The sequence below is a fragment of the Girardinichthys multiradiatus genome, chromosome 5 (assembly GCF_021462225.1).
Source record: "Girardinichthys multiradiatus isolate DD_20200921_A chromosome 5, DD_fGirMul_XY1, whole genome shotgun sequence".
Classification (NCBI taxonomy): Eukaryota; Metazoa; Chordata; class Actinopteri; order Cyprinodontiformes; family Goodeidae; genus Girardinichthys; species Girardinichthys multiradiatus.
Genome location: NC_061798.1, coordinates 1,234,582 through 1,377,767, shown reverse-complemented (window position 1 = coordinate 1,377,767; position 143,186 = coordinate 1,234,582). Strand labels below are relative to the sequence as shown.

Here is a 143,186-nt window from a genome sequence, read left to right as displayed (position 1 = left end):
ATGCATGCAGACAGTGGAGAGGAAAAACTCCCTTTTAATAGGAAGAAACCTCCAGCAGAACCAGGCTCAGTGTGAGCGGCCATCTGCCACGACCGACTGGGGGTTTGAGAGAACAGAGCAGAGACACAAAAAGAACACAGAAACACTGATCCAGGAGTACTTTTTATGGGAAGGAAAAGTAAATGTTAATGGATAGCTCCTTTAGGCGTTTCAACTAGAAAGAAAGAACAGATAAACTCTGAGCCAGTTTTCAAGGTTAGTGTCTCAAAGAAAGCACATTGAGTTAGTCACAGTAGAAGCTCAGTCATTAGCTAAGTCTAGAAGAGAGAAAGGGTTAAACACTAAAAGACAGGCCCATGTGGATCATCGGTAGACGGTGAGCCTTAAGTTGTTGCCAGCAGAAGCTTGGAGGATGCCCCCCTCCAGAAAGGTGTCACAGGTAGACACAGTCAGGCCAGGTGTAGCTTCTAGGAAGAGAAAAGAGAGAACATAAAGTTAAAAGCTGAAATAACAGCAAATAATGCAAAATTGGAGAGTAGTGTGAGAATGTAGCGAAGATAGTGAAAGTGGTCATTATGTCCTCCAGCAGTCTAAGCCTATAGCAGCATAACTACAGAGATAGCTCAGGATAACCTAAACCACTCTAACTATAAGCTTTATCAAAAAGGAAAGTTTTATGCCTAGCCTTAAAAGTAGACAGGGTGTCTGCTTCACAGACTAAAACTCGGAGCTGGTTCCACAGGAGAGGAGCCTGATAACTAAAGGATCTGCCTCCCATTCTACTTCTAGAGATTCTAGGAACCACCAGTAAACCTGCAGTCTGAGAATGAAGTGCTCTGTTAGGAATATATGGAGCAATCAGATCTCTGATGTATGATGCAGCTAGTACAATTTACATATAATAATTAAGAAAAACCAGTCTAGTATTTTATGTAAACATTTAAACTATCTATATCCCAGTTGTATTGTTGATGTGTATTGTTCTCCTTTCTTATTATTATACTCAATTATTATGCATTTATAAAAACCAGGAGGTTATTCTATTTGAGCACTTATTTATATCCCCCAGAGATACCAACACATCACCCAAGACCAGGAGAAAAATTACAATGAGCTCCCAATTGAATCCAATTGTACAATTCTTATCCATCACGCTTCAAAATATATTTATACATATTTACTGATTTAAATATTTGGTAATAAACCAATATAACAAAAATATAAAGTTCAACTACAAAGATAAACAATTCACATGTACAGATAGGAATGAAAGAGCGGGTCTAAAGTAACGAAGCAATGTTAATCAGTCCTTTTAGAATTACTTAAAAAACTGAAATGATACATTGTGAGATTTTACTGTTTTTGTTAACCTTGTATGAAAAGACCTCCACTTATCTGATTGCTACCTTATGTAAGAGAAAAAAAAGTGATGAAAGGCTCATGTCTCATCACCTCTGACTTTATGGATCTCAAGCTTTTAGCCAGCACACACAATAGCAGTCCAGCTCTGTGTCAAAGGAGTCTAGCCCTCATCTTCTCAGTGAACGGCTTGGGTCACTCTGAGGAATGAGAGAAGGCAACATACTCGGATGATTGGATGGAATGAGTCTTTTAGATTCAAGCTGGGACTCCATCTCAAGATAATAGGTGATAAATTACTTGCCTTAATGAGTCAAAGGAGGTTTGCCAGTTGATAAGTAAACATTGTTGCTTTAGAAGTCACACAGTCTCTCTTGAGAATGGTTGGTAGCAAAAACAGATCTTGGAGTGGTGCAGGGGGAAAAAAGTCTCAGGAGTACAGAATAGCAAACAAACAGGTAATGTTAGCCAAAGAATTTCAATAGCCATGTCAACAGTTGATCGGACTGAACAAAATGGTTAATCTTGTACAGTATCTTGACAGTAGAGCTTCAAACACTTATTTCAGCTATTATGCAGAATAGTTAAAGATTGTTTCGCGCTCAGACAGCCTCACCACTCACTAAAAACTGTCACCTTCTCTGCTGTATGACATTTACATTTCATAAAAGAGACATTTCAACAAAAGGAATTAGATACAGTTTCATGACTAAAACATGTAGAATACCCATTTCAGTGGAAAGGATAAGATACTCAGGTTGCTATATTTTACATGACTTTACATGACAGCATGCTATATTGAGAGACCAGTATTTTCTATTGAAATGACTGATGAGTGAACTTGTTGATTTGTCATGTTGTATCCAGTGTTTAGCATATTAATGCAAACAAAAATCTCAGAAATCTGCATATTAAATGCTACAAAGCTTTCTCTCAACAATGATACTATACACCTGACCAAACAATTATCATTAACAGAGTCATCTGCTTAAAGTCATGTTAAACTAGAAGAAAACACAGACATAAATAAATCTTCTTATTTTGACAAGTACAGGGCCATAAAGCAGAAAAAGAAACTAAACACTCGGGAAGGATGCTGTGTTTGGGTTTTCTTACTAACCAGCTGCTCAAAGGCCCATTTAAAGTATAATGAACATCAAATTTGCTGAGCTATCATGTAAAATGTAAAGTTCTGAATAATTACAGAGAAAATTAATTTTGCATATCTGAAAAATCAGGCTGACTATAGATAACAAGAGCCAAATTCCTGAAATAAGTAATCAGGTAATAATACAGATACACTGTATCACATGTAAACCACTCGATTGATTGATTGTTTGTTTGATGAATTGATTGATTGATTTGTTAACTGAGATATATGAAACAAGGTTATATTACTGTCCTCGGCTCTATAATACGAAATGAGGTGTTGAACACTAACTGGATGGTATGTACAAAATTACATCTGAATTTTGAAAAGGAAATCTCTTGACATTTTTCGTAGCTTTATGTCATGAATGTGATTTCTCAGAAGGGCCTTGTTTTGATCAGAGAGAACCAATGAACTGATGGGAAATGTGAGGCCTTCCTGCTTGTTGTGATTAGAGAATACAGCTAACTAAATCCCTGCCTCTCACCGTATGTGTCAAAAGATTATAAATGGAATTTAATGTAAAATGCATGGAAGAAACTATAAAATAATGTTTGATATTGTGTTGTTTTGCTCCAGTTCAGTGTGCACCAATTTGGAACTGCAGGGAGGCCTGGCTCACCCGAATCATTACAATAGTGTAAAGCAGCCCTTATTATTAGTTTGAAATGTCTCTGTTATCTGTGGCAAGGTTACAGTTAGGGTAATGCACAGTTAAGCTTTTAGTTAGCGTGCCCACATAATTGTACTTGTTCAGTGTGGGAGGAAAATCCCAAATTAAGAAATAATGTTTAGCAAAACCATTGTTATGGTAATTGGTACCATTGCTGTTAATATTTTGTGTGGCCTATTTTTGCCAGTAGAACATGACTTAGCCTTCAACTATAAAACTTAAGATTGAAACATAAGTCTGTCCGTGTTTCAGGCAATGCAAGTTTTCTATTGGTTATCATCAAATCCAGTTAATAGAGAGTTGGTGCCCCATTTCATTTTGGAGTGTGGACTGTGTTTGCTGAGCTCCAGTTCAAAATCTAAGAAACTGGACTGATCATATCTAAACTGGATTACTGGAATCTGAACAGAGATTTGTTTTTTAATAATTGAGATTTTTGAAACCTTTAACCCTTTCGGCTAAAAAAAAACACCATATTTTGCAGCTTTCATGAGAAGCGTAAAATAGACGGGTTTAAAATGATTATTTTACAAAAATTATAGATTGATTAAAACACAGTTTGGATATGTTATATATTATATATATGTTCTATATTTGAAAACTGAGATTCTACCTTTTTTTTAAAAAAAACAAAAAAGGTAAAAATCACTTTTTGCCTCATTTTTGTGAACCCTGTATTGTAAATTGAGCACAGGAGGGGCTCGCCCAGGGAGGTATTCATGCAAAAACTGAAATTGCATACAGAAAGAGCGATCTTTGACCATTTCTCTATAAACTGTACAGAGTCCTGGGTCCTCTGTTATGCTCTCTTGTTTTCACATAACCTCACAATTTTTCTTAAGTATTTAGGTGTGGGGGGTGAGATGTCCGTAGAAAAAGGTTTAGTTTGTGTGTGACCTAATGCTCTATTGACCTATGTTTTCTAATGATCAATACTGCTAAAAGACTCAGCAACAACCCAGTTTACTAATGGTGGCGAGCAAGGAGCATGGGGCTGCTTCTGCAGATATTATTTATTCGTTAACTATAAAATATCGATGCATTTAACATTTACTTACCATATTCTGATTGAGTCAAGATAAAATCCTCAAGGTCATCAGTGGTGGGTTCTAAGAGAAAGAAACAATATATATAAAAACAATATTAGAGAACATTCACATGCATTTAATGATTTCTTAAAGATGAATACTTACTTACTTACTTTTAAAGATGTCATTGTACTTCTGTGAATCATTAGAAGCAGATGGAGCAATTTCTTCGTTTTCTGAAATATGCACCGACATATTTTTCTTGTCAGTACTGGTATTTTCAATGTAACAAGTTTACACTACAGTTCTACTAGTATTTTTCAGTGTAACAAGTTTAAACCTTTTTTTAGCTGTAGCAGACCTGACGTTGATGAGGAAGTAGACAACTCTGAGGTCTCTGCTCTGGGACTACTGTGAAACTAAACCTGTTTTTATTGCCAGCACACTGAAATGCAAAAAAGAGGTCCAATTACCATATTGGCTATTCATTGCACTGTTTCTTGTGGACATAAGTCAGTGATGTCTGACATGGGGATGCAGTGTCTATAAACTTTACCAAAATCAAAAACAAGTATTTCCTTTTAGAAGCACGTATTAGCAATGAGAAACCGGCAAACTTTGATATACATCAGGCCCTGGGGGGGTCTCACCTGTTCATGAACCTATGTATGTCCTCTTTTTGGAGGGGGGACTGAGAGAGTTCTAATTACTTTATTGCCCTGTGTCACACACTTGGTCAGGAAACTGAATCAGAAGGCCGAGGGCTGATGTTGACTGGGACTTCAGTTAGAGAATAACTGTTTCAGTAAGTCTCTCAATAACATTTGCTCTAAGATGAAAATAAAATGTTTTAGAAAAGCTACAGGTAACTAAAATGATTATTTCTTTTCCTAAAATGGATTCTCTCATGATTCAAAACAAACACATCATGGCCAGAGTCAAATTATAACTTGGAAACAGTATACTGAGGGCTCGTAAAGTTTTTTTCTATTAATTTCATTTTTTGTCTTACCTCTTTCTCCTGCTTTCCAGTCTGTTGACGCAGAAGTGGAAGGTTTGCTCGTTCCATCGATGTAGGGAAGCACAATCTTTATTTACTATCAGGTCTTTTCTATTTTGAACTGATTTAGACTTGTTCATATATTCAGCAAATAGGTCCTGCTGTAAAGCAAAATGAACTTACAATTCTGTCAGGTTACACAGTTCATTTATTAGGATTTCACGTGACAGGTCAACATTAAGTTTATTATACCTTTAAAATATAAAAGGATCCATATCTTTTTTTTTAGATGTATTAACGCCTGGAAAACATACAGATTATTAATAACACCCTTAAACACACACCCTGTGTTTTAACTGGCTCATTGAAGCCCTTCCCCGTAACACCCTTAAACACACCCCCTGTGTTTTAATTGGCTCATTTAAGGTATCGCCCCTAATGACGACAACCAATCAGCATCCACGGTTACGCCCCTCGGCACACCCCCTGTTGACCCCATGACCTCCCCGCCCCCTTGGCGCCATGACCCCCCTTAAGGTCAAAGGTCACCTGTCAAAAAGTTTGATTGAAGGGTGTACTTTAGTCTCTCTCCTGTGATTGGTTTTAGTGTGGAAAAAGGGTTTGTGGAAAGTTAAGGAATGTGGTCTGGAGTGGATCACTCTCTGGACATGATAAGCTTATACCATATATGGAAATTACTACTTTTTATGTTGAAATCTCTGTAAGAATTGGCTGAACCAATTCCCGCTTTTTGCTTGTAGGAATGTGAGTTGTAAATAAAAGGATGGTGCAAGGATTTCTCCCTTTGTGAGAAGGAAGTCACTGTTCTGCAGAGGACTGTCTCTCCCTTGCAAGTCAAACTTACTTGGTCCACTTGTGTCTTATTTTACACTTGTCTGTATTTATCAGCTTTCGAACTCTAACATTTCTTTGGTCCTTTTTTTTTTATTATTTTATTTATTTATTTACTTCAGACAATGATTTCAGACAATGACAAACAACAGTAAATAAATAAATCAATTTCAGAAATGCTTATAACAAACAAACAAATATCCAAATACCATACAAAGAAGTGTTTGGTAAACATTAAATTAAATTAAATTTCCAGTTCCAAATAAATTTAATTAACTTAAACATAAATAGAAACTAGTAAAATAAACATTTTCCAATAAGTAAACTTGTCAGTATATTTAACCTGAGATCTGACATTGATTATTAATTAATATAAATTGTCTGAAAAGGGGTATGAAGAAGTAAAACTTATTTTCCTTCTCCCTCTAATTGCACTTAAATTAACTTTGAGTAACCTTCCTAATTAACATCTATGCTTTTGATCCAGAATTCACAAACCAAAAACTAATAAATAAATATATATACACAATTATTTTATATATATTTATATATATATATATATATATATATATATATATATATATATATATATATATAAATACATACATACATATACACATACACATACATACATAGATATACACATACATGCATATATATACATACATACATACACACACACACATATACATACATATACATATGTACACAAACAGAAACACACCACACATTAGGCCTAAATCCACATTCACATTCTTGTATATCGGCACTTAGAGACCCCCCCCCAAATCATCAGAGCCACAATCCAACACCACAGCTCCACCACCAGCTCCCCCCACCAATCCCAACCCCACACCCCACAGCGCAAAGAGGCGGACAAGATCCCCGGGACCCCCCTGAACTACCAAGCCATCCACAAGAGTCCCCTGAACCCCGACCTGCCCCCCACCACCACGAGGCACAGAGCGAGGAGCAGCGAGAGAAGCCAGGCTGCAACAACTGCAGCGTCAGGCTGCAGCCACAGAGGACCAGAAGCAGAGAAAAGGGCCCAGCACTCCCCATGCACTCCCTGCAGACACACAGCAGAAACACAGACACGCACACACATACATACAGTGCTCAGATGAGATACCATTCACCTCACCTCCTCATCCCAGTACATGTTGAAAAATATCAGTTTTAGTCTTTTTTTAAACAGAGTCATGCTTGGACATTGCTTCAGCTCTTTTTGAAGTTTATTCCAGACCTTCACACCACTGACTGAAATGCACATTCTCTTCATGGTGGTTCGAACCCTCAAAGTTCTGAAATTTAGATTTTCCCTATAGTCCTGATAGTCACTCTATCAGTGAACAGCTTTTGAATATTTTCTGGTAGTTGTTTATTTCTAGCTTTATACATCAGCTGAGCTGTTTGAAATTCTACCAGATCTGGGAGTTTGAGGAGGCAGGACTCTATAAATAGTATGTTAGTATGGTCGTGGAATCCTGCCTTATGAACCATTCTGATGGCCCTTTTTTGTAATGTGCATAACGGTCACAGTGAGGTTTTATAGGTGTTGCCCCATATTTCCACACAATAGCTCAAGTAAGGTAATATAAGTGAACAATACAGAATATGAAGAGCAGCATGATTTTGAAAATATTTAGCTTTGCTGAGAACAGCAATACTTCTGGATATTTTTGTTTGAATGTATTTTATATGAGGTCTCCAGCAAATCTTATTGTCTTTCATTACTCCCAAAAACTTAATTTCCTTAACTCTCTCTACTGTCATATTATCTATTAGGATCTGAACATTTGTACTTGTTCCGCAGTTTCCAAACAACATAAACTTGGTTTTATCCAAATTTAATGATAATTTGTTAATATCAAACCATATCTTAAGTTGACATAACTCTAAGTTGATTTCAGCCATAAGCTGATCCAAATTATCACCTGTACAAAAGATATTAGTATCATCTGCAAACAAAACAAATTTAAGTATTTTAGAAACTTTTTGGTCCTTCGAGCCGGAGTCGCTAGAAATCTGCCGCCCCGGGGCCCAGCGGTGCGTGTGGGGTTTCAGTCTGCGCAGCCTCCAGAACGTCTGGAGAACAAAAATCCCGCACAGTGAATTCTGTGTTGGTAGCCGCCGAATCGACCGAGGGGCACCGGGAGGTGGATCAACGCGTTCCGACAGACAGTTTGAACGAACACACAGGTAAGACAGAACCAACTAAGTATATAAAAAGAAATATGCAAGCCAGTAAGCTTGGTGTTTTGAAGAGGCCCGATAATAAACGGGGGTGTGTGTATGAATGCAGAATCACATGATTCACTCGGTGAGAAAACCTGAAACCTTGCTGGTGCTAACATAAAGTTCTTAACAGCTGAGATGTCTCATGGGGAATTCTGATTTGGATATTAGGTGCCATCAAATCTCAGTCTAAAACCCCTGCACTCTCCGAGAGTAGAACTCAAAGCGGGAAACCGGATCAAAACTAGGTGTTTGATCTAGAAGCCTGTTTTCCAGGAGATGTTGGGGGCCCATTTGAGGAATTCTGTTTTGATTTGATGGTACAAAAAATATATATATAAATACTATACCCCTGTTAGATAAAAAAAAAAAAAGAGCAGAGTCCGAATAATAATAAAATAGAGTAAATAGGATAAAAGTTTATATAATAAAGCACAGAGAATAAAATAAATACTCTTAATATAAATTAATAGAAGTAGAACTCAGTTCTTAACAATAGTTTTAATAGATATGAAAAATAAAAACTCTTAAAATTGGGAACTGCATCCCGAAGCAGCCCCCGTTAGAACGGGAGTTTAGACAGAGTGCTGATTATACCATCATTAACCAGACTAAACTGAAAATAGGGAAGCCAGTCATTGAGTATAGACTGAGAAAGGAAGAAGTGTTTAAAATGAATAGTGGACTGCAACATGATAATGCTGATGACAATCCTTTTCAACAGCAGTTCAAAAATGCCCTCCAGGCAAATTCTTTACCTGAGATTCGTATTTGGGTCACAAAGCATAATATTGATCTACCCACCTGCTCGGTTAGCAGTTTGCGGAACTGGGCAATGCATGCTGAAAAGGTGGTCAGTGGAAAGAAAAAACAACCCCCTACTGATACCTTCTACGCTGAAGATGACATATTTTATGCAGGACCAGTAAGTAGGGGGAGGGGTAGAATGAGAGGAATATTCAGAAGAAATGGAGGCCTTAGGGGGTGTGGACGGAGGCAAGTGAGAGGGACAGATGATGGAAGAGATTATGTTTGCTGGGCTTGTGGGGAGCATGGTCATTGGGCTAGACACTGTCCAACTGGACAACCCAGTCAACAATGACTGGACAAGGGAGAACAGAATGTTGTTAAAGAAGGAAAAGGGGAAGTTGATGAGAACAAGATGATAGACATTGCAGCAGCATACATGGATAAGCTGAGATCCTCTCCAAGTACAAAAGTATATATCAGTCTACATGAGATACTAATAACTTCACCCACTGGAATGTTTAATGATCTGATTGAATATGTGAAACAACTGACTAACATAATAATGAAGTTTTTCTTTTTTTTATTGATTTTCATAACTTTATATAAACATCAACAAATGTAAACAAAAACAACCCACCCCAAATCAACAAGGAGCACTACAGTGTCCACCTAAAAAAAATAAAATAAAATAAGACAAAACAGCCCACACTCACAAAATACAGATAGACATTCCCAGGCACGGTTCAAAGTAGTCAGATATTAATTAAAGTCTCTGTAAGAAAGATAGCAATGGGTCCCAGATCCTTCGGAATCTTTCAGACTTCTGGTGAAGATCATGAGTCAGTTCTTCGACTGGGACAACAGCAGAAATTTGTGATATCCACATATCAACTGTAGAGGCCTGTGGTGCTGACCATCTCAATAGTATACATTTCTTGGCCAGGAATAAGAGAATTACAAGCAAATGTTTAGTATCTGCATTAAGTAGAGTGTCCGAAGCATGATTAAAAAGACAGAAGGAGGGAGTTAGTGAGAACCGTTTACCAATGATCTCTTGTATCATCAGATGAACCGCTTTCCAGAAAATTTTAATACAATTGCAAGACCAAAACAAATGAATAAATGTGCCCCTATGTATTTTGCATTTATGACAAAGATCCGAAGCATCAGGAAACATCCTCCGAAGGCGAACAGGTGTATAATAAGTTCGGTAGAAAAATTTAAAGTTCTGCTCATGTATAGAGACCGAGGTGCAGTTGGGGAAGACCCCATTACAGATTTCCTCCCAATTTGCTAGATCAAACGTCATCCCTAGGTCATGCTCACACACCAGCTTCACAGCATCATAACCTGAGGAGTCAGAGCCAGATAATAAACTATATATCTTAGAGATAAGTCCTTTAGGAGATTTGGTCATGACAATTACATTCTCTAACTCTGACAATTTTGTGCGTAATTGTCCTGTCCTCCAGAGAGAGCTCACAAAATGATGGATCTGTAGGTATTTATAAAAATCTCTATTAGAAATATTGAAATTGGCTTTAATTTGTTCACAGGATTTAACAGTCAGAGTCCAGTATGTCCATAATATTTGACAGTCCCTTTGATGACCGCTCAGACAAACCAATGCTTCTAATCTCTGCCGGTAAATCTGGATTCAAAGTTAGCGATGACCAAGAAGAGAGGGTGGGGGAGATACTAAGATATTCCCTCACATCTCGCCAGGCCAGCAAAGTATTATAAACAATGAAGTTGTTTCTGAGATTGGCTATTTGATCTATGCCACTTATAAAGAAAAGAGAATTAAGTTTGCTGGGGAGACAAGATTGGGATTCCAGATCCAACCATACAGAGCTCTTTCCATTCATAAACCATTTTGAAATGATTTTAAGTTGTGGCGACCAATAATAAAGCTGCAGGGAAGGTAACGACAGACCTCCAAGATATTTTGGCTTAGTTAATATAGAAAACTTGACTCTTGGGTGTTTGTTGTTCCAGGCAAAGCGAGATAAATAAAAATTTAGTGATTTGAAGTGTGCAGAGGATAAATAGCAGGGAAGATTTTGATATAGGTAATTTAGTCGCGGGAGCATGTTCATTTTTATAGTATTGATTCTCCCTAAGAAAGAAGTTGGCAGGGGAGCCCATTTTATTAAATCATTTTTTATCTTCTGAATTAAAGGTGAGTAATTAGTTCCAAAAAGATTTTTCAGATCAGGTGTAACAAAAATACCCACTTGAAGCCTCTCATAGACATTTGAAACAGAGATTGCACAAATCTTTCTGGGGGGATGCTGAAAGGGGTGGTGACAGACTTTCCTAAGTTGATTTTATATCCTGACAAAGCACCGAAGGTAGCCATAGATTCCAGGATAGCTGGAATTGATTTCTCAGGGTTGCACATATACAGTAGTACATCATCTGCAAATAATGAAATTACATGGTTTCTACCGCCTATATTGACTCCAAATACATCTGGATTAGTCATGATAATCTCGGCCAGAGGTTCTATAAACAATGTAAACGATAAGGGTGAAAGGGGGCACCCCTGCCTACAACCTCTATGAATCTTGAAGGGCTCAGACATCAAGCCATTCATGTTAACTGAGGCTGTTGGGTCTGAATAAAAGCTTTTAACCAGCTTGATAAAATTGGGCCCAGACTGAATTTATGCAACACCTGAAAAAGAAACTGCCATTCAACTCGGTCAAAAGCCTTCTCGGCATCAAGGGAAACAATTTCTGCTGGCTCTTTGTGGGTATTAAGGTACTGAACAACATTAAGAACGCGTCGTATATTGTCTGTGCCATATCTCATTTTCATAAACCCTGCCTGATCTGGGTTTATTATTTTAGGGAGGATGTTCTCCAATCTCCGGGCCAATATATTGCCACAATTTTATAATCAACATTAAGCAAACTAATCAGTCTGAAGGAGGAGCACTCCAGGGGACTTTTACCTTCATTTAAAAGACGACTGATAGAAGCGTGTCTCCACGAGGGGGGGATGCCATTACTCAAAATGTCATTAACAGCGGGCATGAATATTGGTTGAATCTCTGGCCAAAATAACTTAAAAAATTTCAACGGAAACCCATCAGGTCCAGGATATTTTCTATTTCGCATAGATTTAATTGCAGCCCCAACTTCCTCCGGAGTGATAGAAGCATCTAAGAAGGCACGATCCTCTCCAGTGACGGAGGGTAGAGATATACTGGTCAGATAAGAGAAGATATGTTCCGGGTCAGCCATGTCCGTATTGTATAGAGATGTATAAAAATCCCGGAAAGTGCTGTTAATATTTATTGGGTCGTGTGTGACATCCTCGTTCTGCGTTCTTATCATATTAATTAAGCGACTATTATCTTAATTTTTCAATAAATGGGAAAGCATGCAACTGGGCTTATTACCATATTCATAGTATTACTGTTTAGTATAAAGTAGTATTTTCTGAACTTGACGGGTGTAGTCCATGTTAAACTCAGACTTAACAGCCATTAATGCCTTTAAATTTGACAATGTTGGTGATTGTTTTTGTATTTGCTCTAATAGAATCACCTCTTTTTCGAGATTGTTTCTCTTCTCTGCCAGAAACGCTTTTTGGTGAGAGCAGTAAGAAATAAGATAACTGCGCAAAGTGGCTTTTGCTGCATCCCAGATTATAGCAGAAGATACAGGAGAGTTTTTGTTATCGAGCCAGAACTGCAATAGGTTACTCCGGACAAAGTTACAAAATGATTCATTATCCAAAAAGGATGTATTGAATTTCCAAGTGAAAGTTCTAGACATACGAAACAATGGATCAACACCTAAAAATACTGGTGCATGCTCCGACAAAAATATGGGGTCTATGGTACAGCTTCGAATGTAAAAGCGACCTAGGGATAAAAAAAATAATCCACTCTGGAATAAGTGTTATGGGGATGTGCATAAAATGTATAGTTCCTTGCTTTAGGATTTAAATGTCGCCAAATATCTATCAAACCAGTTTCTGTACATACGTTTTTTAGGACAGCTGAAGCTTTTGGGTTTGGCAATTTTGCAGAGGAGGACCTATCCAGAGATGCGTTCATTGCACAATTAAAGTCACCAGCCAAAAAACCGAATCCTCTACAATGATGGTTAAACAATAAGATAATTCGCGACGTAAATTGAGGCGAGCCATCATTAGGAGCATATACATTGAGAATAGTTATATGTTGTCCATAGATCAAGCCCCTATTTAAAATAAATCTCCCCTCTGAGTCCCCCTCCTCATGCTCCACAATAAAAGGAAGATTCTTGTGTATAAGAATGGCTGTGCCCTTCTTATTTTGTGAATGGGAGGAAAAATATACATTACCTACCCAGTCCCTTTTAAGTTTCAAATGTTCTGTAGCAGATGACCTAGTTTCCTGTAATAATGCTATGTCCCTGTACATTCCAGGTAATAATCTTAAGAGAACCAGACATACAAACTGTAAGGGCAGAAAACAGCTCTTAAACACTGGGTGTCATATTTGAATAAATTAGTCTGTACATAGGCATCCATGCATGTATAAAAAAAAAGACACATATAGGCTCCTGACATTTAACACCTAAAAAATAAAAGAAATAAAATACCGAATCTGCAAGCAGCAGTATTCACCCTCCCCTATCCTGTCCCCAAATGACAGAAAAAAAAAACCAAGATGTCACTGTTATTTCCAAACGGCATCCAACACTGATTTTTACACTACGATCATGGCAACAACCAGACGCTCAAAACTAATGAAGTTTTTCAACAAGTGATGATCATCCAGGAGGAATGCAGTGATCCTGGGAAATGCAGTTCATTTATTAACAATACATTTTTCTTCAATAGGTGGAAGCTGGAGAAATAACATCACACTGTGTGGAAGTTTTGTTGACTAATCATTGGTTGGATCCATGTGACATTATGTGCGCAGACCAAATGACCAAAAACGTCCCAAGACCAAATGACCAAGGTTTTGTTGTGGATTTTCTTATCAAAGTGGGAGAGAAATCAACTCATTAACAAGAGAAAGACCGGACTTTGTCTTTATAAATTTATTCAAAGGCATTTCAGCGTTTGAAGACTTTGTCACTGAGTTTAGTCAGTGAAGCAGAGCCCAGAACAAGAGTTTACAGACAGTATTTAAACACTATGTGGGTGTTACCTTAACTTAAAAGAGTTTTAGAAATATGGTCCCCTAGACCCCACCTCGGGTCAGAGCTAACAAAGTTATTTATGAGGGCACCCATCAGCCATCCCTTTAGACACCCACTTTAGGTAGTGTTAACCATAAAACTCCTGATAATGAATTTACAAACCAACTCCTCTAGGGTAACAAACACGGAGGTCAGAGGGGAGAGAGGTAAGGGAAGTTCAGAGCATTAAAAAGAATTTTCCCATAACAGTTCTGACTGACTTATGAACCTCACTGACCTGACAATGATAATATAGTGGATTTTCTTATCAAAGTGGGAGAGAAGACAGTTCATTAAAAGAGGAAGACCAGACTTTGTCTTATAAAAATTTATTCAAAGGCAGTCAGCGTTTGAATGACTTTGTCACTGAGCAAGTCAGTTAAGCAGAGCAAGGAACAAAAATCACACACAAGTATTTATACCAAAAATGAGGGTGTTATCTCAACTTCAAAGAGTTTCAGACATATGGCCTCCAGACCCTCCCTGGGTCAGAGGTAATAAGGTTATTTATGAGAGCACCCATCTACTCTTCCTCGGGACATAACCCTTCAGGGAGTGTTAACCATAAACCTTCTGTTAATGGATTTAGATTCCATCTGCTCTTAAGTACTAAAACACAGATGTCAGAGGAGACAGGTAAACTAAAGGTCATAGCACTTTAGAAAACTTTAAAGCACTAATAAAATAATTTTCCATTACAATAACCTGACACTTCTCCAGAGTGGACGAATCCAAAAGACAACACCTTCAAGGTGGACCCCACGAACACCACCTTATTGATCCTTTGTTGGATAAAAAAGAATTAAAGCATTCAAAACAGACCTAGTGGAAACAAAAGGGGTTATGAGAAAACAATGTGCATTTTAAAAATATAAAAAGAAAATTATATGGGAATTTTTGTAAATGAAATTGCTCTGGTAGAGAAGTAACTAAGTAAAATTTATTTGTACAGCACAGGCAGGGCAATTCAAAGTGCTTTACATTATAAAAATACAAAATCCTAAAAACCATCAAGTGGATATTAATGACAGCCATGGGGGAAAAGTTGTCAGTGTGTGAATGTGTGTGAATGGGAATGATTGATTTCATTAAAGAGCGTCTTTGAGGGATTTTAAAAGTGCTAATAAAGGTCTGATGTTCTAATGATCATTTGGCAAACTTTTACCTCTATAAGGTTTCCAGAATTTTTCTAAAATCATATAAAGATAGTAAAGGTTCTACCTGAATTGAAATACTGATAAACATAAGAAAGCTCATAGACCTGTATTTAATTTTGTTAAAATTCTTTTACAAACAGAGTAATTATATTTTATGTGGCCAATGTCTGTCCATTTTGTCTGTCTGTTTTTGTGAAATGTTTGTTTTATGTTATGTAAAAATTAGGGTATATGTGCATGATAATAATTAAAGCCTATAAGAGCAAGTCTGATCTTCAACAGTATCATAATAGTATTAGGTTAGTTCTTTATGGTAAAACAAAAAGGATTTTAACAGATGTTTGGACTTTTTCCAATCAGGTTCAGAATGATCAAATTAGATTAAAAATGAACATAAGACAGAATTACTGCACTGGACTGAAATCGAAATAAATTTTAGTTATTTGAAATAAATACAAAGTGTAATTAAAATGGAAGAGCTGACTGAAACTGTACAGATGTGTTTATAAAACTGGGTAAGACAAACTAAGATTATAAGATATAATATGCTGTTCATTTTTGTGTTCATCAATTTTATTAAGCCTTCTAAACTGATGGAGTGAGTTTTTTCAGAACTAATGAAACCTAAACTAAACCAAGCATTATTAAAATAATAGCAACTAACAGAAATAGTGATGTAGTGGAATTTTCTTATCAAAGTAGGAGAGAAATTAACTCACAACATAAGAAAGTCCGGACTTTGTCTTTATAAGTTTTATTCAGACATTCAGCGTTTGAAGACCCTGTCACTGAGCTTGGTCAGTGAAGCAGAGCCCCGATCAACATTTACACCCAGTATTTAAAGAGTATGTGGGTGTTACCTCAACTTAAAAGAGTTTGTGCTTTATGGCCCTAGACCCTCCTCGGGTTAGAGGCAACAAAGTTATCTACGAGCAGACCATCTGCTCTTCCTGAGACATCACCCTAAAGGATGGGTTTTAACCATTAAACTTCTGATACTGGCTTTTACAGCTTCCTCCTCTAACACAGACATTCTGAGGAGAGGTCATACACTTTGGAACACTTTAGAGCACTTAATAAAAGAATTTCCATTACAACTCTTTTCTTCTGATTGCAAGATAATCACAAATTCTTCAAAACCATCACCCAGGATAATAATCAAAATAAAACCAAGAAAAACAATATATACAACACTTTAAAAGAAAAATCAAAAAGAAAAAGAAAAATTACTTCAATCTTTATTACCCAGGATGTCCAACCATCAGTAATGAACCAGGACCAAGGTTTCCAAGAAGAGCCCACATTTTCTTTCTGTTGGGCCGTCAGCAATTCTCCTAATTTATCATGGATACTTGTCATGTTGTTAGACACATCAGTAATAAAAGTGCAACACTGTTCCCCAATTAAATGACAAACACCACCCCTCTCAGCTAACAGGTAATCCAAAGCCATCCTATTTTGCAAACTCATCGTTCTGAGAACTTGCTGCTCCTTGGTCAGAACAGTAAAACTTTCCTCTGTGAAAGCAGTAAGATTTTCTAACTCAACTGACAACTCATTAATCCTATGGGCGGCGTTAGCAGCACCATAACTAGGAACAAGTGTACCCAAAATCCCTTTCCAATATGGAATCCTAGCTCTCTTTTGCCGTTTGAGCATTGTCTTCCTCTCTAATAATGGGCTAATTGAATCATAAATTGTGACTGTAGGTAGTAAGTGAGCTAAATAACATACTCCAGACCAATTAGTAGGCAGATACAGATATAATCTATTTCCACACATCCAAACCATGTTCTTAGGACATGAGTACCCATCTCTACTAAGAAAAGCAACAAGAACCCTGGTTAATTTACCTGCCTGGCCATACAACTTACTTCCTTCCGGTAAGGCTGTAAGATTAAGAGTTAACACAAAAGGCTCTGGGACCAAAGATCCTGAAATGGTATAAGCAGCAGCTCTGATAAGACATGACTCTAATTTATGTCTGTTGATTAAAGCACATGAAACAGATGTAATAGTTTTGCAACCTTCTGTCTTTCCAAGGAAATAAGGTGTGTTTTCCTCCTGTGCAATACAAATATCTGTGCCTATATCTGGATATCTTATTGATTCCTATTACCCCAAAATCTATAAAGAATTCCTGTAGGAGCACACATTAAAGTAGGCTCAGTAGAAAATCTAACATTTCTGCTTTGCCTTACAATATAATTCCTCACCCAAGGAAAAATAACCACCAGCTGGTTATATTGCCTATCTGGAAAGAAAGTAGTTAGAATAGAAGCAGTTTCAATAGGAACAGGTACCAAAAATGGTTGATCATTAATAGCACGTGGAATCAAACAACAAACATAGCAACTGCCATTTCTTATCTTCCTCACAGTTTGATGCATCGGCTGTCACCAGACATTATCAGCATGATCATGGAAGTCAGAAAAGTGATGAATCTCTCTTTGAATCAGCTTATGAGTATTATTGGCGTAATTACTAAGATTAGCCACAAATTGTCTTTGCTGTACCTTTCCCCAAATGAACACAAGAGTAATAAAAATACTTGCAATACCAATCATTAGCATCAGAACGGACCATCTTCCATATAGCTGCATCGTGACCTTGAAGTGGAATGTCCTTTCTTCTGGTACTGAAAGCAAACAGTTTTTTTTTTCAAAGAAAACAAATCATAAACAAAACCCTGCTGCCTCTCCTGAGTGGCTTCTGCGCTTCAAGCTGCCCTGTTACCAGTCTGGTACAGGTGAGCAGTTGTAGGAAGCTCCTCTAGGTAGGAGGTTCAGAACAAGGATGCTGCTCAGGTGGTGTTCCCATGAACACCTTCCAGTGTAGCATAGACCCAGGTAACATGCTCTGCTACCTTGAGAGCGGTGTAGGATCTGATATGGGCCCTTCCAGCATCTGGACTTCAAGTGTGTTCTCCTGGAATCAAGGAGTGGAGTTTGGAAGTGTTATGGTTTGCGAGATATAGGACCCCAGAATACAGACGAGCAGGCAGCGTTATGGTGAAAAAGGTTTAATAACAAAAACTCAACCCCTGCAGACTAGGAACAGGAGCTGAGGTGTCGCCGGGGCCCCCGATGACTTGAGCCGGGGCGTCCCTCTTACGATGTCCTCTGCGCCGTGTGGAAGGGGTTGAGGTGTGTGGTGTGTCTGGCCTGGAGTCAGGCTGTAGACCTGGCTGTGGACCTGGCGTGGGCTGCTCTGCAGCAGCTCACTGTGGACCTGGCGTGGGCTGCTCTGCAGCAGCTTGCTGTGGACCTGGCGTGGGCTGCTCTGCAGCAGCTCGCTGTGGACCTGGCGTGGGCTGCTCTGCAGCAGCAGCAGCTCCCTGGAGTCCTGGCGTGGGCTGCTCTGCAGCAGCGGCAGCTCCCTGGAGTCCTGGCGTGGAACGAGGTGGACGGCAGTAAAACTGCCTTTCTGCAGTCTCATAGTCCCTCTCCATCTGCCTGATCCTCTCCATCAGCTCCGGAGAGGAATACAGGAGACTGGTCTTCCTAAAGCTCTTTATTTGGCGTGCGTAGATCCTTAGCCGCTCCTCCAGTTCATCAGGCGAAGACTCAGTGCTATGGGCTGGAGCGATCGAAGACGGCATGGGCGGAGCTGCAGGGAGCCTGGCAGACCGTGCTGTGCCAGGCGAGGATGCGGGACTACTAGCTGCAGCGAGCCTAGGAGACAGTGCTGTGGCAGACGAAGATGCAGGTTTACTTGCCGCAGCCCTCACGTCCGCTGACAGGGAAACTACCTCCTCGGCAGCCGAACCACAGGAAGGTGCTCCGCGCCGACGTTTCTTGCGGTGGGAGGAGGGCGAGGGCTTCACTGCTGTATGAAGGGGAGGAGGAGAACGGCGACGAAGGGGACCTGTCCCCGGACATGGAATCGCCAACCTGGATCCATAAAAAGCCGACTGCGGCACAGACAGCCCTGTAGACCGGCGCAACGACTTCTCCGCCTCCCGAGACAGGAAAGTAAAGAGGTCCATGGAGCTAGCCTGATGCTCATCCGCGAGGTCCATTGTTGGCGGAAACATTCTGTTAAGGCTTGCGAGATATAGGACCCCAGAATGCAGACGAGCAGGCAGCGTGATGGTAAGTGAAAAAGGTTTAATAACAAAAACTCACTCGCAGCAGGAGGCAGGAACAAAACAACAAACGGGAAGGCGAGACAGGCATGGCATGGTCAAAAAACAAGACATGATCTGAGAAATGTTTCCGCCATGACTAACTGAACAGGTGTGTATATATGGAGTGAAAACCAGGTGGAGCAAGGAGACAGATTAACTTGGAGCAGGTGAACCAAATAAACTTCATTGACAGACAGAACAAAACGTGGCTGCGGCAAAAACAGAGACTCTAATATACAAACAAAACCAAACCTGACAAAACATGAACAAGACTAAAACATGACCAGAAAAATAATAAACAGAAGCATGATTCAAAACTTGAGCAGTAAAAAACATATAAGGAAACAATCCGAAACCAAAAACCAAACAACCCCAAATCATAACAGGAAGTGGCTGTTTCCAGCAATACAGCCTTCACAATCTGTGAAACTTGAAAAAGCACAGTGGACAGGTTTTGACAGTAAAACAACATCCTCTCTTCACACAAAGATGTGGAAGGCAGAGATCTTAGCAATATCCCCATGCCCAAATCAGGAGACCTGTCAAACAGCACTTCAAAAGTCTCCATCGTAAGTGAAAACAATAAGCAGAGCCTTCAAACCCTTGGCTAATTTTTAATTTCAAAGTCCCATTCTCAAGCCTAGGTGCTTAACTACATGAACTTCATCAAAACATCCAGCAAAATCAAAGAGAATTAATCTTCTGACTCCACTTAGTATACTATCAGTGACCATCAGCAAAATATTCTGAATATAAACAAATGTGACATATGATGTTTGAGGAAGGCCTGATTACAGGTCATTATTTCCATAGTTTCAGAATACCCAAAGAAAATTTCAAAAATGGTCTAATGGGTGGAGATGTAAAATTTCACAAAAGAATCAACACCATACTTTCAGGCAGGTTTTCAGAATGTGATCTTAGTGAGCTATGCACCATTTATATAAACAAAGCACGTCTCTCGCATTGTCACTAAGTCCTCACTGGAGGTATGAGCTACCCTTTTTCCATGAGTTCTAAAATTTTGTAATTCCATGTACTTCAGTCTGACAATCCCCTCGTCTGGTGCAGGGACCCTGGACCAACCCATGCGACAATCCAGCAAAAAGTTTAAAAAACATCTAGTAACCAGGATCACATAAAACCACAGAAATGAATTTTGACAAAAATATGTGTCACTATGAAATAACCAAAAGCACATAAATAAAATTCAGATGTTTCTAACTGCCATTAACAACAAAACACAAACTTTAGTTATTCAGTTCATCAATGTCTCACTTAGAAATAAATCACATATCATCTTGATTTGTCTTTGTTATGATATGGGGTTGTTTGTTTTTGGTTTCGGGGTTTTTCCTTATGTTTTTCACTGCTCAAGTATTGAATCATGCTTCTGTTTATTATTTTCCTGTTTATGCTTTTGTTTCATGTTTTTCTAGTTATAGTTCTATTAGTTTGTTTCCTTGGATTTGCATTCTGTTCAAGCCATGTTTTGCTCCTGTCACGTTGTGTTCTCTGTTAATCAACTTTATTCGGTTCACCTGCACCTAGTTAATCTGTCTTGCTTCACCTGGTTTACACTCCCTATATACACACCTGTTCAGTTGTTCTTTATGGAAACATTTTTCATGCTCAAGTCTTGTTTTTTGATCATGCCATGCCTGTCTTGCATGCCCGTTTGTTTTGTTCCTGCCTCCTGTAGTGAGTGAGTTTTTTGTTATTAAATCTTTTGCACTTACCATCACGCTGCCTGCTCGTCTGTATTCTGGGGTCCCATATCTCACAAACCATAACAGAATGTTTCCGCCAACCACGGACCCCGTGGACACGTTGAAGGCAGACGACTTGGATCGCTGGGTTGAACGGCAGAAGGAGGAGGCGATGAGGAATCTGCCGACCGACCTGGAGGTTCTACCCTCTCCACTGCTGCTGGAGCAGATGGAGTGTGAGGCGGTTCAGCGCTGTTCTCCGCCTGCTCCCCTGGCTGCGCACTCTGGTCCGGCAGTGAAGTCTTCGGCCTCCTCCCGCCGCAAGAGACATCGGCGCGGAGTGCCTTCCTCTGGTTCGGCTGCCGAGGAGGTGGTTTCCCTGCCAGCCGACGTGAGGGCTGCAGCACATCATCTTCGTCTGCCACAGCACTGTCTGCCAGGCTCACTGCACCTCCGCCCATGACGTCTGCGCTCGCTCCACCACGGTGTTCTGAGGCAACACCTGACGAGCTGGAGCAGTGCTTGAGGTTCTATGCACGCCAGATAAAGAGCTTCAGGAAGACCAGCCTCATGTATTCCTCTCCTGAACTGATTTACCTTAAAGGTGTTGTCTGTTGGGTGTCATGCTATCATTGTCAGGTCAGTGAGGTTCATAAGTCAGTCAGAACCTTGGTCATTTGGTCTGAGCTCATAATGTTTCATAGTTCCAGCCTATGATTAGTCAGCAAAACTTCCAACTATAGGAGTAAAAATTGATTGTTAATGAATGAGTTGCATTTCCTAGGAACACTCTCTTCCTCCTGGATGAGCATCACCTGTTGAAAAACTTTCATCATTGTTTGTTTCACATATTCAATCAGATCTTTATATTATATCAGTAGGTGAAGTTGTTAGTATCTCATGTAGACTGACATATACTGTAGCATTTGGAGAGGATCTCAGATTAAATAAACATAGTTGGAGCTTCAATCCAGGTTCATTTTGTGTCTGCAGACTTTAGCCAATTTCTCTTTTTTTTTTTTATACATACAAATTCAAGCACACAATCACCATATTAAAGGCTCTACTTCTAGAGAATCACTAAACTTCTGGGATCCGGTTTTGGCCCGCGGACCTTGAGCCAGACACATACAGGGCAGAGTTACAATCCCCATCTCTCAGCAGAGACAGGCTTCTGCTGTTTGCAGAAGTTTTATTTTTGTTTTCAGGCAGCTGCATCTCTTTGTCAAGGTCGTTTCACAGAACTGAAATTTAACTTCTCTCAAAGAGGAAAAATCAAGAATGCACAAAATTCGAGCCAAATATGGAATTATTTCCCTGTAAAATGAATCTTTTGCATTTTATCATGGTATTGTTGGTAGTATAACACCATAAAATGATTTTTAAAACACCTGTTTCTCACTAATACTTGCCTACAAAATCTTTTACTCTCAGATCACTGGGTTGTCCAGTTGGACAGTTTTTTAGCCCAGTGTTCATGTTGTCCACATTGTCACCTCCTCTTTTAACTTCCTTTACCATGTCCTCTAAAACCACCTCTTAGTCTTTATAATTTGGGGCTACCTTGGTATTCTAAACTGGGATGGGTGGCGGTCCGCCCCCCTTTATTTGTTTTCAGTTAAACTGAAAGTTTTTTTTCCTGTGCTTTTCTTAAGGCCTCAGTATTATGGCTATGTCAGTTAAAGGCTGCTCTTGCTGTTTTTTTTATCTTTTTTTAATCTTTTTGTTTAAATCTGTTTATCAACTGTGTGCACTCAAGGACTGAAAGGTCCCCTTTGAAATTATAATCTGGCAAGGTTTTTTATTGTCTCTTAAAACTTTTGAATGCATAATCTCCAGTTTAAGATCCCCGTGTAGTTGTAGGATTTCAGTGATAATTAAGTTAACTGAAAATCCGTATTTTATATGCCATTGTGTACATACAGGTCCTTCTCAAAATATTAGCATATTGTGATAAAGTTCATTATTTTCCATAATGTCATGATGAAAATTTAACATTCATATATTTTTGATTCATTGCACCCTAACTGAAATATTTCAGGTCTTTTATTGTCTTAATACGGATGATTTTGGCATACAGCTCATGAAAACCCAAAATTCCTATCTCACAACATTAGCATATTTCATCCGACCAATAAAAGAAAAGTGTTTTTAATACAAAAAACGTCAACCTTCAAATAATCATGTACAGTTATGCACTCAATACTTGGTCGGGAATCCTTTTGCAGAAATGACTGCTTCAATGCGGCGTGGCATGGAGGCAATCAGCCTGTGGCACTGCTGAGGTCTTATGGAGGCCCAGGATGCTTCGATAGCGGCCTTTAGAGTGTTGGGTCTTGAGTCTCTCAACGTTCTCTTCACAATATCCCACAGATTCTCTATGGGGTTCAGGTCAGGAGAGTTGGCAGGCCAATTGAGCACAGTGTTACCATGGTCAGTAAACCATTTACCAGTGGTTTTGGCACTGTGAGCAGGTGCCAGGTCGTGCTGAAAAATGAAATCTTCATCTCCATAAAGCTTTTCAGCAGATGGAAGCATGAAGTGCTCCAAAATCTCCTGATAGCTAGCTGCATTGACCCTGCCCTTGATAAAACACAGTGGACCAACACCAGCAGCTGACACGGCACCCCAGACCATCACTGACTGTGGGTACTTGACACTGGACTTCTGGCATTTTGGCATTTCCTTCTCCCCAGTCTTCCTCCAGACTCTGGCACCTTGATTTCCAAATGACATGCAGAATTTGCTTTCATCCGAAAAAAGTACTTTGGACCACTGAGCAACAGTCCAGTGCTGCTTCTCTGTAGCCCAGGTCAGGCGCTTCTGGCGCTGTTTCTGGTTCAAAAGTGGCTTGACCTGGGGAATGCGGCACCTGTAGCCCATTTCCTGCACACGCCTGAGCACGGTGGCTCTGGATGTTTCTACTCCAGACTCAGTCCACTGCTTCCGCAGGTCCCCCAAGGTCTGGAATTGGCCCTTCTCCACAATCTTCCTCAGGGTCCGGTCACCTCTTCTCGTTGTGCAGCGTTTTCTGCCACACGTTTTCCTTCCCACAGACTTCCCACTGAGGTGCCTTGATACAGCACTCTGGGAACAGCCTATTCGTTCAGAAATTTTTTTCTGTGTCTTACCCTCTTGCTTGAGGGTGTCAATAGTGGCCTTCTGGACATCAGTCAGGTTGGCAGTCTTACCCATGATTGGGGTTTTGAGTGATGAACCAGGCTGGGAGTTTTAAAGGCCTCAGGAATCTTTTGCAGGTGTTTAGAGTTAACTCGTTGATTCAGATGATTAGGTTCATAGCTCGTTTAGAGACCCTTTTAATGATATGCTAATTTTGTGAGATAGGAATTTTGGGTTTTCATGAGCTGTATGCCAAAATCATCCGTATTAAGACAATAAAAGACCTGAAATATTTCAGTTAGTGTGCAATGAATCTAAAATATATGAAAGTTAAATTTTCATCATGACATTATGGAAAATAATGAACTTTATCTCAATATGCTAATATTTTGAGAAGGACCTGTAAATAGTTCTCCATAAACTTTACATCCCCTTCTAAGTCATTTAGTTTACTTTGTTTCTTCCCCATTATGTTTTATGTTAGTTTAATTGTAGTATGAATGTCCCAGACAAAAGGTCAGTGGCATGAGACTTATGGAGAGGACATTAACACGGCCTCCTACTGCCACTAGTAGGAGGGTGTTAATTTTCCGGAAAGAAATCCGACCTTAATCTCCAAAGTCACCAGTACGTAGTTTTAATCTGGGCAAAAGAAAACACAGGACTAGCAGAATCCTACTATGATTCTGTTAAAATGCTTAGTCCTCCATACACACACATCACAGTCACACAGTTAGTTTTAGGTACCTTGTAATTTTTTTTTAAAGTTAACTTGGTGTTTTTTATGAGCTCAATTTACTCCGTTCTTTTTACATTTATAGCGCTTATTCTATTCCCTCGCTGGGGAATAACCCTTAGACGTTTTATTTGGCCCCCTTCTTGGCGGGGCCTTACCTTAATTTATCGCTATTCCTTTCACGGTGGAATAAAACCTTCCCACTGCAGTGTCCTTACCGGCGACACACTACCAACGACTTTTAAGTACTTTTCTTATGAACTGTATTTTAAAACTGTCTCGCCTCGGAGTTGACTTCTTGGTGACTCTCTGGATCCTGTGAGAGTCACCCGGTGTCGAGCAAGACAATATCCCACCGGCCTGATGCAAATCTATACACCGGGACTTTCAGCCATCCAGGCTAAGGGAGGCCGTGCAGCAGAGTTCACTCGATGTCAGGCTTCCCCCACGAATCCCAGAGTCACTGTTAAAGCAAAGAGAAATAAGGTTATTGAGTGAATCCGGCTACGAAGGACCAAGTAATGTTAGGTATTATTTAGTCAACTCAGAGGTAAGAACGATACAGAGTCAGTTGTACTTGCAGCAAGGGTAGCCCACTTTGCAGTGCGAACTACAAAGTTTTGACACCCTATCTCTTTATTTATATGCTGTGGTCCAAACACAGTTAAACAGACAGTTCAGACAGGGTGTGTGTGTGTGAGAGGGTGAAAGGAGGCTGGTTCTCACGGGCCTCTGGTGTGTGTGTGTTTACAAATAGATAACGGAATCCCACACACACAGGGAGGACTGCATACCAGAGCATGATACAGAGCAGAGTGCAGGTGCATTACAGCACAAAATTTTTACATGAGTGATAAGAAGTCCTCGCACCCATCCAACACAGTTCAACAGACAGTTCAGGAATTTAGGGGGTGTGTGTGTGTCTGTGTGTGTGGGGTCAGAAGGGTTAGGGTTCATGTGTCTTGATTTTAAACAGAGAGGGAGTGGGGACTTGGTACGAGCAGCCCCTAGATGATGCTGATAAAAGCATTACTCACTCGTCTCCCCCATCTCCCTTTCTGTGGCATGTAGCAGACATGATTGATAAACAATACAAAAGTTTTCAAACCCTAACAGTCCCTCCTTTTTTATCACAAATAAATTCATGATTTGATACATGTAAAAGAAAACACTATGTGTGAGCGAAAAACCCACGGACGGAAAGCAGATTATAGATCCAATTAAATATTATTTAACCTTGTCTATCATGACTTCATACAGGGTTTATTAACATCTTGGATAGCACATATTATGTATGGAAAGAAATAATTAAAAATAAAGGTATAATTGGTAGCACAATGGAAAAATGCAGAGTTATTACTGAAATTATTAGATGCTGTGCTGTTACCAGCTAAATTAATTGAGTGTAAATGTGAAGGGATTACTAGATGCCCTGAAGGAAAGCCTATATTACTTAAATCAATGTTTCAATGGGTTGCAAATGAGCCATGTGCAGAGCCATGTCTCAACAGGAGGGTAGTGAACAACAATTTACTACATATGGATTTAATAATTAATACTTACTAAAAATAAATTTGTGCATCTTGTTTGACATGTCTGAAATATAACCCTCAAGGGAATCTGCGTCCTAGAACAGGAAAGTTTCCACACTCGCCTTATCCATTTCATACCATCCACATGGACTTTACTGAACTAAATAGGGTAGGACAGTATAAATACTGCCTAGTAATAATAGATGCATTTTCAAAGTGGGTGGAAATTTTTCCCTGCAAAGGACCAGATGCTATAACAGTGTCAAAAGCGCTTTGTAAATATATAATACCTACATTTGGAATTCCAAGAAGGATTTATAGTGATAATAGAACACATTTTGTTAACAAAGTCATACAACAACTTGGTAAATGTCTCAAAATTGACCTGAAAACATATTGTAGCTATCATCCCCAAAGTGCAGAGTTGGTAGGAAGAACAAATGGGACAGTTAAAAGTAAGCTTATGAAGACAATGTAAGAAACAAAAAGAAATTGGGTTGAATGTTTAGATATAGTAAAACTTAATATGAGGATAACCCCATCAGCTCAGGGTGGATTAACACCTTTTGAAATAATACATGGCAGGCCTTATTATATTCCTGATCTCCAAAAGGACATAAAAGATCCACAGCAAGAGGCAACGTTAGCAGATTACATGACGAAGGCATACAAAATGCTAATAATCTGCCAAATGATGTTTCTGAAGCCCTACAGGTTCCTGGTGACGTGAAAGAAGGTGACTGGGTGCTGATTAAGACCTCTAAGAAGGAAATGTGGTCTGATCCAAAGTGGGAGGGTCCATTCCAAGTGTTATTGACAACTCCTACCGCTGTGAAAATCCAAGAGGGGGCTACTTATACAAAGTACACTGTAAGAGGTGAGCCTGTCAATCTTTCCACTCAGGCTGGAAATGATGAAGTCTGACTACAAAAGGGGAGGCTTTGCTTCAATGTCAGTGGAGAAACCAACTATCTTTCCTAGCCTTTAGGGGTGAGAGAGACTAACAGGTAAATTTAAAGGGAAGATGATGTTGAAACATTTAGTTTTGTTTTTCATGTGTGTCCTGATTGTGTTAATAATATGCCAGACATTTCCACAATTTCATAATCTCCAGAAATTAAAGAGGTGGATAAATTAAGATTTTCATGGAATGTTTATACAAGATATAAATTACTTGCTTGAGACTAACAGCTGGTACCAATATGAAAAATTGTAACCAAGTCCAGAAACATTTCTGGTTGTTATGTATGTACTGAACTTCCTATCTCTTCCAACAAGTCCAGGTTGACAGCTAGACCAGTACCAGCGCCAAGAGATGAGTGTTTTATCAGAAACAGCGTTTCTGGTGCCAGTACCAGTTTCTGTGTGGTAATGGGTAAAGTAACATTTTACAACTGTGATGTTACAAAGTTTAAACAGTTTAATGTTACAACTCCTGTGTCCAATTATGTGGAGCTTCTTGCAGGTTCCTATTTTTCTCATTGTGTCGTGGGCACTGGTTCCATCCCAGTGGTGACTATTCCAATGCGTATGTGTAACACAACTTACTATTTTTCTTCCCACCAAGCTGGACCAGGGGGAAAGGTCCATGATCTAAATGGCATTTATGCAATAGATGGATTTCACTGGATGTGTGGAACTGCCATTTATTTGCAGTTGCCTCCAAGTTGGAGTGGTATCTGTGCACCTGTTTATGTCACTGATCACACTTATGTCATTTCAGTTCAACTTTCCCTAAAGAGGGAACTCATCCGTGTGAAGCCACATGAGGAATTCAAGCATAGATCAACAGGGAATAAGATTTTGCTAAGTTTGTTCCCATGGTAGGGAGTAGGAAAGAACATGCTTAGATTAGAAACTATAGATTATCGACTGGGACTCTTTGTTAATGCAACCACAAAAGCTCTTACAGGACTGTCCACAGAATTCACAGCTCTTGGAACCGTGGTGTTGCAGAACAGGATGGTGTTGGACCTGCTGACGGCCTCGGAAGGCGGAGTTTGCGCTCTCCTAAACGAGACTTGCTGCACGTACATCCCTGTTAAAACCAACGGCGAAGATGGACACAGAGTGAGCAATGCTATATGCCAATTAAATTAAATTAAAAGGGGTATGCAGCAGGATGTCCATCCCGGCTGAGGAAGCCTTTCTTCGTGGCTTACTTCTGGACCGTGGTGGCAACTGCTTTTGAAAATCATGACCCCTGTCATCACTGTGTTATTGTTGTTTGCCTTTTTTACTCTGTGTGTTATTCCCTGTATCAGAGCAATGATATTAAGGATGGTTGGAGGAATTTTTATTACAATGTTGTCCCAGGATTACCAGCTTCTGGACAAGAACCAAGACTATGATGACATTATGGAGGAGAAATCACTAAACTTAACAATAGTTTAATGTTTAATGAGGTGTATGCATAAAACCTTTTGGAAGTGTATACATGGATGTGTTATTAAACTAATAAATAATAAACAGGAGGGAATTGTTGGAAAAATGTATAAAAATTATCATTGTTTAGTTTAAACAAGGTTTATGTTTGAAGTTCTACTCTAGTGAAGATGATTCCTGTGATTGGTTTTAGTGTGGAAAAAGGGTTTGTGGAAAGTTAAGGAATGTGGTCTGGAGTGGATCACTCTCTGGACAGCGCTGATGGTGTAGGGGTTAAGCGCGCGACCATATATAGAGGCTATAGTCCTCGAAGCAGCCGTCCTAGGTTCGAGTCCCGGATCTGGTGACATTTGCCAAAAGTCTCCCCCTCTGTCTCCCCCTCTCTCCCAAACCAAATAAAGATCAATTAAGTATTGAGAACTGGAGGCCCATCGCTTAATTGCTAATTTTTGCTAAAAGAACTAAGTTTGGTTTGGAGGATTTTATTGATAAAGAATAGTCTGGATTTAGAAATATCAGTAACAATATACAGTTAATATTAGATATGATGATGATTACAGAGAATATAATGTAGATGAGCATTTGATACAATAAGTCACAAGTATTGGATCTGTGGATTAATTTGTAAAACAGTCCAAACTTTGTATAGAGGTTGTAATACTAGTTCTGTTAAACTGGCTCATGGAATGACTTCTAGACTTGATCTTTCCTGTGGAATACAACAAGTGTGTCCACTTAGTCCTTTTCTGTTTCTTCTGACCAGACAAATTATGGCCACTCATATTTAACAAGCCCAGTTCTAGGGATAATGACTTTGTGTAGAGAGTTTAAATTATCCAAGTCAGCTGATGACACACCAATTTTTCTATCCTATCGCTTGGAGATCTTAAAAGTCGGATGTATCGAGCAGTTTTCAGATGTGTTTGAACTTTAAATGAACCTGAACAAATCGGTGCTTTTTTTTGTTGAAAGACTGAATTATCAGAGGTGGACGATAACCTCGTAAAAAACACACTCACATATTTAGGTGTCATTATTGAATAAAACAATAACGTTTATCGTAATCTAGATTTTGATCCTATTGTAGAAAAAATAAAAAAATTCAATATGTGGCTGATGAGAAATCTGTCATTGAATGTAAGAACGTTACTGTCTAAAGCTGAAGGGATATTCAGAGCTGTTTATGTGTCATCATTACTGGGAATGCCTACTATCATACACAAGAAATTAGATCAGCTGTTATTTAATTTTATCTGGAGGAATAAAAGCCAAGAACTTAAAGGATGTTTTATGCAACATAAAAAGGATGGGGGGTTGGAAGTACTGACCTCTTAAACACTAAATAACACATTTTAAGTGAAATTGTTCAAAACTTTTATTCAAGAAAAATAGAACATTTGGATTACTTTCCCTAAATTTCTATTTAATTTATTTGATGGATTACATTTTCTGTTAAAATGTGATTATAAAATTTATTAATTACTCATAAAATTAGCAGATTTTTATGAACAAGTTCTGTTGGACTGGAAGTTGATATACCAACCTAATTTTTCTCCAACTAATTGTTTTATTTGGAATAACAGGAGTATTCAATCTGAAAATTAATCTCTATACTGTAGAAATTGGGTTGTTAATGGTATTTTATTGGTTAAACAACTTCTAAATACTGATGGCCAGTTACTTACTTATGATGAATTTCTCTCCAGATTTAAGGTGGCTGTTGATCCAAAAGAATATGCTATACCATGTCTTGCCATGCCAAAAAATATGCTGGAGATTTTCAAAGACTCAAAAACCATAACCACAATTTATAGTTCAGTTATTAATAGTATATATCAAAGAAAAAATTAATCAGGAATCTCATTCAGTCTCTAACTTACCCATCAGCTAGATTTTAACTGGAAGTTACTCTAGGCTATGGATTTTTGAATTGGAAAAAGATTTGGTTAATAGGGATAATTTTTGTCCTAATAATAAAGTCAAAGGGGTATCCTACAAAAGCACACATCACCTTTATCCTGTAAAGAAAACTTTAGAGATTTCATTTCAATATTCCTTTGATTATTGTGAAAATAAAGAAGAGTGTGTCATTTGTAATTTCAATGTACATGGTAAAATGTTTTGGACAGAAATATAAAATTTTATTAGGACTAAAACTGGAAAAAGTGTACAACTTTAAGAAAAAATAAATTTAATTGTTTTGAAAACAGACAGAAATAAGAAATCATTCATTACAAGGAAATAATGGAAGACCTCAAAAAGAAGGTGGGTATATCCTTGTTATTGTTCTGTTTTTGTTAATAAAAAGAAATCTTCCTCTTTTCCTCGACACAGAAGGACACACCACTATCACAGGTATCATATACTATAGCATAGTAATCATTAAATATGTTATGCATAAAGGATTTTGCCAGTTGCTGGGGAAAGGCGCGGGGGAGGAGTGCTGGGCTGGGCTGGGCTGGGCTGGGGTCAGTAAAGAGGGAGCCAACAAACTTTAAGCTGCTATTGTGCCCAGTTCTCCCTTTGTGGTCCTCCCTAGTGTAATACAGAGGATGAGATGAGGCTGTGCATGAGAACGGCTTTCTCTGATCCACCTCCTCTGTGGAGTCCAGTGGGGAGTCCAAGATAATGCTGGCAACCCTGACCAGCTTATTTAGTCTCCTCATGTCCCTCACAGGGCTTCTAGTACATCAGCACACCACTGTGTAGGGGGATACAGATGCTACAACAGTGTCATAACGTTTCATATTAGCAGCATCCTGCACACCCCATAAGACCCCAGCCTCCTCAACATGTCTAGTTAGCCTTGGCCCTACTGTTACAAGGCATACAGAATACATACAGCATTGTTCTCAGAAAACTAAAGTCAACCCAAGTACCACCAGTGGAACTCGTACCATAGTTTGAGAAATATGGACTTAAATTAATAAGAAAACGCAACTCTGATAATGAGAGTTGCACTCATTTCTGTATCTGTATCACAAATTATTAGATGTGCTGTACCAGACACTTATTTAAATGGAATGCAGCCTTAGCTTCCAATCTAGGGCAAAATTTCTGCAGGGAGGACAAAACTTTAGTAAATAAAAGAAAATAGCTTTTTAAAGAGCAAATATTTTAGTTGCAAATAGATTTCCATCAGGATGCCAGATTGATGTATTAATATGTTATGGTAGAGAACACTTAGTTTGCTCATGTGCACTTTTTTTTGTGTACTTTTCAGATTTGTTTGAATAATAAGTATACAGACATATCAATTCCAGGGTTGAAAAGTGTGAGGAAAAAAATAAATAAAATGAATAGAGGAATGCAAATAGCAGAGAATATGTATAAACAAGAACTAGACAGTAATAACGCTTATATATTTACATGAAATTTGTCCAAATAAATACTGTATTTCTTACCTCTCATACCTCATACCTCTGTTGAGCAATCCATTTCCCCAGTTCTCAGCAGTAATGACTTTATGGGATTCTTTTTAAACAAAATTGATTCTATTACAAATAAAATTATTGGCATATTCCCAAACATGATTACTTTATCCTCAGTAAGTGAGACCGCATTGGAGGTAACTGTGGAAACTGATCTGTGTTTGGACTGTTTTGCTTCATCTAAACCTTCAACTTGTATGTTAGACCTAATCCCAACCAAATTATTAAGGAAGTGTTCCCTCTGATTACCAGCCCCATTTTAGATATGATTAATCTATCCTTAATAAATGGATATGTACCACATGCTTTTAAGGTAGCTGTAATTAAACCTTCACTTAGGAAACCTTCGTATCAAGATGACTTACTAAATTACAGACCTATATCCAATTTTCCATTTTTAGCTAACATTCTTGAGAAAATAGTTGCTAATCAAGTGTGTGAGCATTTAGACAGTAATGATCTGTTTGAAGAGTTTCAGTCAGGTTTCAGAGCTCATCATAGAACTGAAACAGCTCTGCTGAAAGTCACTAATGATGTTCTTATGGCCTCAGACAATTAACTTGTGTCTTTAGTTGTCCTGTTAGATCTCAGTTCTGCATTTGATACAGTCGATCATAATATTCTCTTAGAAAGGCTGGAATATGCTGTAGGGATCAGGGGAACAGCGCTAGGCTGGTTTAAATCTTATCTGTCTGACAGCTTCCAGTTTGTTCATGTAAATGATAAATCATTAAACTCCAGGGTTAATTGTGGAGTACCACAGGGTTCAGTGCTTGAGCCAATTCTCTTTACTATATATATATGCTTCCAATAGGTATAATTATCAGGTAACATGGGATAAATTTTCACTCTTATGCTGGTGATACTCAGCTTTATTTATCCATAAATCCCGATGAGCCCAACCAGTTAGATAGACTACAAACGTGTCTTGAAGACATAAAAAGTTGGATGACTTTAAATTTTCTGCTTCTAAATTCAGACAAGACAGAAGTTGTCGTCTTTTGACCGGAGTCTTTGAAAAAGAAACTGCTTAGTCACTTAACCAGGATGACATTAAATTGACCTCCGGTAATAAAGTAAAAAACCTTGGTGTTATTTTTGACCAGGACATGTCATTTAAATCCCATATTAACTAAATTTCTAGGATTTCCTTCTTTTACCTCCGGAACATTGCCAAAATTAGAAATATCCTATCCAGGAGTAACGCTGAAAAACTAGTCCATGCATTTGTTCCTTCAAGGCTGGACTATTGTAATTCTTTACTATCAGGATGTCCACAAAATGCAGTTCAAAGCCTTCAGTTGATCCAAAATGCTGCAGCAAGAGTTTTGATGAAAATTAAAAAGAGAGATCATATTTCCCCTATTTTAGCTTCCCTTCATTGGCTCCCTGTTAAATCCAGAACATAATTTAAAATTCTCCTTTTCACATATAAAGCCCTTAATGATCTAGCTCTATCATACATCAGAGACCTGATTGTTCCATATATTCCTAACAGAGCACTTGGTTCTAAGACTGCATGTTTACTGGTGGTCCCTAGAAACTCTAGAAGTAGAATGGGTGGCAGATCTTTTAGTTATCAGGCTCCTCTCCTGTGGAACCAGCTCCCAGTTTTAGTCCATGAGGCAGTCACCCTGTCTACTTTTAAGGCTAGGCTTAAAACTTTCCTTTTTGATAAAGCTTATAGTTAGAGTGGCTTAGGTTATCCTGAGCTATCTCTGTAGTTATGCAGCTAAATAAGGCAGGACGAATATGTTTCTGTCCATATCCTTATGCATAAAACGAAAAAAAGTCCCTCTCTTCAAACTTAAGTATTTGTCCACTTTCTGCCTAGTGTCATGTACATCAGTCTAAAGCATTTTGGCATAGATACACTGGTAAAAACGTGGCTAATCGTCTCTGTGTAGTTTACAGAAAGAACAACATTAGCATTTATGACTTCTCACTCTGAACATACTTCGACATTATTTCCCATCATGTAACCATATGTGGTTAAAATTATTTAAGTAAGTATTTATTGCAAGGAAACCAAATGGATCTTTCAGAAGCCAAAGTTCCCTCTTGTAAAGTTGCTCTTATTGTTCTTGGAACATCCGGTAAGAGTTTTATCCAATCAGTAGCGACCTTCAGTACGTTAACCAATCAATAACTCGTCGTGTTTGTCCTCTCCGCCCCTTTAACTCGGTTCTTTGCTTGTCATTTGTGCCGACAGAAGATCCTCAAATAAAGTCAATTCTCCGTCCGTTGACGATCGTAACGTAGGAAACAGTATCATGAAGCTTCAAATTAAACGCTGGATTTATCCGTTTAGAGACTCGACACCTGACCATAGGTTTTAATATATTAATACATCTAGATAACCATAGTTCCATCTATAATATGAAAAATGTACTTGAATTTATAAGAAAATTATCATTTACTTTTGCTTTTATTTTTAAACGCCGTATCTATAGCAACTTCCGGCTGTCGATACATTCGCTAGCTAGCCCAGGGCTAACGGAACCATTCATAGAAAGCTACCTGTTTTTGAGTTTATTTCTAGGGTCTGGGGGATTCTTCCACGCATTCTGTCAACATGGCTTTACTTACGCCTTTATTTGCTTTCCTGTACCACCTCCCGCAGGTCTATAAGTGGCTGCTGAAGCCGTACTATGTAGCTTCTCTCTTCATGTCTGTAGCCTTCCTGACAGTCCGTAAAACGCCTGGAATCTGCGACCATCTGGCCTCACAGCGGGAGGACGGGAACTCCTGCGACTTTGACTGGGTCTGTATTCCTGCAGGGGCCAAACGGGGCGTTTCAGAACCGACCGACCACTCTGCTGATCGGTGGAACAGGGACAGTTCTGACAGGCCAAACACGGGCTGAAAAGGCACATAATTATGTTCTGAGGGGTCAGTAGCTGGAATAGAAACACAACTTCTGTGTTTCCACAGCAGTGTTTAGTCCAAATTTAGCAACTTGATCAGCTCTTGGTTCCGTAGAAGTTTTCTTGGCACTGTAGTGAATAAAAATGGATGTGGTTCTGACAGCAGAGCAGACCCAAAACATTGATCCAGGGCAGTTTTCTCCTGCAGCTTCGCAGTTTAACAAGGAGCTGGAACACCAAGAATCCAGTGGCCTTTATGTTATACTAATAATCAAGGCAATAAATAAACTAAAAGAAATTGTATGTATAAAATGTTCTGTGGCTTCCTCCCCTCATCTGGATTTTTCAGAACTGTTATCCTTTTATGATCCTGAACATTATTCATAAAGTTAACAGGAGTTTAAGTTTTTATCCACCGTACTTGTCACTGTGTGGCTTCTTAAAAAGAGTTACCAACACCAGTCAGCCTGACGTTTAAAGAGCCAAACCTCCAGGGTTCCTACAAATTCTATTTCAAAATTCAACACTTTTCCCAACTCAATTTTTCATTAGTTTTTATTTGATTATGGAGATTTGAGTAAATGTACTTAACTGGTTGGGTTTCATTGTCTTTTTTTTCACCAAATTAAGAAACTAAACCGTTGAAAGTGGCTTGCAGTTAGTTGAAGGGCTATTTCACTCTTTTTGACACCTGATGTAATTCAGTTTTAATCAGTCATACCTACTTCTCACAGAATCCAAAAATATGAATATAGCAGTACTTTGTTTGGCATGTAAACCCAATACAATTCAAGAGCTCTGTTTACAATCCAGAAATAAAGGGATCTCAAAGGCATGAAAATAATGGAATTTCCTTGTTTTTTACTTGTAATTAGTGTACTTTTATCTGTAAGTAACTCAAAGTGTTTGTAAGCTGTACAAAGACACATTAGAACAGAAAGGGAAGGTCAATATCTAAACATGTAAAAACATATTTATCTTTCTGAAATTTAGATTTTGAACATTTAAATAACAGAATTGGTAAGTCTGGACATTCAGACTTTTCTCCATACTTGGCCAGACTTGGAAAATCATAAAATCAAATTCCAGACTTTTCCAGGGGTGTAGGAACTCTGATTCACAAGGCAATGACTCCTGACGGTGCTACACTTTGATCAGTTGGGCATTGATTGGATTCAGGGGTTTGGTAGGGATGATTATGTGTGTGTTTTCAGAGAGAAGTGGAAATCTTAATGTTCCTCAGCGCCATCGTCATGATGAAGAATCGCAGAGCAAGTGAGTATGTCTCCTTGGTTATGATGTTAGTCTTTCCTCTAAGCTGTCTCCAGCAGTCATTTTGGGCACCATCATGTTTCTTAACAGTATGACTTCTGACCTTTCCATTCAATTCAGTTTTATTTGTATAGCGCCAATTCACAACACATCCTGTTTCAAGGCACTTTACAAAGTCAGTTTAATCAAAACATAGTATAAAGATTTATTATTGTTGATTATAAATATTTATCAAAATTATAATTAAAAATCATAATTCAGAAGTAATACATTCTAACAAAAAATTATTTCTTATGAATAGATTTCAGAGATACACTCTGGTGGTGTGATTATTGGGCTCACAGCAGTTAATAATTACAATTAGTTAATTATTATTAATAATTGATACTTATTAACGAAAACCATGCTAAATGTCACTGTGTTATTAACAGTTTTACCGAATGGTAAAAACACTTACGCAAAATAAACACAAACACTGTCTCAACTTGGAATGTGGAAACAAAATCAATAAGCGGCAAAGAGTTTCTACATACAGGTCCTTCTCAAAATATTAGCATATTGTGATAAAGTTCATTATTTTCCATAATGTAATGATGAAAATTTAACATTCATATATTTTAGATTCATTGCACACTAACTGAAATATTTCAGGTCTTTTATTGTCTTAATACGGATGATTGTGGCATACAGCTCATGAAAACCCATAATTCCTATCTCACTAAATTAGCATATCATTAAAAGGGTCTCTAAACGAGCTATGAACCTAATCATCTGAATCAACTAGTTAATTCTAAACACCTGCAAAAGATTCCTGAGGCCTTTAAAACTCCCAGCCTGGTTCATCACTCAAAACCCCAATCATGGGTAAGACTGCCGACCTGACTGCTGTCCAGAAGGCCACTATTGACACCCTCAAGCAAGAGGGTAAGACACAGAAAGAAATTCCTGAACGAATAGGCTGTTCCCAGAGTGCTGTATCAAGGCACCTCAGTGGGAAGTCTGTGGGAAGGAAAAAGTGTGGCAGAAAACGCTGCACAACGAGAAGAGGTGGCCGGACCCTGAGGAAGATTGTGGAGAAGGGCCGATTCCAGACCTTGGGTGACCTGCGGAAGCAGTGGACTGAGTCTGGAGTAGAAACATCCAGAGCCACCGTGCTCAGGCGTGTGCAGGAAATGGGCTACAGGTGCCGCATTCCCCAGGTCAAGCCACTTTTGAACCAGAAACAGCGCCAGAAGCGCCTGACCTGGGCTACAGAGAAGCAGCACTGGACTGTTGCTCAGTGGTCCAAAGTACTTTTTTCGGATGAAAGCAAATTCTGCATGTCATTTGGAAATCAAGGTGCCAGAGTCTGGAGGAAGACTGGGGAGAAGGAAATGCCAAAATGCCAGAAGTCCAGTGTCAAGTACCCACAGTCAGTGATGGTCTGGGGTGCCGTGTCAGCTGCTGGTGTTGGTCCACTGTGTTTTATCAAGGGCAGGGTCAATGCAGCTAGCTATCAGGAGATTTTGGAGCACTTCATGCTTCCATCTGCTGAAAAGCTTTATGGAGATGAAGATTTCATTTTTCAGCACAACCTGGCACCTGCTCACAGTGCCAAAACCACTGGTAAATGGTTTACTGACCATAGTATCACTGTGCTCAATTGGCCTGCCAACTCTCCTGACCTGAACCCATAGAGAATCTGTGGGATATTGTGAAGAGAACGTTGAGAGACTCAAGACCCAACACTCTGGATGAGCTAAAGGCTGCTATCGAAGCATCCTGGGCCTCCATAAGACCTCAGCAGTGCCACAGGCTGATTGCCTCCATGCCACGCCGCATTGAAGCAGTCATTTCTGCAAAAGGATTCCCGACCAAGTATTGAGTGCATAACTGTACATGATTATTTGAAGGTTGACGTTTTTTGTATTAAAAACACTTTTCTTTTATTGGTCGGATGAAATATGCTAATTTTGTGAGATAGGAATTTTGGGTTTTCTTGAGCTGTATGCCAAAATCATCTGTATTAAGACAATAAAAGACCTGAAATATTTCAGTTAGTGTGCAATGAATCTAAAATATATGAATGTTAAATTTTCATCATTACATTATGGAAAATAATGAACTTTATCACAATATGCTAATATTTTGAGAAGGACCTGTAGATAGTGCCTTTGGGAGCGGCTTAGCTCTTTACCTGCTAACAGAGCTGCTCCAGCATACAGTCATAAACCCTCTGCTCAATGTGGGAACTCAGTGGAAAGCCCTCATTCACACTGCAGGCAAATGTGGCCCAAATCAGATTTTTTTGGGGGGGTCAAGTGATCAGGTCAGGCTGTTTAAAGCAAGTGGGAATGCTCAGATGTGGCCCGTATCTGACTTTTTCAAGTCACATTTTAAGCCACATTCTTATCTGGTCCTGAATCCGACTCATATCTGAACGACCAAGGCAGATTAGATGTGACTTTGCGCCGCCCAGCAGGAAACGGTAGCAGTTAGCAAACCAGACGGTGGCTAGAATAGAACTGCACAGTGGAGAGACAGCAAGATAAAACTTTATTCAAGCCTAATTGACAGGCTCATAGGAACCGTCTGGATGTGGGACATAGTTTGTATTGTAAAATTCGTATGCTGTTCAAACAGAGGACTTTAAAATACTATCGAGGTTACCAAGCATGTGATGATCTGCCCCTGCTGCAGTCCGATAGACTGGATTGCATCAAGTTTTCTTCCTGTGGAGTTGGGAGGAGAGGCGCTGGCATATATGATTAAAAGTTGCCCTCCACATGATATATAAACTCGGTCTCTGTAAAGTTAACATCCCTGCCCCAAGATTGCTGGTTGTGTCTCCGTATCCAAACAGTTTGTTGTGCTTATTAGCAGTCAGATCTCCCTAAAATGATAAAGAGTTTCACTCTCCTTTTATTCCTGTGTTTCCCGCACAGCACCCGCTGACACAATAAATGGCTTCTGTGCACTCAAACCATAACACCTATTTCTCCTGTTCATTTGAGTAGCCATCTATTTGAGCATCTGTCAGTTTACAGTTGTGCTGCACTTGACAACGCACTTACTGTTCTTATGCGCTCGCAGGTCAGTTTGGAGCCGCAACATTTTCAAAGTAATGGGAACGACCACACAAAAAAAATCTGATTTATTAGAATCTAAAAAAATCAGATTTGAGCATTAAGACCTGCAGTGGGAACATACCCAACGACCCATAAACAAGAACGCTCAGACCTCAGCTTCAGTCTGCATTGAATGAAAACCACAATACTCCAACTTTAAATTCAACTGAGTCAGCACTCCATTGATCAAAACAAGGCAAACACACATTCAACTTTGCTTCGCTTCAGAGTTCAACAGTATTCAAAACAGCAATCAAAACAGTTCAGCATAATCTTCAATCAATATTGCATGCAACAAGTTAATACACTGGATTAACTAATGGTGATCCTAGGTCACCTTTATCTATATGCCTCACCCTGCCCAGACTAGAGTCCAAAAATGTCAGAAGCAGGGGTTTACTTGGTGGCAAATCCTCTGACAAAAGGGGTGCAAGAAAGTGGGCTTCCTTCTAGGAAGGGATGAAGTTATGAGTGGCAAGTGTTGTGCGTCTGCAAACGCTCTAAACGGTCCACCTTCTCCTCCTTCGCCCAAAACGAGGAAAATATGATGGACCTTTGTAGTTGACTGAAACAATAAAAGGAAATCCGTCTCCTTGGGTAACCTCTGTAGGTTTTCACCTTCGCCTGAATAGCGACTTCAATCGGGTTATGAATCTTCTGATCTTCTTATATTAGACAGATTTCCAGCTTTGTCAAGCTCTTCCGAGAATGGCCAGTGTGGAGAAAAAGTAAACTCGCCCGCGAGCTTCTATTTCTCCAGAGATCGCCTCCAAGCGCAGTATCGGCAAAATACCACGGCTGGAAATGGCACGTAGCAATGGCTTCAGATGGTATTTATCACTTCTGGAAGAGACGTCATAGCTGCAATGCATGCTGGGAGGTGTAGTAGTTCCTTTGTTTCCCGTCCAAACGGGCGATGACACAACAAAACAGATTTCAAGTCGGTTACATAATCCTAAATATCAAACAATGCAGTCAGATTCAGTTTATTATTTAAATTGGTTAAAAAGTTAATATATCTAAGGAAACCCAGCACATTGCATCGAGTCATTGACTTTCAGCATTCACTCCTCCTGGATGAGCTTTTCCAGTTTTCAAGTCTAGAGTATGAAAGAGAAAACACAGTTAGTCACAGTGAAAGCTCAGCCAATAACTATGTCTTGAAGAAACAGGGTTAAACACCGAAAGACAGGTCCAAGTGTATCATTTGTACACTACTCGAAAAAATAAAGGGAACACTTAAACAACACAATATAACTCCAAGTAAATCAAACTTCTGTGAAATCAAATTGTCCACTTAGGAAGCAACACTGATTGACAATCAATTTCACATGCTGTTGTGCAAATGGAATAGACAACGGGGAAATCTTTGGCGATTAGCAAGACACACTCAATAAAGGAGTGGTTCTGCGGGTGGGGACCACAGACCACTCTTCAGTACCTATGCTTTCTGGGTGATGTTTTGGTCACTTTTGAATGTTGGTGGTGCTTTCACACTTGTGGTAGCATGAGACGGACTCTACAACCCACACAAGTGGCTCAGGTAGTGCAGCTCAACAAGGATGGCACATCAATGCGAGCTGCGGCAAGAAGGTTTGCTGTATCTGTCAGCGTAGTGTCCAGAGCCTGGAGGCGCTTCCAGGAGACAGGCCAGTACACCAGGAGACGTGGAGGAGGCCGTAGGAGGGCAACAACCCAGCAGCAGGACCGCTACCTCCACCTTTGTGCAAGGAGGAACAGGAAGAGCACTGCCAGAGCCCTGCAAAATGACCTCCAGCAGGCCACAAATGTGCATGTGTCTGCACAAACGCTTAGACACCGACTCCATGAGGATGGTATGAGGGCCCGACGTCCACAAATGAAGGTTGTGCTCACAGCCCAACACCGTCAGGATTGGCAAATTCGCCACTGGTGCCCTGTGCTCTTCACAGATGAAAGCAAGTTCACACTGAGCACATGTGACAGACGTGACAGAGTCTGGAGACACCGTGGAGAGCGATCTGCTGCCTGCAACATCCTTCAGCATGACCGGTTTGGCAGTGGGTCAGTAATGGTGTGGGGTGGCATTTCTTTGGAGGGTCCATGTGCTTGCCAGAGGTAGCCTGACTGCCATTAGGTACCGAGATGAGATCCTCAGACCTCTTGTGAGACCATATGCTGGTGCGGTTGGCCCTGGGTTCCTCCTAATGCCGGACAATGCTAGACCTCATGTGGCTGGAGTGTGTCAGCGGTTCCTGCAAGATGAAGACATTGAAGCTATGGACTGGCCCGCCCGTTCCCCAGACCTGAATCCAATCGAGCACATCTGGGACATCATGTCTCGCTCCATCCACCAACAGACTGTCCAGGAGTCGGCGGATGCTTTAGTCCAGGTCTGGGAGGAGATCACTCAGGAGACCATCCGCCGTCTCATCAGGAGCTTGCCCAGGCGTTGTAGGGAGGTCATACAAGCACGTGGAGGCCACACACAATAAAGAGCCTCATTTTGACTTGTTTTAAGGACATTATATCAAAGTTGGATCAGCCTGTAGTGTGTTTTTCCACTTTAATTTTCTGTGTAACTCCAAATCCAGGCCTCCATTGGTTAATAAGTTTGATTTCCTTTGATGATTTTGGTGCGATTTTGTTGTCAGCGCATTCAACTTTGTACAGAACAAAGTATTCAATGAGAATATTTCATTCATTCAGATCTAGGATGTGTTATTTGAGTGTTCCCTTAATTTTTTTAAGCAGTGTATAAGGTGAGCATTAAATTGTTTTCAGCAGCAGCTTGGTCATTGTCCCCCTCCAGGAATGTGCCACAGCTAAACACATAGCCAGGCCAGATGTAGCTTCTAGAAAGAGAACATAAAGGTAAAAGCTAAAATAACAGCAAATAACGCAAAATTGGAAAGTAGTACGAGAATGTAGCAGAGAGAGTGAAAGTGGTTATTATGTCCAGCAGTCTAAGCCTATAGCAGCATAACTACAGAGATAGTTCAGGATAACCCAAGCCACTCTAACTATAAGCTTTATCAAAAAGGAGAGTTTTAAGCCTAGCCTTAAAAGTAGACAAGGTGTCTGCCTCACGGACTAAAACTGGGAGCTGGTTCTACTAAAGCATCTTTCTCCCATTCTTCTCATAGAGACTAGGAACCACCAGTAAACCTGCAGTCTGAGAATGAAGTGCTCCTTACACTTTCATTGTGTGTACACATGATCTGGATATGAAGCTTCAGCTCAGCTCAGGGCACATTGCCTACACATCTCAACTTGCTTTTTAAATCCAGTCTGTGGTTACAAAGACACAATATGTGTCTACACCAACAATCACCCAGAAAACTACCAAACTGACATGGTGCTCCAAATCCAATACTGAGTTCAGAACTCCAAAAGACTTCCATGACGGAGTTTAGGCCAAACCTGAATGTTGTTTGTTTGTTCGTCTTAGTAACTGTGGAGCAACATGTGGGGAACATCTTCCTCTTCAGCAAAGTGGCCAACGTAATCCTGTTCTTCCGACTGGATATCAGGATGGGCCTGCTCTACCTGACGCTCTGCCTAGGTCAGTGCAGCTTTACAGACACATGCATTGCAGCAGAGATTGCTTTAAGAAGTTTTCCCGCACTTCCAGGATTCAAGATCCTGAGAAATGACAATGACTCTTTGCTCACAACTCATTTAAGACAGGCTGTTTTGTAGTAATGGAGGAATGCACAATGTGATCACACACATCTTGCTGGTATTTTTATTTCTTTTTGTAGTTAACTGTAAAAAATCTCAGAAAGTAGATCAAACAAGAAGAAGCAGCAGCATGGTTCTTTTAATGTCAAATGTATTAATATAGCACATTTTAAAAACAACAGTTGACCAAAGTGCTTCACAGTTAGATCAATGATGCTCTGCAGATCCACTGTTCTACATGAACATTACTGAAATCACCTGATCTCTGGTGCTGCTTGTGTGTTCCAGTGTTTCTAATGACCTGTAAACCCCCTCTCTACATGGGACCAGAGTACATCAAATACTTCAGTGACAAAACCATTGATGTGAGTAAACACCTACCAGCAAAGTTCCGATCCTGTCTTTCAATCCTAGCTATATTAATTTTCCGTGTGTGTGTTCAGGATGAGCTGAACAAGGACAGTCGTGTGACTTGGATTGTTGAATTTTTTGCCAACTGGTCTCCAGAGTGTCAGTCCTTCGCTTCAGTGTATGCTGATCTCTCTCTAAAGTAAGACTCCATCCATGATCTCTCACTGTAGAAACAGAGACATGTTCACTCTCTGGCTAAAACTGTATAATCAGCTCTTTAGGTACAGTTAATTTAGCATTTCTAAAAGCAAAAACGGCACCAGCTTAAAGATAAAATGGATCTACAGTTTAAAATGTACAAGAAAAGGAATGTATAACCAGTGGTTAGGAATAGGAGTTAGTGTTTAGAAACTACAAGTAATGAGGTTGACAGAAAATAGGAGAAAAGGCAAAGGTTAACCATGTTAGATGCTAAATAGCATAAAGCAGGGTTCTAATGGGTTCAAGCCGTCATAGACTCTGGGTGATTGAAAAAAGGGGGTATACCTATAGCAGGGTTATCTTTCCGTGATGTTTTGCAGCATGCTTGGTTTTTGTGCCATTTCTTACAAGTAAATTAGCAGAACAACCCCATCCCCAGCCTGCTGTATAGAAAGTGTGCTAATCACTAATTTCAGCTCTTCTGATCTGCTGCAGGTATAACTGTGCTGGCCTCAAGTTTGGGAAAGTTGACATTGGACGTTATGGAGAAGTTTCCAAAAAGTAGGACATATGCACTTTATCTCAAATAATTTATGGTGGGTATACCACAACAAAAAATAGTAATATCTCAATAACGTCTCAAGTGCCCTTGAGTATCAATTACAGCTTGACAACAGCATCTCATGCTGTTCCTGATCAGGTCATTGAGGTTCTGGGGTACAGAGTTGCAAGCCTCTAGATGGTTACTCAGATGATTCCGTAGGTTTTCTATGTGATTCAGGTCTGGAGAAGTTGCAGGCCATTCCATTCAAGGTACCCCAGTTCACAGCAGCTGTTCCCTAATGATGCAACCTTGATGAATTGGAGCAATGTTGTCCATGAAGATTAAATTAGACCTATGTTAATTCATGCATGGTCACAATGACTGGATTGATTAATGTTATTAAGGTAGTATGGACTTGTCACTGTACCAGTCACAAAGTGTAGGGCAGTCCTGCATTGACTACAATCTGCCCACATTGTAACACCACCACCAAAGGGTCTTCTGGTGACAACAGTGGCTGATGAGTAACACTCTTCTTGACGTCTCCAACATCGTTGGCGGCCATCATTTCTGCTCTGCGTGAATCAACTTTAATCAGAGAACATCACTGAGGCCCAATGGTCCCTCGTCCAGTTTAAATGCACCCTAAACCATGCAAGACCATGATGCCTGCGCCTGTGGTGTCGTCAGGTACCCTTGCAGGTCGTCCAGCGCGCAGACCACACTGATGTAAATGGTTTCTAATGGTCTGATGGACAATTGGGTGCCTCTCACCTCCCCTAAATGTGCCTAGAGTTGAGTGGCATTCATCAGCCAATCCTACTGGGCACTGTTTACAATGAAGCGCTCATCAGTGTAAGCTCGGGCTAAAGAACAGCCACTTTTATTCCACCATGGTGTTCCTGTCCATGATTGGCAAGCAAACTCCCTTAACCTTAAACCCCATAGATGAGAGACACAAGATCCAACAAGGCAGATGACCTGAAGGCAGCTAATCAATGCAATCTGGGCATTAAAAGTTTGAGCATGTACAGCGCTCAATACTTAGTTGGGGCTCAGCAATGCGGCATGACATGGAGTCGATCAGTCTGTGGCACTGTTCAGGTGTTATGACAGCCCAGGTTGCTGTGATAGTGGCCTTCAGCTCTTCTGAAGCCTCTTCCTCTTCACAATACCCCATAGATTTTACACGGGGTTAAGGTCAGACAAAATTGCTTGTCAATTAAGAACAGGGATACCATAGTCATTAAAGCTAGTACTGGGAGCTTTGTGCAGGTGCCAAGTCCTGATGGAAAATGAAATCTGCATCTCCATAAAGTTGGTCAGCAGCAGGAAGCATGAAGTGCTCTAAAATTTCCTGTTAGATGGCTGCTTTGACCTTGGACCTCAGAAAACACAGTGGACCAACACCAGCAGATGACATGGCACCCCAAACCATCACTGACTGTGGAAACTTTACACTGCAAGCAATGTGAATTTTGTGCCTCTCCTCTCTTCCTCCACACTCTGGGACAATGATTTCCAAAGGAAATGCAAAATTTACTTTCATCACAGAACATAACTTTGGACCACTCAGCAGCAGCCCAGGCAAGACGCTTCTGTCTATTGTTCAAGAGTGGCTTGACACAAGGAATGCGACAGCTGAAACCCAGGTCTTGCATACGTCTGTGTGTGGTGATTCTTGAAGCACTGACTCCTGCTGCAGCCCACTGTTTGTGAATCTCCCCCACATTTTTGAATGGGTTTTGTTTCACAATCCTCTCCAGGGTGCGGTTATCCCTATTGCTTGTACACTTTTTTCTACCACATCTTTTCCTTCCCTTCCCCTCTCTATTAATGTGCTTGGACACAGAGCTCTGTGAACAGCCAGCCTCTTCAGTAATGACCTTTTGTGTCTTGCCCTCCTTGTGTAAGGTGTCAATTGTCGTCTTTTGGACAACTGTTAAGTCTTCCCCATGATTGTTTAGCCTACAGAACTAGACTGAGACCATTTAATATATATATATATAATATAGACTAAAAGTTTGGACACACCATATCATTCAAAGAGTTGTCCTTATTTTCATGACTATGAATATTGTAGCTTCACACTGAAGGCATCAAAACTATGAATTAACACGTGGAATTATATACTGAACAAAAAAATGTGAAACAACTGAAAATATGTCTTATATTCTAGGTTCTTCAAAGTAGCCACCTTTTGCTTTGATTACTGCTCCGCACATTCTTGGCATTCTGTTGATGAGCTTCAAGAGGTAGTCACCTGAAATGGTTTTCCAACAGTCTTGAAGGAGTTCCCAGAGATGCTTAGTGCTTGTTGGCCCTTTTGCCTTCACTCTGCGGTCCAGCTCACCCCAAACCATCTCGATTGGGTTCAGGTCCGGTGACTGTGGAGGCCAGGTCATCTGGCGCAGCACCCCATCACTCTTCTTCTTGGTCAAATAGCCCTTACACAGCCTGGAGGTGTGTTTGGGTCATTGTCCTGTTGAAAAATAAATGATGGTCCAACTAAACGCAAACCGGATGGAATAGCATGCCGCTGCAAGATGCTGTGGTAGCCATGCTGGTTCAGTATGCCTTCAATTTTGAATAAATCCCCAACAGTGTCACCACCAAAGCACCCCCACACCATCACACCTCCTCCTCCATGCTTCACGGTGGGAACCAGGCATGTAGAGTCCATTCGTTCATCTCTTCTGCGCCGCACAAAGACACGGTGGTTGGAACCAAAGATCTCAAACTTGGACTCATCAGACCAAAGCACAGATTTCCACTGGTCTAATGTCCATTCCTTGTGTTCTTTAGCCCAAACAAGTCTCTTCTGCTTGTTGCCTGTCCTCAGCAGTGGTTTCCTAGCAGCTATTTTACCATGAAGTCCTGATTCACACAGTCTCCTCTTAACAGTTGTTCTAGAGATGTCTGCTGCTAGAACTCTGTGTGGCATTGACCTGTTCTCTAATCTGAGCTGCTGTTAACTTGCGATTTCTGAGGCTGGTGACTCGGATGAACTTATTGTCCGCAGCAGAGGTGACTCTTGGTCTTCCTTTCCTGGGGCGGTCCTCATGTGAGCCAGTTTCTTTGTAGCGCTTGATGGTTTTTGCGACTGCTATTGGGGACACTTTCAAAGTTTTCCCAATTGTTCAGACTGACTGACCTTCATTTCTTAAAGTAATGATGGCCACTCGTTTTTCTTTACTTAGCTGCTTTTTTCTTGCCATAATACAAATTCTAACTGTCTATTCAGTAGGACTATCAGCTGTGTACTGTATCCATCTCCTGCACAACAAAACCGATGGTCCCAACCCCATTTATAAGGCTTGAAATCCCACTTATTAAACCTGACAGGGCACACCTGTGAAGTGAAAACCATTTCAAGTGACTACCTCTTGGAGCTCATCAACAGAATGCCAAGAGTATATATATATATATTGTTGCACAATGAAACTGAAACACCTGGTTTTAGAACACCATAAATTGGTCAGAGGGATTTTAAGCCATTCTTCTTGCAGGATAGTGGCCAGGTCACTACGTGATACTGGTGGAGGGAAACGTTTCCTGACTCGCTCCTCCAAAACACCCCAAAGTGGCTCAATAATATTCAGATCTGGTGACTGTGCAGGCCATGGGAGATGTTCAACTTCACTTTCATGTTCATCAAACCAATCTTTCACCAGTCTTGCTGTGTGTGTTGGTGCATTGTCATCCTGATACACAGCACCGCCTTCAGGATACAATGTTTGAACCATTGGATGCACATGGTCCTCAAGAATGGTTCGGTAGCCCTTGGCAGTGGCACACCCATCTAGCACAACTATTGGGCCAAGGGAATGCCATGATATATATCTATTAAGATATATATATATATATACGTATATATATATATGTATATATATATATATATATATACGTATATATATATATATCTTAATAGATATATATCTATCGATATACTATTGTGTGTTTTCCTTCACCTGCAGGTACAAAGTGTCAGCATCTCCTCTGTCCAAGCAGCTTCCATCCTTGGTGTTGTTTCAGGGGGGGAAGGAAGTAATGCGTCGCCCCCAGGTGGACAAGAAAGGCAGAGCTGTATCTTGGAGCTTCACTGAGGTCAGATTGAGATCTGTGACTAGTTGGATCCTATTTTAATAAACTAATTTTCAAGTTTAGTTTGAATCATAATTGTTTTTTCTAAAAGAATATTAAATGAAAGTCTTCTGTCTCATCTTTACTAGATGTTTTAATGTTAAGATGCCATTGTGACAAAGCCACTCAAAATCTGCTTTGTATTAAGTTTGAGAGGCTTATCAGTAACTGTTGACACATTTCTCCACTAGGAAAACATCATCCGAGAATTCAATCTGAATGAGCTTTACCAGAAGTCCAAAAAGTTCAGTAGGAGCAAAGCTGAGAAGCTGAGCCCATCCCAGTTCCCACCGGTCCCTGAGGAGGAGGAGCCTGAGCAGTCAGGAGCTGAGGTCCAGGGGGAGGACTCTGAATCCAAGAAAGACAAATAGGATGGTTAGCATCACAAAGCTTGAACTTGTAGTATGAGACCAATCACCTGCCTCATCTGCACTCTTATCAGTGTTTGACCCGCTCTGTAGATTTTATAGGGCTGTGATAACTACATCCAATTAAACAACAGAGGTTCCTGAACTAATCAGTAATACTAATCAGTAATGAACTTCATAAGTCAGTGGCTTTAGCCACTACATTACTCTTGACATAAAGCAGACTTGCATCAGTTATCAGTGTTTTAGCATGCTGACATTCCCGCTTGGAGGCTGGGCTGGAGAAACTGTGTTGAATCAGCTTTACTCTGTTTCTATAGAACCCATTGTGTCCCACAGAAGCATTGGTTCACTGTGAGGACCATGAGTCCAGGCATGATTTGAGACATTAATGCAGTCAGTGATCTTTGGTTTTAATGATCTGCTTTTAGTAATAATCAAGTTAACATAGAGCTTCTTTTAACATTCCAGCCCTGAACTGTTGAACACAGTTTAGGGCTTTTGTTTTTGAATGCACTGAGTTTGTTCCTTTTGTATAATGTTTCTAAAAGTATTATTTTTGAAGGTAGATTTTACATTTGTGTCATGCTGAATTTCTGTAGAACTTCCTTCACACCTGTAGTTATTTATATTTGTGTAAAGTATGTGCAGGAGTTGCTGCCTTAGAAAAGTTTGGCCTCATTTGTTACACAACAAATAAAACAATATGCACACAAGTTTCAAAGATGCCGTCTATTTTTGAACAAGTAGAATGATCCGACTCGTACTGTGTAGCATCTGAGTCAGAGGTCCTTGAGGGCCGATGTCCCGCCGCTGTGGGTCTGTTTGGACAGCTGGCTGTTTTTGCTTTGATTAGTACCTCTTATTAGATCTAATTCTGAGTGAATGAATATATACCTCAGTACTACATTACATTTTTTTGGTAATCCATTTCTGATCTCATCTGTTAAAAGAAGTGCTTCCTCTTTACTGTTGCCACATGCTTGTTCAGGAGGAGATTGTTGCAGAGTTGAGTTGAGTCATTAAATTAATGCTCGGTTGTATAATTATACATATACACATACATATATACACACACATATATATATATATATATACACACATATATATATATATATATATACATATATACACACATATATATAAATATATACTGCTCAAAAAAATAAAGGGAACACTCATAACATATCCTAGATCTGAGTGAATGAAATATTCTCATTGAATACTTTGTTCTGTACAAAGTTGAATGTGCTGAGAACAAAATCACACAAAAATCATCAATGAAAATCAAATTTATTAACCAATGGAGGCCTGGATTTGGAGTCACACACAAAATTGTGTGTGACTCCACACTACAGGCTGATCCAACTTTGATGTAATGTCCTTAAAACAAGTCAAAATGAGGCTCTTTATTGTGTGTGGCCTCCACGTGCTTGTATGACCTCCCTACAACGCCTGGGCAAGCTCCTGATGAGACGGCGGATGGTCTCTTGAGTGATCTCCTCCCAGACCTGGACTAAAGCATTCGCCAACTCCTGGACAGTGTGGTGCAACGTGACGGTGGTGAGCGAGATATGATGTCCCAGATGTGCTCAATTGGATTCAGGTCTGGGGAATGGGTGGGCCAGTCCATAGCTTTAATGTCTTCATCTTGCAGGAACTGCTGACACACTCCAACCACATGAGGTCTAGCATTGTCCTGCATTAGGAGGAACCCAGGGCCAACCGAACCCGCATATGGTCTCACAAGGGCTCTGAGGATCTCATCTCGGTACCTAATGGCAGTCAGGCTACCTCTGGCAAGCACATGGGCCCTCCAAAGAAATGCCACCCCACACCATTACTGACCCACTGCCAAACCGGTCATGCTGAAGGATGTTGCAGGCAGCAGATCGCTCTCCACGGTGTCTCCAGACTCTGTCACGTCTGTCACATGTGCTCAGTGTGAACCTGCTTTCATCTGTGAAGAGCACAGGGCACCAGTGGCAAATTTGACAATCCTGGTGTTTTCTGGCAAATGCCAAGCGTCCTGCAGGGTGTTGGGCTGTGAGCACAACCCCCATTTGTAGACGTCGGGCCCTCATACCATCCTCATGGAGTCGATTTCTAACCGTTTGTGCAGACGTGCACATTTCGCTGGAGGTCATTTTGCAGGACTCTGGCAGTGCTCCTCCTTTTCCTCCTTCCACAAAGCATTGATGTGCCATCCTGGATGAGCTGCACTACCCGAGCCACTTGTGTGGGTTGTAGAGTCCGTCTCATGCTACCATGAGTGTGAAAGCACCACCAACATTCAAAAGTGACCAAAACATCAGCCAGAAAGCATAGGTACTGAAGAGTGGTCTGTGGTCCCCACCTGCAGAACCACTCCTTTATTGAGTGTGTCTTGCTAATCGCCAAATAATTCCCCGTTGTCTATTTCATTTGTACAACAGCTGTGAAATTGATTGTCAATCAGTGTTGCTTCCTAAGTGGACAGTTTGATTTCACAGAAGTTTGATTTACTTGGAGTTATATTGTGTTGTTTAAGTGTTCCCTTTATTTTTTTGAGCAGTGTATATATATACTTCCCACATTGATTACTGCAGCTCTTTGTTTATGGCCTTCCTCAGAAATCCCTCAATGAGTTTCAAGTGGTTCAGAATTCAGCTGCTTGCATTATTACTGAAACCCTCTCTTTTTATTACATCACCCCATCTCGCAGCAGTTCCACTGGCTCCCTGTTAAAATCAGAATGCAATTCAGAATTCGTCTGTATACATTCAACGTTACCCACCACCATGCTCCCTACCGTTCTTATCTCCTTCGTATTTCTGGTCCCTCCCGCATCCTTATATATTCCTCCATTCACTTCACTGTTCCTCCTGCCCACCTCCGTATATCATGTAGAGCGGGAGAAAGCTCTGGAATTCTCTCCCTCCGGACATTCGCAATACTGACACGTTCTTAGTTTGAATCTAAACTCAAAACCCATCAGTTCAAGAGTGCTTTCTCACTGATTGCCTGTTCCTTAGAATTTTTAATGCAAGTTGTTTTTAATCTTGTTTTATTGTCGTTACGCTGTTTGACTTGTACGGTGTTCTTGAGTGCTCTAAAAGGCGATTTTAAATAAAATGTATTATAACTGCCTCTGTTCACAAAGAAAACTGGAATTCATGTAATGAGTTCTGTAATACAGAACAAAACTGCACCCCATTATGGGAGGGGCCGTGTCATGCAGTTGATCTGCTTTTCCTCAAGACAAGTTTGAAGGTTCTTTGTTCAAAAGACACGTTTTATCATTTGAAAAAATAAGTTTACCACCAAACCTAGTGATAGAATAGGAAGTGTTTCAACCTTCCAGGTGTGCACCTTCTGCAGAAGTAATGGCTGCCTTCTGTTCTGCTACTTCAACTAAACATCACTGGCTGTGGAAGTGTGATCATCTTCTTCCAGCCGTCATCTTCATAAGTGTCCAATGGAGGGCACCAAATGGGTCTAACATCATCTCTTTGGCCATGACAAATTCAGGATTCATCCCTGAATCTCATATTGCTTCTGCTCAGCCCACTGGAATCTAGGTTTCTGTTTATGTGTAAAATGCTTCCAGTTTAGATTTTGTGTATAGAAATCCTGTCATCTTTAGCAGTTAGTTCATAAACATCTACATCTGGCTCTGTTCCTCTGCTTTTCATTTTAGGCAGTTTGTCTTGGGTTCTGTCCCAACACTGATGTCTTCTTTGGTTCACCTGAATGTTTGCCATCGACTCCAAATTTTTAGGGAGTACCTGACATCTTCTGCTAGACTCCAACTTGATTTCCCTGTTTGAATACATTTTAGAATCACTTTCTTTTGTTTTGGCTTACTCCTCTCTCAGGCTGTGTATACAGTTAATTTAAATCATGAATACTTTGTTTCTCAAAGACTCATCATTATAGATGCTGATGGCAGGAAGGATTTCCTGTAGCGGTCTGTAGAACAGTGCATCTGAAGAGGCTTCTGGCTGAAAACACTGTTGTATTATAGTCTTGTGACGATATTGCTCAGGGTTTTTCATAATGTTGTTCATTGTATGAAGAATTCTTCTCCACACAATCATCTCCAGAGGTTCCAGAGCAGTCCCCAGAACAGAACCATATGATCTGCAACATCTTGCTGCCAACATTGAAGGACCAAAGTTTCCTCAAGTACTACAGGCTGCTCGGCCCCTTCTTGTAGACGGCTTCACTATTGCATCTCCACTCCAGCCTGTTGTTGAGGTGAACATCAAGGCATTTACATTCCTCCACTTCTCCCATGATGGAAACAGTGTTTCAGGTATTCCTGTTTCTTCTAAAGTCCTTGTTTTGTTCACATTCAAGTTGAGATTAATGTTTATCAGCTCCTTAAGTTCTGCTAACACTTCTCACTGCAGACTCATTTACAGGAGACTGAGTCATTTTCTCCTCTATTTGATCTGAAGTAAGATGTGCGGTTAATTTCAACAATGTCTTCCAACAGAAATTATTTGATGGGGGGTGGAAACCTAATGATGAATAACATCGCATACTATGATTGAAGGAGGAAAAGAACTGTTTAAAGACCAGGGGCCTCATGTACGAAGCGTACTTCGTACACACAAATCTTATGGCGCAACTTGTCATGAACGTTACGTGAAAGTGTGCCTAAATCCATGCAAACTTTTGACCTGCCGTGAAAATGTGCGGAAGCCATGCAAACCTTTTCAGTCGACAATAATAAACTACTGAAAACTAAAAATCAGCCAAATCTGCTGAAATATGACTCCATTTAGCTTTATTTAATTTGTAGAGCATCAAACCTGATGTTTTTCCATAGGTTTGAGCTTTTATGGAACTAAATCACATTTAGCCTCATATAATAACATAACACCTCAGAAAATGATGGATGTAATGCAGACATTGTAGAACTTAACGGGTTTGAGCTGACAACCTTTTTAATTCAAGTCAGGTTTGAGTTGCTGATCTCATTCAAGAAGTAGTTGGTTTGCTTTAAGTCACTACAAGCAACCCTCGTGATGTGCACATAAGAGTCTCCCGTTTTTCCGCTGACAGGAACCGGTTCTTTGACTGTCACAGCGCCGTTGCCATGGTTAATTGGACATGTGATGGCTGACTTCCAGCTATTTATACTGCTTCTGTATTTAGGGGCGGAGACCGGCGGTCTAAGTGCCACGTGCAGCTACGTCCCATCCACTGCAAATTGGGATGTATGAAGGCGACGTGTGCGCACAGTTTCGTACATCTGAATTTTTTTGTGCGCAAGTTTCAGAATTTCTTCAGTCTGGAGTAAAGATGGAAGCTGCACTCTCTTCTTTATTAGTGGGCGGGGTTAAAATGACGTAATCAGTTGACCGCGGCAACGTGTTCAGCATTGATCCCTGATGATGTATACTACATTTGAAGAGGATCCGATGACGTATGAGGGAGACGGAGCACTTGAAACGTCCTAGGGGGCGCTGTTGATCCAAAATCCAATGTAATCTTATAGAGCTGTTTGGGGGCTGACAAAGATCAACCATATTTATTTTGGAGTGAATCGGACCATGTGTGTGTAATTTAGAGCCAAACGTATAGCCATTGCGTGACATCAGAATTCGCCACGCCGCCACAGCCACACCCTCCAGCCAAACCAGTCAGTACTGGAGACTGTCTTAGGCAATCATGCTATCTGTAATTGAAGATAGTTTCACATTGATTAGGTGAAGGACACCAAATATGGACCATCAAACGGAAAACATGACACTTCCTGTTCTCAGGGGGCGGTGCTTTGATGATGTCAGCATCTGATCAGTGAATATTGTTCAGGACCAGAGGCAGATCAATCTTAGAAGGTTTCAGGTCTCTGTGACTTTCCTAGTAGGAGCTATATCAATTTCGTCCAATCCAAAATGGCCAACTTCCTGTGGGGTTTGGACCAACGCTCCAAGCGACTTTTTTTTGTAGGTTCTGAGAAGTTACATATGTGTGCCAAATTTCACAATCCTCAGTCAAAGCATGGCTTGGGGCTTATTTTTATTTTCTAGGGGTGCTGTGGAAGAATTAGGCCATGCCTAATTAATATCTCATCAGATGTCTTTTGGGGACTGGACTAGAACCAATCATGTTGAATTTGGTCAAGATCAGATGATCTATGTGGAAATTAGAGCCAAACGTAAGGCCATGGTGTGACATCAAAATTGGCCGCACCACCACGGCCACGCCCTTTTATGAAATGTCACTGGGCTTCAAACAATGTTAGACCCACTAGCTATCAGTCACCTGACACAGTTTGAAGCAGATTGAGTGTAGACAGGCAGATAGCGACCTTTCCCAGTAAAGACAGTGACTTCCTGGTCAGAGGGGGTGGAACTTAGATGATGTCAGCATATGATCCCATAAGATCGTCGGGAACCCAAATGTCTTCCTCTATGCCCACTTTGGTGTGATTTGGCAATTCTTTGGGAAAGTTATTGCATTTTTTCACTTTGGGCACGAACACCATGTTCGTACCCCGGCCACGCCCCCTAAACATGGCAGAAAACTCACGATTTTTATAACTTTTAATCCCCGATGCCTTAACTGTATATTGATAAGAGTTCGTTAAAGTTCAAGCTGAGTAAAAGTGAAAAAATGGCCAAAAAATAGCCTTTGATCCAGAATTGGCTGACTTCCTGTGCGTTGTAGGGCATACCCCCAAGATACTTTTTTTCTTGGTTTGAAGAGTTCTACCAGTGTGCCGAATTTCAGATCTCTACGACTTATGGTTCAGCCTATCTCACGTTTGGGGGCGCGCCTAAGGGGTTAAGCCACGCCCACCAACGAGGACATTAAAGAACCAAAATTTCACACGGTGGACAATTTTGGGTAAAATCGTGTGCATCTAGGGGCATGGCAAAGCCCCCAAATTGCCCTGCAAAGAGGCAACGGAATAAAAAAGAAAGAAAGAAGGAATAAGAAACAAAATTACAATAGGGTCTTGCAGGCTTCCTGCTCGGGCCAAAGACATGACTGAAACATGCAGCAATGTCATAGAGTTAAGACCATCTGCTCATATATACACATGTAACCATTTATTTTCAGACTCAGGTTGACACATTAATTTCTATTTGAAATGTTTTTTCCCCACACAAAATATAAGCTTTGTTTGGAACCGTTTCATGTCAATATGGAGATTTTCCATGGAAAATCCAGTCGTAAAGTGTGGCCGGAACTGCATAAAACAGTTCCATGTTGAATCTTTTACAGGGAGCTGGATTATTTTTCTGTGTAACCAGTACATAAATGTTGCCACAGGCTGTGATGTTGGAAAACAGACCCAGATTCTAAAAGAGAGAACAGAAGAGTAGCTGGAACGTATCAGCCAATCAGAAGGAATTCTTTCTTCTTTCCATCCCGAAGAGGCAACACCCATTTCTCAGTATTTAAAACTCATTTATCAACAGCTATGTTCCCATATAAATTGATAAAAAAAAAACATTGTCAAATACAAGAAATAAAAACAACATTGGAAATCTTCATTTTCAAGACAATAGCTCAAAGAAAGAATTTTCTAGATAATTTTGTTTAATCATCAAGAGTCAAGACTACCGTATTTTCCGCACTATAAGGCGCATTTAAAAACCATTAATTTTCTCAAAAAATGACAGTGCGTCTTGTAATCCGGAGCGCCTTATATATGGATCAATTGGTTAATTGGTTGATCCATACTGGTTGTACACGGCGCTCTGTCAAAATGTTTCAGTACGACTGGTAAACTACAAAGCCGCACCACTTGCAGCATTACGGCTACCGTAGTCAGGGGTGTCGCCGAAGTAATAGCGGTAAACACCTGTACTGTGCTTACTCCTAGTCCAACACCACTTGTGTGTGTATAACGACCCCAAAATTGCACCTTTCAAGAGACACGCTTACGATGCTGAGTTCAAACTCAAGGCTGTCAGATACGCAGTCGAACATGGGAATAGAGCAGCAGCGAGAGAATTCAACAGTTAACGCTACTATATTGTGAATGTACTAATGTTTGATTTAGTGCATCAAACTGTTTCTTTTACGTGTTTACTGAATCAGGGAAAAGTTCCCTTTCACGTTTTAACCAACGTTAGATTTCAACTTCATCTTCATAGACTCCAATGTGCGGTTGGCTCTATTCAATAGAATTCTATGTAGAGGAGACCTTACCATGAGAGTGAATGGAGTTATCAGAACGTTGGTTTGTAGTGTATTAATAAAGTTTGACTGACTGACTTATCTGACTGTTTTGTTGACATTCTCTTTAGCACAGCTCCATCTAGTGGATGCATAACGCAACCCCAGTCAAACGTTTGACTGCAGTAGCTTCTATTCTATGCGCCTTATAATCCGGTGCGCCCTATATATGAAAAAAGTTCTAAAATAGTCCATTCATTGAAGGTGCGCCTTATAATCCGGTGCGCCTTATAGTGCGGAAAATACGGTAGTTTCCATATTCACTTTAGTTTGCTGACTGTGTGTTTGTTCAGTCAATATGTTCCTCGGCCTGATACAGCAGCCTACGGTGGATCGTGCAAGCAGTCCATGCTCCAGTCTGCCAAGAACACTGCGTTTTACACAAAGAAATCCACATTTAAAAATCACATCATCCTGTACAGACATGGAATTAAATTTACATCGAGTAAATCAATAAAATAGCAAAAGACTGGCAATCAGCACTGCTGTTTTCCAATGCTAAATCTTCCTTTCACCATCATGTCGCATTGTGCAGCAATCTGGAGAGAAGAGTTCCCTGTAATTCATGTTGCTGGCAGATTGTTCCAAGTTCATCCTGCAGTTCATGCGACTGCAGGAGATGATGACCTCTAGGGGCTGGGCCACGGGTTACAAGGATCACATTATCCATTTCATGCATCAGGCTGCAAGTGGCAACACAAGCTTCTTGCTTTTGGTCCACTGCATTCACACAGCCAGCCGTTACCAAGGAAGATTCAGCCAATAAGAGTCTGATTGATCACACATTAACTTCCCATAGTTCCATCACAACAGATTTCGCTTTGATGAGGTTCTACTGTCTGCACAGGGTTCCATCACTCATCATTAATCTTAACGATAACCAGAGATTTTATAAAAATAGAAAAGCCAAATTTGATCTGAACACAATTTCAGTACAAAGTGCTCATCTGAACCTTAGGAAAAGCTACACTTAAAAATCTATTCTAGAGGCATAGAGGCATATTCTATTCAAGAATGGATCCAGCTCCAAACCCCGGCAGCATGAGGTTTCTGCACTGCTGTGGTCCGCCCTGAATATAAAGCCTTCTACCCCAGTGAGGCCTCAGAAAAGATGAAAACCCCAGAATGAGCTAAATGTTTTCTTTTTAATCAAATGCATGGCTTCACAGGCCATCTGGTCAGTTCATCTGCAGAGCTACTGAAGACAGGTAGGGCCAGGACAACCCAGTTAGATTGCTTAGGCAAACGGTCAATGAGATCCAAGATCCAAACAGGAGCTTTCAAATTGCCCACATAGACTGAACAGGAGACAAGCTGGGAATCATACAGAAATCTCATAGGTGGTTCCCCCAACTCCAGTCACCTTCTTTACTCCACTGCCCTGAGGCGTGTGAAAAGGACTTAGTGTCATTGGCGGGCTCATATGGTCTGCTCCAGGTCTACTGGGTGAGGAGACCAGGTGGGAAGGGGAGGAAGGGGTAGAACAGGAGGAGGAAGAGAAAGGCTGGGCACCATTGGTCCGACTCAGAGGTTTCATCTGTATCAGCTCACCTCTGGGTTCAACAGAAGAGAGAAAAAATAAACAGGAATTAGAGACCAGGACTGGGTGTTCCGTGCTAAATTTGAGAATATCATCGAAACAGTCAATGTAGACAGTGCTGAACTCAAAAACATTTAGAGGGTCAGGAGAACACTGCTGGGTAATCTGCTGCGTAGGCTATTTTATTCCTGTTCCGCCAAGCATGGACACCCCAGGACTGGAGTAAGGATATTTCCTAGACATGTACAGCACTGTCACATGTGCAAAAGCCCTGAAACCATGCACCTATTAATAGTTTGGAAGCAAACAGACAAGAATAATCACATTTTTTATAAGAACCACCAAAACATACAGGAAGCTTCATATAAACAGCTCAGTGAAAATAGCTTTTTACCTCAATAAGATCAGAGACACATGACTGGTCTATTATTTAAAGATATTAGATACAAATGGACTAAGAGGCAACATGCAGGATATAAGTAATACCTCTCTGTGCTTTTAGTTAGAGTGAATGTATATAGCTTTGAAAAAAAGAACATACACCCTATAAGGTTTTGATCAGTCAGGATATTAAGATATGGTCTTTGCCAGGTTCGTATATCATAATAATGTAAACTCAAGTGTACAAAACATACACAAATCCCACATAGTTATTTGTTGAAACAAAACCAAACTAGAAAATAACTAGTAGGAACCAGGTGACTCTGGAGTAGCCACCATCAATGTGACCACCTCTATAAAAGAGGGGGTTTGGCAGTTTGATGGCTAGAAGCACGGGTGTGTGTTAACACAATGCCAAGAAGGAAAGACATCAACAATGACCTAAGATAGACAACTGCTGTTGCTCATCAATCGGAGAAAGGTTGGTGCACAGCAGTGTAAACATTTAAGGAAACTGTCAATCTTCTCAGGAGTAGCAACTCAGCAAATGCCGCCTAACTGAACAATGATTAGGGAAACTGCAAAAAGACCAAGAGCGCCATCCCAGATTCTGCAAGCCTCAATTTACTTGGTAAGTATTAAAGTCTGTGACACGACAATTGGAGAAAGGCTGAACAAATATGGCTGGTTAAGAAGGATCAAGGGAGAAAACCTTTTCTAAGGCAGCACATCTTAAATTTACAAATTTGCACCTATATTAACCAGAAGACTTCTGGAACAGTTACCTTGAGAACAGTTACAAATGAAAAAAAAAAAAATAGATGTTAAAATGCTGTGGAGGGAGCTAAAGAGAACTGCTCAAAAAAGAATAGGTGCAAACTACAAACTGAAGCAAAATTATGTGACTGTAACAATCATGTAGGAAACATCTACTTTAAATTATCCCAACTAAAGACGGTTCTACAATATTATGGGTTGAGTTGTTTTATTTCCCTTTTGGGTTCATCTTTGTTTATTGATTCACCTCAGTGTTAAAGTGTTGTGTATTTTAGATTTACATGGCTTTATAACCTGGTAAAGACCATGTCCTTTTAATTAACTAGAAATGGTGAAAAGCTGTTCTGAACCATGCTCATGATCACAATAATACAAGAACACTTGTGGTGAAAATAAACTCAGTGGTGTGCAGAACGGAACTGTAGAAAGGTCACAGGATAGGACATGTTGATATGAAAAGGTCATGCAGCAACACTAAAGTACAAGGCAGAAATGTTAGATTTAGTGCTATGTTGCCTGTGACACACGCCAGCAAAATGTTTCCCCATAACATCTTTGGATGAAGTATTCTCGTTTCCATGTTGCATACTGTTACCCAACTATGTCTTTATCAATCCCTCTAAACCTCTTAAGTTCTGCTTGTCCAGAACATCCTTAAGATATTTTAGATGTCAGGTTAACACCTCTAATTGGTTCTTGTGTTTTTGCAGTAAAACAGTGGCAGCTACCATACTAAAAAAAAGCCATGGCCATCAGGGGTTTCTATTTTCATACATTCAATTCAAAAATACTTCTTAATCCCAAAGGGAAATTACATGTTGTTGTAGCTCATATTGTGCAGTTTTCTTCAAAGAACTGTTCTAGATGCTGATGGCTATGGGCAGGAAGGATCTCCTGTAGCGGTCTGTCTTACAGCAGATCTGACGAAGCCTCTGACTGAAGAAACTCTGTTGTTTTACGACAGTCTCATGAAGAAGATTCTCAGGGTTCTCCATAATGTTCTTCACATTTTATGAGAATCCTTCTTTGTACAATGATCTCCAGAGGTTCCAGAGGAGTCCCCAGAACAGAGCCAGCTTTCTTTATCAGCTTGTTGAGCTTTTTTAAGTCCCTGGCTCAGATGCTGCTACCCCAGCAGATGATGGCAGAAGAGATCACACTCTCCACAACAGACTTATAGAAGATATACAGCATCTTACTGCAAACACTGAAGGACCTACGTGTCATGCATTATAAAAATCAACATGATTTGACAGACCAAGCCACCCTACAATGTTTCTGCGTCGTCCAGTTCTCATGGATACACACCACAGAGTGGCTTTTGGTGCTGAACATAGTTAAGCATGGAAACCCTGACCTTGTAGACTCTGCCAAATCAAACAGTGATGTGCTGTGTTTTATAACTTCTATCAGAACATGTGTGACAGCAGCTCTTCAAATATACAGAATCGAGTTGGAGCTTTTACTGGATTAAAGAGATTAATTGCAGAACAACTCTTCCTCTAGGCAAGAATGGATCAGCCTGCAGGTTAAACGTTAATTATTGGCCATTTATGACGTTTCCTCTTTAATGCTACATGCTGCCATATAAAATGTCCTAATCAAGCTGCCATCAGTTTGCCTTTCACGTCTTTACTCCTGTGGCATGCCAGCTTGAGGTTTTTTATAAATATCCAACTTATTGCCATATCATTTTCATTAAATAATGTTATTAATGTCACCTTTCAGTGGTCACAATTTAATTCAGTTTATTTATATAGCGCCAATTCACAACATGTCGTCTCAATGCACTTTGCAAAGTCAATTAAATCGAATCATAAAGACAGCCAAACAATGGAATCAAATTCAGTTTATTATTCAAGTTGGTTAAAAGTTTTTCTATCTAAGGAAACCCAGCAGATTGCATCGAGACAGTGACTTGCAACATTCACTCCTCCTGGATGAGCAAGTAGAGACAGTGGACAGTCGCTTGCATCGACTTCGCAGCAATCCCTCATACTAAGCATGCATGTAGCGACGGGGAAAAGAAACCTCCCCTCGTAATGTTTCAGTGTGTATTTAATGAAACCGTTCCCCCACTATCAGTGGGAGGACTAAACTTTACTCTTAACATCTGGTTTTTTGATTGTGTAACAACTATAAATGAAATGAGCAAACAGCTGTAACAAAGTGGAGAAAATGCACAAGAACAACAGCATCACACACATAACAGTGAGAACGCTCACAAATGAAAGATAGATTAGCAAAGGAAAAGGAGGAGAAACTCACAGGAAATCTTGCAGGAGGAGGAGGAGAGAAGGGGAGAAAAGGAGGAAAGCAAGAGGAGCAGTCAGTCAGGTTTCTGGAGGCATGTGGCTTTTTCAGTGATAGCAGCAAACCAATTATATGGTCAAAGGTGAAATTCATACTCACTTTGGTGCTTGTATTGATCCTCCTCCCATCCCTCCACCTTCTCCTCCTCCTCCTACACCAGCCGCATTTGCTCCAGCTGACGCAGAGGCCTTGCGGACCAATCGGTACTGCATTTCAGCAGCTGCAGCACTCGAATAAGAAAGTGACTTGCCCAGTGGCGGGGGGTGTGCGGAGAGAGGTGAGCGGTCAGTACTGTCGGAAGAGGAGCCCAGTGGTGTGTCTGTGGAGCGGGTGCGATAAGGGTAGGCATGGTGGGGTGGGGCACGAGGGGCAGTAAAGCGGGGAGGGCGTGAGGACGAGGAGTGGTGGTGATGATGATGGGAGTGGTGATGGTGGTAATGATGGTGGTGATGGTGTGGGGGAGGTGGGGCTGAGGAAGGTAGAGCAGCAGAGGTTTGATTGGCAGATGGGACGTGAGGGGCTGTATGGGGTTCTCCTAGAAGACGGTCTCTTTCTGGGGGAAGTGGAGGGGAAGAAGAGGTGGAGGAGGAGGATCGATGAAGAAAGGGGTGGTGGTGGTGGTGGTGAGAGGAGTGGTGATGGTGATGGGGAGACTGGGAGGGCAGGTCAACCTCTCTCTGTTGGGACAAGAAGGGTGTTGCTGGTGTGCAGGGTCTCCCAGCAGTAGGCTCCAGGGCTACTGGACCAGTCACTCCCCCTTTATCAAAGTCATCTTCCCTTGCCAGTAAACTGTCATAGGACAGGTTGCCATTACGAGAAGGGTGGTGAGGCGGGGGCGTCTGATTGGCCAAGCTTTTGAAGCTCGTTGAGGTGGTGGTTGCCTCGGAGACATGGGTAGTGCCTGCAGAAGTGTGTGTAGAGCTGGAAGATCGGAATGCCACTCCTGAAAGTACAGTGGGGTCCGAGAAGGAGGGGTATGAGCGGCCACCCAGGGAGTAGCCAGGAATGCCGCCTCCACCAACCTCTTTCCTCTCCCCACTGGGTCCTCCAACCACTCTGTCCGAAGAAGCTTCCCTTCGGTCCAGACTGGGCTGTGAACGGAAACCAGGCTGCTGACTGGCCTGGAGGAGGGAGGAGGTGGAGGAGGAGGAGTCCTTGGCACTCCCAACACTCTCCCCTCGAATTAACTAGAGAAGGCAGAAGAGGGGGAGAAGAGGGAAGGGAAGGAAAGGAAAAAGAAACAATATACTGAGCAAGTAAGAGCACAGAGCTTAAAGGCAGTCAGAGCATCACTAAACAGAAACCCTGCTGCAGTACCATAGACTGCAGTCATTCTGAGGCACACAAACACATGTTCCTCTACAGCTCAACACAGATGCTGTTGTCTAGATCTGTTAGAAAACCACATTCCTTAGAGAAGAACATTTTAATCCAAGTACAACAGAGCCTGAGTCTGCACAGGATGCATGTTATACATCTTCAGACTTCTGTTCTGTAAAGCTTCCACTGATAGTTTTTGCTCTGAAACAAGCTGAGCTGAAGATTTTACAGGAAGACAACTGCAGTGATACGTTTTCATTACACTACACCTGGTTTAATGGTTTAAGCTGCCAGCTGGCATTGTAAAAAAACCCTACAGCATAACTTTATTTACAGTACATTAACATTTAAATAGGGTATCTGCTACTTGTTTTATCCATTCAGTTGTATTAAATTATGTGTGTCGAGTCGTCTATTGTTCCCTATTGTTTTCGCTGCTGCTGTCCCTGTGCATTTTTCGTGACGCTAACTCATTATTGGTGTTTGATCACCAAACCCTTCTGGAGTGCCATTTGTCCGCGGCCAAATTTTTGCACTTTTATCACGAAAGAATCGTGCCCCTGCTCTTGGCCGGTGTACCGGCTTACCTTTGCTGGCCACCACACCCACACCGCAGGAGAAGACGTCACAGACGTTGTGGTAAGTGCAGCGTGCAGCTAGTGAAGCTGAGGGCCAGTGTGGCCCATTCTCCGGAAATGTTCATTAGTCAGTTTGGATTGATTGCTCGACTGTGTGTTTCCTGGATCCCGTTGATTCCTGCCTGATACCAGTTGTCGATTTGGATCTGGTGTTCTATTCCCTGCGACCCACTCCTTCCCATCTGCGCTGGCGAGGTGCCAACCTTGAGAATTTGCGGCATCTTGCTTGGACTTCACCTACCTCTCCAACTACTGCTCCTCTGGACCAGGAACCCATCGGGATATGTTTGGTGATCGTAAGATCTGTCGCAAACAAAACATGTATCCTTAAGGATTTATTCACATCCCAGGGTTTGGACTTTCTTTGCTTGACAGAAACATGGATCTCTCCGGGTGAGTCCAGTGTTTTTTCAGAACTATTACCCAGCAGCTGCTCATATTTTAATACCCCGAAGTCCTTGGGTCATGGAGGAGGTTTGGCAACAATTTATAAATCAAGTTTTGAATGTAAGCAGCTGTCACTCCTGACTGTTTTCTACATTTTTGAATTGAGCTGTTTTGAACTGGGCCTCCTCTCTCCACTGCTGTACGCGGTGGTATATCAGTCACCAAAGTATAACAAAGACTTCTTATGGGAATCTTCTGACTTTTTAGGTGGAATTATGTCCAAATATCAGCAAATTATAATTGTTGGGGACTTCAATATTTATGTTTGTTGTTCTGAGAAGCCACTGGTGAGGGACTTCTTAGTTTTATTGGATGCCATTGGCCTCATTCTGAAAGTCTGAAAATGGCCCAACCCATGAACGTATGCACACACTGGACCTTGTTTTATCGTATGGTTTCTCCATCGGTAACATTGAAATCGATGATATACTGTTTTCTGACCACAGGCCTGTTTTATTTGATTTTATCCTTTTATTTAACCTGTTAAGCCCTGTACTCCTGCTCTGCGCTGTCATGTTTTTAACCCTTCCACTGCAGTTAATTTCTCTTCAGTTTTTAACAATTTAAAAACACAACCCTCTGTGTCTTCCAGCACTGAGGAGCTTTCTTTATATTATAATACTTTGTACCACACTGGTCTTAATTCTGTGACACCAGTGAAAACCAGGCAATCGATTCCAGATCGGATCCTTGGTTTAGTGACCATACCCGTACTATCAGAAGGGAGTGCAGAAGAAATGAACGCAAGAGGAAAAAGGACAAATTGCATGTCTCTTTTGATATACTGAGAGAGCTGGAGCCGTTATCAGAGAACAGTGAAAACTGCTAGAGAGAAATATTTGGCCGACATCATTGCTGCTAACTCTCATAACCAAGGGGTTCTTTATGATACAATTAACAATGCTCTAAATGCTTATGAACCTGTCCCTCAGGAAGCATCCAGAGAACTGTGTGAAAAGTTTCTTCAGTTCCTTTTGGACAAGGTTGCTAACACTAGGGCCTGTATTTCTCCCCCTCCCATGACCCATACATCTTGGTCCCCTGCCTTGCTGTCCTGGATAATTTGGAGCCTATTTCCCTTTCCTATCTAGAGTAAATGGTTACTAGTATGCAACCATGTGGCTCCCCTTGTGATGTTGTTCCACCACGTCTTCTTAAGGAGATATTTCCTACCATTGCCCCCCTTATCCTTAATGTTATTAACAGTAGTCTAGTCGCCAGTGTGGTGGAAATTTATTTTAAACATGCTGTGGTGCCACCCCTGTTGAAAAAACCTGGCCTTGATACTTCCCTCTTGTCAAATTTTAGGCCCATCTCCAAATTACCTTTTTTGTACAAAAATTTAGAAAAAATTGTTTTTACCCAGCTGAAAGCCTTCCTGGATGAAAACAAAATTTCAGAAGTGTTCCAGTCAGGGTTTAAAATGTATCGCAACACTGAATCTGCACGTTAAAGGTTTTTAATTATATATTTTTAACAATAGATTCTGTGAACTGTATTTTACTAGTGCTTTTAGATTTAACAGCTGCTTTTGACAAAGTGGACCATGACATTCTCATTTCTGGACTTGAGCAGTTGGTAGATATCACTGGCTCAGCTTTTTAGTTGTTTAGGTCCTACCTTTTTAATAGGAGTTTGTGTGTCAAGATGGATGATTTTATTTCTGCTCCTGCTGCCCTTCCCTGGGGGGTACCCCAGGGTTCCATCCATGGACCTCTCCTGTTTTCACTTTGTGTGCTGCCACTTGGAGCTATTTTTAGAAAGCAGGGCGTGACATTTTCATTTATATGCGGATGAAACATAATGGTCCTGGTCAACCTCACCTTAACTGTCTTGTTGACATAAGGAAATGGATACAGAACAAAAGAGCAAAGTGTACCGGAGTCAAATTCCTTGTTTGTATGCACAAACTTGGCAATAAAGCTGATTCTGATTCTGGATGGCACTGAATGGACCCTTTTCATTGACGTCACTGAAGTCCCCGCCTCACTTCCAGTCTGCCATCTTGGGTGGCTCCGTGTCGCTTCACAGCTCTTCAAAACATTGCAACATTGCATACTTTTTCGCCCATGGATAAGTATCTAGAGTCGTTACAGCCTCCTGATAAGGCCATGTACCTCTAGAAAATTGCGGTCATCAACAAGGTGGATCCATATGTACTACTTGTTGGTTTGTTTAGCGTAAATCTGGACAATTGGCCGCACATATGATACAATGAAGGAAAGGTAAGTTTTAAAACACTTTAAAATATGTGACAGTCTGTTAGGGCTCGTTATATATTTCTTTCTTTATGATTATTATTGAGGAAATATTGCTTGCATTTCATATACAGTACAGACCAACAGTTTGGACACACCTTCTCTTTCAAAGAGTTGTCTTTATTTTCATGACTATGAATATTGTCGCTCCACACTGAAGGCATCAAAACTATGAATTAACAAATGTGGAATTATATACTGAACAAAAATTGTGAAACAACTGAAAATATGTCTTATATTCTAGGTTTTTCAAAGTAGCCACCTTTTGCTTTGATTACTGCTCCGCACACTCTTGGCATTCTGTTGATGAGCTTCAAGAGGTAGTCACCTGAAATGGTTTTCCAACAGTCTTGAAGGAGGAAAACTTTGAATGTTTCCCCAAGTGCAGTCGCAAAAACCATCAAGCGCTACAAAGAAACTGGCTCACATGAGGACCGCCCCAGGAAAGGAAGACCAAGAGTCACCTCTGCTGCGGACGATAAGTTCATCCGAGTCACCAGCCTCAGAAATTGCAGGTTAACAGCAGCTCAGATTAGAGAACAGGTCAATGCCACACAGAGTTCTAGCAGCAGACACATCTCTAGAACAACTGTTAAGAGGAGACTGTGTGAATCAGGCCTTCATGGTAAAATAGCTGCTAGGAAACCACTGCTGAGGACAGGCAACAAGCAGAAGAGACTTGTTTGGGCTAAAGAACACAAGGAATGGACATTAGACCAGTGGAAATCTGTGCTTTGGTCTGATGAGTCCAAGTTTGAGATCTTTGGTTCCAAACACCGTGTCTTTGTGCGGCGCAGAAGAGGTGAACGGATGGACTCTACATGCCTGGTTCCCACCGTGAAGCATGGAGGAGGAGGTGTGATGGTGCTTTGGTGGTGACACTGTTGGGGATTTATTCAAAATTGAAGGCATACTGAACCAGCATGGCTACCACAGCATCTTGCAGCGGCATACTATTCCATCTGGTTTGCGTTTAGTTGGACCATCATTTAGTTTTCAACAGGACAATGACCCCAAACACACCTCCAGGCTGTGTAAGGGCTATTTGACCAAGACGGAGATTGATGGGGTGCACTGCACACTTGGGCGGGAATGAGATTTAAGCCGTCCAAATCCACCCTGGATATCCGATTCAGCGACAGTAGTCGACGTTGTGTACTCAGTGTTTTTGTTTTCTCTCATACTGATTTTCTATCACATCTGGCAGACAATAGATTGAATGCTGGTCTTGACCACCACGTGCAGCACAACCCGGAATGAAGCAAGTTTTTACCATAGTTATGGTAGAATGGTCTGGAGTTTTGCTTCATTGATCACGCTAAAACAAAGAAAACAGGCTGCAGCTGCCACCGAAGATGGCGATCCCGAGGTGCGGTCACGTGACTGAACGTCATCTGAAAACCCCCCCATTTCCTTCACTTCAATGAAAAAAAGACAGAGGTCATGCTTTTTAAGCCCAATGAAAAATCCAGCATCACTAACTTGGTTATAAAAAATGTATCCTAGCCGGAAACTTGATTCACATGTTATCACTGTGGTTAAATCCTCGTTCTTTCAGCTGAGGCGGCTGTCAAAAATAAAGCCCCTCTTGTCTAGACGTCACCTAGAGACAGTGATTTATGCCTTCATCACCTCATGCCTTCATTATTGTAACTATTTTGATTGGAGTTAACCAGGCCTCCCTCTCACGGTTACAGCTGGTCCAAAATGCTGCAGCGTGATTTTTAACTGGTACAAGAAAACGAGAGCACATTACTCCGGTTTTAGCGTCTCTTCGTTGGCTTCCTGTTCAGTTTCGAATCCATTTTAAAATTCTTGTATTTTTTTTAAGTCTCTTAATGGTCTTGCTCCCTCTTATCTGCACCCTTATGTGACATCTCGTGCTCTAAGATCAGCTGATCAGATGCTTCTGACTATTCCTAAGGCCTTCTACAAATCCAGAGGAGACAAGAGTTTTGGCAGTTTTTGCTCCGAAAAAGTGGAATGAGCTGCCGTTGGAAGCCAGGCGGGCTCCATCTTTTGCTATTTTTAAAACTCGTTTAAAAACATTTTTGAGTTAGCATCCGAGCCCTAATCTTTTACCTTCTTAATTTTTTTATGTTCCTGTACTATTTTATATTTTCTATAGTTCTCATGTATTTTATTTTTCTTTTCCTGATTTTCTTTTTCTTTTTTGTACAGCACTTTGGTCAGCTATAACGTTGTTTTTAAAGTGCTCTATAAGTGGTATGGTATGGTATGTTAAAAATGCATTTACCAGAGAAGAAATGTGTGACCAGGTCCAACACACGACTCCATCTAATACATAGATTTTAGGATTTGAGGTGAATGAGTTAATCTGACACACAGTGTGTTTCTATTATTTCCCAGTATCAAAGTTCTGTTCTGTTAAAAAATATCATTTGAAGAAAAGGACAGAATCAATGTTTGATGCGAAAGGATGTCCTGTCATGACATAATAACTGGTCAGCTTCACTAGATTTGGATGCATCATTTAATCACCTCGATAAAGGTTTTCAGACAAAAATAACTTTGTAGTGTTGAAATGTGTCCTCAGTCTCACTGTGTTGAGGCTTATTCTATATTAGTCAGTACAGGGGATTCAACAGAATAGATACACATCCATTAAATCAGACAGAAGGCTTGTCTGAGAACCAACACTTTAGTTCATACCAGCAGCAGCAAATATTCTCTGCATGTGAAGCAGAGGAAGAAAACAGCAAACATGGATGGAGGCCGTTAGGAGGACATTACTGACACAGTTATATTAAAGTGATGAAAACAGGGGACAGAGAATGAAGAGAGGCAACTGTTATGCTGTTCTAATCAGTGAGGAAAACTAAAATGGGTTAGGGAAATGTATTCTAGAGAAACGGGATAAGTCAGGAGGATCTGGACAAGACATGGGGAGAAATACTGAGTTAAATTAATTTGTATCAACCATAATTCATTCATGATGGCTGATGGCTAGATGCATTTGTCATTTTCATCTGTGAAGGTTTTTGTTCAGTATTTGACCCATGTCCAAATCAAACAGAAAAGGATGGGACACCATGTTCAAAGAGAAAAGGGGGAAATGCTTTGAAATACATCACTTACTGATACTGATCAAAAGCAAGCCACTGAGTAACCAAACCAAGATGGCCAACAGGAGATCAAAAGGAAAAAAATGGAGATGTATTAGATTGATTTAACAAAAGAAGCAGAAGCAGGGACAAATGGATCTGAAAGACACACAGCAGGTTCTCTGTGGCCACTGTAAAGCAGCCCTGCCTTCCGCCTGGCTGGCTCTACATTACCTGGTTGGCGTAAGCATGAGTGAGTGTCGTGTGGTTCTTTCCTGGGCTGTAGGTGGGCCTGTACTTGTACATGGTGGGGGTGGGAGGGGCTTTGCTCAGCAGGCTGCACTCTGCAGAAGAACATCAACACATTACCAAAAACACAATACATAGAACAATCAGAACCATGTCTTCTTCATTTATGATGACAACGTGAGAGCTGGAGGAGGAGAAGGGTTACCTGAGATCACTTTACCTTCCGCGTTCCTATGGCTGATTCCAGGGTAACGCAGCTCTGGTTTAGGAGGAGGAGGAGGCTCAGCGTCACATGACTGACTTCCCATCATCTCAAGACTGGACTTGGACTGCAGAACAGGAGGAGACATGATAACAAGAGACTAAAAGTCTGGTGTTTTTAGTATTTCCTAGAAAACAAACATAAATACTAACCAAGGTCAATTCAACAGAACAGTAAGGGATGCACACCATTTCACAAGCACCTATAAATATATCCTCTGAACTTCTGTGTTTCTGCAGAGCAGCAGGTTAAATGTTCTGCTGGCAGCTGATTATTCTACATGGCAGCCAGTGAGGCTTGGTAGGAGACAGATTTATAAATAACTGCTCAGTAGGTTTAGCAAACGAATGCTTTGTTAGCTGGAAATCCAAGCACATTTTCCATCAACAATCAGTCATCTTGTTCTCTGCTCTAATTGCAGGCATTTCAGGTAGATGGATGTGGCTGTGTCATGTTCAGTAAAACAACAGCACACTGAGTCTGTAGAACTATGTTAGTGGTCTTAAACCTCCTACTGCCATCCTGTATGCAAAGCTATCTACTGCCAATTTGAATGTAAAGCACAGCATGCATGTAAAACATTTGTTAAGCAGGAGGCTGAAGAATGTCCCGCTTCCAACTTTGACCCGCAATTAACTCAAAATGCTGGCGATGAACAGCAGCATTCATTAAGACAGGTGTTGGTGAAACAGATGTGCAGGTTCATGCTGCCACTCTCACCCTGTGCAGGTCTCCCTGGATGCCATTGTCCAGGATCTTAGCTGCCAGCTGAGTGTCAGTGAGCTGTAGCCGCAGAAATGGAGGCTGCAGGCTCACATTCTGCACACACTTCTTCCTGCCCAGATACCTGCGGAGACAGCATGGGGGCAATAATAACCAGCACACAGTCCATAACCAGCAAGAGGTACACTAATGTTACAAGCCAGAGGCATAATGAGTGAACACTGAGATTCTCTTTAACATCAGTGCAGTCTCAGATAAAATAACTTATTCTGTCATTATTGCAGTCTCTGGACATTCCAGAGCTCACTGTTGCCGTTTATCAGGTGTCGACATGTTGGTTTTTTTTAAATGACATTCAACTCCATCACCTGAGCCTGGATAACAGTAAGCACTTTGGTATCAGGTGAGGAATCAGAAAAGAAGAAGCTGAAAGCCTGAAGCTGTATATATTCTTTCCTCTATTCTGTATCATGAATCCCTTCAGCATAAACATTCCAGAAAAAGTGATGAAAGAGCCATCTCCCCATGTTGCAACAGTCCAACTGAGTGTTTGAGTATCCGGACACACCAACAGAAAACAAAAGTGTAGAAATGATCATGTGGACCGACAGTGATAACTTCAGCACTGAGCGGAATGTGAAGCAAAGCTCATTCAAGAGTTTGGATAAGATTCACAAGGTGTTGAACTGCAGTTGGAGTCAGAGCTTCCACAGCCACCACACAAAGACTAACCAGGTGATGGGCTGCAGCTGTTGCATTCATTGGGTCTAATCTTCAAAAGGTTTGCGTGTACAAAAACAGGTGCAAACTGGGAAGCAAAATGTTGTGTCACAGTATCTTACAAACAACCCTGTAAAACGGTGAATAAAGCAGTTTAGAGTTGTATTTTGATGTAAGTTTGACAGTGGCTGTCAGCTTTTCTAGGTTTTATAATTAATATTCATGGTTAACTGTAGCTTTTAGTAATGTTTCTAAATGTTTTTACCGTTGTTTCATAGCACTAAGAGATACTTATATTTATATCTCTTTTTTCTGTGTTCTTTTGTCTGCTCTGTTCTCTCAAACCTCCAGTAGGTTGTTGCAGATGGCCGCTCATACTGACCCTGGTTCTGGTTCTCTTCCTATTAAAAGGGAGTTCTCCTCTCCACTCTACATGCAGGCTCAGTATGAGGGATTGCTACAAAGTCAGCGCCAGTGACTGTCCACTGTCTCTACATGGTCATCCAGGAGGAGTGAATGCTGCAAGTCGCTGACTCAATGCAATCTGCTGGGTTTCCTTAGTTAGAAACCTTTTAACTAATTGAATAATAAACTGAATCTGATGGGCTGTTTGATAGTTAGGAGTATTTAGAAAGTATGTACCCGACTTAAAATCTTTATGATTCGACTGAATTGACTTTGTAAAGTGCCCTTAGACAGCATGTGTTAATATCAGTGTTAATATTCCGGATAATAAAACTGAATTGCAATTTATTATTATTATTATCATCTCCACCTCCTTGAACCGCCACCTTAACGTGGTGGAGGGGTTTGAGTGCTCAAATGATCCTAGAGGCTATGTTGTCTGGGGCCTAAATGCCCCTGGTAGGGTCTCCCATGGCAAACAGGCTCTAGGTGATGGGTCAGACAAAGAGTGGTTCAAGAATCCCTCATGAAGAACAAAATATCGAGGCACGTGAGGTCGCCCGGTACGGCGGAGCCGGGGCCCCACCCTGGAGCCAGGCCAGGGGTCGGGACTCGTCGGAGAGCGCCTAGTGGCCGGGTTGCTCCTCGCGGGACCCGAACGAGAGACGCAAGGCCATCCCCCAGTGGGCCCACCACCTGCAGGGGGAACCGTGAGGGACCGGTGCAAAGAGGATTGGGTGGCGGACGAAGGTGGCGGACGAAGGTGGAGACCTCAGGGGCCCGATCCCCGGATGCTTAGGGTGGCTCTAGGGACGTGGAATGTCACCTCGCTGGGGGGGAATTAGCCTGAGCTTGTGCGGGAGGTCGAGAGATATCGACTAGAAATAGTCGGGCTCGCCTCCATACACAGCGTGGGCTCTGGAACCCATCTCCTTGAGAGGGGTTGGACTCTCTTCTACTCTGGAGTGGCCCACGGGGAGAGGCGGCGGGCTGGTGTGGGTTTGCTTGTTGCCCCCCAGCTCAGCCGTCTCGTGTTGGGGTTTACCCCAGTGGATGAGAGGGTCGTATCCCTGCGCCTTCGGGTTGGGGAGAGGTCTCTGACTATCATTTCAGCCTATGCGCCGAGTGGTAGTGCAGAGTACCCGGCCTTCTTGGCGTCCCTGTAGGGGGTGCTGGATAGTGCCCCTATCGGGGACTCCATTATTCTGCTGGGGGACTTCAACGCCCACGTGGGGAACGACAGTGACACCTGGAGAGGCGTGATCGGGACACCGGCAGTAAGGGATGCTGTTAAGCTGAAGAAGGAGTCCTATCGGCTGTGGTTGGCTTGTGGGACTCCTGAGGCGGCTGACGGGTACCGTGAGGCCAAGCGTGCTGCAGCCCGGGCTGTGGCAGAGGCAAAAACTCGGGCCTGGGAGGAGTTCGGTGAGGCCATGGAGAAGGACTACCGGTTGGCCTCGAAGCGATTCTGGCAAACCGTCCGTCGCCTCAGGAGGGGGAAGCAGTGCTTCGCCAACACTGTTTATAGTGGGGGCGGGAGACTGCCGACCTCGACTGAGGACATTATCGGGCGGTGGAAGGAGTACTTCGAGGATCTCCTCAATCCTGCCATCACGCATTCCGTGGTGGAAACAGAGGCTGGGGACTCGGGGTTGGACTCTTTCATCACCTAGGCTGAAGTCACCGAGGTGGTTAAAAAGCTCCGCGGTGGCAGGGCTTCGGGGGTGGATGAGATCCGCCCTGAGTACCTCAAGTCTCTGGATGTTGTAGGGCTGTCATGGTTGACACGTCTCTTCAATATTGCGTGGTGGTCGGGGACAGTGCCTCTGGACTGGCAGACTGGGGTGGTGGTCCCCCTTCATAAAAAGGGGGACCGGAGGGTGTGCTCCAACTACAGGGGGATCACACTCCTCAGCCTCCCTGGTAAGGCCTACGCCATGGTATTGGAGAGGAGAGTCCGACTGATAGTAGAACCTCGGCTTCAGGAGGAGCAGTGTGTTTTTCATCCCGGCCGTGGAACACTGGACCAGCTCTATACCCTCTACAGGGTGCTCGAGGGTTCATGGGAGTTTGCCCAACCGGTTCACATGTGTTTTGTGGACCTGGAGAAGGCATTCGACTGTGTCCCTTGTGATGCCCTGTGGGGGGTGCTCCAGGAGTATGGAATCGGGGGCCCTTTACTAGGGGCCATCCGGTCCCTGTACGAGCGGAGCAGGAGTTTGGTGCGCATTGCCGGCACTAAGTCGGACCTGTTCCCAGTGCATGTTGGACTCCGGCAGGGCTGCCCTTTGTCACCGGTCCTGTTCATAACTTTTATGGACAGGATTTCTAGACGCAGCCAATGGCCGGAGGGGGTCGGGTTTGGGGACCAGTGGATTTCGTCTCTTCTTTTTGCAGATGACGTGGTCCTGCTGGCCCCCTTTATCCAAGACCTACAGCATGCGCTGTGGCGGTTCGCAGCCGAGTGTGAAGCAGCTGGGATGAGGATCAGCTCCTCCAAGTCCGAGGCCATGGTACTCCACCGGAAAAGGGTGGCTTGTCCTCTTCAGGTTGGAGGGGAGTTCCTGCCTCAAGTGGAGGAGTTTAAGTATCTTGGGGTCTTGTTCACGAGTGAGGGAAGAATGGAGCGGGAGATCGACAGACGGATCGCTGCGGCTGCCACAGTAATGGGGGCGCTGTGCCGGTCCGTTGTGGTGAAGAGAGAGCTGAGCCAAAAAGCAAACCTCTCAATTTACTGGTTGGTCTACGTTCCTACCCTCACCTATGGCCATGAACTTTGGGTCATGACCGAAAGAACGAGATCCCGGATACAAGCGGCTGAAATGAGCTTCCTCCGTAGGGTGGCCGGGCACTCCCTTAGAGATAGGGTGAGGAGCTCGACCATCCGGGAGGGGCTCGGAGTAGAGCCGCTGCTCCTCCACATCGAGAGGAGCCAGTTGAGGTGGCTCGGGCATCTATACCGGATGCCTCCTGGACGCCTTCCTCGGGAGGTGTTCCAGGCACGTCCCACCGGGAGGAGGCCCAGGGGACGGCCCAGGACACGCTGGAGGGACTATGTCTCTTGGCTGGCCTGGGAACGCCTTGGGCCCCCCCTGGAGGAACTGGAGGAGGTGTCTGGAGAGAGGGACGTCTGGGCGTCTCTGTTGAGTCTGCTGCCCCCGCGACCCGGTCCCGGATAAGCGGAAGACGACGAGTACGAGTATTTAGAAGCTTTGAAAATCAGGCCCATTGTGTTAAGACCCTCCTAAATGAGAGACAACAGAAGCATCTTACCTGGGTTAAGGAGGAATAGGATATTGCTCACTGGTCTAAAGTCCTCTTTTGATTTGTAAACATTTGATTTGGGGTGCCATGTCACCTGCTGCTGTTGGTCCACTGGGTTTTATCAAGTCTAAAGTCAGACTGGTTGTTTACAAGCAACCTTTAGAGCATTTCCTTCTGCTGACAGGGTTTATGGAGATACTAATTTTATATAGTGCTTGATTGGCCAGCAAATTGGCCTGACCTGAACCCCATAGAGAATCTTGGAGTATTATCAAGAGGAAGATGAGAGACACCAGACCCAACAATGAAAATGACTTGAAGGCAATTATCAGAGCAACCTGGGCTTCCCTTACCCCTCAGAAGAACCAGGCCTTCATGCCACACCACATGTAGTAATTCATGCAGAAGGACTGTTGACCAAGTAGATTAAATGTTCTGTGCATGGGGAGATTCTTAAGCAGGCTGACATTTCTGCATAAAAATCTTTTTATTGGGTGTGTCGCATGGCCCTGCGCCACTCCTCAGTCCTTGATGCAGCTGTCCCAGGAATGAGTCCTAACCCTGGAGGTCTGTACTGTATTGCTTCCCCCTTTGTCCACTTCCTGTCTGCCTACTTTCAAAAAAATAACAAAAAGGCCACTAGTACCACAAAACAAATCCTATAATAAAAAAAAGAAAATCTTTTTGCTCTTATGTAATATTCATTTATTTTCATTAGCTGTAAGCCATAATCATCAAAACAAAAAAACTGTTGAAATGAATTCCTCTGTGTGTATTGACTATATGAGTTCCACGTTTTGCAGCAGTAAAATCCTGCCTTTTATTATTTTTGCACAATACATGTGGTTGTTATAATGCCGTTGAATCTTAATTTATTTTAGTATGAATAGTTTGGTCTTAATTATTTTAGATCTAGAAGGCTAGAGGACAAATTTCATTCCTTCGTGTTTTTCCATGCTGAACGACTTTGAACCCAACCTGAAACACAAAGTTCTGACTGACAATAAGCGACTGACTTGAAACATTCACATTTATTGCTATAGGTGAGATTTAATTGAAGTGATAGGAACAAATAGCTGGAACATACTGTTATCACTGTCTTTACATTCAATAAACGTGCAAATAAAGGAAGGTCCTGCAAAAGGCTCTAGGTAAACTGCTCTTTAAATACCTAATGATGAAATGCAAGCAGTTCACAGAGGCTTGTACAATACACTTATATAAGAACCCTTTCACTCAGTCTTTAACAAATGTAAGCTGCCACTGTTTACAGCACTGTTTTCATACTTCTTTAACAAATCAACAAAGATGTTGAAAAAGAGCTCTGTGAGCTTTTATGGTCTCATTTCAGACAGAACGGGCAGAGCTGATGGGCGTTTCCAAAATTGGGTCATTACTAGAAATTGCTAAGAATTGAACTCTAAACTGGAAAAACACTGAAATGGACAAGAAGGTGAAATAAATGAATCCACCCATACATCCATAATACTGGGATGAGGAAACTTGAAATGAAGTCAATCTGACTGGACAGAACAAGGAGATTGTGAGCTTCTTGGGTTCTTCTCTGTGCCTTCAGAAAGAGTCTAAAAGAACCCACCTGGGTGCCTGGGAGCTGCAGAGAACATGAGAAACATTCATCCAACAGCCATTAGTGAAAGGATTCACTCCCCCTCGAAACTTTCCTGTCACCTGAAGTCAGAGTGAAAACAGAGTTACACAATTAAGCACAGAATCCTTACTGGACAAGTCCTCTAAACAACATCATCGAAACTTAAACGTTTGTGAATGTTTTTCAAAATAATCTCAGAAACCATCTCTGTATTCTACCTGCTCATTGGTTGTTCTGCCCCTGGCCACGAGCACTACATGGAAGCCAGTGAGCCCTGCAACAGGGATGAAGAATAAGCCTGCAACACACATTACAGCCAGCCTGCAAACACAGGCAGTCAAGGAGCATGTCTGAACAGTCCAGGCCTTTACCTACTGGATTCTATGATGGAAAGAGCTTTAGTTTCAATAAATATGTAAGAACATTGAGGAAAATTTCCCCACAGAATACAGATTCAATCTTTATCTGGACATCTTGTAGAATCCAGACTTCATGTAATCAACAGTATAGCCAGTCTTAAACGGGGGTACAGCAGACTTTAAAGGATACGTAACAATGGAGTGCAGGTGGTCAATGTTCTGCCGGTGGTAAAGAATAAAGAGCAGGCCAAACCCAAACACAGCCATGATGTGAGCCGTCAGAGACAGCAGGAACAGGAAGAAGTAGCGGTAGTTTCTCCTGCCGATGCAGTTGTTCACCCATGGACAATGATGGTCAAATTCCTACAAAGTCACAGTTAAAACAGGATTCCTTCAATTCCTCTGTTGTTTTTATTATAGCTACATGCTACACGTGTGGATTTCAAACCTGCATATCACTGCAGTGTTTAGTAAAATAACATGTGGCTTTCATTTAAGCAGGCTGTAGCTTTAACGCAGTAGCAAATTTGGGTAGAGTCAGTTTAACACAGTTTGATTCGTATATATATATATATATATATATATAAAGGGTGTAACATCAACTGGCCAGTGTGAATGTGTGTGAGTCAATGACAGTGAGCTAGCGGAAGTAGCGGGGGGATACATTACACTGACGGACTTCAACTGCTACATGCTAAGCTAACAGATGCTAGCTCACTGAATAAACTCTACTGTGAATAAGCTTTGGTGTCTAAGAGATAAAGAAATAAGCTCTCATTTGGACCAGGAAACGGTGCTGTACCGCCTGGTTGGCCAGAGTGTATGAAAGCATGTGTGTGTGTGTGTGTGTGTGAAGCGGACGAATGACTGAGATATCACAAGTAAATGAGTTCCCTGCTAAGCAACCATGGGAAACAGGGAGGAAAAGTATATTAGCGAGCTTTCCCCACAACGATGCTTTAACAATTTAAAACAACAGTTTGATGGAGCGTGTTTGGGTTCCAAAATAATTGTCAAGTCACCGGAAAATGGTGAGAAACTATTTTTAAAAGAAACAAAGTGGTTCCACTCTCTAAAGCTGTGCACACTTATTTTTAAACAGGATCCTAAGTTGAAACAAGATAAGATTGAATACAGCATTGCTGACACAATACGTGGTGAAGCAGAAATGTTTTTTCAAATTTGGTATTTAGAGTTTCATTTAACTTTCATGTGGCCAATGTCTGTCTGTTCCGTCTGTCCGTTTAAGTAGAATGAATGATTGTTTCATGCTAATTAAAAATTAGGGTATATGGCATGATAAATTAAATTTTACATTGTTTCATGAGCTGAGACTAGTTTTTCAGGTCTGGGGAGCAGTTGCTAAGAGGTAAACAGGGTCCTGGCCAGCCCATGGACCACCTGCTTAAAGGGTAAAAACATTTTAAACTGATGCCCAGCAATAATTATTAAATGAGGACTTGTCTTTATGCCAACTCAGGGTTGTCACAATAACAATTAGAGATTACAAAAGCAGGTCTGATCCTCAGTATCATAATAACATTAGGTCAATTCTTTATGGTAAAACAAATGGAAGCACAATTTTTCCCCTCAAAACAGGATTTTGTTTAACAAAGGTTTAGGCTTTTTCCAGTCAGGTTCAGAACGATCAAATTAGACTCAAATTCAACCCAAATGAAACACATGCTTTAACAGAATTATTGGACAGGCTTATTGTAAATAACCATGTGCTTATTTGGGAAAGCAAATTAGAAAGTGTTGCAATCCTTTTGTTTGAAGTCTTGAATGAGGTTATTGACTTCCTGTTGTGAGCTGCATGCTTTTATTCTGAACTCACAGTTCCGGTGTAACGTAGTTGTTGTACGTAAGGTAACATGTATTCACAAGTACGGTATAAGTTTCATATGGAGCAACGGTGAACATTGTTTTGTGCTGGCAGCCCTCTGAAGAGGCAAAAGGTATGTTGATTTAAGCCCTTAACATTCTTTAGTAGTTGTTGAGATGTTTGTATAAAGTGAATATAGCAGGTAAAACAGAATGACGTAAACTTAGTTACACATATCTGTATGTGTTGCAGCTCTTACGGTGGTGATATGGTGATTATCAGAATGGAACAAGGTTTAAGGAAAGGAAAGGAATAAAATCTCATAAAACCATCAGTAAAGTCTCATCCTTGTTCGAGAGGGCATGCTACACTTATTATAGTTAAAATCGTATGGTGTTTATAAAATTGACAAAGACAAATTAAGGTTATAAGATATATGACCTTCATTTTAGAAGTTATCGATTTCATTAAGCCTTAAAAACTGAGGTGGAAGGGGGACCCAGATTTAGAAAGTGGCATTTAGGGTTGAGATTTAATACTTTGATTTACAATTTAATGAATACAATACGCTGACCCTTTTTGAATCCTGCACCGAAAAAGAGACTAATTGAGATATGAAAGACATTAAAATAGAGGCCAACTAAAACTAGCTACCCCACTCTTAAAAAATAAGGACTAATTGCATTAGGAAAATGCAGATCCAACTAAATAAGTGGAATAAAAACATCAGGAGTCAATTAAAGCTGCAAGCAGCATCAAAGGCCCTCGCAGCTCGGCCTGTGCAGCGACCGCAGGAGCCTGGCATCGCCGCCTACACACCACCGACATGACCGCCAGTCGATTCCACATGTCTCCTCTAGTTGTCACTGCGAGCGACATGTCATACGATCTTCGGTCATGCAGAGCTCTGGTTGGCGAGAAGCATTTAAAATTTGGGGGAAATCCGACCTTCCAGATGGAAGCGGCACTCAGTTGTTTATTAGTGGGCGGAGCTGAAATGATTTCATCAATTGAGTGTGGCAACATGTTCAGTATTGATTCACGATCATGTATACTACATTTCAAGTGGATCCGATTAAGTATGAGGGAGCTAGATCACTTGAAAGGTCCTAGGGGGCGCCGTTGGTCCAAATTCCAATGTAACCCTATAGAGTTGTTTGGAAGCTGACAAAGATCAACCGTAATCAGTTTGGAGTAAATCGGACCTTACCAATGGAAGCTGCACTCATTTGTTTGTTTGTGGGCGGGGCTAAAATGATATCATGTAACTGTGTCAACATGTCCATCATTAAGCCATGATCATGTATACTACATTTCAAGTGGATCCGATAATGTATGAGCGAGATAGAGCCCTTGAACTGTTCTAGGGGGCGCCGTTGATCCAAATTCCATTGTAATCTAATAAAGCTGTTTGGGTGCTGACAAAGATCAATCATATTCAGTTTGAAGTAAATTAGACAATGTATGTGTAAATCACAGCCACACGTATGTCTATGGCGTGATGTCAGATTTCGCCACGGCCACACCCTCCAGGCAAACCTGTCAGTACTGGAGACCAACTTAGACCATCATGTTGTCTCTCACTTGGGACAGTTTCATGTTGATTAGGTGAAGGGGATCCAATATGGACCACACTAAGAGAAACAATCCATTTCCTGTTCTCAGGGGGCGGGCTACGATGAGGTCAGCATTTGACCATTGAATATTGTTCAGGGCCTCATATGGATCAATCCCAGGTTTCATGTCTCTGTGACTTTCCTTGTAGGAACTATAACAGTTTAGTGTTTCATGGCGAGAAGACAAATTTCGTGGCTTGGCCACTCCCACATACTTTCATGTAGCAAGAAGCTTTTGATAACTTTTGATCCCCCATCCCTTCTGAGTCAAGTCATAAAATTTCAAGCTGATTGACTGAAATCTCTAGGAGGAGTTTGCTCAGATACGTGGGCTAGAAACAGCACAAATGGGGTCCAAATCGCAACTTCAATCCAAAATGGCCACCTTCCTGTGGGGTTTCGACCAATGCTGCGGCAACACCTTCCATCGAAAACTATCAGTGTTCCAAACGAAGTTAGATCAACTTATCTGTGCTGTGACACATTTTCAAATTGATTGGGTCAAGAGGGTCACAGAGGGACCTTTCCAAGTGAAAAAAGTGACTTCCTGTTCTTAGGGGGCGTGGCTTTGATGATGTCATCATTTGACCACATACGATTGTTGGTCACCTGAGAGGGATCAATCATACCAGGTTTGGTGTAATTCAGCCTATTTATGTGAAAGTTATAGCTGTTCGAATTCTGTGGTGAGAAGGCTAACTTTAAGGCCTGGTCCCGCCCCTTCAAAATGCTCAAAAACTTATAATTATATAACTTTTAATCCCCCATGCCTTAACTGCATATTGACCAAAAATTAAGCTGGTAGCGCAAAATCCCTAGGAGGAGTTCATTAAAGTTCGACGTGTATGAAAAGTAAAAACGCCCAAATATGACCCTTTGACCCAAAGTGGCCAACTTCCTGTTGGTTTTAGGGCATACACCAAAGATACTTTTTTTTCCAACTCTCTAGGACTTACCAGTTGGCCTATCTTACTTCAGGGGGCGTGGCCATTTTCAATTGCATTAAAAACCTTAAATTTCCCTAGGGGGACAATTTGTAGTGAAGTTTGGGGAGTTTTGAATATGTTTAGGCCCCCGAAAAGGCAATTCATTTGCCCTGAGAAAAATAATAATTAAATCTGCAAGCAGCCTTGAAGGCCCTCGCAACTCAGCGGAACTCTGCTTTCCATATGGAAGCTACAGTCATTTGTTTATTAGTGGGCGGGGCTAAAGTGATGTCATCAATTGACTGTGTCAACATGTCCATCATTGACTCATGATCATGTATAGTACATTTCAAGTGGATCAGGTGATGTATGAGGGAGATATAGCCCTTGAAGTGTCATAGGGTCGCTATTGATCCAAAACTGAATGTAATCCAATAGAGCTGTTTGGGGGCGGACAAAGATCAACCATATTCAGTTTGGAGTGAATCGGACCTTCCATATGGAAGCTACACTCATTGTTTATTAGTGGGCGGGGCTAAAGTGATGTCATCTATTGACTGTGTCAACATGTCCATCATTAAAACAAGATCATGTATACTACATTTCAAACGGATCCAATGATGTACTCGTCGTCTTCCGCTTTATCCGGGACCGGATCGCGGGGGCAACAGACTCAGACGTCCCTCTCCCCAGACACCTCCTCCAGCTCCTCCAGGGGGAGCTCAAGGCGTATCCAGGCCAGCCGAGAGACATAGTCCCTCCAGCGTGTCCTGGGCCGTCCCCTGGGTCTCCTCCTGGTGTGACATGTCTGGAACACCTCCCAAGGAAGGCGTCCAGGAGGCATCCGTTATATATGCCCGAGCCACCTCAACTGGCTCCTCTCGATGTGGAGGAGCAGCTGCTCTACTACGAGCCCCTCCCGGATGGCCGAGCTCCTCACCCTATCTCTAAGGGAATGCCCGGCCACCATACGGAGGAAGCTCATTTCAGCCGCTTGTATCTGGGATCTCGTTCTTTCGGTCATGACCCAAAGTTCAAGGCCATAGGTGAGGGTAGGAACGTAGACCGACCGGTAAATCAAGAGCTTCGCTTTTCGGCTCACGTCTCTCTTCACCACAACGGACCGTCAATCTCCCGCTCCATTCTTCCCCCACTCATGAAAAAGACCCCAAGATACTTAAAATTCCTCCACTTGAAGCAGGAACTCCCCTCCAACCTGAAGAGGACAAGCCACCCTTTTCCAGTCGAGAACCATGGCCTCGGACTTGGAGGAGCTGATCCTCATCCCAGCCGCTTCACACTCTGCTGCGAACCGCCCCAGAGCATGCTGTAGGTCTTGGCTAGAGGGGCCCAGCAGGACCACGTCATCTGCAAAAAGAAGAGACGTAATCCACTGGTCCCCAAACCAGACCCCAGTGGCCCATGGCTGCGCCTAGAAATCCTGTCCATGAAAGATATGAACACGACCGGTGACAAAGGGCAGCCCTGCCGGAGTCCAACATGTACCGGGAACAGGTCCGACTAATGCCGGCAATGCGAACCAAACTCTTGCTCCGCTTGTACAGAGACCCCTAGTAAAGAGCCCCCAATTCAATACTCCTGGAGCACCCCCCACACAGCATCACGAGGGACAAAGTCAAATGCTTTCTCCAGGTCCACAAAACACATGTGGACCTGTGTTGGGCAAACTCCCGTGAACCCTCGAGTACCCTGTAGAGTGTATAGAGCTGGTCCAGTGTTCCACGGACGATGATGTATGAGGGAGATATAGCCCTTGTAGTGTCCTAGCGGGCGCTGTTGATCCAAATTCCAATGTCATCAAATAGAAGTGTTTGGGGGCTGACAAAGATCAACCATATTTATTTTGGAGTGAATCAGACCATGCATGTGTAATTTAGAGCCAAAGGTATGGCCGTGGCGTGACGACAGAATTTGCCACGCCATCATAGCCACACCCTCCAGCTAAAGCAGTCAGTACTGGCGACTGTCTAAGACCATCATGTTATCTGTTACTTGGGACAGTTTCACATTGATTAGGTGAAGAACATCAAAAATTGACTCTCTAAAGGAAAACATGACACTTCCTGTTCTCAGGGGGCGGGGCTTTGATGATGTCAGCATCTGATCAGTGAATATTGTTCAGGGCCAGATGCAGAACAATCTCAGTAGGTTCCAGGTCTCTGCGACTTTCCTTGTAGGAGCTATATCAATTTCGTTTTATTTTGGCCTCGCCCAAACGTTTCATGTATCAAAAAGCTTTTGATAATTTTTGATCCCCAGAGCCTTAAGAGTATACTGTGTGATTTTCAAGTCTCTAAGTCAAAAGCTTCAGGAGGAGTTCGCTCAGATATGCGGGCTAGAAAGGGCAAAACTGGGGTCAAAATGGCAAGTTCAATCCAAGATGGCCGACTTTCTGTTGGGTTTGGATCAACGCTCCAAGAGATTTTTTTGTAGGTCCTGACAAGTTACATATGTGTACCAAATTTCAGATTCCTCGGTCAAAGCATGGCTTGGGGCTAATTTATTTTATTTTCTAGGGGGCGCTGTGGACTAAATAGGCCACGCCCACTTGTTATGTCATCAGATCTTTGTTGGGCACTGGACTAGGATCAATCGCATTGAATTTGGTGCAGATCAGATGATCTATGTGGAAATTAAAGCCAAACGTATAGCCATGGCGTGATGTCCAACTTCGCCGCGCCACCACGGCCACGCCCTTTTATGAAAAGTCACTGTGCTTCTTCGGTCATGCAGAGTTCTAGTCTGGCGAGAAGCATTCAAAATTTGGAGTAAATCGGACCTTCCCAATGGAATCTACACTCATTTGTTTCTTAGTGGACTGGGCTAAAGTGATGTCATCTATTGACTGTGTCAACATGTCCATCATTATCTCATGATCATGTATACTACATTTCAAGTGGATCCGATGATGTATGAGGGAGATATAGCCCTTGAAGTGTCCTAGGGGCACTGTTGATCCAAATTCCAATGTAATCCAATACAGTTGGGTTGTCAAAGATCAATCATATTGAGTTTGGAGTAAATCGGGCCATGCATATGAAATTTAGAGCCAAACGTATGGCCATGGCGTGACATCAGAGTTCGCCACGCCGCAAAGGTCACACCCTCCAGCCAAACCAGTCAGTACTAGACACAAACTTAGACCATCATGTTATCTGTCACTTGGGACAGTTTCATGTTGATTAGGTGAAGGGGATCAAACATGGACCACACTAAGAGAAACAATCCATTTCCTGTTCTCAGGGGGCGGGCTACGATGAGGTCAGCATTTGACCATTGAATATTGTTCAGGGCCTCATATGGATCAATCCCAGGTTTCATGTCTCTGTGACTTTCCTTGTAGGAACTATAACAGTTTAGTGTTTCATGGCGAGAAGACAAATTTCGTGGCTTGGCCACTCCCACATACTTTCATGTAGCAAGAAGCTTTTGATAACTTTTGATCCCCCATCCCTTCTGAGTCAAGTCATAAAATTTCAAGCTGATTGACTGAAATCTCTAGGAGGAGTTCGCTCAGATACGCGGGCTAGAAACAGCACAAATGGGGTCAAAATCGCAACTTCAATCCAAAATGGCCAACTTCCTGTGGGGTTTCGACCAATGCTCCAATAGACCTTTTTGTAGGTCCTGAGAAGATACATATGTGCACCAAATTTCAATATTAGTGAAAGCATGGCTTGGGGGTGATTTTCTTCAATTTTCTAGGGGGCGCTGTGGAAATATTAGGCCACCCCCACCAAATATCTCATCAGATCTCGTTTGGGGACCGGACTAGGATCAATCACATTGAATTTGGTGCAAATCAGATGATATATGAGGAAATTAGAGCCAAACATATGGCCATGGCTTGACGTCTCATTTCACCACGCCGCTGCGGCAACACCTTCCATCGAAAACTATCAGTGTTCCAAACGAAGTTAGATCAACTTATCTGTGCTCTGACACATTTTCAAATTGATTGGGTCAAGAGGGTCACAGAGGGACCTTTCCAAGTGAAAAAAGTGACTTCCTGTTCATAAATTAGTTAACTGTAAAAGGCTTAAATGTGAATTCATTTTTCAACTTTCACTACTTGATGGCACCAAAGGGTAACAGGATGCCACTGCTAGACAGAATACCCTTTTTTCTTTGCTAATGAGAATGATTCCTTTTATAACTAATCTATCTGCATTCAACATTCTAACTTGAAAGTTGTTAATATTTGTCTACTTTGCATGTGGTAATACTGGAATTAACAATGTACAATTATGATTATGTGTTGTGAAATGAAGAAGGGGGAAAAAAGAAAAAAAAGGAAAAATGCTGATTTCATTACCTGAGTTTGTGATTTTTTGTTCTTGTTAAATTGTTGTACTGGGACGGCTGTATTATCAAATTGTTTATTTTCAGGCTTTGCAGGTACTCAAGAGTTAATGATTTTTCTGGAAGGTTTAATGAAGAGTCGTCCCACTATATTGATGTGAGCGATAACCCTTGTGGAGATATATTATGTGTGTGCATCATTATTATTATGTTCATAACCAGTGTGGGAAATAAAATGTATAACGTGTTAGTATAAAGACATTTTGTATTGTGTGGTCTGCAGAAGTATTTCTCACAGAAGAGGCGAAGTGGAAAATTACTGAAAACTGCAAAAGTGTGTGAAAATTGGTGATAAGTGTTACTCCCTGCTTATATCAGTAGATACGGAGTGCAGGTGCTGGACAATGACTGTCTAAATATGGTAAGCCGGAAAAAGTGTGTATGTGACTACATGTGAGAAAAAACTATAAACAGGGCGCTGCCCATTTTAATGTGTGTTTTAATAAAAGCAATATGCCCAGTGAGAAGCTCTGAAGTCGTCTCGGTGTGTGGCCTGATCACATGAGAGCTTCCCTGGTCCAGGTACTTTGAATAACATACAGCTGTCTCCGTGTGATTTATTATAATGTGTGTGAATTCCTCCAGGTTACGGTGAATAAACGAACGCGCAGAAGGCCTCTTTAAAGAGGTACTTCAACACCCTAAACATATAAATTTCTCCTAGGTGAAGAAGGACTGAAAAGGTAGCTGGGTTCTGCCATAGGTTTATGATTGAATAATTTGATGGTTAAAGATTTGGCCCCCCAATCTTCTTTAAGAGAGGAGGCCGAAGCATGTGTTGTGTGTCTTAAGTGATTGTCTAAATTTCTGTCTAAATATTTGTGTTCAATGTTTGTCTGACTAACCATTAAACTTCAGAGAGAAAAATAGTGATAATAATCCTAGAATGGAAACAGATAAAAAAAATGGGAAAATTGGGGTAATGACTGGTTACGGTGATCAGATGTTTAATAACTAAATGATGAGATGATTGTCCAGAATATGAAAATGACTTTTATCTAGTATGGGGGTAGATGTAACGGGAAGGACCATAAAGGTCTAAATTAGGGGTAGATGTAATCACATTATTAACAAGCTTGAAAAGTTGTTTTTCGGAAAAACTAGACACCCTAATTGAAAATGACACGATTATTTTGTGCTGGGGATGATTTCAAAAATTATTATGTAAATTAACTGTTTGGACATATCTAACACTGACTATGGGTTAAAAGGACAATGAATTATCAATTGATTGGGCTAAAATAAATATGATTCTGGTTAAAGGTGAGAGGATGAATCTATTAGATTATCCATGCATAAAAGTTGACACTTTCACCAGGTGGATTGAGAGAACTGAAAGCAGAATCAGAGAGAAATTGGCTGAAAGTTTGTGCTGATGAGAACACGACATGGCTGGAGGTGTTGCCTTGGTGATGTTTTCTATGAGACCCACTAGACGCATGGGTTTAACACCACGGGAGCTGCTGACAGGAAGAACTGTGCACCAAGTCTGGATTCGCAGTGAGAGGAATTAATACGTTAAGCTTAACAATTGTACAGGAGGAGGCACTGAACAAAGAACAGAGGGGACAAACTCTGGAACAGATTGCACCTAGGGAGTGGATACACAGAAAGGTGTTCCACAAATCTTGGAAGGAGGATTTGAAGTTTTAAAGTGGTAAGTTCCACTGCATACAGTGTGAAGGTTAAGTTAGATGAGGGAAAAACCAAGGGAGAACCATCCTCTAAAAGAAACCTCAGAGAAATCAGAAAGCACATGAGGGAGTACATGGGAATAGGTTGTTGGAGATCTTTGGACTTAGGGGCATGATTACTTCAGAAGAGGGAACGTGATAAAAGAAGTGGATAATAAAAAAATTTAGCTGTTGAGTTTAAACTTGAGTAAGGTCTCTGCTTTTGAACCTGGTGGTACAAAAATCGGGGAGGGAGGAAGGATTTCTGAAGTGTGACTAACCAACAAACAAATGTGTATTTCTGTACGTCAGCACATACTCGAGGAACAATTTGCATGAGGGGTTGAAAGATTGCTTAACTATAGGTCAATTTGAACAACTTCATAAAAGAAAATTATAAATTCCTGTTTGCTTTTGAGTTCCTTTTTCATCGATACTGTTGTTTGCAACTTAGATTGTAAATTAGCTTGATATAAGCGGATCCCTCATGAAGGCCCTAAGAGGATTTAAATCACTATCCATTAAATTAAAATCCAATTACAAATATGTTTGAGGGGTGGGGAAACCTATTGTTGAGTAAATTCGCTTCAATGATTATTGTGACTGTAGTGATCGCAGTCTGCTGTTGTGCACCATGTATTCGAGCCCTCATCCTTAGGTGCATATATACATCTGGCGGCTCCCTGGATGCAGGAGGATTGGGAGTCCCAAAAGCCTATCAAATGTCAATGGTAAAGTATCGACTCCATTATTGCATGAATATGAGGAGGAGGAGGGAGCTGTGTTCTGGCTTACAGGGGTAGCAGGTGTGATGGAGAATGACCCATGATCGAAGATGAGGACTGCAGTCTGGGCTGATATCCTTTACAAGGATTTCTGTGCCTTAATGACAAATGAGTAAAAGTGACAGAAGACTTGATTGAATGTATGAATGCTTTGTTTAACTTCATTACTGATTACTGTAAAATGTGTGAATTGAGTGAAATTCTTGAATGAAAGAATGAATTAAAGCTTGCAGTATAAATTACCCGATCAGATTGCAACTAGAATTTGGACCTAAATTTTGATCAGACTCTTTAAAAAAAGATTACGAAATCTGCAGTATTGGAGAACACTAAAATAATATGCTGATTAAACAAATTGAAGTAACAAATAGAGGATATATGATTAAACTAATTGGCTTATTAACTATAACCAGTTAACCTCAAACTAGATTGGTTTATGGTTAAGACAAAATGGGACCTCTGGGTTGATGAAATTGGCTACTTTGATTAAATGACGGGGGATGAAATGAACTAATGGGGTCACTGGTAATAATAATAGATCCGGTGTTTTACAGAAACGGGTGGTTCAGTATTAAGGCCAGAATTTTCGACTGGGATAATGATGTTTTCAAACCGGGAGGGGACAGTGCTTATGAGTAGCAGTACAAAAGTGGTTTTTCATGTTTAGAAGATGAGCTAATCTGACCTAAAATCACAATATATATGGGTTGCAGATTGAACCGAGCTGCACAAAACAACATCGATGAGGATTGTGTTCAATTATGTTAAAATTAATAGATAATAACAATTCGAAGTCCAAATGAATGGAATGTGTAATGTCACATGTAACGTGTTATAACTTCAATTTAATTCAATTCAAAAATACTTTATTAATCCCAAAGGGAAATTAAATGTTGTTGTAGCTCATTATGTAGGTTTCTTCAAAGAGCCGTTGTAGATGCTGATGGCTGTGGGCAGGAAGGATCTCCTGTAGCGCTCCGTCTTACAGCAGATCTGAAGAAGCCTCTGACTGAAGACACTCTGTTGTTGTAGGACAGTCTCATGAAGAGGATGCTCAGGGTTCTCCATAATGTTCTTCATTTTATGAAGAATCCTTATTTGCACAATGATCTCCAGAGGTTCCAGAGTCCCCAGAACAGAGCCAGCTTTCTGTATCAGCTTGTTGAACAAAATGGGGATGTTTACCTAGAGCGTATCCCTTCCATACCACACTGTCATTTTTTCAGGCCGAGCCAAACCTGCCAGCTTGACTCCACTCCCATGCTGGAGCTCTCACACAAACAACACACAACTTAGGTTGTATGTCTGTTTTTCTGTGTATAAGAGTGGATGGGATGAGAAGCAAAATAAAAAAGAAAAATAAACTGGAAATTATTAAGATTGTAGTTCGTGAAGGTGACCTCACACATGATATTAGGGTGGCTTTATGAACGGGGTCTTTACCTGGGATCTCTCAAAGCCGGGAGGTGTTTAGATAGGCCAAATAAGAGGGAATTGATTTTCATTATTTCTTTGTTGACCTCCTTCAACAGGAACCAATGTTAGACAAAATTCTAAGCTGTGCTTCAGGCTGTTGTACTTTCATTCCTTTCTTCAAATTATGCACATATAGCTTTGATGGAGTTAGATTTATCTCCACTAGGCATGTCACCTGTTGCTTAGACACCACCAGGAGTCTACCGGAGAAATGGCATTCTGCCATTGGGGGGAGGTGGAACCACATGACTGCTGGAAGGGGATTTCCTGGTCATATACAGGTCCTTCTCAAAATATTAGCATATTGTGATAAAGTTCATTATTTTCCATAATGTCATGATGAAAATTTAACATTCATATATTTTAGATTCATTGCACACTAACTGAAATATTTCAGGTCTGTTATTGTCTTAATGCGGATGATTTTGGCATACAGCTCATGAAAACCCAAAATTCCTATCTCACAAAATTAGCATATTTCATCCGACCAATAAAAGAAAAGTGTTTTTAATACAAAAAACGTCAACCTTCAAATAATCATGTACAGTTATGCACTCAATACTTGGTCGGGAATCCTTTTGCAGAAATGACTGCTTCAATGCGGCGTGGCATGGAGGCAATCAGCCTGTGGCACTGCTGAGGTCTTATGGAGGCCCAGGATGCTTCGATAACGGCCTTTAGCTCATCCAGAGTGTTGGGTCTTGAGTCTCTCAACGTTCTCTTCACAATATCCCACAGATTCTCTATGGGGTTCAGGTCAGGAGAGTTGGCAGGCCAATTGAGCACAGTGATACCATGGTCAGTAAACCATTTACCAGTGGTTTTGGCACTGTGAGCAGGTGCCAGGTCGTGCTGAAAAATGAAATCTTCATCTCCATAAAGCTTTTCAGCAGATGGAAGCATAAAGTGCTCCAAAATCTCCTGATAGCTAGCTGCATTGACCCTGCCCTTGATAAAACACAGTGGACCAACACCAGCAGCTGACACGGCACCCCAAAGCATCACTGACTGTGGGTACTTGACACTGGACTTCTGGCATTTTGGCAGTTCCTTCTCCCCAGTCTTCCTCCAGACTCTGGCACCTTGATTTCCGAATGACATGCAGAATTTGCTTTCATCCAAAAAAAGTACTTTGGACCACTGAGCAACAGTCCAGTGCTGCTTCTCTGTAGCCCAGGTCAGGCGCTTCTGCCGCTGTTTCTGGTTCAAAAGTGGCTTGACCTGGGGAATGCGGCACCTGTAGCCCATTTCCTGCACACGCCTGAGCACAGTGGCTTTGGATGTTTCTACTCCAGACTCAGTCCACTGCTTCCGCAGGTCCCCCAAGGTCCGGAATCGGTCCTTCTCCACAATCTTCCTCAGGGTCCGGTCACCTCTTCTCGTTGTGCAGCGTTTTACCAGACATAAAACCCATGTGTGCCCTTCTTTTGGGGCTCTTTCGTCACTTCAATCAGCGAGCGGGTTAAGGACGGGGGCCATCAACGCTGATCTCTGTAACCATTCCTCTGCCTTATTTAGAAAAAAAGTGTTGAGAGTCATTCCTTTTAAGAGAAAGTGATTATAAGCAGAGATGAAGCAGACCTCAGACGCAGGTTATTATTATTCAGTTTCATTATTTACAGTGTGTTATACCTGAACTAGATTTCAGCAGGTTAGCAGTCATGTTAGCATTGGCAGAACCCTTATTTCTAAATCTCCCTCCTACAAGAAGTGAAGAACTTTGGTGAGTGAATTAACTTTACCGACTTGTGTTTATTTCTTTGATTTACTCTAAAGGCTCCCACAGAGTCAGGCATACTATGTGTGTACTGTGAGCGATGTGGACTGCGCGCTCGCCATCAGTGGACATTTGAGATTTCGTAGTCAGACGTACCAATGTCCTAGATTTCTTGTGACAAATTCCTACATTTTCCACACTCTGTCATGGCACCCTCTGATGAGGAGGAAGAGTAATTTGCCTTGCAGCTTTGGAAAAACAAAAGAAAAGAAGGTGGCATACAAGGCTATTAAATTAGACTAGGAACAAAGATGGAGAATACATACAATTCATGCTTTTCCTTCATGGACTCCTTCTTGGACTCCTGCTTTTCTTGCACTGCCATACTTGCACAATGATCACCTGCACTGTTGTATTGCTCTTGCATCTTATACTGCTCTATACTTACTCTCACTCACTTAAAACTGTGCACATATATTTATATTATATTGTAGATATGTTTATACTGTTTAATTTGTATTGTATTGCACTGACTACGCCAAAACAAATTCCTTGTATGTCCAAAAACGTACTTGGCAATAAAGCTTTTCTGATTCTGATTCTGATGGTGAGGGACATGAAGAAGATGGACCTATGGAAACTCTCACTGGGATAAAACGCGGTGTTATCAATGAACACTGACAGGGAATAGTGGTGCATCCTGAATGTCAATAAATGTGTTATTTTACTGTACCGTAAAGCTACTGATGTTGTAAGCACATATCCTGCTTGGGAAAAGACTAGTTCTTTACACATTTTACACTGCTGGACTAAAATGTTCCTGGTATGTTCCAGTAGATAGCCTGAGATTTTGTTCAAATAAAGGATCAGAACAGGTTGACATTGTTGTCTCTAACCAAGCAGCAAAGGAAGGATGAATATTACACAATTATCTTTCTGGCCTGGGTTTTGTTAAGCTCAGAGACAAAGGAGACTGGAGTCGCAGACAGAGGATACTGGAGTCACACACAGGGGAGCTTGGAATCACAGACAGATGAGACTGCTCATGTCTCCTCAGTCTGAGAACGGAGTCTCTCGATGAGGATGATGTCGACTTCAGAATCACAATCACCTTTATTGGCCAGGATTCTGTGCACACATTATTTGGTGTAGACAAGGGGGCATGATGCCTACAATGAATACAGCTTGTGTGTGGTGTGTGTGTGAGTGTCTTTGCACGCACCTCCACGCAGTTGTCACAGACCGAGCAGTGGGAGCAACGCGGTGGTCTGTAGAAACGACAGGTTGAACACCATTTCATCCTGACCTGGATCCCCCTGATCTCCACAGTCTTGTAGAGTGGAGCACGGAAATCATCCTCTTTGTCCTCATCTTCCTCTGCTGCATGGACAACCACATTTAGTCATACATGTGTCTGCTGCCTGGCTGCTGTGGCTTCTACTGTAAGTCTTGGTTATAGTCAATCTGAATAAAAAGTCAGTTTAAATTTGAAAATGAAACCAATGAGTAAAGTTGATTGGCTTCTACCTGGTGACAAATCTCTAACATTTATCCTTTTATAAACTCACCCCTTGGGAAGATGCCAGGGTCCATGAATGTGGCCATACAGAAGTTAGCCAACACAAACAGGAAGATAACACCATTGTAGATGGGTACAGTGACAGAGAAACGCTCTGAAAGCCACGGACACCTGAAACACCAACAGCACCTTGTCAGACAATTGTCAAGTCACAGTACTAACACACAGTTGGAAACAGTTTGAAAGACAATGAGCTGTGAGGTAGGCTATTAAGTCCAAGTACTTACCCCAATATTGCAGAACTATAAGACTAGATTCTAATTAAGCATGGGCCTGTGACTGGTATTAAGTCATGCCAAGGTTTTAAAAAGGTACAGTACGATATGTTCCGTAGGTATGTTCCTGCCAGTCATATGCGGTCAGGCTAGGCTCTGCCTGCCTGAGGTTATTCGCAAAAAGTAATATCAACTTATTTTTACTTATATTATTTCAAACACCTCACAAAAGTCTATTTAAGACAGCATAGACACCCTAGAGTTGAATATAACTTCATAGAAATAACATGCTTTAATAACACTTATGTGCTTTATATACTAATAACAATGGCTATGGTGAAATGGCTGCAGGTTGATTTGTATATTGGTTTAAACAACTGGTCATTATATCTAATATCACTAGGATAAATGACAATATAGATGCAGGTGTTTTGCATGTTATGTAGAGTACTGCAGACTAATTCTATTGAATGTACAATAAGTCTCATCCATCCCTCTTTCTGCGTTTCCCATTTTTTCTAAGACAGTCAGTAGAGAGTGGTAGTTAAGTTAAAGAACCTCAACAAAAATAAATCCATATAGGTGAGGGCCATTTGGTAATGAAAAAAGTAAATAATTTTGCAATATTGCTGGAATATTGTAAAAATTGGAAATATCCTGCCCAGGAGTGAGGCTGAAAAACTAGTCCATGCATTTGTTACTTCAAGGATGGACAATTGTAATTCTTTACCATTAGGATGTCCACAAAATGCAGTTAGACGATCCAAAATGCTGCAGCAAGAGAGATCATATTTTTCCTATTTTAGCTTCCCTTCAGTGGCTCCCTATTAAATCCAGAATAGAATTCTCCTTCTCACATATAAAGCCCTTAATGATCTAACTCCATCATCCATCAGAGATCTGATTGTTCCATATGTTCCTAACAGGGCACTTCGTTCTCAGACTGCAGGTTTACTGGTGGTTCCTAGAGTCTCTAGAAGTAGAATGGGAGGCAGATCCTTTAGTTATCAGGCTTCTTCTCCTGTTGAACCAGCTCCCAGTTTTAGTCCGTGAGGCAGACACCCTGTCTACTTTTAAAGCTAGGCTTAAAACTTTCCTTTTTGATAAAGTTTATAGTTAGAGTGGCTTAGGTTACCCTGAGCTATCTCTGTAGTTATGCTGCTATAGGCTTAGACTGCTGGAGGACATAATGACCACTTTCACACTCTGCCACATTCTCCTCTTACTCCCCAATTTGCTGTTATTTCAGCTTTTAACTTTATGTTCTCTCTATTTTTTTCTCTTTCTAGAAGCTACATCTGGCCTGGCTCTGTGTTTAGCTGTGACACCTTCGTGGAGGGGGGGCATCGGCTGAGCTGCTGCCGACAACTTAATTTTCTCCTTCTACAGATGATACACTTGGCCCAGTCTTTCAATGTTTATGTTAGACATAGGTACTGGCTGAGCTTTTACTGTCACTAAGTGTATGTACTCTCTTTCATATTCTAGACTCAGAAAAACTTGCTTCGTTTTTCTGCAAAACTATCGTTCTCTCATAGATGAAGTCACTGAAGGAGCTACTACTGCATTCAACGTTTTACTTTTCTTTGACACAGAAAGTACTCTTGGATCCGTGATTCATTGTTCTTTTGTGTGTATGCTGTGTTCGATCAAACCCCCGATCGACAGTTGCAGATGGCCGCTCACACTGAACCTGGTTGCTGGAGGTTTCTTCCCGTTAAAAGGGACATTTGCTTTCCACTGTCGCTACATGCATGCTTGGTATGAGGGATTGGTGCAAAATCAACAACACAATGCAAGCGACTGTCCACTGTTGCCACATGCTCACAAGGAGGAGTGAATGCTGCAAGTCACTGACTCGATGCAATCTGCTGGATTGCTTCGTTAATCAATTTGAATAATAAACTGAATCTGATTGCATTGTATGACAATCAATTGGATGTATGTACTTGTTAAAGAAACTTTTTGTGCCTTGCCTTGTTTTTATACTTAATACTCTGCATGATCTAACAAAAGTATTCAAACCCCTTCTGTGTTGTTATGTTACATAATGTATTTGATCCATGGAAAGGGTTAGGACAGATGGTTCTGTTTAGTCTTACAGCCTTATGCAGAGCACCTTTATGAGTATGCCACACTGTGTAAAGTTCAATTTCCATTGTCAACATGTCTAGGAGAGAATTACAACAGGTTTCCCCTTGTCTCCCTCCCCAGTGAGTCTGGGTCCCATGAGAATCACATTGAAAGCTGTTGAAGCTGTTATAAGGAGAACATTTGCTTTAGCTAGTCAGAATGTTTGGTAGCACTCCTGAGCACATGTCCAATGCTGTAAAAAAATCCTTCTTTCTTGCAAGATATTGATAAAGCTGATTCTGAGTGACGATCATCAGTATCTGTCTTAGAAAAAAAAAAATATTTTCTACAACATACCCGACTTGGAATCTGTATAACTTAATTGTATTGACTTTGTACAGTGCTTGAGATGACGTGTTGTGAATTGGCGATATGTAAATAAACTGATCAGTCCAAGATTTGCCCATTTTCATGAAAGTATTGCCAATTAATCTTAAATGCAATTCATAGATACTGAAACAGCCACATTTTTGGTGAGCAGTGTTTAACTGATGATGGGCTCCTTCCTGTTTATAAAACAGGTACAGGTAGATCCAGAGAACACTTGTCACCAGTATGTACACCAATATATAGAAAAATATCAGAACCGCCAGTTAAAGGGTTAGGACCTATTCCCTCCTGCTTTAAACAGTCCACCATCATCCCAGTCCCCAAGTTAATGCACCACCACAGGAATAAATGACTACAGGCCCGTTGGTCTGACATCTGTGGTCATGAAATCCTTTGAGTGACTGGAGTTAAAGCATTTGAAGGACATCACAGTACCCCTGCTGGACCCCCTGCAGTATGCTTAGCAGGCGAACAGGTCACCAGATGATGCAGTCAACTTGGGACTCCAGTTCATCCTGCACCACCTCGACTATCCAGGAAAGTACACCAGGATCCTTTTTTTAGACTTCAACTCGGCCTTCAACACCATCAACCTAGACATTCTCCAACAGCTCAACCAGCTCAGCGCCGGCCTCCACCTTTCAGTGGTTTACCAGCTTCCTGACTGGTCAGCAGCAGCAAGTGAGGCTGTGGAGCATCTTCTCCCGCTCCATAAGTATCAGCACCGGAACCCCACAGGGTTATGTTCTTGGTCCACTCATCTTCTCCTTGTACACAAATTACTGCACCTCAAAGGACCTGTCTGTCAAGTTTGGAGGTGGTCTGATCTAGGACAGTGACAAGTCTGCATAAAGACAAGAAGTGAATCGGCTGGTCCACTGGTGCAGTCAGAACCACCTGGAGCTTAACTCACTCAAGACAGTTGAGATTAGGGCTAAACAATTAATTGTCGATAATTAAAATAATCATCAACTAATTTAGTAATGGAATAATCATTAACTGGAGTATATACACTCTAAAACATGTCATTTGCAGAAAGAACAACCCACTCAGAGCAGTAATTAGGCAAAAATATATACTCGTACTTGTACTCGTCGTCTTCCGCTTTATCCGGGACTGGGTCGCGGGGGCAGCAGACTCAACAGAGACGCCCAGACGTCCCTCTCTCCAGACACCTCCTCCAGTTCCTCCAGGGGGAGCCCAAGGCGTTCCCAGGCCAGCCAAGAGACATAGTCCCTCCAGCGTGTCCTGGGCCGTCCCCTGGGCCTCCTCCCGGTGGGACGTGCCTGGAACACCTCCCAAGGAAGGCGTCCAGGAAGCATCCGGTATAGATGCCTGAGCCACCTTAACTGGCTCCTCTCGATGTGGAGGAGCAGCGGCTCTACTCCGAGCCCCTCCTGGATGGCCGAGCTCCTCACCCTATCTCTAAGGGAGTGCCCGGCCACCCTACGGAGGAAGCTCATTTCAGCCGCTTGTATCCGGGATCTCGTTCTTTCGGTCATGACCCAACGTTCATGGCCATAAGTGAGGGTAGGAACGTAGACCGACCAGTAAATTGAGAGCTTTGCTTTTCGGCTCAGCTCTCTCTTCACCACATTACTGCAATTACTGTGGCAGCCGCACCGATCCGTCTGTCGATCTCCCGCTCCATTCTTCCCTCACTCGTGAACAAGACCCCGAGATACTTAAACTCCTCCACTTGAGGCAGGAACTCCCCTCCAACCTGAAGAGGACAAGCCACTCTTTTCCGGTCGAGTACCATGGCCTCGGACTTGGAGGAGCTGATCCTCATCCCAGCCGCTTCACACGTGGCTGCGAACCGCCACAGCGCATGCTGTAGGTCTTGGCTAGAGGGGGCCAGCAGGACCACGTCATCTGCAAAAAGAAGAGACGAAATCCACTGGTCCCCAAACCCGACCCCCTCCGGCCCTTGGCTGCGTCTAGAAATCCTGTCCATAAAAGTTATGAACAGGACCGGTGACAAAGGGCAGCCCTGCCGGAGTCCAACATGCACTGGGAACAAGTCCGACTTAGTGCCGGCAATGCGGACCAAACTCCTGCTCCGCTCGTACAGGGACCGGATGGCCCCTAGTAAAGGGCCCCCGATTCCATACTCCTGGAGCACCCCCCACAGGGCATCACAAGGGACACAGTCGAATGCCTTCTCCAGGTCCATAAAACACATGTGAACCAGTTGGGCAAACTCCCATGAACCCTCGAGCACCCTGTAGAGGGTGTAGAGCTGGTCCAGTTTTCCACACTGCTCCTCCTGAAGCCGAGGTTCGACTATCGGTCGGACTCTCCTCTCCAATACCCTGGCGTAGGCCTTACCAGGGAGGCTGAGGAGTGTGATCCCCCTGTAGTTGGAACACACCCTCCGGTCCCCCTTCTTATGAAGGGGGACCACCACCCCAGTCTGCCAGTCCAGAGGCACTGTCCCCGACCGCCACGCAATGTTGAAGAGACGTGTCAACCATGACAGCCCTACAACATCCAGAGACTTGAGGTACTCAGGGCAGATCTCATCCATCCCCGAAACCTTGCCACCGCGGAGCTTTTTAACCACCTCGGTGACTTCAACCTGGGTGATGAAAGAGTCCAACCCCGAGTCCCCAGCCTTTGTTTCCACCACGGAATGCGTGATGGCAGGATTGAGGAGATCCTCAAAGTACTCCTTCCACCGCCCGATAATGTCCTCAGTCGAGGTCAGCAGTCTCCCGCCCCCACTATAAACAGTGTTGGCGAAGCACTGCGCCCCCTCCCGAGGCGACGGACGGTTTGCCAGAATCGCTTCGAGGCCAACCGGTAGTGCTTCTCCATGGCCTCACCGAACTCCTCCCAGGCCCATGTTTTTGCCTCTGCCACAGCCCGGGCCGCAGCACGCTTGGCCTCACGGTACCCGTCAGACGCCTCAGGAGTCCCACAAGCCAACCACAGCCGATAGGACTCCTTCTTCAGCTTAACAGCATCCCTTACTGCCGGTGTCCACCACCGGGTTCTGGGATTGCCGCCGCAACAGGCACCGCAGACCTTACAGCCACAGCTACGGGCAGCAGCATCGACAATAGATGCGGAGAACATGGTCCACTCGGACTCTATGTCTCCAACATCCCCCGGGATCTGGTCGAAGCTCTCCCGGAGGTGGGAGTTGAATACATCCCTGGCCGAGGGCTCCGCCAGACGTTCCCAGCAGACCCTCACTATGCGCTTGGGCCTGCCATGTCTGACTGGCTTTCTCCTCCTCCAGCGGATCCAACTCACCACCAGGTGATGATCAGTGGACAGCTCAGCCCCTCTCTTCACCCGAGTGTCCAAAACATGCGGCCGAAGATCTGATGATACGACAACAAAGTCGATCATCGACCTCCTGCCTAGGGTGTCCTGGTGCCAAGTCCACTGATGGACACCCTTATGTTTGAACATGGTGTTCGTTATGGACAATCCGTGACTAGCACAGAAGTCCAATAACAAAACACCACTCGGATTCAGATCGGGGAGGCCATTCCTCCCGATCACGCCTCTCCAGGTGTCACTGTCGTTCTCCACGTGGGCGTTGAAGTCCCCCAGCAGAATAATGGAGTCCCCGGGAGGGGCACTATCCAGCACCCCCGACAGGGACGCCAAGAAGGCCGGGTACTCTGCACTGCCACTCGGCAGTACCCCACCTCTCGCCCACAGACTGCTGGAGATAGGCACCAGCTCCCCCGTGACCCACTATGGAATAAGCGGCAGAAAATGACTGACTGAAAAAATATATATACATTTTTTATTTAAGATGAAAAACCTTATTGTCCGTATATATGCTATATCCATAACTCTTCAAGTGGCATACTTTTAGCTTCACCTGGATCAAATTCTGTAAAAATCTCCTATTAAGTACCTTTAGCTATGCGATTATTAATCAAAAAAATAGTCGACAAATTAATCTTTTCGATTAACCCTTACTCAAACTATGCCTTGGTTGTTAGTTTGGTCTGGTGCAGAATAACTTTCCAAAACATGTCATGTCATGTCATCTAATCTATCTAGGTTTAGTGAACCACCCCTCCTGTTAGACAAGGGTGATTACCACTGCTCACAATCAACAGTCCCTTTCAATTCATCCACCAATATTACGGCGATTCACCTCTTGAGCAAGATAATTGCGATACATACTATTGCTGAACACTGGAAGGACGATATGACTTTTGATTAATCCATTTTCCTAACTTTTCATTCTTTTCCTTCGTCACATTGTCCGCAACCACATCTTTGTGCATTTTGAGCAACTCACCCACTTAAATTACACATCCAGTTGAGGCATCAAAGGCAGTGAAAGTCTCAACAGGCCAAATATATAAATGGCATGCAGAATATACATGCATGGCATGTGAAATACAATAATCTACCAAACTTTGCTTCCAAGCAATCCTTTATGATTGTGATATTCCATACAATATCGTTGTGATAATTCTGATTCAGTATATTGCAAAGCTCTACCCTTGAGGAAGTCACAGACCTGAGCTATATGGGTTAGGATTAGAAAACTTTTGAAGTGTGAACTAGCGTAATGACAACACAAACATAGCAGCAGCGGCACGGTGTGTGAGTACAGTGAGACCAGAGACAACAGATGATCTTGCTACTCAAATAATCTGGCAAATACATTTATCAGCACAATCAGATGCAGGTAATAAGTTGTGATGCCGCACAGCTTAATTTCCTTGTATTTAACACTCAGTTCAATTCAGTTTATTTATATACATGATTCAACACATTTGGGTAGCTTTTAGGAGGACTGTGACACAGAGCTTAGCCAGATACAGGGCAATCCCACAAACATATCTTAATGACATTGCTGTGAGTTATAAGCTGTGCCTCTTTGGTACCCAGATCCCAGTTGTAGGATCTAAATGCACAGGGCTTGTGATCGCAATGCATCAAAGCATTTTTGATGTGAATAATCTGTACACGGGTTGATAGCGGCACGTTTATTGTAAAACTATGACCTGAAAGTGGGAATTTTGATGACAGAGTGTCCTGAAGATTATGTCCTAATGTGATGGAAATCTATTCCAAAAACCATCTTAAATAGAGGCAGTTTGATTTGAAATTCCTTTTATGAAAATTGATAGTCTAGTAGAGGTTTTATTTTCATCTCTGATACTCCTCAGTGTTCAATCTTCAACTGTGATTGTTGCAGGATAAAGGAATGGAAACAGTGACGGGAGGTGAGGAGGGGTGGGGGAGTGACGGACTGGGTGATGGGCTTTTGTCTGGCTGACAGATTTTTGCCTATTTTCTCCTCACTAATCCGAAGCACAGAGCTGACTTCCCACAACACTGACCACACACAGATTAGATCTTCCACACACATGCAGACATGTAAAGAGGCAGGCTCCTGCATACACACTCACACCTCTCCATCTGTTTTTCTCACATTTCCCCACATTCACCACTGCTCTTTTAGCCCTTTCATCCACAATCTCACTTTGTGACAGCCAAGCTGACTGCAGAGAGCAGTGCTGTCATAATGACAAATGACTGTTCTAGCACTCTGCATTCTCAGCACTATGAATGGCTAGGAATATATCTATTAGGAATGGGAAATTGTTGTAATGTTAATTATAAATCGGGGGGAAACGTTATAAAAATTGATCATGAGTACAGTAAATTGATGCAAACCCCACAAAACTGATAGTATGGTCGAGATGATTACTTTTGCTGTCGGAACTAATTTTTCCACTCTTCGTTCCAGTGGAGTAGTAATAACAAAATATATTTGAAAATATAATTGAATGCATTGTTTGTATGATGTTCAGCAGTATGATTAAACTACTTAATATTAACTGAGGTAGTGAAGTAGCCTTTTTTATAATGGATATCACTTTAGAGCAGTATGTGTGTTCGTGGGGCTCTGAATCCATGTAGTGACATATATTCTCAAAACCACAGGTGAACTTTTAAAATCTTTATTATTGTTTTAACTCAGCCTGAGAGAAATGTTGAGCAGAGCTACCACTTCTCCGCATCAAAAGTAGTCAGTTGAGATGGTTCAGATTTCTAATTAGGATGCCTCCTGGGCACCTATAGAAGTTTTCCAGGCTTGTCCCACTGGGAGGAGATCCTGGGGAAGACCATGGATGGATAGATGGGCGGACACACGGATGGAGGGAGGGATTTCACAATAACTATACCAAAAAAACCTGAATATAATTTAAGTTTGCATCGCCCATCCCCACTGTCCACCATTAGCATTTAATCAGTGTGCAGAGATTTTACCTTCCAAGAGAAAAGAACGTTCCGAACTTCATGCAGACCTTTCAAAACTATTCAGTACTTTGAAAACAAGCAAAGTTGTTGTGTGCCATCCCCAACATTTTATGATATGCATTAGATTCTGACAAATGTCTTCAGCATCAGAATAATGAGGTCCTTCTTACTCAGCAGTCCACCAAATCCTTGTTAACAAACGACAGAATGTTTATCATCTAATAATTCCAGGATTGAAGCTCAAATATGAAAGTAAGATTGGAGTCTGAATCAAAAATAGATAATCCCTTTGTCTCTCAGCAGTTTTGGCAGACTGTACATTATATAGTCTTAATCTCACAAAGTGCTAATAAACTGTGTGTGTGTGTGTGTGTAAATTATTATGTGTGGATCAATCTCTGATGGAACATTTTGTGGACATTTAGCCCAGTTCACACAAGGGGAAATAGGTTATGTGGGTTCATGGTTAGTTTTAGGACTAAGGTATGAATTGGTTTAGGTTAGCTTTAGGATAAGGGTCAGGGTCTGGGTTAGGCTACAGAAATAGATGGAAGTCAATGCAAAGTCCCTATTGGGACACCAAGACACTACATGCGTGTGTGTGTGGTCTTGTACTTGCTGCTGAGTGAAAAGCATTTTTCTTATTTTACCAGCAAAGTGATAAAATTTTCCTGGTCCTTTCTTTTTAAAATGGTGTTCTTGGTTTAGGGGTTAGGTTTAGGACTAAGGTGTTAATTGAGTTTAGGGTGAGGTTAGGTATGCACTGGTAATGGTTAAGGTTAGGAGTAGGGTCAGGGGGAAGCCATAGAAATGAAAGAAAATTAAGTCAATAAAAAATTCCTCATAAAGACAGTACAACACGGATGTGTGTGGGTCAGTAACTGTGAGCAGCAATGACCTACTGTAACTTACGTGAAGCAGAAGAAAAGCGTGGTGGATCCAACAAGGAAGAAGATGGCTGCTGAAACTGGAGCGTAGCGGGAAGGTCTCAGGGGTCTGCTGGGTGGGACCATAGCATGTGGTAGAGGCGATGAGGATGGACCCCGCCCTCCACTCTTACTACTGCTACCTGGCATCACTTCCTATGTGCTGTGATTGGTACTTTTGCTCACCAACCACTAACTTAAGGAATCTGTCATCAACGTTCCAATGTGGGAGCAAAAGGGATAAACTGACACTAGAATAAAAACAGGTACAGGCCAAATACAAAAGTAAGGAGGGTTCTGTTCTTCAGGCAGAACTGCAACCGTCATGAAAACCAGAGCAGATGCTTCTTTTCTTCCACATGTGGCAGTTAAAGTGAGGCTTATTAGTCTGCCTGCTGCGAATGCCTTGTTTCCAAATTAGTCCCAGAAAACTGTTGGGAAGGCATAAGCCACTGATTATCCAAAAGACAGAGGCTCAAACAGAGTGGAATTTGTGTATTTGCCCAAAACTGTGTTGTTGATGAGAACAAGCCCATTAAAAACTATTCTTTTGACAGGTTCTTTTTCAAAAACAGTAGAAAGGACTCAAAGGGCTTGGTTTGCAACTGATCACAGGATTGGCAAAAAATTTTATAGTGCAATAAAATGCCTGTTGAAAAAGTATTTGGACCTTTCCATTCAAAGACTGCAAGTTGTATAGTGGTTTGCTGCTGTAAGAATCAAACAAATCATCACCCTGATGTGGACAGATCCAGCTTGATTGGTCTTAAATAGGAACAGTATGAGGTATGAAGGCAGAGGTAGACCTGTTCTGGTAAAGACTGGAGATATAGTAAGAGAGGGAAAAATCTAATGAGGCAGAAACAAAGAAAGAAGAGGAATGCTTTGATGGTGATTGCTGAGGTCACCGTTGTCCTTTCTCTGTAGCTTTCTTCAGATTGGAGAAGTGGCTCTAGACATCGGCATCCAGTTTGTTTAAAATAGTAAAATGTTCAGAAAAAACCATCAGGCAGTGTAACAAAGCTGTTGCAAATAAAAACAATGTCAATCCACTTTTACTGTGTTGAAGGGGAAACAAATCTTCAGTCCAGGACGTGTATTAGACAGAGCAGTCTGGACTCAGGCCAGTAGAGGAATCTGGTTTTCCTGTGTCGGGACATCCCTAAACCCCAGCGGTGGCCAACTGAAACCACCTCACCTGCCAGCTACATCCCCAAGCTGATTTAATGGCAAAAAAGGAAGAAACGACTGAGTGCTTTTCTCCAAAACACTCAGAGCTAAATCCAGCAGACCATCCATTGGTATCCATGCACATGCAGTTGCTGAGTTTTTTTACACTCAGTGATGACCCACAGCAGTAGCATGATGATTATCTTATTTCAAGCAGCAATGTAACAGAATTATAGCAGTCACTGATGAGGGTCTTTGTTACACCGTGCTTGAACGTGGCTGTTGGTTATGTAACAATCAGCCTTCCAGGTATGGGTGTCTTTTTCTCTTTGTCCTCTTCTCCAGGAACTTCCTTCTGTTTGTTTCCCCTTCAGACAGAACAGAGGCTTGGATAACACATTACCTGTTCCATAAAATGATGCTGCCTTTCTTGAGTAATAGGCTAAAACAACTGCAACAAAATTAGGAAAAATGGCTTCTGGAGCAGGAAAAATAGAGATTCCTGACAAAAGTTTTACATCAGGCCTTTAAAGTTTAGTCTCCTCATTGGACATTGAAAACATCCCCTACTTCCCACCTTCAATCCCCTGTCTTGATGGACAGAATGATGATCATATTCTCCATGTGGTTAGGACACTGGTGGTGTAAATTGTATGGGCTGCCAAAAACCCAGAGAATCCAATATGACGGTTGGTCCAAGTGCTGCCTACAGCAATAACGACAGAAAAACATAATAAGGAAACATAAGACACCAGTATGTACACATTAAGAGGCACAACCTTTACAGGTAAGGTAATATTGTGCATTATTTTGAATTAGGGCTGCACTATATTTGGAAATTATGCAATATTGGTGAACGTGGCCATAAGGATATTACCTGCAATAAAAAAGATCTGCTGTTTGGGTATCAAAACAGCTTAGTTGTTAAAATGGGGATCATTCTTCAAAGAAGCAAATTGTATTTATGAAAAACATTTTTGACATTTTGATTTTGACCTTGAACAGAGTTTTTGATCCAATTTTTGTTCAGCTTGTCTACTGATATGGATTTCTCTTAGAGACCTATAATAAACATTAGTGATGTTTAATTTCCTGCTTTCTGGTTGAATACTTTCTCCAAGACAGCCCAGGGTTTCTGAGCCATTTGTCTGCATCACAAGAAATCTACTACCAGGATTTTCAGGGCACAGGGCCTTATGGTGTAGGGATTAAGAGTGCGGGCATATATAGAGGCTACAGTCCTCAATGCGACCGTCCCGGACCTGGCGACCTTTGCCAAATGTCTCCCCCTCTCTCTGCCCCTCTTTCCTGTCTGCCCATTGTTGAAAAAAGAAAAATAAAGGCCCTTAGTTATATTATAAAAAGAAGACACATTTTCATTTCTAACATTTTTATTTATTTTAGCAAACCTCAAGACACAGAAGCGCTCAATATGAAGAAGACATGTACAGGTCCTTCTCAAAATATTATCATATTGTGATAAAGTTCATTATTTTCCATAATGAATTGATGAAAATTTAACATTCATATATTTTAGATTCATTGCACACTAACTGAAATATTTCAGGTCTTTTATTGTCTTAATACGGATGATTGTGGCATACAGCTCATGAAAACTCAAAATTCCTATCTCACAAAATTAGCATATTTCATCCAACCAAAAAAAGAAAAGTGTTTTTAATACAAAAAACGTCAACCTTCAAATAATCATGTACAGTTATGCACTCAATACTTGGTCGGGAATCCTTTGGCAGAAATGACTGCTTCAATGCAGCGTGGCATGGAGGCAATCAGCCTGTGGCACTGCTGAGGTCTTATGGAGGCCCAGGATGCTTCGATAGCGGCCTTTAGCTCATCCAGAGTGTTGGGTCTTGAGTCTCTCAACGTTCTCTTCACAATATCCCACAGATTCTCTATGGGGTTCAGGTCAGGAGAGTTGGCAGGCCAATTGAGCACAGTGATACCATGGTCAGTAAACCATTTACCAGTGGTTTTGGCATTGTGAGCAGGTGCCAGGTCGTGCTGAAAAATGAAATCTTCATCTCCATAAAGCTTTTCAGCAGATGGAAGCATGAAGTGCTCCAAAATCTCCTGATAGCTAGCTGCATTGACCCTGCCCTTGATAAAACACAGTGGACCAACACCAGCAGCTGACACGGCACCCCAGACCATCACTGACTGTGGGTACTTGACACTGGACTTCTGGCGTTTTGGCATTTCCTTCTCCCCAGTCTTCCTCCAGACTCTGGCACCTTGATTTCCGAATGACATGCAGAATTTGCTTTCATCCGAAAAATGTACTTTGGACCACTGAGCAACAGTCCAGTGCTGCTTCTCTGTAGCCCAGGTCAGGCGCTTCCGCCGCTGTTTCTGGTTCAAGAGTGGCTTGACCTGGGGAATGCGGCACCTGTAGCCCATTTCCTGCACACGCCTGTGCACGGTGGCTCTGGATGTTTCTACTCCAGACTCAGTCCACTGCTTCCGCGGGTCCCACAAGGTCTGGAATCGGCCCTTCTCCACAATCTTCCTCAGGGTCCGGTCACCTCTTCTCGTTGTGCAGCGTTTTCTGCCACACTTTTCCTTCCCACAGACTTCCCACTGAGGTGCCTTGATACAGCACTCTGGGAACAGCCTATTCGTTCAGAAATTTCTTTCTGTGTCTTACCCTCTTGCTTGAGGGTGTCAACAGTGGCCTTCTGGACAGCAGTCAGGTCGGCAGTCTTACCCATGATTGGGGTTTTGAGTGATGAACCAGGCCGGGAGTTTTAAAGGCCTCAGGAATCTTTTGCAGGTGTTTAGAGTTAACTCGTTGATTCAGATGATTAGGTTCATAGCTCGTTTAGAGACCCTTTTAATGATATGCTAATTTTGTGAGATAGGAATTTTGGGTTTTCATGAGCTGTATGCTAAAATCATCCGTATTAAGACAATAAAAGACCTGAAATATTTCAGTTAGTGTGCAATGAATCTAAAATATATGAATGTTAAATTTTTATCATGACATTATGGAAAATAATGAACTTTATCACAATATGCTAATATTTTGAGAAGGACCTGTATTTATTATTTACAAGACCCCTTAAAAATAGCTGCTGTGTCCAACTTTCTATTTGAGAGGAAACACCTCTGATATACTGGTAGATGTGTTCTTAAATGATTTACAGTGCCTTGCGAAAGTACTCGGCCCCCTTGAACTGGTCAACCTCTTGCCACATTTCAGGCTTCAAACATAAAGATATAAAATTCTAATTTTTTATGACGAATCAACAACATGTGGGACACAATCATGAAGTGGAATGAAATTTATTGGATGTGTCAAACTTTAACAAATAAAAAACTGAAAAGTGGGGCGTGCAAGATTATTCGGCCCCCTTGCGTTAATACTTTGTAGCGCCAACTTTGCTGCAAATACAGCTGCAAGTCGCTTAGTATGTCCCTATCAGTTTTGCACATCTAGAGACCGAAATTCTGGCCCATTCTTCGTTGCAAAACAGCTCGAGCTCAGTGAGATTGGATGGAGAGCGTTCGTGAACAGCAGTCTTCAGCTCTTTCCACAGATTCTCGATTGGATTCAGGTCTGGACTTTGACTTGGCCATTCCAACACCTGGATACATTCATTTGTGAACCATTCCATTGTAGATTTGGCTTTATGTTTACGATCATTGTCTTGTTGGAAGATAAATCTTCGTCCCAGTCTCAGGTCTCTTGCAGACTCCAACAGGTTTTCTTCCAGAATAGTCCTGTATTTGGCCCCATCCATCTTCGCATCAATTTTGACCATCTTCCTTGTCCCTGCTGACGAAAAGCAGGCCCAAACCATGATACTGCCACCACCATGTTTGACAGTGGGGATGGTGTGTTCAGAGTGATGAGCTGTGTTGCTTTTACGCCAAACATATCGTTTTGCATTGTGGCCAACTCGTTCGATTTTGGTTTCATCTGACCCAGAGCACCTTCTTCCACATGTTTGGTGTGTCTCCCAGGTGGCTTGTGGCAAACTTTAAACTAGACTTTTTATGGATATCTTTGAGAAAAGGCTTTCTTCTTGCCACTATTCCATAAAGGCCAGATTTGTGCAGTGTACGACTGATTGCTGTCCTATGGACAGACTCTCCCACCTCAGCTGTAGATCTCTGCAGTTCATTTAGAGTGATCATGGGCCTCTTGGCTGCATCTCTGATCAGTCTTCTCCTTGTTCGAGATGAAAGTTTAGAGGGATGGCCGGGTCTTGGCAGATTTGGTCTGATACTCCTTCCATTTCAATATGATTGCTTCCACGGTGCTCTTTGGGATGTTTAAAGCTTGGGAAATCTTTTTGTATCCAAATCCGGCTTTACACTTCTCCACAACAGTATCTTGGACCTGCCTGGTGTGTTCCTCGGTCTTCATGATGCTCTCTGTGCTTTGAACAGAACCCTGAGACTATCACAGAGCAGGTGCATTTATACGGAGACTTGATTACACACAGGTGGATTCTATTTATCTTCATCAGTCATTTGGGACAACATTGTATCATTCAGAGATCCTCACTGAACTTCTGGAGTGAGTTTGCTGCACTGAAAGTAAAGGGGCCGAATAATATTGCACACCCCACTTTTCAGTTTTTTATTTGTTAAAAAAGTTTGACACATCCAATAAATTTCATTCCACTTCACAATTGTGTCCCACTTGTTGATTCTTCACAAAATTATAATTTTATATCTTTATGTTTGAAGCCAGAAATGTGGCAAGAGGTTCACCAGTTCAAAGGGGCCGAGTACTTTCGCAAGGCACTGTATTTGCTGTTACTATGCAACAAAGGGTAACACCCTTCCTTCAACCGTCACCTTAACGTGGTGGAGGGGTTGAGTGCTCAAATGATCCTAGAGGCTATGTTGTCTGGGGCTTAAATGCCCCTGGAAGGGTCTCCCATGGCAAACAGGCTCTAGGTGATGGGTCAGACAAAGAGCGCTTCAAGACTCCTTCATGAGGACCACAATCGAGGCACGAGACATCGCCCGGTACGGCGGAGCCGGGGTCCCACACTGGAGCCAGGCCTGGGGTCAGGACTCGTCGGAGTGCCTGGTGGCTGGGTTGTTCCTCGTGGGACCTGGCTGGGCCAAGCCCGAACAAGAGACGCGAGGCCATCCCCCAGTGGGCCCACCACCTGCAGGGGGGAACCATGAGGGACCAGGACACCCTAAGCAGGTGGTGTTGTTTTCAGAACTTTGGCCGCATGTTTTGGACACGCGGGTGAAGAAAGGGGCTGAGCTCTCCACTGATCACCACCTGGTGGTGAGTTGGATGCGCTGGAAGAGGAGAAAGCCAGACAGACTTGGCAGGCCCAAACGCATAGTGAGGGTCTGCTGGGAACGTCTGGCGGAGCCCTCAGCCAGGGATGCATTCAACTCCCACCTCCAGGAGAGCTTTGAACAGATTCCGGAGGAGGTTGGAGACATAGTCAGAGTGGACCATGTTTTCCTCATCTATTGTCAATGCTGCTGCCCGTAGGTCTGTGGTGCCTGTCGCGGCGGGAATCCGCGAAACCTGGTGGTGGACACCAACAGTGTCGGGGTTGGATGAGATCCGCCCTGAGTACCTTAGGTTTCTGGATGTTGCAGTGATGTCATGGTTGACAGGCCACAGAAATATTGCGTGGCGGTCGGGGACAGTGCCCCTGGACCGGCAGACCGTGGTGGTGGTCCCCCTTTATAAGAAGGATGACCGGAGGGTGTGTTCCAACTATAGGGGGATCACACTCCTCAACCTTCCTGGTAAGGCCTATGCCAGGGTATTGGAGAAGAGATTCTGGCCGATAGTCGAACCTCGGCTTCAGGAGGAGCAGTGTTGTTTTTCTCTGCCGTGGAACACTGGACCAGCTCTACACCCTCTTGCAGGGTACTTGAGGAGTTTGCCCAATCGGTCCACATGTATTTTTGTGGACATGGAGAAGGCAATAGACTGTATCCCTTGTGGTACCCTATGGGGGGTGCTCCAGGAGTAAGGAGTCCTTGGGGGACCTTTATTAGGGGCCATCCGGTCTCTTTGGGGTCACGACTGCAAGAACGAGATCCTAGATACAAGCGGCTGAAATGAGCTTCCTCTGTAGGGTGGCCGGGCACTCCCTTAAAGATAAGGTGAGGAGCTCAGCCATTCAGGAGGAGCTCGGAGTAGACCCGCTGCTCCTCTACATCGAGAGGAGCCAGTTGAGGTGGCTCGGGCATCTACACTGGATCCCTCCTGGATGCCTTCGGGAGGGGGAAGGAGGCCCAGGGGAAGGCCCAGGACACGCAGGAGGGACTATGTCTCTCGGCTGGCCTGGGAACGCCTTGGGCTCCCCCCGGAGGAGCTGGAGGATGTGTCTGGGGAGAGGGACGTCTGGGTGTCTCTACTAAGTCTGCTGCCCCCGCGACCCGGTCCCGGATGAAGCGGAAGACGACGAGAACGAGCAAACGGTAACATTACACACTGATCCAGGCCTGCAGGAAAACTGAATATCTGATTATCATTTTAAAACAAAGACAACATGTGGCAGAGGTTTTATACCTTTCTTTAACAACTTTCATTAGAGTTTAGCACAGGAGGAATAACTGTAAACATCCATCTCTGTAATTTGCACAGGCTGCTAACATTTCCACATCCACTATGTTCTTTAACGGATACCTCAAAGGGGCAAAGTTTTCTCCAGCTTTTGCTTTTCCTCTGACTTCACTGATATTGAAAATGTCTAACAGCTCCCATATTGAAGAGTTCTGGCACTACAGTAAACTAGACATGGTGAGTTCACTAACTGGAAAAAAGATCAGACTTTTGTTGTCTGCCAAGCCAATCGCTGGTAGTGACAGTCTAACTGAAATAGGCTAATTCCAGGCCCCATCCATGTTTTTCATGTACCCTTGATTTTTACTGATGAATACTGTTGTTTCATTGGCCCATATGATACCTGTACTCATGGATGTGCTCTCAAATTGTCCAACCCTTTTGAATGATGGAAATCTACCCTGAAATTAAGTGCTTTCTGTTAATGTTATTACTGGAGTCACGTGGGACCACAGCAGAAGATGGCAGCACGCTAGGGGAGCTCCATGAGCCAACAGGCCTTTTTTTTAAACTAAATTCGAACTTTGAACTTGCCAGGATTTAAGTGCTTTAGAACAAATGCATTAGAACAACAAATTTCAATTAAGGGTTAGACCTTAGTAGTCCTCCTGAGCAATGTCGAGTAACAGCAAAGCTATCTTGTTTTTAAAGGTGTGGGAACAAGAAGCAAGCTAGCAACCGGGATTAACCGAAAGCCTGAAAATGTGTCAGTAACCCAAAAACCTCTGAAGGATTTAGGCTGTTCTGAAGAGGACAATACAGACTGCAACTTTATGGAACAACTGCAAAAAATGAACAGGACAATCAAAGTAGTGGCTACAGATGTCTTAATCAAGGAAACCACAAAAGAGCTTAAGGACCAAGTGGAAAATATTCAAATAAGACTGGGTGAAGTGGAACGAGTGTCCGATGTAGAACATGTGAATGCATGGGTGAAGAAATGTGTGGAGAAATGCGACATGAAATCTTTAGTGCTATCGTCACCAATAGAGGACTTGGAGAATAGGAGCTGGAGGAATAACGTGAGAATGGTGGGGCTGAAAGAAGGAGGTGAAATGTTTCAGTATGTGGAGAAGATCCATTCTCTGGGATTCGCCCTTGTGGGTAGCTCACTGGGCCCTAAATGAACAAACCACTCCAGACTATCCCGATACAGTTCTTGCGCTCTTCGGCTAGAGACAAGGTGCTGCAGATGGCCAAAGAGAAATGTGGATTGGAGTGGGAAGGCTGCAAACTGTCCTTTGAGGATCTGACGAGGGAGCTTGTGGAGAAACGTAAAGCTTTTTATTGTTAAGAACTGCCTGCAGGAGATGGAAGTAAAACACTGGCTGGTGTGTCCAATGACGCTATTCTTCACCTGGAGAGGGGAAGACATTCAGAGACAAAGTAGAAACTGAAAAATTTCTAAAAGGCACTAAGTAAAGGACATCTGTTATCATGGAAGTTGTATTTTAACCGGCGAACATAAGTAAAATCCATGTTGATTCTAGGTTTTGGGGCTGTAGTGACAGTGTTAAAATTTGTAAGTGTTAATAATGGTCATGAAATGGACTGCTGAAATGTACTTAGCAACAGTTCAAGACATACAGTTTATACCAGATAGAGAAAGATGGTTAAAGGATATATTAATACAATATCATGGAATATAAATGGATGTGGGAACCAGATTAAAAGAAAAAAGGTTTTGAACTGTCTAAAATGCAAATATTGGTTTTATTCTAGAGTCGCATATACGTTGGAATGAAGAATCCGAATCAGCTTTATTGCCAAGTTTGTACAAACAAACAAGCAATTACACTCTGGCACACTTTGCATATATAGATATGTATATATATATATACACACAGGGGTTGGACAATGAAACTCAAACACCTGGTTTTAGACCACAATAATTTATTAGTATGGTGTAGGGCCTCCTTTTGCGGCCAATGCAACATCAATTCGTCTTCGGAATAACATACACAAGTCCTGCACAGTGGTCAGAGGGATTTTAAGCCATTCTTCTTGCAGGATAGCGGCCAGGTCACTACGTGATACTGGTGGAGGAAAACGTTTCCTGACTCGCTCCTCCAAAACACCCCAAAGTGGCTCGATAATATTTAGATCTGGTGACTGTGCAGGCCATTGGAGATGTTCAACTTCACTTTCATGTTCATCAAACCAATCTTTCACCAGTCTTGCTGTGTGTATTAGTGCACCGCCTTCAGGATACAATGTTTGAACCATTGGATGCACATTGTCCTCAAGAATGGTTCGGTAGTCCTTAGCAGTCACGCGCCCATCTAGCACAAGTATTGGGCCGAGGGAATGCCATATGGCAGCCCAAACCATCACTGATCCACCCCCATGCTTCACTCTGGGCATGCAACAGTCTGGGTGGTACGCTTCTTTGGGGCTTCTCCACACCGTAATTCTCCTGGATGTGGGGAAAACAGTAAAGGTGGACTCATCAGAGAACAATACATGTTGTACATTGTCCACAGCCCAAGATTTGCACTCCTTGCACCATTGAAACCGACGTTTGGCATTGGCATGATTGACCAAAGGTTTGGCTATAGCAGCCCGGCCGTGTATATTGACCCCGTGGAGCTCCTGACAGACAGTTCTGGTGGAAACAGGAGAGCTGAGGAGCACATTTAATTCTGCCGTGATTTGGGCAGCCGTGGTTTTATGTTTTTTGGATACAATCCGAGTTAGCACCTGAACATCCCTTTCAGACAGTTTCCTCTTGGGTCCACAGTTAATCCTGTTGGATGTGGTTCGTCCTTCTTGGTGGTTTGCTGACATAACCCTGGATACCGTGGCTCTTGATACATCAAAAAGACGTGCTGTCTTGGTCACAGATGCGCCAGCAAGATGTGCACCAACAATTTGTCCTCTTTTGAACTCTGGTATGTCACCCATAATGTGTGCATTTCAATATTTTGAGCAAAACTGTGCTCTTACCCTGCTAATTGAACCTTCACACTCTGCTCTTACTGGTGCAATGTGCAATCAATGAAGACTGGCTACCAGGCTGGTCCAATTTAGCCTTGAAATCTCCCACACTAAAATGACAGGTGTTTCAGTTTCATTGTCCAACCCCTGTATATATATATATATATATATATAGACAAATATATACAAATTCATGTTAATTCTGTTTAACAGTAGTACTTCATCATTGCGTGGTGCATTAGACAATGCAGCCCCCTTGAAAAAGAATGTAATTATTCATAGGAGACTGGCTTAATTCACAGCTGCGTACTTTAAAGCACGATGCTAGAAAATTGGAGAAAAGATGGTGCTCTACACACCTAAATAATTCCTACTTAATCTGGAAAAATAGATTTCTGTTGTATAAAAAGACACTTTGCCAAGCCAGAACAGTTTATTTCTCGTCATTAATAGAAGAGAACAAGAATAATCCTAGGTTTCTCTTTGGTACAGTTGCTAAACTTACACAGTCATAGCTCTGTTGAGCCATCCATTCCCTTAGCTCTCAGCCCTCATGACTTTATGGGATTCTTCCTAAATAAAATTGATTCTATTAAAAATAAAATATTTGACATACTCCCGAAGATGATTACTTCATCCTCAGCAAGTGAGACAACATTGGAAGTAACTGTAGAACTTGATCCGTGTTTGGAATGTTTTGATCCTGTGGAGCTTCCTGAGTTATCAGAAATATTAACTTCATCTTAACCTTCAACTTGTATGTTAGACCCAATCCCAACCAAATTATTTAAGGAAGTGTTCCCTCTGATTACCAGCCCCATTTTAGATATGATTGATCTATCCTTAGTAAATGGATATGTACCACAGGCTTTTAAGGCAGCTGTAATTAAACCTTTACTTAAGAAACCTTCACTTCATCGTGATGACTTGAAAAATTACAGACCTACATCCAATCTTCCATTCTTATCTAAAATTCTTGAGAAAACAGTTGCTAATCAAATGTGTGAACATTTACACAGCAATGACCTGTTTGAAGAGTTTCAGTCAGGTTTCAGAGCTCATCATAGCACTGAAACAGCTCTGCTGAAAGTCACCAATGATATTCTTATGGCCTAAGATAATGGACTTATGTCTGTACTTGTCCTTTTAGATCTCAGTGCTGCATTTGTTAGTTGATCACAATATTCTCTTAGAAAGGCTGGAATATGCTGTAGGGATCGGGAGAACAGCACAAGGCTGGATAGTTTATTCATGTAAATGATAAATTATCTTTAAACTCCAGGGTTAATTGTAGAGTACCACAGGGTTCAGTACTTGGGCCAATTCTCTTTATTATATATATGCTTTCAATAGTTAAAATTATCAGGCAGCATAGGATACATTTTCACAGTTATGATGATGATATACAGCTTTTCTTATCCATAAATCCTGAAGGGCCCAACCAGTTAGAGAGATTACAAGCATGTCTTGAAGACATAAAAACATGGATGACTTTAAATTTTCTGCTTCTAAATTCAGACAAGACAGAAGTTGTTGTCTTTGGACCGGAGTCATTAAAAAAGAAACTGCTTAGTCAATCACTCAACCTGGATGGCATTAAATTGACCTCCGATAATAAAGTAAAAAACCTTAGTATTATTTTTGACCAGGACATGTCATTTAAATCCCATATTAAACAGGTTTCTAGGATTTCCTTCTATCACCTCCGGAACATTGGAAAAATTAGAAATATCCTATCCAGGAGTGACGCTGAAAAACTAGTCCATGGATTTGTTACTTCAAGGCTGGACTATTGTAATTCTTTATTATCAGGATGTCCAAAAAATGCAGTTAAAGGCCTTCAGCTGATTCAAAATGCTGCAGCAAGACTTCTGATCAAAATTAAAAAGAGCGATCATATTTCTCCTACTTTAGCTTCCCTTCATTGGCTCCTGTTAAATCCAGAATATAATTTAAAATTCTCCTCCTCACATATAACCCTAACCCTTAATGATCTAGGTCCATCATACATCAGAGATTTGATTGTTCCATATACAGGTCCTTCCCAAAATATTAGCATATTGGGATAAAGTTCATTATTTTCCACAATGTCATGATGAAAATTTAACATTTATATATTTTAGATTCATTGCACACTAACTGAAATATTTCAGGTCTTTTATTGTCTTAATACGGATGATTTTGGCATACAGCTCATGAAAACCCAAAATTCCTATCTCACAAAATTAGCATATTTCATCCGACCAATAAAAGAAAAGTGTTTTTAATACAAAAAACGTCAACCTTCAAATAATCATGTACAGTTATGCACTCAATACTTGGTCGGGAATCCTTTTGCAGAAATGACTGCTTCAATGCGGCGTGGCATGGAGGCAATCAGCCTGTGGCACTGCTGAGGTCTTATGGAGGCCCAGGATGCTTCGATAGTGGCCTTTAGCTCATCCAGAGTGTTGGGTCTTGAGTCTCTCAACGTTCTCTTCACAATATCCCACAGATTCTCTATGGGGTTCAGGTCAGGAGAGTTGGCAGGTCAATTGAGCACAGTGATACCATGGTCAGTAAACAATTTACCAGTGGTTTTGGCACTGTGAGCAGGTGCCAGGTCGTGCTGAAAAATGAAATCTTCATCTCCATAAAGCTTTTCAGCAGATGGAAGCATGAAGTGCTCCAAAATCTCCTGATAGCTAGCTGCATTGACCCTGCCCTTGATAAAACACAGTGGACCAACACCAGCAGCTGACATGGCACCCCAGACCATCACTGACTGTGGGTACTTGACACTGGACTTCTGGCATTTTGGCATTTCCTTCTCCCCAGTCTTCCTCCAGACTCTGGCACCTTGATTTCCGAATGACATGCAGAATTTGCTTTCATCTGAAAAAAGTACTTTGGACCACTGAGCAACAGTCCAGTATTGCTTCTCTGTAGCCCAGGTCAGGCGCTTCCGCCGCTGTTTCTGGTTCAAAAGTGGCTTGACCTGGGGAATGCGGCACCTGTAGCCCATTTCCTGCACACGCCTGTGCACGGTGGCTCTGGATGTTTCTACTCCAGACTCAGTCCACTGCTTCCGCAGGTCCCCCAAGGTCTGGAATCGGCCCTTCTCCACAATCTTCCTCAGGGTCCGGTCACCTCTTCTCGTTGTGCAGCGTTTTCTGCCACACTTTTTCCTTCCCACAGACTTCCCACTGAGGTGCCTTGATACAGCACTCTGGGAACAGCCTATTCGTTCAGAAATTTCTTTCTGTGTCTTACCCTCTTGCTTGAGGGTGTCAATAGTGGCCTTCTGGACAGCAGTCAGGTCGGCAGTCTTACCCATGGTTGGGGTTTTGAGTTATGAACCAGGCTGGGAGTTTTAAAGGCCTCAGGAATCTTTTGCAGGTGTTTAGAGTTAACTCGTTGATTCAGATGATTAGGTTCATAGCTCGTTTAGAGACCCTTTTAATGATATGCTAATTTTGTGAGATAGGAATTTTGGGTTTTCATGAGCTGTATGCCAAAATCATCCGTATTAAGACAATAAAAGACCTGAAATATTTCAGTTAGTGTGCAATGAATCTAAAATATATGAATGTTAAATTTTCATCATGACATTATGGAAAATAATGAACTTTATCACAATATGCTAATATTTTGAGAAGGACCTGTATTCCTAACAGAGCACTTCGTTCTCAGACTGCAGGTTTACTGGTGGTTCCTAGAGTCTCTAGAAGTAGAATGGGAGGCATATCCTTTAGTTATCAGGCTTCTCTCCTGTGGAACCAGCTCCGAGTTTTAGTCTGTGAGGCAGACACCCTGTCTACTTTTAAGGGTAGGCTTCAAACTTTCCTTTTTGATAAAGCTTATAATTAGAGTGGCTTAGGTTATCCTGAGCTATCTCTGTAGTTATGCTGCAATAGGCTTAGGCTGCTGGAGGACATAATGACCACTTTCACTCTCTTCGCTAAATTCTCACAGTACTCTCCAATTTTGCATTATTTGCTGTTATTTCAGCTTTTAACTTTATGTTCTCTTTCTTTTCTCTTCATAGAAGCTACACCTGGCCTGGCTCTGTGTCTACCTGTGACACCTTTCTGGAGGGGGGCATCGTCCAAGCTTCTGCTGGCAACAACTTAATTCTCACCCTCTACCAATGATCCACTTGGCCCCGTTTCAGTGTTTAACCCTTTCTCTCTCCTAGACATAGCAATTGACTGAGCTTTTACTGTAACTAATTATATGTGCTCTCTTTCAGACTCAAACCTTGAAAACTGGCTCAGAGTTTATCTGTTCTTTCTTTCTAGATGAAACGCCTAAAGGAGTTACATCCATTAACATTTACTTTTCCTTCCCATAGAAAGTACTTCTGGATCAGTGCTTCTGTGTTCTTTTTGTATCTCTGCTCTGTTCTCTCAAACCACCGGTCGGTTGTGGCAGATGGCCGCTCACACTGAGCCTGGTTCTGCTGGAGGTTTCTTCCTGTTAAAAGGGAGTTTTTCCTCTCCACTGTCGCTACATACATGCTCATTATGAGGGACTGCTGCAAAGTCAATGCCAGTGACTGTCCACTGTTGCTACATGCTCTTCCAGGAGGAGTGACTGCTACAAATCTCTGACTTGATGAAATCTGCTGGGTTTCCTTAGATAGAAAAACTTTTTATCCAATTTGCAAAAAATAACTGAATCTGACTGCGCTGTTCAATGGTTAGGATTAATTGGAATGTACAGGTCCTTCTCAAAATATTAGCATATTGTGATAAAGTTCATTATTTTCCATAATGTCATGATGAAAATTTAACATTCATATATTTTAGATTCATTGCACACGAACTGAAATATTTCTGGTCTTTTATTGTCTTAATGCGGATGATTTTGGCATACAGCTCATGAAAACCCAAAATTCCTATCTCACAAAATTAGCATATCATTAAAAGGGTCTCTAAACGAGCTATGAACCTAATCATCTGAATCAACGAGTTAACTCTAAACACCTGCAAAAGATTCCTGAGGCCTTTAAAACTCCCAGCCTGGTTCATCACTCAAAACCCCAATCATGGGTAAGACTGCCGACCTGACTGCTGTCCAGAAGGCCACTGTCGACACCCTCAAGCAAGAGGGTAAGACACAGAAAGAAATTTCTGAACGAATAGGCTGTTCCCAGAGTGCTGTATCAAGGCACCTCAGTGGGAAGTCAGTGGGAAGGAAAAGGTGTGGCAGAAAACGCTGCACAACGAGAAGAGGTGACCGGACCCTGAGGAAGATTGTGGAGAAGGGCCGATTCCAGACCTTGGGGGACCTGCGGAAGCAGTAGACTGAGTCTGGAGTAGAAACATCCAGAGCCACCGTGCACAGGCGTGTGCAGGAAATGGGCTACAGGTGCCGCATTCCCCAGGTCAAGCCACTTTTGAACCAGAAACAGCGGCAGAAGCGCCTGACCTGGGCTACAGAGAAGCAGCACTGGACTGTTGCTCAGTGGTCCAAAGTACTTTTTTCAGATGAAAGCAAATTCTGCATGTCATTCGGAAATCAAGGTGCCAGAGTCTGGAGGAAGACTGGGGAGAAGGAAATGCCAAAATGCCAGAAGTCCAGTGTCACTGTACCCATAGTCAGTGATGGTCTGGGGTGCCGTGTCAGCTGCTGGTGTTGGTCCACTGTGTTTTATCAAGGGCAGGGTCAATGCAGCTAGCTATCAGGAGATTTTGGAGCACTTCATGCTTCCATCTGCTGAAAAGCTTTATGGAGATGAAGATTTCATTTTTCAGCACGACCTGGCACCTGCTCACAGTGCCAAAACCACTGGTAAATGGTTTACTGACCATATCACTGTGCTCAATTGGCCTGCCAACTCTCCTGACCTGAACCCCATAGAGAATCTGTGGGATATTGTGAAGAGAACGTTGAGAGACTCAAGACCCAACACTCTGGATGAGCTAAAGGCCGCTAATCGAAGCATCCTGGGCCTCCATAAGACCTCAGCAGTGCCACAGGCTGATTGCCTCCATGCCACGCCGCATTGAAGCAGTCATTTCTGCCAAAGGATTCCCGACCAAGTATTGAGTGCATAACTGTACATGATTATTTGAAGGTTGACGTTTTTTGTATTAAAAACACTTTTCTTTTTTTGGTCGGATGAAATATGCTAATTTTGTGAGATAGGAATTTTGGGTTTTCATGAGCTGTATGCCACAATCATCCGTATTAAGACAATAAAACACCTCAAATATTTCAGTTAGTGTTCAATGAATCTAAAATATATGAATGTTAAATTTTCATCATTTCATTATGGAAAATAATGAACTTTATCACAATATGCTAATATTTTGAGAAGGACCTGTATGTACCTGACTCTGTGAAGTGCCTTGAGACGACATGTGTTGTGAATTAGCACTATATAAATAAACTGAATTGAAATTGGATTGAATTATATAAAATAATGGAAAAGATTAAAATATCTAAAGTACATATATATACAATTTACAATAGAATATAATGTGAGATCAGTCTAAGTATGCTTGGTGTTGTTCTGAAACTCTGTCAAGTGTTCATCAGAGAAACAGCTTGGGGAAAGAAACTGTCTCTGTGGCAGCTGGTTTTAGCAAACAGCGCTCTGTAGTGTAGACCTGAAGGTAAAAGCCTAGACCGTTTGCGTGCAGGGTGTGTGGGGTCTGCATAGATTTTAACTGCCCTTTTCCTGACCCTAGACCTGTATAAGTCCTGGTCAGCCCTGATGATTCTCTCTTCAGCCTTGATTGTTTGTTGCAGTTTAAACCTGTCCTGTTTTGTGGATGAACCAAACCACAAAGAGATGGATGAGCACAAAACTGACTGAATGATGTCAGTGTAGAAGATTACCATTAGCTCCTCTGGAAGGTTGGATTTCTTGAGTTGCCTCAGGAAATAGTCTCTGCTGGGCCTTCTTCTGAACATTGTCAATGTGTAAGGTCCATCTCAGATTTCAAGAGATGGTGGTTCCTAGGAACCGGAAGTGGTCCACAGTAGACACAGTGCTGTTGAGGATGGTGAGGAGGGTGTGTGGGGGTGGTGTTCTCCGAAACTCCACCATCATCTCCACAGTCTTAAGTGGGTTGAGTTCCAGGTGGTTCTGACTACACCAGTGTACCAGCCGATCCACCTTCTGTCTGTATGCAGACTCATTACTGTCCTGGATCAGACCAATAACAATGGTGTCATCTGCAAACTTCAGGAGTTTCACAGGTGGGTCCGCTGAGGTGCAGTCATTTGTGTAGAGGGTGAAGAGGAGTGGGGAGAAAACACACCCACAGGGGGTGCCAGTGCTGATGGTTCTTGTGCAGGAGAAGATGCTCCCCAGCCTCACCTGCTGTTGCCAGTCCATCAGGAAGCTGGTGATCCACTGATAGGTGGAGGCCGGGACTTTGAGCTGGGTCCGCTTCTGGTGGAGGATGTCTGGGTTGATGATGTTGAAGGCTGAGCTGAAGCCCACAAACAGGATCATGGTGTACATCCCTGGGTGGTTGAGGAGTTGCAGGATGAAGTGTAGTCCCAAGTTGATTACATCATCTGCCGACCTGTTTGCTCGGTAGGCACTTCAGGGTTATCCAGCAGGGGGCCTATGATGTCCTTCTAGTGCTCCAACACCAGTCACGTAAAGGATTTAATGAACACAGATATCAGGGTGACAGCACTGTAGTGATTTAATCCTGTGATGGTGGGTTTCTTGGGTACTGGGATGATGGTGGGGCGTTTGAAGATGGAGGAAGCCTCACACAGCTCCAGTGACTTGCGACTCTGCGAAGCTGCGGCAGCTGTGATTTGGTGGAAGACGTGGTGGGCAGAGTGGCTCGGGGAGCCACGACAGCAACGGTGAGTGCCGCTGAACTTGACAGTCCGGCCAGCAGCCAGTGGTGTGGGAAGAGCGGGCTTTAGGCAGAAATGGAGCCTCATGCCTGGCTCCAGCTCGTCATGGAACGTCTGCATCTGCTCCAACAATGAAAAACGGGCCCCAGCAGTCCATCCTGACTGATAGGACCTTCCAGCAGCTCTTTCCTTTTAGAACCTCCGTGATAGAAGAGGAGAGACTGAGCCACATTTGAAGCTGCTGTAGTTTCAGCACACAGCTGACGCCCCGTAGACATTTAGGATGGTGTCGGCAAAGTAACAGTATTCTGTGTCCTCTGGCGGGAGATCCCAATTCTCAAGCCTTCCGACACTAGGAGGCCCTGAGTGTGGGCTGATGGTGACTTAACTCGGTCCCTTCATCCAGAGAAAGGGAATAGGGGTGCTGCTAGTTCCCGCCTCTGAGGCAGAATTGACTGATCAAAGGCAACTAGCGCTACGTCTAGCAGTTAGTGGTCCTCTATGGGGAATTCCCTTTCTATCGGAGAGAAGATGGAAAGCCTCTGTTTCTCTTCCAGAGAGAGGCGTCTGCATGAAGGGCAGGTGGGCTGTGGTGATAGGGCCAGACCAGTGGTAATAATTAACATAAATAAAGGCTTGAAACATCAGTTTGTGTACAGTTAATCTATATAATGCTTTATGTTTAGTGAGCCAAGTTACTGTAATAAATGAACTTTTCAACAATATTCAAATTTAGTGAATGGACCTGTAAATCTAATAAAACATTATTTGACAATTGTAAGTTAAAAATTTGTTTACATCCCTGTTTCAAAAGCCAGCATCTGTGATGGTATTGAGGCAGGATGTGTTAGTACCCATGGCATGGGTAACCTGCACATCTTTGACATAACCATTAATGCTGAAAGGTACATACAAGTTTTGGAGTAACATCTACTGCCATCCAAGCAGGGGTGTCCCTGCTTATTTTAGGAAGACAATGACAAGCCACATTCTGCACATGTTCCAACAGCGTGGCTTCGGATTACCTGTTTGAGGACAGCATGTAAGTGTCAGAGTTGGGCATGAGCTGGTTAAAGGAATAAAGGTATACCAAGGTTTTAAAAAGCTATGGTTTCAAAACCTTTTTCATTAAACGACTCCTTCAACTTAAACACTTTTTTAGGCAGAAGTTTTAATAAAATGCAAGAGAAAATTCATGAAGGGATTAGGGTCGCAATATTGGTAGGTTGACATCCACCCCGATACCCTAACCCTTTCAGCTGATTGGGAGGCATAAAGAATATGTGTAGATCACAGAACAAAGGGATGATCTGTAAGGGGTTAAAGATAGCAAGAGCTACAACTGTTTTGAAAGAACCTGAATACTAGCCCTTCATTAGCCTTCTGCCTTTCAATATTGAGGTAGTTATGGTCAATGATAAGTTCATTTGTCTCTCTACATCACCCTTATGTACGAGTGTGTGCGTACATGGTTGCTTGTCCTATGTGTCTCTCTGTTGCCCTTTGACTGGCAACCTGTCCAGGGCGTACTCCGCCTCTCGCCAATTGACCACTGGGGAAAGACCCCAGTATAAACCCCCCATCCCTGGCACAAGTGTGTATAGACAATGGATGGCTGGGTGAATGGCAATGTCATCGCCTTCTGCTGGCACAGCACAGCTATTACAATATATCTGATTGAAATCACACCACCCTGAGGAAGAGCTTTTTTGAATACTGGTTAAACAATTCAGAGTAGTGTAGCTGGGGCCTTACTGTATCCAGCACTAGGAGTTTTAAACTAGCTTACCACACAAAAAGCTAAATGTTCACATGTGAGCAATTTGTGGTCAGGTAGGATGATTACACATTAATCAGTTTGTTTTCAAAAGGTCTTAAAAACTCTGCTGCATGTTCAATGTTGCCTCTGATCACATTGAAAAACTGTGTTGTTCTTTAAGAGTGTACTTCCTGTACATCTCTGGGTTTATAGGTTTCACTCTATTGTCAAAGCATGCCTATATTCTGATATTAACCTTTAACCTTACTATAGAAGCTAATGTGACCTTTCTGACTCGCATTTCATTTGATTTGAAAACTCAGTAAAAACAATATTTTAACTCTGTCATCAAATCATTAAACCATCCTGTTTGTTGAGACCCAATTACCTGGAGGGAAACCTGTTGACATTAAATTACCTTCCTTATTGTTTTATACAGACAACCCAGCAGAAGCTGAAACCATAGTACCAGCTTGGATACAGCTACCCAACATCTTTCAGACATCCTTAACTGTTTGCTTCTAGTTTTTTGTTTTTTTAGGGATTAGGGGCCTGTATTTTTCACATTTTTGAAAATGACTTTACAGGAAATAGGGTGGAAAGAGGAGGGAGGACATGCAATAAACATCTACGGGCTGGGACTCATTGTGCGATTTACCCCTGTGCCACCTCTGATGCAGATTTTATAGTCAAGGAATTTTTTGCCCATTCCTATCTGTTGTGAAGCATTTCAATCATTTTTGATAATAAGTTTTTGTTCCTCAATGTTTATTACTGAATGTGTGTAAATCATGCAGTTAGAAAGCAACAGCTTTTTTCAGATGCCAATGGGTAAATACATTTAACATCATTTTTCAAACTTTTCCTGAATCCAATTTACATGTAGGAATAACTGGTTATCAGCTAGTTCTATTCTTTAACTGATCCAGAAAATAAACAAGTTTTCATGTTAGTAAAGCAAATGTTCACTTTTCAGTTCAAATACAACTAGGTGTTTTTTTCCAGTATCAAGGTATACCAAAGATTAAAAAAGTTATGAAGCATAAAGTAAAACACCTTTGCCTCTCCCCGACCTGTTGCTGCACACTTCTGGTCAGCTGGCCATTAAGACTTTCCTTCAAAGGAATGAAATTTGACTTATTTGGAAAAATTTCTGACTGCACAAACTATGGGTAGTGATGGCGTGGAAGCTTAAGGGCACCGAACCTTGACTCTTATCAAGGTTACACACTGGTTCACAAAAGTTCACAGTAAAAACCAATTTTAGATTTAAACATATTAAGAACCCATAACAACACCAAGAGTTGAATACAAAAAAATGTCTCATTCTTAGTCTTAATCTATGCAAAACTTCCGAATATTTGATATTGCAGTACCCTCACACCACCACCAATCATTGATTCTTTACACAACTGTTATTTCTTCTCCAACACTAGGTAACCTTCTTACATGTGAAGAAGCCCAGAGCATCATCATCAAGGCCCTACATTCACACTGGGGCCGCTGCAGTCAGGCAGCATGCTGCATAAACAGCGGCTAAGATCACTGCGTCAACTTGCACCATAAACACCATGCACTTCATAATAATGACTTCCGAATTCTGAACTGCCACAGTTCGACTTTGCAGCACAGTGGATGTGCTGGCTACCATCTCCACTGTTAGATGGAGGCTTACTGGCAGCTGCACAAGGGGACAGAGAGTAGGAACAACCAAGCAGCGTTTAGCTTTCACGGGTCAGTTAGGGTGATCAGCCAGCAAGACTGCTCTGTCGAGAGGAGGAAAACAAAGTGCTGTAAAATGTCTCACAATTCAGCAAAACGACTTTTATAGATCCTCAACTCATGAACCTGCTGGTTTCATCTGGAGAAGGGGCCTGCATAGAGAATTATGTGGATAGCCCAAGGCTTAATATCACAGTTAAGAATAGAAAAAAAACCAATATAATTAAACAATCCTTGCTTGATTTAAGGAATTTAAGAGATTTTATAATGTGCAAAACTACAACGACGCTGAGCCCACAGCGGGCCGTGGGGTGTGGACGTCACTCTGGGAGTAGAAGCAAACTGATCTGCAGAATCTTTCTTTTTAATAATGACTAACCAATTATTAAGGATCTGATCTTGGTGGAGACAGCTGTAATTACAGAGTTTTAGCAATACGAAAGATTATGGATATGTTTCGACGTTAATGAGTCATACATAAAAATACCGACAACACACAGCTTCATGCTGTGGACTACACACACACACACACTCAGTTAAGCTCATTGGGTTTCGACGCTGCACCCTGAGCTGCTGTTTGCCGTAAACTACCCAGGTGTTAGCCCTGGCTAGCTGCCGGGGCTAATCATTCACCTCACCTGAGAGGCTTTACAGCGGTCAGGAATCCGAACCCGGGTGATGGAGTGCCGGTTTGGGTCCTGGTTGGATTGTCAGATGAGAATCGTTCAGAACAGTTCGTCCTAGGCAATATAAAGACACTCAGCTAAGCTAATTCAACCTCAGAGGGGTTGATTCCAAACCACCGATATGACTGACGTTTGTTACTGAAGAGAGCTAGCTTAAACGGGGTTAGCAGGCGCAAGCAGCTCCCCCTTTCATAACTTGATGTTTCCGAGATTAACGCTGGGCCACTACGACAACCAAGTGAATATAATCCAAATTATATGCTTTTCTGACATCTCCAGGATGCTGGTGGCCATTAGATTCCCAGAGGCCGACAGATTCCTCACAACCACAAAAACTCAAACGCCAGGGTCCAACAGCAGAGTTGTCGTATTAGAAATAACGCCGATTGGGTTTCACGACTGTCAATCTAGCTTTTGGCGTATTCTATAGCTCCCGAGACCAAGCACCACCCCCAAATTAGGTGACGTCACGATCGATCCAAATCGTGGTAAAATTGATTGCAAATACAGTGCGGCACAGTCCAGCGCTCCTTCCAAAGACTTTCTACAATGTTCTATCGTTATTAAACGCGACTGACAAATAAACTCAATCTGACAAGACTTTCTCTTCTGTCGAAACACTAAAACAATAACGCTTGTGTGTGTCCGTAGATTTATTGCTATTATGCACATATTGGCAACTAAATTCTGATTTCTGAAAGGATCAGTCTCTGGCACTTTCCATCCCTAAACCCTGAGAACTCTGACAAGTTAAATCCAAAACTAACTGTCACTAACATCAAGTCAACTCAAAGCCAAAACAGCCAACTAAGCTGGTGGGTTTCAGAAAACAATTCTTTCAGTGGAGTTACTGACCCCAGCAAATATACAAGTGTCTCCCTGAACAGATACTGTACCAAACATTAAAAAAACAAAACACACGGACCACTCAAAGGACAGCTTAAAATGACAGCCGGGGCTGTGAGGATATGCACAGGGAGCCAAGCTCTCTCACACACGCACACACACACACACACACACACACACAAACACACACACACACCCACACACACACACACACACACACACAAACAAACAAGCTGGGAAATGAAAACACGCCTTAAATACATCCATCAGGAAAACAAACATGCATTGTTTGTTGTGATTCTGTCTGTGTGGGTGTGTGCCTTTTCTGGGCGTGGCAATAAAAGCAATGAATATTTATGTGTTTTAACAATTCTTAGACACTGCTGCACAAAGGAAATAGTGTTTCCCTATCTGATGCTCCATAAGACACACAAGCAAATCAAACAAAATAGTTTTCACTGTGGATGTAAATTCTCCTGGACAATCCTATAGTACTTACTTCATGGTTCTCTTCAAACATCTTTGATTTTATTCATAAATAGTCTTCAGTGAGCAGAGCTGGCTCCAGCCATTTTCGTGCCCTAGCTGAGATATTGGTTTGGTTAGGATGTGTTCAGCATAACAAATTATTTAAAATACAAGAGGTTGCATTACATTTATGGAATTACACAACAGCTATAGTATCTACAGTAGCATTATTGGGCAGCTTTGCACTATTTTAAATAAGCTAGCCTGAGAAATTCTGTGCCTAACATAGAACAATAGCAGATTTGCACCATGTACCAAAAAGTACAAATAACCTGAGAAACAGGGAGATGTTCCTAAAAAACAACATTTAGAGCAGGCAATAAGGACACATTCCAATAATATAATATGCAACGAAATATATTATTTTGTTAGTGGATTTTAGGTAGTTGCAACACCATGGCACAGTTGTTAGCACTGTTGCCTTGCAGCAAGAATGTCCTGGGGTCTGAATCCCAGCAAGGGGTCTTTCTTCATGGAGTTTGCATGTTCTCCCTATGCATGCATGGATTCCGCCTTCCTCTCACAATCCAAAAACATGAACATTATGTCAGTTTGTTTCTCTGAATCGCTTTAGGAATGTGTGCATGCATAGCTGTTTGCCCTGTGGGTCTTGTGTCATACACCCATAGTTTATGTTAAAGTGAGTACCACTAGCTTATGGACATACTGATAATTCAATTCAATTCAAAAATATTTTATTAATCCCAAAGAGAAATTAAATGTTGTTGTAGGTCATTATGAAGGTTTCTTCAAAGAGCCGTTGTAGATGCTGATGGCTGTGGGCAGGAGGATCTCCTGTGTGTCTTACAGCACATCTGAAGAAGCCTCTGACTGAAGACACTCTGTTGTTGTAGGACAGTCTCATGAAGAGGATGCTCAGGGTTCTCCATACTGTTCTTCATTTTATGAAGAATCCTTCTTTGCCAATGATATCCAGAGGTTCTAGAGGAGTCCCCAGAACAGAGCCAGCCTTCTTTATCAGCTTGTTGGGCTTTTATAAATCCCTGGCTCTGATGCTGCCTCCCCAGCAGATGATGGCAGAAGAGATCACACTCTCCACAACAGATGTATAGAAGATATGCAGCATCTTGCTGCAAACACCAAAGGACCTAAGCTTCCTCAAGAAGTACAGTCTGCTCTGTCCCTTCTTGTAGATGACTTCACAGTTGCATCTCCTTATCATAGGATAAGGTTCAAAATGAGAAAGAGGAAACATCAGACACATTTGGCTGCTAAATTACTTTTATTGTAAGAAGCTGCAGGAGTTGTTATGGTTACATATAAAGAGCAAAAATGACCAACTGATGACAAAATGGTGCTAAAGAAAGATTTAAGCTCAGTTAAAGTATAAGTATCAAGTATAAATTATTTGAGAAAGCCTTCTAAAAGTTTCTTACTCATGCTGTCCTTTCAAAGGCTCAAATGAATTCATTTCTTCTCTACGATAGCCACTTTGGAAACCATGACTTATAACGATTAAAATGTGGGAGTTGTAATCAGATAGTCACTCTTTATTTGATCAAATAAGTATTTTTATGCACTATCCCTGTATATCTATCATTGATCAAGATTAGAATGGCTTGTGAGCATATTTCAATTACAATATACCAACAATTTTTCAAACTCAATTAAATTCAATTCAAATTCTAAATACTTTATTCATCCCAAAGCAAAATTAATTGTTGTTGTAGCTCATTTGATACAGGTTTCTTCAAAAAACAGTCATTTGGTGATGGCTGTGGGAAGGAAGGATCTCCTGTAGCGGACTGTCTTACAGCAGATCTGAAGAAACCTCTGACTGAGGACACTGTTGTTGTACGACAGTCTCATGAAGAGGATGCTCAGGGTTCTCCATAATGTTCTTCATTGAATGAAGAATCCTTCTTTGCATAATGATCTCCAGAGGAGTCACCAGAACAGAGCCAGCCTTCTTTTTTAGCAATTTGTTTAGCAAATATTCTGCAGTGCTGTACTGTTAGGTATTGTTTAGTCAACTCAGAGGCAAGAACGATACAGTCAGAGTTACTTGCAGCAAGGGTAGCCCACTTTGCAGTGCAACTACAAAGTTTTGACACCCTATCTCTTTATTTATATACACAATTCAACAGACAGTTCAGACAGGGTGTATGTGTGTGAGATAGAAAGGAGGCTGGTTCTCATGGAGATAACAATAATTCACACACACAGGGAGGAAGGCATAGTGCAGGTGCCTTGCAACACAAAGTTTTTACATGAGTGATAACAAGTTTTCACACCCATCCAACAGTCCCTCCTTTTATCACAAGTAAAAACATTTAATATAAAAACGAATAAGAAAAATACTCTGTATGAGCAGAAACCCACGGACGGTAAACAGATTATATTTTGTGGGAAATACTCATACGGTCCCTCCGCCCTCGGCAACCATTAAAAGTCAAATGTTGATTAATACTTTAAATCATAAAAATAAAAGAATGATACTTGAAATCATAAAAATAAAAGAATAATACTTGAAATCATAAAAATAAAAGAATAATACTTGAAATAATACTTGAAATCATAAAAATAAAAGAATAATACTTGAAATCATAAAATTAAAAGAATAATACTTAATGAAAACAGTGAAACATAATAAAGGAATTTAAAAATCTGCCCTGTGTATGTCATCATTGTACCTTTTCTCATTTCACTTAAGCAACAACTTCTTTCGATTTTCTGTTGTAAGGTCATTTTATGAAATACAATGTATGAGTACACTCAGGCTTTCGATGTGATTTATTTACAACATGTCATCATAATCGTCCCCTTCATTTTCATGCATTTTCACCTGGTTCAGTGTTGCACATGCCACCGTGACTGACTGAGTTACTATTCTTTGTACCATGCATTTGCAACATGGGATAATACATATTGACAGGAGACACAGAAGGCCCATGCATGCTATTACTGCAACTAAGAGAACCTTAAACAGATTTATTCATCCCCCTGTGAGCATCCAATCTAACTAAGAAGAGTTAGGATCTGAGTGGTCATGTGCCATGACATTTTGCAGATTCCGTAGGTTGTTTAATGCTCCCGTTATGTTTGCAGAGTGTATATTATCTGGGATATATGTGCAACAGGTGTTATTCAATAGAACACAAACGCCCCCCGTTGATGCTGTTAGGATATCCAAAGCCATGCGGTTCTGAATTACCATGGCTCGCATAGCGCTCATTTCTGTGTTTTGACCCTCTTCTACTATTATGGAGTTATTTAGAAACAATCCAAATCGATAACTTAGTTTCCACACGCAGCATTAATTTTCCCACACCTAACCAGGGTAAGAGAGATAATAATGTTTTATCATCTTTAGACCAAAGTTTAAAGTCATCTGGGACATTTGTTCCCCAAATGGGGTCATGTGGTTTAACATCTATTTCCCTTTTTGATCTCCTATGTGGTATAACTATAGTCTGCTTACTAAGTACCACAGTGTGATCTGATGTGAAAACTGGGGCACATACACCATACCAACTGGGTGGAAGTACATAATAAGCGTTATTACCACATAACCATGCCACCCCTTCTATCCAGTATGTGCCGTTTCCGGGATTATTCCTGTAAGTGTAGAAGTAGTTACATTTCGTAGTATTCCCTACAAAATGAGTATGATTCCCTGTAATATTTTGTCTTATGCAGTGTCGATGGTTTCCGGGGTCTGTTACAAATGCTTTGAATGGTTCTGATTTCCCTGTAATGTTGAGAGGTTGCCATTGTTTTCTGTCGCAAGTGCAGTTTTCTGGGTCACAACTATAATTTAATCTCTGGTTACTGAAAGATTGGTCTGGCATAAGAAATAACTTTTTATTTGTATATCCTATCAGGCCCATCGATATGGCGCAACTTATCTCGGTGAGGTTCATAGCTTTGACATATATGGTGGGGCCTTGGGAATGCACGGGCATTATAGAACACACATAACAATCAGTTTTATTTTGAGTTTTAGCTGTGTCATACACATAACGATACCAGTAATTTTGCAGAAATTGGTGTGTGTCATGTCCTTCCGTCAGTGGTCTGAGATGGGTCCCGTCTGATGTCCATCTCTTCTGGTTCGGTATCACCTCCTGTGGATCCTGCTTTAGATAGAGAAAGAGTCCTGCTACCAGAATTAAGCTCAGGCTTATCAGTCCTGTCCACATGTTACAGAGAGCCATTTTATAATTGGGCGCAGATCAGCTGTTTTCTTCACCGGTTTGAGATGCTGGGCCATATGGGTCCTCCAACTCCTTTGAACCCGGACTTCCTTCTGCTACCCCGTCGGTTGGTTTGGCTCCTGTAACGGCAAAACTGGCTTACAGTGGCTTTTATGGATCCAGGAAGGCCTCTCTGCTATTTTCAGAGCTGTGGGCGTTGTCAGGAGTACTTGAAACGGCCCTTTCCACCAAGGAGTGCTCCAATCCTTCCGGTGGAGTGTCTTAATCAGGACCAGGTCTCCAGGCCTCAGGTCGTTCTGTGGGATAGGAGCAGAGATTATCGGCAGACCACTGGACATTTGTTTTTCTTTTGTCTGCAACATTTTATTCATCCACTCAGCTAATGAAGTTTCCTGTTGTGCTTTCTCTATTTCATTCATGTCAGAGGGCAGAGAAAACGGTCTGCCATGTACTATTTCTTTGAGAATACAAATTTATATCAGCAACTTGGTGTCACGTGATCTCAGGCTTAGAATATAGTGGGTGGAGTTATACAATGATGTTACAGTAGGTGGCAAATGGAGTAAGACCAGTTTGATTTGGAGTTATTCTCATCCAGGGATAGGCATTCAGGCCATGGCCTCCTTGTTTCTTCCATTGTTTTCCTTAATCTTTAACTGAAACCCTAATGCTTTAGAACTTAGTTCTATTAATTTATTTACAAAATGAGTTCCATTATCTGACCTTATAATCTGTCAGATACCATATGTGGGGAAGAAATGTGTCACTAGGTTCATCTATTGCAACTAGGCAATATTTCTTCCCCCGTGTTTGCAGCAAATTATGCATGATCTGCAAAAATTAAATTGATGCTTTACCAGATGTGACATATTCCCCCCTTGACACGTGGGTCTTCCCAATGTGTCACTGTAGCCGCTGTGTTGTATACATTTTTTGGGAGGATTGGTTTATCTTCTATCTGATAGATGTCATTGTTTTTCTGTGCTCCTCTCTTTAGCCAGGCCTTTATTTCTGTCTTGGGTGCTGACTGTTGGGCGTCTTTCAGCACGTCTGTGTCTATATATAGCAGATCCGACATTTTCTCTTTAATAGGTTGAAATGAGTTAGTTCTGTCCCTGATGATGTTTTAAAACCTCTATTTTGTCAAATCTTAGCATGGTGATGTACTGATCCGAACACGTATTGGCTGTCCATGTATATAGTAAGTATTTGTCCCTCATGAAGTTCGCATGCTCTTACTACAGCATATAATTCTGCAGTCTGGGCTGAGCATGTATTGGGTAGAGATTTAGCTTCTATTATCCTATCGATGGTTGTTACTGCATAACCTTTCCATATTCATCTTTAGATGCTGAGCCATCTACAAACACAACACATGAATCTGGTATAAGGGTTTGAGAAATGTCTTGTCTGGGTTTTGTGTCTTCTTCAACTTTTGCTTTATAAGAATGTGGTTTTCCATCTTTGGCAGTAGGTATTAAAGTACTTGGATTTAAAGGGCACATCTTTTTAGAGTTATGTTTGGCTGTGATAATAATAGCAATGTCAGTGTGATATGCCTTGCATGTAGCGTCAGGTGCTTCTCTTAATATTCCTGACTTCAACATATCTTGTATTACTGACTTAATACCTTTTTCAGCTTCTGGCTTGAAGGGGTATTGGCGGACTAATGGCCTTTTTTCAGATATCAGTTTTAACCTTGTATGGTGGGAACCCCTTTATAAGCCCTACATCAGTTGATGATTGGGACCACAGTTCAGGTGGGACAGCAGCTAGGGCAGGATGCATGTTGCTCTCTTTGCTCTCAGCTAAGCCCTGTATTTGTCCCTCTGCCTCATCTAAATGTGTCCTTGGATGGACTTTGACTGTCTACCCTAGAGTGAGCTTCCAGATTTCTGTATGAGGATCTACTTTTGACAGTGTCAGTGCTGTTCCTGCAGAGGTTTAAAGCCTCTGTTTTTCCAAATTCTTATTATTCTTTTTTATCATATTTTATAACGTAAGTCCTTATTACATTTAAAAATGAGATCAATATTTTTGGTAGCTGCTATTATTTTAAATAATGCTTGGTTTAGTTCTTATTAAAAATAAAAAATAAAAACTCACTCACTGATGAACACAAAAAATGAAGGGCATATTATATCTTATAATCTTAGTTTATCTTACCCAGTTTTATAGATACACCATCCAGTTTCAGTCAGCTTTGTATTTAGTTCAAGTAACTAAAGTTTGTTTCAATTAACTCAAGTTTTCTCTATTTCAGTCCAGTCCAGTAATTCTGTTAAGGTTCATTTAATCTTGTGTTAAGTTTGAGTGTAATTCGATCATTTTGAACCTGACTGGAAAAAGTCTAAATGTCTGTTAAAATCTTTTTGTTTTACCATAGAGAACTAACCTAATATTATTATGGTACTGTTGAGGACTCTAATTTTTACATAACATGAAACAGGCATGTATTTCACAAAAACAGAAAGTCAAATACAGACATTTGGCCACAAGAAAGTTTAAATACCCTGTTTGTAAAAGAATTGTAAAAAATTGAAGACGGATCTATGAACTTTCTTATGGTTATCAGTATTATAGTTATGTCAGTTAATGGCTGCTCTTGTTGTTTTTTTTTTTTTTAATTCATCTTTTTTTTTTAATCTGTTTATCAACTGTGTGCACTCAGGGACTGAAAGGTCCCCTTTGAAATTATAATCTGGCAAGGTTTTTTATTGTCTCTTGAATCTTTTGAATGCATAATCTCCAGTTTAAGATCCCCGTGTAGTTTTAGGATTTCAGTGATAATTAAGTTACCTGAAAATCCGTATTTTTATGCCATCGTGTACATATTTCTGTTAAATCAGAGCTTTTTCTCTGTCCCTTCCCCATTGTTCTTTGTTATTTTTCTCTTTTTAGTTTTCATTATTTCTAATTTTAGATCCCTTTGTAATTTTAAGACATCCTTTGTATCTAATTTGCCCAAAAACCCATGTTTTTTATTTTTTATTCCATCTATGACAGATCATACCTGCTCCTTTTACATAGTTCTCCATAAACTTTACATCCCCTTCTAAGTCAATTAGTTTACTTTGTTTCTTCCCTATTATGTTTTATGTTAGTTTAATTGTAGTATGAATGTCCCAGATCAAAGGTCACTGGCATGAGACTTTAAGGAGAGGACATTAACACGGCCTTCTACTGCGACTAATTCGCAGCGGTGTTAATTTTCTGGAATTAAATCTGACCTGAATCTCCAAAGTCACCAGTAGTTTTAATCTGGGCAAAAGAAAACACAGGACTAGCAGAATCCTGCTGATTCTATTAAAATGCTTAGTCCTCCATATACACACAACACAGTCACACAGTTAGTTTCACACCGGGACTTTCAGCCACTCCGGCTAATGGAGGCTGTGCAGCGGCGCTTCGCTCGACGTCAGGCTTCCCCCACGGATCCCAGAGTCACTGTTAAAGCAAAGAGAAATAAGGTTATTGAATTAATCCGGCTACGAAGGACCAAATAATGTTAGGTATTGTTTAGTCAACTCAGAGGCAAGAACGATACATTTCAGATATTAATCCAACATGTACTTTAAAATTAATTAGAAAAATTTGCATTTCCAGCGAAAATGCAGTATGAATGCTGTTTGCTGAATTTTTTAGCTGAAAGCTGGCAGAAACAAGCTGAAACTGACTACAGAAAATCTGCTGAAATCTGATAAATTAGTAGAAATAGCAGAAACATTAGCAAAGAAAAACTGTCATCTGATCTGTTTAAGCCAGAAGACTATTAGCTATAAAACAGTTTAACAATATAAAGTTACCTCAAAACTACTTGTTGAAACAGTTGCTGAAATGCAAGAACTGACTAAAACTTTTAAAAAGCAGGGAAGAGCTGCCCATAGATGAGCTGAAAAAGCATAGACTGAAGCACAAATATAGCCCAAGAAGTTAAAGTCAGTGCTATAATACATAAAAAATAGCAGAAAATTCAGAAAAAGAATTAACTAACAACAAATACGCTGAAGTACAGGGGTTGGACAATGAAACTGAAACACCTAGTTTTAGACCACAATAATTTATTAGTATGGTGCAGGGCCTCCTTTTGCGGCCAATACAGCGTCATTTCATCTTGGGAATGACATATACAAGTCCTGCACAGTGGTCAGAGGGATTTTAAGCCATTCTTCTTGCAGGATAGTGGCCAGGTCACAACGTGATACTGGTGGAGGAAAACGTTTCCTGACTCGCTCCTCCAAAACACCCCAAAGTGGCTCAATAATTTTTAGATCTGGTGACTGTGCAGGCCATGGGAGATGTTCAACTTCACTTTCATGTTCATCAAACCAATCTTTCACCAGTCTTGCTGTGTGTATTGGTGCACCGCCTTCAGGATACAATGTTTGAACCATTGGATGCACATGGTCCTCAAGAATGGTTCGGTAGTCCTTGGCAGCGCCCATCTAGCACAAGTATTGGGCCAAGGGAATGCCATGATATGGCAGCCCAAACCATCACTGATCCACCGCCACGCTTCACTCTGGACATGCAACAGTCTGGGTGGTACGCTTCTTTGGGGCTTCTCCACACCGTAACTCTCTTGGATGTGGGGAAAACAGTAAAGGTGGACTCATCAGAGAACAATACATGTTTCACATTGTCCACAGCCCAAGATTTGCACTCGTTGCTCCATTGAAACCAACGTTTGGCATTGGCATGAGTGACCAAAGGTTTGGCTATAGCAGCCCGGCTGTGTATATTGACCCTGTGGAGCTCCCGACGGACAGTTCTGGTAGAAACAGGAGAGTTGAGGTGCACATTTAATTCTGCCGTGATTTGGGCAGCCGTGGTTTTATGTTTTTTGGATACAATCCGGGTTAGCACCCGAACATCCCTTTCAGACAGCTTCCTCTTGCATCCACAGTTAATCCTGTTGGATGTGGTTTGTCCTTCTTGGTGGTATGCTGACATTACCCTGGATACCATGGCTCTTGATACATCACAAAGACTTGCTGTTTTGGTCACAGATGCGCCAGCAAGACGTGCACCAACAATTTGTCCTCTTTTGAACTCTGGTATGTCACCCATAAAGTTGTGTGCATTTCAATATTTTGAGCGAAACTGTGCTCTTACCATGCTAATTGAACCTTTACACTCTGCTCTTACTGGTGCAATGTGCAATCAATGAAGACTGGCTACCAGGCTGGTCCAATTTAGCCATGAAACCTCCCACACTAAAATGACAGGTGTTTCAGTTTCATTGTCCAACCCCTGTAAGCTTTATTTAAAAAGGCCAACATGGTCCTATTTCCAACACTGGGTGTGCACCAACAGTAGTGTGAAGCCAAGTCCTCCAATTTTCTATAGTTTAAAATGTAAAGGCTTTTATTTTGTAGAGCATGTTTTGTTTTATTTTGAAAATCTAGCAGGGTTGTCCTTTCAAATCTGGGTTATTTCCATTAGTCATATAGAACTTGCTTGCTCATCTGAAACATTGTTTATGCTATTATCAACTTTAAAAACATCATTTGTAAATATGGAAGGTTGATGTTCAGTATGAAAAAAAGGCTTTTATTTTGTAGAGTATGTGTAGGTCTTATTTTGAAGGTCTAGTGTGGTTGTCAGTTATGACTGACTTATAGTGATCACTCACTGGAAGCTTCTGGCCTGAGCTCAGTGTTGGGACCCATAGCCATGAGTTACAACAGGAAACAGACTTTTCTGGAACTTTCAAAATAAATTGCATTAACTTACTTTTGGCATGACTTAGGAATTGGGGGTAACAGCGAACTTCCCATGATGCCACTGTCCACATAAAACCCCACTTCCCCCAATGGTCCGACCTCTTCCACTGCTCCTCTGCGGGACCGGGATAGGGGAGGTCCAGCGCGCTAATGTCTCTTTGCTGGCAAAAAGACATCAACTCTTCAAACTGGATCCAAGGGTGTCATAAGATCACGCGATCATATGCACAAGTTAAGTACTGATGAATTGCTGTTGAAAGAATCCGGTATTCATTCATAAAAGGGAGATTAAGGTATAAACATTTCTTTATTTTCTCTCTGAGGCCTGCAGAAGCAAACTGTGTTCCAGAGTTCCCTGCAGAGGTCCCTACGAAGCAGAGTGGAGCGGTTTTTCCCCTGTCTGAATGGACGACAACAGGAGCCGCATCCCGTGGTAACGTGCAGTGGCGGACAGAACGAGCTGTCTTTCACCCACAGCTACGGAGGTTAGCTGAAAGCTAACCGTTTGTTGACTGTGGACGTTTTTTCAAACTTCGTTGTCGCCCGGACAACTCTTCAACACGTTCATACGAGGTTTGGTGTTTGGGTAGAATAATAGAGAAGGATTTAGATTGAAATGATCTAAATGTTTTTCATCTTATGAAGTTTGGTTTTGTTTGTGTTGAACTCAGCTATCTTGGTGCTAGGAGAATATCTGCAGCACGTGTTATGGTTGTGTTCTGTGTTTGTGGGTTTTTAAAGTTAAGAAAAACTGTATTTAAAGGTTGATTTTAAACAGATCGTCCATAACGCGCCGTCCGCGCTTATGCATTTAACGCTTTTATTGACAGTATTTTTAAAGGTGTGTGTTTGATTCTGTTGCGAAGCTATCAGCCTCTTTTGTTAGCTTTAACTGCTGACAGGTAAGGACACGCGCTTGCTGCCAAATAATATTTACCCAGAAAGGTTTAGTTTTCAATCCAGTAAATAATGTGTCCCTAACATCATTTTACTAAATTTATAACTACGTAAACACCATTAAGCCCCATTTCTCCAGAAAGATTTGGCTCTTTTCCAAAATATTCCCTTAAGAATATTTCTTTAAATATTATTTTAATAAATAAGGGCAGCTAATGAGACCTCGTTGAGAATTAGTCATCCAGAAGGTTGGTTTTATTCAGCAGATCATTCTTAAAACATTATTTTATGAAAATAATATTTTATCTGATCTTGCATTGTGAATGGTTGTCTAAGTTAGTTCCAAGACTAACTTCATGTCACCTCCAGATTCTTCAAGATAATCCTTGGTTCTCAAACATAAATAACATTGCATGGTAATATTGCATCACTCTTTCGATCATGGTTTTTAATCATCTTTAATCAACTTGTTTATATTGTACATAGCCCATGAGACTTCGTCATTCTTTAATTCTGCTTGGTAGTTTAGTTGGATTGTTTTAGCATAGTAAAGAGTTTGTTGATTAAAATATGTTTGACTTTCAGTTGACTTATTTTTGTTAATAAATTCTTGTATTTTAAGAAATTGTGTGAATTAATTCCGTGTGTGCAGAATTTTTGCTGTCAGAGCTTGTCTCACACCTTTCTATTTTGTCCTAATACCATCGCCTTACTGGGCTGGTATTCACACGACAACCCTTAACAGACCGAAATATTATTTGATAAAATATTAAAATATTAATATGAAATATTACATAATATTCTCAGATTCATAATCACAACATCAGCCTCAGAGCCACTCTCTGTAAGAGGTTACTTAAGTTCACTGGCAGCCGTGTTCTGTTGCTATGGTAATTAATGAGCGCCCAACAGCTGCTGTTTCTCACTCACGCAGCACCACACATTGTGTCTCATAATGGCCTGGCTTTATAACATGGTGGCACATGCTCCCGTACTACTGCCCATAACTCGGAAACCGTAGGGGCTATTGACGTCATTCTTGGATCGGTTTTATCAGAACGGACAGGGGAACGATAATATTAATCCTTTTTTGCTGAAAATATAATAATAAAGGCACAACACTAGGTGAAAAGAAAGGGGAAAATGGAGAAAAACACAGAAATGCCTGAACATGCTCTCGAACAACGTCTAATAACTCGGAAACTATAAGGGCTATCAATTTGATTCATGCACCGTATTAATCAGCAGGCCTTGCTGAACAATCATGGAGCATCTAAATGTTCTACAAAAATCTGTCTGGGAGGTGTGACCCTGTGAAAAAGTGGATAATTTTGACCCATTGTAACCGGAGTGAAGGTGAATTTTTCACTGTCAAACAAACCTACTTCACGAAGAAACAATAAAAGGTATCCAAACAATTTTTGGACCGTAGGTACTGTGGAAATATAAATGCCTTATCATAAGTAGCTAAAGCTAAGATATATTTGGGATTTGCTGCTAATAGATTGATTATTATTAGGAGTTTTTAGTTATGCTTTTGAGAGTTAGAAAAATCCTTAAACAGTAGCTTCAAGTGTGGTCACACAATAAGTGTTTATTATTCAAGGTTAAAGCTTGCAGGTGTTTTCTGTCTGTATCGTGAGAAGCTGGCAGTGTATTATGGAGACATGGTACTCCTCTCCCTGAAGATTCCTAAAGATGTGTGAGAAACTGACCTTCAGCAAAAGAATGTATGAGAAAACTGCGAAGGGCTGCACAACAAATGTAAAATGTACAGGTCCTTCTCAAAATATTAGCATAATGTGATAAAGTTCATTATTTTCCATAATGTAATGATGAAAATTTAACATTCATATATTTTAGATTCATTGCACACTAATTGAAATATTTCAGGTCTTTTATTGTCTTAATACGGATGATTTTGGCATACAGCTCATGAAAATCCAAAATTCCTATCTCACAAAATTAGCATATCATTAAAAGGGTCTCTAAACGAGCTATGAACCTAATCATCTGAATCAACAAGTTAACTCTAAACACCTGCAAAAGATTCCTGAGGCCTTTAAAACTCCCAGCCTGGTTCATCACTCAAAACCCCAACCATGGGTAAGACTGCCGACTTGACTGCTGTCCAGAAGGCCACTATTGACACCCTCAAGCAAGAGGGTAAGACACAGAAAGAAATTTCTGAACGAATAGGCTGTTCCCAGAGTGCTGTATCAAGGCACCTCAGTGGGAAGTCTGTGGGAAGGAAAAAGTGTGGCAGAAAACGCTGCACAACGAGAAGAGGTGACCGGACCCTGAGGAAGATTGTGGAGAAGGGCCGATTCCAGACCTTGGGGGACCTGCGGAAGCAGTGGACTGAGTCTGGAGTAGGAACATCCAGAGCCACCGTGCACAGGCGTGTGCAGGAAATGGGCTACAGGTGCCGTATTCCCCAGGTCAAGCCACTTTTGAACCAGAAACAGCGGCAGAAGCGCCTGACCTGGGCTACAGAGAAGCAGCACTGGACTGTTGCTCAGTGTGTTAATCCTTTGTTTGGTTCGTATTACATGTTCATCCGCTAGGGGCACTGTGGGGGGTTGTGGGGAGGGTGTGAAGGTGGAGCTACTGGAGGTAGCGGTGTCGGAGTTGTTCTGGAGGAATGCTCATGGTGGAATAAAGTTACGAAAGGATAAACAAGTTGTTTTCTTTGACTAACATTGGTAGCAGAGGATGGTTAGTAACTACAGAGTTCCGCCAACGTTTGAAGAAGGAAAGCCTTACGAAAGCTGGAAGAATGAAGTCAACATTTGGACGAGAGTTACGGATTTGGAAAAAAAGAAACAAGCGATTGCAGTCGCCCTGGCGCTGTCTGGAAGAGCGCGGGACACGGCGATAGAAATTCCGGTAGACGACCTAAATAAAGACACTGGAATGATTATATTGTTCGCCAAACTAGATGACTTGTTCCTGAAAGAGGAAAAGGACAGGATCTATGAGGCGTACTCGGATTTTGATCGAATCATAAAAGAAGTTAACATGTCGATGGCGGACTATATTATTGATTTCGAGCAGCGTTACTCGCGCATGAAAAAATACAACATGGAGCTACCTGACGGAGTTTTGGCTTTTAAGCTTTTGGACACTGCATGTTTGGATATGATGGACAGACAGCTTGCTTTAACGGCATGCTCAGATGTAACATTTGCTTCTATGAAGTCCGCTTTGAAGAGAATATTTGGCGAAAAAAGAGAGCAGAGAGCGGCAGCAGAAGGCATTAGACAGGAGTCCATGTTTGCAACAGAGCAATGGCGGCAAAAAGGCAAGTACTGGCGGCAAAGTCCCCATCAGAAAACTCCACAGCCCAACACACCGCTGGATAAGTACAAGGCATTAGACAGGAGTCCATGTTTGCAACAGAGCAATGGCGGCAAAAAGGCAAGTACTGGCGGCAAAGTCCCCATCAGAAAACTCCACAGCCCAACACACCGCTGGATAAGTACGGACAACGGTCGAAATGTGCAGTGTGCCAAAGTACTTTTCACTGAGTTAAAAACTGTCCGCACAAAGCTGATAGTGTTAAAATTGCTGATGATACAAAAGACGTGGAAGAGTGCAATTTAACTCTGTACACCAAAGAATCACCAACAGATGCCGAAATATTCATGACAGAATGTTTTGGCTCGGCAATAATTGACACTGCTTGCACTAGGACAGTTTGTGGACAAGAGTGGCTGGACAACTACAGCACTGTATTACAAAAGAAAAGTGTGAAGAGTATGAAAGAGACAGAAATACAGAGTCACAGGCCCTTCAAGTTTGGAGATGGAAAAATCGTCTACTCCATAAAAAAGGTAAAGATACCTGCTAAAATTGGCAACACAAAGTGTAATATAGAAACTGAAGTAGTACCTGCTGACATCCCGCTGCTTCTGAGTAAAACCTCATTAAAAAGGGCAGGGACCGTTTTGGACATGGAAAGGGACAGTGCAGTGATGTTCAACCAGCCTGTCAAACTGGACTTTACTAGCTCAGGTCATTACTGCGTGAACATTGTGGACAGTGAAAATAGAAATGTTATTCACTCTGATAAGCTATTAGAAGCTACTGAGGAAGAAATACTGACTATAACAGACAAGATGAACACAAATAAAAAGATGAAAGTTCTGGAGAAACTTCATAAACAGTTTGGACACGCCTCTGCTGATAAAATACAGAGACTTTTGACTGGTTCTGGTAACAAGGACACAGAATACAACAGCCTACTGAAAAAGGTTGTGAACCAGTGTGATGTGTGTCAAAGATATTTTAAGACCAAACCAAAACCTGCTGTCGGCTTACCATTGGCATTTACATACAATGAAACAGTTGCTGTAGATCTGCACGAACTTGAACCTGGGGTTTGGTACCTACACATTATTGACCAGTTCACCCGTTTCAGTGCTGGTAGTGTCTTAACCACAAAGAAGTCTTCAGAAATAGTCTAATGTTTTATCCATGATTGGATCAGTGTACATGGCCCACCACAAAAGTTGTTCAGTGACAATGGTGGTGAATTTAATAACGAGGAAGTGAGAGACATGGCCGAGAACTTTAATATTGAAGTTAAGACAACACCTGCTTACAGTCCGTGGAGCAATGGACTGTTAGAGCGCCATAATCAAACTCTGACGGAGATCCTACTGAAAGTCAAAGCAAGTACTGGATGTGACTGGAGCATTGCCATGGACTGGGCCCTTATGGCAAAGAACTCTATGCAGAGTGTCAATGGATACAGCCCACATCAGCTGGTGTTCGGGCAGAATCCCAACCTACCCTCTGTATTAATAGACAAAGCTCCAGCTCTAGAGGGCACCACTAAGAGTGAATGGATTGCCAAGCATATTTCAGCCCTGCATGCTGCAAGAAAGGCTTTTACAGAAGCGGAATGTTCAGAATGGATACGCAGAGCACTAAAGAAGCAGCTGTGACCCATAGACGAGCGATATGAAACTGGAGACAAAGTCTTTTACAAAAGAGTGGATTGTCCAGAATGGAAAGGACCAGGAGTGGTGATTGG

At 41.8% G+C, this 143,186-nt stretch overlaps 2 protein-coding genes across 6 annotated transcripts; one reads left to right on the top strand and one right to left on the bottom strand.

Annotated features, from left to right (window-relative positions):
* Window positions 1-34,890: 34,890 nt before the first annotated feature.
* tmx2b (thioredoxin-related transmembrane protein 2b) lies at window positions 34,891-49,670 on the top strand. The gene is made up of 8 exons (XM_047365955.1): window positions 34,891-35,202; window positions 36,520-36,580; window positions 43,115-43,228; window positions 43,636-43,712; window positions 43,791-43,897; window positions 44,395-44,460; window positions 48,421-48,550; window positions 48,778-49,670. The coding sequence occupies exons 1-8, from the start codon at window positions 35,014-35,016 to the stop codon at window positions 48,955-48,957; spliced, it is 924 nt and encodes a 307-aa protein (XP_047221911.1). The 5' UTR covers window positions 34,891-35,013; the 3' UTR covers window positions 48,958-49,670.
* A 7,594-nt stretch (window positions 49,671-57,264) lies between these two features.
* zdhhc5a (zinc finger DHHC-type palmitoyltransferase 5a) lies at window positions 57,265-126,338 on the bottom strand. Of its 5 annotated transcripts, XM_047365397.1 has the most exons (13): window positions 125,923-126,338; window positions 103,291-105,180; window positions 93,438-93,559; window positions 93,092-93,249; window positions 77,659-77,831; window positions 77,328-77,430; window positions 77,098-77,189; window positions 71,109-71,235; window positions 70,332-70,455; window positions 70,112-70,221; window positions 62,249-63,336; window positions 62,105-62,111; window positions 58,551-58,691 (listed from the first exon to the last, which is right to left on the bottom strand). In XM_047365397.1, the coding sequence occupies exons 2-13, from the start codon at window positions 103,452-103,454 to the stop codon at window positions 58,686-58,688; spliced, it is 2,274 nt and encodes a 757-aa protein (XP_047221353.1). In that variant the 5' UTR covers window positions 103,455-105,180; window positions 125,923-126,338; the 3' UTR covers window positions 58,551-58,685. The 5 variants fall into 5 exon arrangements, with proteins under 5 accessions (XP_047221350.1, XP_047221352.1, XP_047221351.1 ...); XM_047365394.1 differs by lacking the exon at window positions 62,105-62,111 and having other exon boundaries at window positions 57,265-58,691; XM_047365396.1 differs by lacking the exon at window positions 62,105-62,111 and having other exon boundaries at window positions 57,265-58,691; window positions 70,347-70,455.
* Between the last annotated feature and the right edge of the window lie 16,848 nt (window positions 126,339-143,186).

What these genes read in the sequence shown, in the direction of transcription:
- tmx2b (XM_047365955.1), top strand. Translation starts at nt 35,014, where the DNA reads ATGGCTTTACTTACGCCTTTATTTGCTTTCCTGTACCACCTCCCGCAG. An exon ending in CTACCTGACGCTCTGCCTAG is followed by an intron (nt 43,229 to 43,635) that starts GTCAGTGCAGCT and finishes TGTGTGTTCCAG; the next exon opens with TGTTTCTAATGACCTGTAAA. An exon ending in TATGGAGAAGTTTCCAAAAA is followed by an intron (nt 44,461 to 48,420) that starts GTAGGACATATG and finishes CTTCACCTGCAG; the next exon opens with GTACAAAGTGTCAGCATCTC.
- zdhhc5a (XM_047365394.1), bottom strand. Translation starts at nt 103,454, where the DNA reads ATGCCAGGTAGCAGTAGTAAGAGTGGAGGGCGGGGTCCATCCTCATCG. An exon ending in ACGCTTTTCTTCTGCTTCAC is followed by an intron (nt 93,560 to 103,290) that starts GTAAGTTACAGT and finishes TTGGTGTTTCAG; the next exon opens with GTGTCCGTGGCTTTCAGAGC. An exon ending in CTCATGCTTACGCCAACCAG is followed by an intron (nt 63,337 to 70,111) that starts GTAATGTAGAGC and finishes TGCCTTCTCTAG; the next exon opens with TTAATTCGAGGGGAGAGTGT.